The sequence below is a fragment of the Gouania willdenowi genome, chromosome 11 (genome assembly GCF_900634775.1).
Source record: "Gouania willdenowi chromosome 11, fGouWil2.1, whole genome shotgun sequence".
Taxonomy (NCBI): Eukaryota; Metazoa; Chordata; class Actinopteri; order Blenniiformes; family Gobiesocidae; genus Gouania; species Gouania willdenowi.
Window position 1 is genome coordinate 6,515,640 of NC_041054.1, and position 120,915 is coordinate 6,636,554.

Consider the following 120,915-nt stretch of genomic DNA (forward strand, 5'->3'; position numbering starts at 1 on the left):
CATCTTATTTATTATGAGTGCAAAATTTTCTAGGTGTTTAAAGGAAACAAGCTTAACATGTTCCCATGCACCAGTATTCTAAAAGTTATTGAAAAAAGTAAACTATATGGAATTTGCTGGTTAAAAAAAAAAACCCTGTCTTATTACTGAAGGGACATTTGTTTTACTTTTATGGTTTTTTTATTTAAGTACATTTAGTAGCATGTACTTGTTTACATTCACCAGAGTTTTTTATTTTTTTATTTAAGTATTTATACTTTTACTTGAGTACTGAAGACTAGTACTTTTTCCACCGGTGTTTTTACTTTACGCCTCTGATTACTGTTTGGGGCGCGCTCCACACTTTGCGGATTACATTAATGAGGCGTAGGCATAAATGTACTCGTTTTCATTGGTGGTTCTGTCTGTCAGTCAAACTCATTCTATTATTTGATTCGCTCATAGATCGAAAGCTCGGCCTATCGGAGCTCTTGGGTTTGTGGTAGGTGGTCACGAGTGCTTTGGCCACGCCCCTCACAGCAGTCCCCGCCCCTTTCCACCGGTTACAGTGCTGAGGTGGATTGACTGTTGCAGCTCCGAGATGTGGCGCATGAGTGTAGGTCCCGTGATGTGACTTCTGCTGCTGCTCCACAAAGCTACGGTACCCCGTTCAACAACGCGTCCAACCCGGTGGGGGAGGGGAACCTGAATACTGGATAACCGAGTACAAGAAGAGAGGATACCGATAAGTGGGAGTGTTTAACACCAGAGTGTGGCAGGGAGACGAGCCCAACAGCCGACGCGGCTTCTTCGCGCAGAAATGGCGGAGCACCACGCAGCCAGCGACGGCAAGCACAAAGCGTCCACCGCCAACACCAATGCCGGCGGCGGCTCGGTGCACTGCCGACCCGGCGCCGGGGGTGCAGGGGGAGGAAAAGGAGGCCTGTCTGGCGGGCTGACACAGCCAGCTGGGTGGCAGTCCTTGCTGTCGTTTAGTATTCTCTTTCTGGCCTGCCTGGCGGGATTCAGCTCCAGACTTTTCGCTGTGATCCGGTTCGAGAGCATCATTCACGAGTTTGATCCATGGTGAGTGTCAGATACACACGTGATTACAATGCATCAAATCTCACATCTGAAAAAGCAACTTTACTTGTCATGTTTCACTTTTACCTAGTTTGAGGACCGAAGTTCAGTTTTTATATCAATTTATAATAGAAATGTAGATTCACTTTTGGTTTGTAGCAACGAAATGCAACTCACTGATGTCTTAAAATGCCTGCGTGCAGCCTTTTTTCTGTGATATTTCCTGACACCATTGAGGATATAAAAATATCGGCACACACACTTATGAATGGTTGATGCTGTGGAGTTGAATAAAACTCACTGTACTGGTTCAACCAACCAGGCTCTTTGTTTCAAACCCAGTTCTGCATTAGATTACTGTATTGTCCTTTTGAGACAATGTCACAGGGGTGAGACACTCCTTTCTGCAAGTGTCATGTGTCTCTACTTGCTTTATAACCCAGCTTTTTTTGCAGTACAAATGACAAATAAGCGGTGCTTTTAAAATGATCTAGGTTTTCAGCAGGTTTTACATGACTGCCCTGCCATGTTCAAACAAAAAACTCGTATACACACATTGGATAAGGCTTCTTTTGGTTTTTAGCTGCAGACTTTCCTCTGATCTTCTTGGGATGAACTCCTTAAACTCATGTCCTGCCAACAAGATCATGTCATGTAAACAGAAATACTCTGCTTTAAACAGTTTTGCATGGCCTGGTTGTTGCACAAGTAGTATAATAATAATCCCATTTATTTTGTGTCATGTCAGTGCTTAATAAGTTAGCGGCAGCCATATAATCAAAGCAGAGCAAATTACAATGAGGCAGGTGCTAAGGCAGCAGAATAGTGACATTTAAATGAGATGATCGTAGTAGCACCGAGTCTGATTAACCTCCCGTAGAAGAATAATTGGGCTTTACAAGCTTGATATATTTAATATGAATATATAAATGCCATTCACGTTACTATTTGTCAGACTGCCTTTGGTGAGTAAAAATGAATGGCAAGTCTTTCTACCAATTTATTATGTTGAGTAAACCTTGACATGACTTAACTTAATGATATACTGTTTTATTTCAAACAAATGCAATATTACAATAAACAAAATATTTGATGCAATTGATTTCCGTCCAGAAAAAAGTAAAACAAAGCAATAATGACATATATTACTGCGTAAACTTACTTTTTTGTGTTCGAAAAGGAGTGCTTGGAAGTATAAACTTATTACCCACCCCTTTTCCTACATTACAGGAACAAATAATCCATTTTCACAATATGGGTGTTAATGCTCCTTGGCTTGGTTGCCAACCGCTGTAAAACAACACAGAAGAATTTTCAGAATCTTGTTTTCCAACCATTGCTGCTGTTAATAAACTCATTTCGGCTCATCTTTATATGATTTTGATTAAATCACACAAAAATTGTTCCAGAATCTTACTCCAAAAGCTTTTCTTTGTTGTCCACACACTCCAAGACCTGAAATGAATTTTGCTGGTAATCATTTTTTCTTGGACTTAAGTACAACTGGAATAATTTAAAAACAACTAAATCTGCAAATTTGAGTGACTTGAGTTACTACCTTTACTTTCACATACAATGCAGAGTGTTTTTCCTCCAAGTGCTGAAGCATATTTGGTTTACTGCCTGATTTTCTTAGATGTACTGTGTGTATATATGTATTTATTTGTAACCAAAAGCATCACGCTTGGCTGACTTCAACAGCTCTTCTTCCTCAATGCTTTAGTTCGTTCGGGATTGTGACAAAACTCCATCTGTAACTGCATAAAGCAACGCAAGGTGGTGACAAGCGGTTCTAGTGTGTTTGTTTTGAAGGTGCTACTAACTGGTAGTGAATGTTTGTACCGTAAATAATTGTTATTTGGAGTTTGAGTTTTTGACATTTGACTCCACTGATTGCTAGTGATGCATTAGTACTTTTAATCGCTGTGAAACAGAAACTGGTGTAACGTTTATCGTAAAATGTTTAAACCAGAGAAGAAATGACTCAGGCTTTTGAAAAATGCATTCTGCTGGTCAGACTGGATTTGTTATTCCAGGCCTTTCATGTCATCACCACAGTACCCACACACATACTCACTTATACCCGCACAAGTATTCTTTATTTCTTTTTAAAAAGCTTACTACTCTGTAAGAAAAATCACCTCACCTGGGAATGTTACTGGATCTATTACCGTTGATGGATTTTTTTTGTGCATTGTCAGGAGTAGAACACAGAACTTTATTGTATGTTTTCTGAATTGCTGTCTAGTATGATAGTGTAAGTAAACATGTGACATCACATCGCATTGAGTTAAGAAATTATATGCTGTCTGAGCGTGGTGTAACTAATTTAATATTCCAAGAGAAATTCAGATCAGGTGAGGTGTCTGGTTTATGTTCAGAAAGCCAAAGCTCTTAATGTCATTGTTATAACAACAGAACTGACTCTTTACTTTAGAATGCAACAAATCTGGTTTGTCATCTCAGCCAAAGGATTCTTCATCTTTATAAAGTTGTTTTTACAGGAGCACCATCGGAACGATCTTAGATATAGTCAAAGACACTGAGTGGAGTGCATGAATAGTTTAGTGCCAGATTTAACTCGAACTTCAGGCAAAACTGGTTTTCGCTATAAAAAGCTTGTCATCACTTACTAATCCCCACTCTACACTTGCCAAGAACTGTTTTATTTCACTGTCTTTTTTTCATTTCATATTTCTTTGACGGTTTTGAGAATTTTCGGCTCCGATTTTCAATTTCGGGGTTTATCTATTTCCGTGTTTTGTTTCCATTTCGTCGTCTTTTCCCGTAGTTAGAGCTTTGATATTGTTATAGATTAAAATGCGCAACGCAAATAAAGTTAAAGCTCAACCTTTCTCTTTCAGAGAAGTTTGCAAGTACCGTAGTACGGTCGCTATTACAGAAAGAAGACAGATGTAGAGAAACTATGGGTTTATTTAGCTCTTGACGGCCTGTAAATATAACACAAAAGAAAATCTTAAAAACCAACAAAAGTATAATTTAAATTTAATAGACCTACAGTTTCTAAATAAATTTATATATACATTAAGTATGGAGAATACTAACTACAGCTTGCGGGCAATTTTGGCCCATGGAATAAAGTTTTTTTTTGGGGCATTCTTGGCTAAATTGAGGGCAAAGTGGCCCTCACAAACTTCTAACATTGATTGAACTTCCCGAACTCGCACCAAACATGCTAAATAGGATTAATATTCAACTATTGTCAGTAATTTTACTTTCAGAACGTGACTTGCATTTTTTCCATACGTTTTCTGTGATCACAGAAAATCAGAGGCCCCTACAAGTATTGGTGCCCCAATTTGCATCTTGTGTAAACTCTTTCTCTACAATAATAACACTAACATGGGAGAAATGGTCTTCTGGGGGCATGGCTGTTTTAACACTGTTTTAAACATTTGATGAAGGTTTATTCAATGTTACCTCAAGTTACAGTTCTCTATTAATGGTGCTCCGATCGATCGGCCACTGATCATTATCGGCCGATCTCCGTGGAAAAGTATGTGATCGGCGTTCGCCGATCAATGCCTTACATTGCCAATCACAAACACTGATCACCTGTCCTGTAGCTCATACTTTGCAGCCGGCAGAGGCTCTGTGTGCAGAGTAGTGTCCCCTCCCCCTTTCCTTCACACTGCGCAGGTGCGCAGCGGCAAACCACAACAACAAACATGTCTGCCATGTGGAGCTTTTATAAGATCTGTGAGAGTGATGTAAAGTTTGCATCCTGCAACACATGCAATGAAAAAATACCTCGTGGGGGAAGCACGTTAAAAGGCTTCAACACAACAAACTTGATCTGGCATTTGAAGAACGAACACTTGACGGAGTATGGTGAATTTTCGAGGCTCACGGCAGACAAAGAAAAACCACAGTTAACGCAGCCCACGCTTGGCAACACTCGTCCGTATGAGCGTGACAGTCAGAAGGCTAAGCAAATAACCAGGAAAATAATTGAATTCATCGGACTAGATGACCAGCCTTTGTCAGTGGTGGAGGACACCGGGTTCCGCCGACTACTCTCTCACTTGGAGCCCCGCTACATGCTACCGGGTCGTAAATGTTTCACAGACGTAGCCCTGCCAGAGCGTGGATGAACACAGGAATAGACTCATGACCGAAAAAGCAGAGATGCTCCTCTTTATTAAAAAGAATCTTCCCACAATGCTTCTCAACAAATCATAGACATTAGGCATGTGGAAATGCTGTTTAAGATATTTTTCTGTTCAAAGAAAACGCACTTTACGTTCAGTTGTGCTATTTTTCTGTTTCAAGGCCTTTAATACCATATTTATGTTATTTAAGTGACAAATGGGCTATTTTTTTATTTTTATGTTTTTACATACGAAGCAACAGACCCATTATATTATTTATTTTAAAAATAGTAAGAAAAGTAAGCACTAAGTAGTTTTTATTTTTTTTATTTTGACAAGGCACAACAGAGTTTGCCAAGTTATGTTCTCAGGCATTTTGATTTAGCAACTTATGATAGTTTATTTGAATTCAATCTGCATTTGACTTTGAATGTATCCTTTGTTACTTGACATGTTGTAAGATATACTTTTATTTATTTGATTTTCTGCACTATTCAGCCTGTTGAGAGCTTTAATGTTTTCAATCTGTTAAAGATTGTGTTACTGATAGCAGGTCATTTTAAGCGTTTTTTTTTCAGTTGCTGCATTGTCCCTGCAAGGTTTTAGTATTTTTTCTTTTGAAAAAGTAAAAACATGCTTTTCTCTAAATCAAAGTGATTTTATGGTTCTTTTTTCCAAACCGTCTAGCCGGTAGCACTCATCATACTACAATGCAAAATTTACAGCCAATCCATGTGATCGGTATCGGTGATCGCTAGGGATGTAACGATTAATCGTAAGGCAGTTAAAAATCGATTCATAGGTACCACGGTTCACATCGATGCTCTGAAAATTGAATCGCAGTACTTTTTTTAAACAGCAGAGGGCGCTATATATAAATCCTTCCAGAAGTGGGCGTGACGGGCGGAATCTGCTACTATTTTCTTTCTGGCCGCCATTTACTGTTAAACATGCTCATTAAATGATTCTTTACTCCTTTAGCACCGAAAGAATATCTGTAATATTACGTGAATATCTGTAAAAGTCACGTTTTTCTATTAGCTCTGTCTGCTAGCATAGCTTCTCTTCTTCACTGGTGGAATAACTGCATCCCAACCGACCACTGGGTTACCAGTGCCCTCTGCTGGTCTAAACAAATATCTGACGTAAATACAGTAAAATGACTGTTTTTTTTTTTGTTTGTTTTTTTAAAGTCCAATTGTTAAGACACAAAATACATTTTCAGTTGCACTTTTAAAAAGAAAAAGAACTATTATGCAGTTTTGAATTGTTTACTATAGAATCAGAATTTAAATTAATAGGTTTCTTCTTCATTTGTATTATTCCTTTATGTATTTCATTGAAGATTTATTTTTAGTTAAATTGCATCATTTTGCATAGTTTATCAAGGGATTCTTTTGACAATGAAAAATAAAAGGAAAATAGTACAGTATTTTCCCCAAAAAAATAAAGGAATATTTTTCTGTCATTTGTCAACATTCCCATTTTGTAAAATAAATCGTGAGAAAATCGTATCGTGAACCCAGTATCGTGAATCGAATCGTTTCGGGAGTTGAGTGAATCATTACATCCCTAGTGATCGCCAACGATCGGCTCTTTGGCTGATCGGTATCGGTGATCGGCAGCATAAAACCTGATCGGAGCATCCCTATTCTCTATAGTTGCTTATTGGGATGAGTATAACTAGGGATGCATCAAAACGAAAATTGGTGGCCGAAGCAGAATAAAATATAAACGCTTTGCCAAATACTGAATATCAAATGCGGTTGTTAAGTTTTTCACAATTTTTTTTTTTTTTTTTATAGTGCATAAATAGCCTAGAATACATTTTAAGATGTGTTTTTAAAGAAAGTAAACGTGTTATTCCACATTTTGTTAAAGGTCAGCTCCAAACGGGCGAGTTGGATTTTGCCCACGTTGGCAGGTGACATCACCTAACATGCCTCCTAGAATGTGAGCTCCTCCCCCTCCAACTATCCAACAGCTAAAACAATACTGTGCTTTAATATAGAATATATTATACCATATTGCCATATATGTAAATGCAAACTGCACTACTGGACGCCCAAACTGCACTACTTTTTCTGCTGCCGATCATGTTGGGAGTCACTGCTTGGCGCCACGAACCCATTGCTTACACACATCAGCTGTTGGCGTGCTAATGCTACACTAGCCTATGCAGCGAGACTTTATGTTTATGGATTCATGGCTCACAGTGCTAACAACAAACTCGGTTGTGGAATTGGACAGCTTCCAACTTTTACGCGGTGATGGACGACGGAGAGCGGTAAGCAGAAAGGAGAGAGTCTGGCTGTGTTTGTGTGCGGAAAGGAGGAGCTGCTGCTGTGCTCCTGCAGCAACGCGCACACACTTTTCCAACTCAAAATCACTGCACGTTGTTTGATTGCGTCATACTATTCTGCCTTGCTTTTAACTCCTTAAACCGAAAGCCGAATGTGGCTTTTTCTGCAATATTCGGCCATCGAATATTCGGTGCATCCTAAAGTATAACTTTTTGTATATGCCGTAGTTGATATTAGGTTGGTAAGTTTCTGAATTGTGAGTAAAGAAATGCATGTAATTTCTAATCCAGAGGCCAGATCTGGTCTGATACGTGTGACATTGCAATTCCAGGATTATTCTGCACTGTCAGTGTCAAACGGGTAGACTGGGCTCTGCCTGGCTGCACAGTCATCCCTTTAATTCCCTCTCATGCGCTGGTGTCCAATCACGCCGCAAAAGATGATGCATGCATTTTTTTAATTTTCAAGGACAGGTGCTCTGTCTTTTTCAGGGTGACACTTACCTCCACAGGTTGGTGGTTAATTTAATAGTATTTTGTAGCCAAGGGCCAAGATATAAGGCAATAAAAGTGTCCAGATCAGTTCAGAGGGGGCTTGATCCTGCATTGAAGCGGAACATTTTTAATATGCGAGTATTAAAATGGCTATACCTATATATGGAAAGATTTAGAAGTATGTCTCATAAAAGATTAACCAAATAAATTCCCACTCTTGAGTCTTATAACATATACCTGTCCTGTAGTCATTACTCAACCCCCAGTGCAATCCAGATCAGCTTTCTCAGAAACTCTGCCCTACATTCCAATAATCAACTCTCGGGAGGAATTGTTCAGCATGTGTGACGAGGACAGCCGGTTTGTGTTGATTGCCAATGAACCTGACCATGCTCAGGGAGAGAATACAGAAAGGAAAATTATTCAAATGTGTGTCTTGTTTTTTTTTTTTGCAACTCTGAAATAGGATGTGTGTTTTTTAAGCATACACTCCGTCTGATTTAACTTCTTCACGCCTTGTGACAACATAAGAAATGCAGACACACTCAGCGTTCTCACCATCTGACTATTTCGGATGCTACTATTGTTTTTCAATTACTCACAGCTGACCAATAGATAAACAAGACACCACTATTCACTAAACAAGATTATATTAACATGTCATAAGACAATAATATGACAATATAAGCTGTTTCTGTTTTGTAGCTGAACTGATGATGTTTTTCTCAGCCTCTTATTTTTGTGCCCAGGCACTGGTTTGATGGCACTTGGGTGTGATTGCTACGTCTTAAGTTTAGTTGGGCTCTAGCTACCAGATGGATCTCTCTTCAACCATGACGATTATTTTTTTCCTCAAGCATCAAGGATTTTCTATCTGGTCACTGGTGTTTCCCTGGAGAAGATCTGCCCCTTCTCTTGAAACTGTCTATATATATATGTATGTGTGTGTGTGTGTATGTAGATAGATGTGGGTGTGTATATATATATATATATATGTATATACATATTTGTGCGAAAGGGAAGTATTTTTATAACTGTTATATAATCATGTTTGGACTCTCTCCCGTCAGTGCACTGAGAAGAAGAAGCCTTTGTCAGGCACAAGATGAGTTGGATGGTCACGTGTGGTGTACTACGACAGACTTTTGCTCTGGCAGTGAAAATTATGCCATTTCATCTGGCTGGAGCTTGCCTCAAAGTCAAGGTGGACACGCGCTCGCCCATTGTTACTGTATATATCAAGGCCGAGTTATCTAGTTCATTATTTTAATCGTTCGATTAACTATTGATATCCTAACCCTAGAAAAAATTTCAGGGTTTAGTTACTCTTTAAAAGGCATGACTACCAGTTTCCCACAGTTTAAAGGAATTACTAATGATGAACAGGGTTCTCACCCCAAATTTTTCACAGCATAGGGTGATCGAGCGAGCACCACCGGCGCAGAAAATTTTGAAATTTATAAATTTCAGAGGGCCAAAGTTAGTGAAGTAAAGCCAACTACTACTTTAAAGCTAAAAGTTTTTTGTTGAATTGGTGAAGGGTCATGATGAATGTACGTAATTAGTTAGTTATGCTTGGTATTGTAGGGCCCTATAAAATTCATTTTATTTTTTTCCAAAATTTTTCCACTTCAATTTTTTAAATTCCGTTTTCTTTTGTAGAAATATTAATCATTTTTTAAAGAAAATATTAGTTTTTAACTCCTGTAAGGAAACAAAATAAATACTAAAAAAACCCCAAAAAAACTAATTATTAAACAAAAATGTATGTCCAAAATAAAGTAAGATACAATTAAAAGGTAGATGTCAGTTGTAGTGACATAGATTATTCTGAATGCTCCTTTTTAATTATTTATATGTCACATAAAGATGTATGAGAACAGCATTGTGTCACCCAATTTCTCTCAGGGATCAATGAGTTACTGAATCTGAGCAGATTTATTGATTGTTTTGATCAACTTAGTTTAAAATAACCTAATTTAAATTATCTTATCTTCTGTAGCTCTGATGAGATGTTGTTAGAATCTAACATTCTAATAACGTTGCTCCAACGGACTTTTATTTTGTAAACCGGAAGTTCCCATTGAGACGGTTGTACTTGAGGTAGCTTCCTGATTGTGAATGTGTACCTATGTGATGCTACACGCTACGTCCTGGTTGAAGCACACTGTTTGTATTGGACAGTAATTACGGTTACAAAGTGGATAATCACACAGGCAACAACGGGGGCAGCTAACTGGCGGCAGGGGTCCTTCTGGTTCTCAGGTAAAGACGGGAGCATCCGCGCAAATCCCAAATAGACTGTAATGCTAATGTATGCGTTTCCCGGTTATGTTGATTAAAAAGAGAGTTAAAACATCCCATGTGCAACTGGAAGTCCCTTTTTTTGTCCAAGTGTGTGACAATTATTACGACAGTACCGATTGAAAAAAGAAAATTCCCATATGTTGCTGAAAACTTAACGTAGGGGCTGACATTACTCCGTAGAGGAGCAAAATTACAATGTCAGGAGCTCAGCAGTGCTGACCTGATGGGTTAAAAGCCGTTGCACTTGTTTGTAGCCCTACCAGGTTCATGGCCAGCATGTTGGTGCACTAGACTACAGCAAAGATTAAAAAAAAAAGCCATAGTCTGTTTCCACCTGAAGTAATTGTCTTGTTTTATCTTTCGGCAATGACCTTTCCAGCATAGCACTCGCTAACATTCACACATTGTGTTCTACTCGAAACATCCTCGAAACAGTCCTAAAGTATAAAATGTCAGCGTTTCATGACAAACCAAACAAAAAAATCAATAAAAAAAATACCTTATTATGAACTATCAAATGTCACTTTGATATCAATGAACTCAACAGAAAAGCAATATTATTGTATTTGCAGCTGTGAAAAGGAACTTGCCCCACATGCTTTTATCAAAGCCTGGCAAAATGTGTTGTCGTCCCCTCTTCACATTCATTCATTTTCCTACCCTGTCATCTTATTCCCAGATAAGATAACATGGCCTGAACCCCAGAGTAAACTAGGCCATCTGAGGAACAGCTGCTGGCACAGCAACATATGAGCCTGAGCTGCACTGAGGAGGGGAAAAAGGAGAACATGTTGAGCTCTCAACTCGACATTTGGCCAAAGCTATGATCCTGACTAACTGTCTTACAGCTCATAGAATATTCCCATTGCTATGATGTTCTCGAAGAAGCTAGACAAGATGCTAATCCCAAATCAGAACGGCATGTTTACTCATACTTAAACTTTGGTAGAGATTTGCTGAGAAATGACTGACGTTTCTGTGAATACCCTTTTATTAAGAGATAAAGGCAGCAATTTGATATAACTACAGAAATACCTTTTACTTGAAATATCGTCTCAACTTGTTTTTATTTCATTGGATCATCTTTTGATGTCTTATAATCCATGGACCAAAATTTTGTTGATGGGTTTTTTTATAATTACATTCAAACTTCAGAGAAACAAAAGCAAATGAAAAAATATAGCTTTGCTTGTTTTTTGTATTTAATCCAACAAATGGAAAATGCAATAGAAAAGTTTGGAAAAATGTCTTGTTTTCGCTTGTAATTATTTTTTAGCTTTGACTCCCTCACTCTTTCTCCCACAGATTGGTTTCTATCGATCGTTTAGAACCTCATATCTAAGCAAACACAGCCAATTACATTTTTTAATCGCCTTTGTGTAAAATAAAACTTCTTTTTAAGTTAATTCATTTGCTGAGACTCTGTCTTGTTGCTCGTGTGAGACAGAGCGACACATCTGCTTCAGGCTTATGCAGATAAGTTGACATCGGCAGACATAAGGAACTACTATTAAAGATCAGTGCTGTATTTTTATTCTCTACAAGTGTTTGTTAAAAAAAGGCATATTCTTGGTTTTAATTTTATCTTGAATATGCAATTCAAACACTTAAACTTTGTCTGATTAAGTTTTTCCTCCTTACTTCCTCCATAGTAAGATCATCTGCAATGTGAATAAAGCTTAAAGGGATGCATTCTATGCTTTTTAGCTTGCTCTTGCAGTCAATCCATCATGGAGATAATGCCAAGCATAGACCACATAAAAGGAAGAAGTAATTGGTAATGCTTTCACAGCCATTGTCCTTGTGTTGGACCTCATTTTACCTCTTTGCCATTGTGCCCGCTAGTATGGTTCATAAAGTGTTGGCAAGACTGCTATATAAAAGATTATGGTCAGCAGACTGCAGGTCGAACAAATACAATATCTACGCGACAAGCTCTGCACAATTGGAGATGCACCATGTCTTTGTACTCGCCTCATCAGGAAGTGTTTGACGAAATTGAATGACTACCTGTTTAACTCTGAATTTTGCTTCTCTTTCATTGTTGTAATGTTTTGTGCGTTGTATTTTTTCCACTTCAATTTCTTATCACTTCTTTTAGTTTTAACCCACCCAGCAAAATATGGTTGAAAAGACATTGAAATGTCACATGTCTAAACAACGTAAAAATTTGGTAGAAAAGTGAAAGGTAATGTAATACCTAACTGTGGGAACCTTTAGTCAACTTGTACTGGGATCAGTACAAGTTCACTAAAGGTTCCCACAGTTAGGTATTACAGGTATTTTTGGTTTATGTTTGAAATTTTTACAATACCTTCTCTTCTTATTTTTTGGCTAATCGGTCCAAATTAGGCAAAATAAAAGAGTTAAAATTATTGAGCTACTTACCCCAATTACTATTTTTGGGCCATACTTGGACCAAGTTGAATGGTCCAATAACAACCCAATTTCTACGACTACAATTGGGCTAAAATTGGACTACGTTGGACGATTTAATAACAACCCAATTTCACCATTGGTAATTGGGCTAAAATTGACCAAGTTGGACAATCCAATGACAACTAAATTTCAATGAGTATATTAGGGCTAAATTTTGACAAATGTTGAGTCAACATTGGGATAGACCGATATGGATTTTTTTTCCATCAGCCTTAGCCGATGACTAATACGGACTGCCGATTTTCTTGAGCCGATATTTGGAGCCGAAACTACTCGATTTACGTACATCATAAAAATTACACAATGATGCTAACAAATGGTACGAGTCTCAATTTTTAAAAAAGGAACATTTCTTGAAATTAACAAAAGTGAGGTAGAACAAGTTAAAAAAAAATAACAAATATTAAAAAGAACGATGTTGACAGTAAAAAAAAAAAAAAAAAAAAAATATATATATATATATATATATATATATATATACAGTATATGACTTTGAGTGTTTGGTGGGAACACTTTAAAAGCCTCCTGTGGATAAGTGTTGCAAATGAGCGCATCTGCTATCACACTTAAAATCATACATCTGGGTCATAACCAATGTAATTGTGATGTCATATCCACAACAAATAAATACTATTTTTTGCATTGTGAGTTAAGCTTTAAACTCACTGTTACATCTCTATTGCAATAACTGACGTCCACTGAGGAATTTAGTGAGCGTTGATCTACGGAAATAACTTGGTGAATGAAATCTCCCCAGAGTATCTAGGAGTAATAACATAATTGGTAATGACAATACATATCTGTTTGCTATGTCAGCATTTTGCATTGAAATTTTATTTCTTTTACCCTTTAAAAAAAAAGAAGATAATTGATAATTATAAGTGATAACTTTCACCAATTAATGATTGAGGAAGGTGAGCATTAGTTTTATTTGTCTGGGTAAGAAAACAATTACTTTTAATTTGTGCTGCCACTGTCATAATTTTTGTGTTGGTAATAGTTTTTTTAATACATTGTTTGAATTGCACCAATTTTATCACACACTTCAAACCAAATGAAGAATAGCTAACGGCTTTGGTTTTATCAGTCTAAGAGCAAATATCATTAGAAGACATATCATGTACATATGTTCTATGAGTGCATCATTTTAGAAACAAAGCCTGCAGAAAGACTGTCAGTAGCTCAGAAAAGCACTGGAAGACTCAGGAAGACTATTTTTTTTTACTTTCAGAACACAAATGGCGAAGCGCTGTTTTTTTTTAATGCCAGTCTAATGTGTTATCATAATATAAATTGTGTCCAATACTTTCATTATCTAAAGTATTAAAACTGAAAGCTAATTTTAAATTGATCTCATGTGGGCCTAACTATAGCAAAGACAAACAGATTGTTTCATAATGGTGTGTCATTGAGGGGAAAAAGTGTGGGTAAAGCCACTTTTGTTAAGCTGTTCATTGTGTTGTCTTTAGTAATTGGATGCAGTTGTTGTTTTCCATAACCACCCAGCTCCCACAATGCATCTGGCTATGAAAGAACAGTGGGTGTGATGTAACTGCCGAGCAAAAGCAAGACTGTAATTTACAGTATTTTTGTAGGTTTTCTTGTGCGTGTGGCTGTACTCTTACTCTATAGAAGTAATTGTGGTTTAACTGAGTCTTAAAGCTTGTGACCAGCCACTTGTATTAATATATCTACTTTGTATTTAGCTTCTCTCTATATAAACAATCAAAATTAACATTAACAAGCAAAAATACTACTTAATACTAATCTCTTTTAGCAATGTGTTAATGAAACAAAATGTGATGTGATGGCAAAATATGTGTCAGCATTAAATCAAATGCCGATTAACTAAAACAGTGAGAAAAGAGACATTTTTCAGCAGCACAAAGCTGCCAGGAAGAAAATGGCAGTTTCTTTATTCAACCAATAGAAAAAGAATAAATGCTAGCAAATGTGTTTCCTTTGTATCGGAGTTCTGAAAGCAGCCACATCTTGAGCTGAATGCTGTTATCTTGGTAGTGCTGGGCTTAGATTAAACCTGTAGCTGCATTCAAACTCAACGTACAACTTGTTTTATGTAAATGAGATTTCTGAAAAGCTAAGTTGGCACATGGAGCCAATTTTAGCATTGCATCTACTTTAACAATTGAACCTTTGTGGTCTTGCTATATTGTGGCATCAGCATTATTTCTTTGGTTCAGTTCCAAGCCAAGGCGATCAGCTATCTTTCCCCCTATTCTATCGATGCCGTACCAGTCCAACACAAAGCCAAAAAGACTAATGGAGGCTTCCTTAGGGAAAAAACAGCAGAGTTGTATTTTCTCGAGAGACACTTATTCTGACAGTTTGTGAACGAGTTTGATTTTGTTTGTCAGCTGCTGTAATTGATTTCAACGGCAGCGGTTGTTGAATATTGGCTCGCACTCACTGATTTCCTCTTTCCTTCAAGTCAGCTTTTAAGTTGTCTTCTGTGTCTGGTGAATACTGCGAGGCAGATGTGTGGCTGAGGGAGACGAGAGGATCTGTGCTTATCAGGCATTGCTGGTCTGCTACTGACAGGAGTCGGCATGCAGCTCTGTAGGCGGGCCCACATGCAGGCAGACAAGTGGGAGAGAGGAGGAGGAGGAAGAGTGGGACAAACTGCAGGATGGCAGCAGGTGTAGAGATGAAGAAATAAACCACTCCCTGCAGGCCATGAAACTCTGGTCCCTAGTGACAAATCCTGATTGTTCCAAAAACTGTTTCATCAATTTGTTGATGGTCCTGTAATATCTGTGCTGTCTTTGTCCCTCCGAGGAAGGCTAGAGTTGATGTATCATTTTGTCACCCTATGGCCTAGGGTAAATTAAATGTCTTCTAAAGCTGATAGACTTACAGCAGAGCCCATTTAATGAGATCAGCTGCTTAAAGCATCTCTGAAGCGTTGCTGACTAACTTCATTAGCTCAACTCAGCTTATTCTTGAGTAATTTTTTGTCTTTTGCTTTACTCCCTCCTACATTTTTGCAAGAAACTCACTGGATTTTACCATTGGTCATGAAACTAGGTGGATGTCTAAGAGTGGCTTTAATCAAAGTGAATTCAGTGGGGACAGTTTTGTGCATGTTAAGAAGTTTTAGCCACGGTGTGTGGAATATTTGGAATCATTTGGGTTTTTGTTTGTTCCCACTCTACTTTTGGCGCATTTCCACTGGCGGTATTGGCTCTACCCTCCTTTTGTGCGTTTCCACTGGGAAAAACTACCTCCTCCGTGGTACCTGGTGCTGCTTTTTTAGTGCCTCCTTTATTGAGGTTCCAAAAAAGCAGCCCTGGCCTGAAAATGTGACGTAGGCACAAAGCAGACACTGATTGGACCTGGGAATCATCATAGTGTAGAGTAATCAACTCACGCACAAAGAGGAAGCATTTGGCCACCATTCAATCTTGTGACGACGGCAGCAAAAAAATGCAATCGGTGGTGTCTGTCAATTTTGCATGTCAGTTTGGTGCTCAATGCAAACACTCCGGAAAAGCAGTATCGGGTTCCGATAGCGAGTAGTGCGGAGCCGTTTAGAGCTGATACCGGTGGCGGTTCCAACCCCTTGAGGTTGTGCTGGCAAATGCTTGTGTTGTGGAGCAATGAGATGAAATGGGATGGTTGTGGTGGTTTCTGTCTCGTTTTAAGGTGTGGGTTTGTAGGAATTTGTACGTATTTGTCAGTCATCATTGTGCTAAAAAATTATACTTTATACTAACTAAGCCAATTTCTTGTAAGTCAGCTGCTCTCGCAGCAACTACTCACTGTATATCCATCCTTGTATTGCCTCTCTATGGAATATAGAAATACTCCATCAGTTCATTTGTTTTCATGTCCCTTGGGTTGACGTTGGTCTCTTTTGGTTGTTTTTCATCATGCATTTTATTTGCTCGTTTGGGAATTAATAAGGATCTTGCTTTTGCCCCATCAGAAGATGTGCTTTGCTTAAAAACAAAGAAGGAGAAAGATTTAAGGAAAATACGTTTTGTTCTTTTTTTGGGGTTAAAACTACATTTTGCAGCACTCAGGTAGAGCCTCCAAATGTCCTTTTAAAAATGTCCTTAATTTCATTTTCAGAGTTTACCGAAAATGTACATATTTACGTTTTGTTTCCATCTCAATGGATTTCCCTAATCAGATGTCACTACAGGTTGCCAAATAATCTTAATACAGTTAATGGGGTTAACTATTGTCATTAGTTTCGTATTTATACACAGTAGAAATGGGCCGAAACAAGCACACACTGTAATCGCGCAAGATTTGAAGTCCAGCCCTTTGATACACTTGCTAATGCTAGACCACTTGTTTTACGGCAAAGAAATATCGTGGGAATGGTGTGACATTGTCCCAAAACTAAAACAGTAACACAAAAAATCTTTGTATGCATATATTTTGTTCCTGTTTTTTTTTTTTTAATTATGTACAGCACTTTGTGTATGAAAAGTGCTGTATAAATAGTTTCTGATGTATTGATTGTTTGACAACTTGTCGGCAAGAAGAGTTCATCTCATGGTTATTTTCATTTCAGTCTGTGAAGTACGTTGTAACATGGCCTATTACTTCAGAACACCTGAGAGTCGGGCAAGGGCGCGACACCAACAGTGTTGTTCAAGGGGAAGAGTAGGTGGAGGTGGCTTCAGGGCACTGGATGAGAAATGGCAGATGGTGGACAAATAAAACAGTGTCAAATCACTGTTTGAACAGGTTATAATCTAAAAATAGACAAAAGAAAAAAAAGTTTGGCTGGTCAGATTTCTGTTGCTGGGTTTTCAGGTACTGCAGGATGTGTAGAGTAGTCCAGGTCAAAGTTGGTGTTTTTCATCAACTAGTTAGAATCGTCAACTCTATTTTTTTTACAAAATGTAGGGCAAAAAATGTGGTGAACCTCTGCGATACTGTTGCTTAGAGACGCACGTTGCAGCACTTCGTAGCTCAAGCATCCGCTGGCCTTTTTTCCTGCACGCAAGTTGCTTTTCTCAATAGTTGCGTTGCTTTGCCATGTTTCTCGGTTGGATATATGATTTCTGGTTGTTGTTTTTCTAGCCAGCAACTGTTCAATAAAAACAACTTCTAGCTGCACAGCAGATGGCCCTATCTGCTTCCCACTGATTTCTATATTTCTATCAGTTCTGAACTGATGTGACTCATGTATATAATCAGATTGTAAAGGCAGTAGGGATGTAACGATTCACTCAACTCCCGATACGATTCAATTCACGATACTGGGTTCACGATACGATTCTCTCACGATTTTTTTTACAAAATGGGACTGTAGACAAATTTTTTTTTTGGGAAAAAAAACTAGAAAAAAACAGTACTATTTTCCTTTTATTTTTCATTGTCAAAAGAATTCCTTGATAAACTATTCAAAACAATGCAATTTAACTAAAAATAAATCTTGAATGAAATAAATAAAGGAATAATACAAATGAAAATGAAGCCTAATAATTTAAATTCTGGTTCTAAAATAAACAATGCAAAACTGCATAATAGTTATTTTTCTTTTTAAAAGTGCAACTGAAAATGTATTTTGTGCCTTAACAATTGGACTTTAAAAAAAATAAATAAAAAAAAAACCGAGATTGCAATGATTTACGTCATATTTGTTTGGACCAGCAGAGGGCGCTGGTAATACAGTGGTCGGTTGGCATGCAGACATCTTTCAGTGAAGAAGAGAAGCTATGCTCGCAGACAGAGCTAATAGAAAAACGTGACTTTTACAGATATTCAAGTAATATTACAGATATTCTTTCGGTGCTAAAGGGGTAATGAATCATTTATTAACATATTTAAGAGTAGAAGGCAGCCAGACAGAAAGTATTAGCAGACTCCGCCTACCTCTGCTGGTTAAAAAAAGTACTGCGATTCAATTTTCAGAAAATCGATATCAACTGTGATACCTATGAATCGATTTTTAACTGCCTTACGATTAATCGTTACATCCCTAAAAGGCAGTCAAGATTGGTGTGTGTTTTTTCCTTTGCTTTGCTAACGAACCTTGTCCGAAATGACCTATTTCAAACTTGCATTTTTCTCATACTGTTATTTTATGTACAAGTGCTTCAATAATAAAGTTTATTATCATTATTTTTGCTTAATTCAATGCTTGTATCCAAATTGACTGGTAGAGACCTTGTTGATGCAGTATAACTACCTTGTGTCTTGCTGACAACTCGCTGACCATTTTGCTTAGCTTACGTGTGTGTGAATAGATTCACCCTGTCAATGATGAAAATGTCCTGATCTACTTAATGCCAAACCAGCTCATATGGACTATTAACTGGAGTGTTAGAGTAAGTAAGGAACATGTTTGAAATGATGTCAGCTTCACTCACTAAAGTCTCTGGGTTAGTATAACGTGAGTGTTACCGAAGCAAACATTTTCCAACAGCATTTTACTTCCAGTTGGTGATAGAAAGTGCAATCCAATGGGAATGCTGGCTGAGAGCAGGATTTTCCCATTGAGCTTTGTGTACATGCAGTTATCCTGTGGCTATAAAAAAGTTGAAGTAGTGCTTTGAGCATCGCATGAGTCATTGTAGTTCAGGGCTACCCACAGCAGGCATCGGTGCACTCCCATGCCGTTAGATAAGTGCTTCGTTCCAGCATTACGACGTCTTCGATTTACTCGTCTTCTCGGATTTACGTGAATGATCACTAATTCTTCATTCCGGGTTACCATAACTGACAAATAATGAAGACTCTTAGGCATGCACCAACTAGACTAGTTAATGAATGCTGTGGCTAAGATCTAGTTTCCAAAGTTAGTAATGTTGATGTAACACAATTCAGCAAGGTGATCCAAGTTTCTATGGCTTTTTCATTTCTCAGAGACTCAATTCACTGCATTTCTGCCTGAAGGGATTCAGCTCTGCCTCCCAGTATCGCTTTTTCATGATGTGTCCTGATGTTGCCAAGTCCTTGGAAATAGATTTTCTGAAATTAATAAAGAAATAATTTTCTCCAACTTGCCAGCTTCGACATATTACTGTGTCCTTGAGAAATTTTGCAGCACCCGGGGCCTGGGGGAGCCTATTCCTTTTGAATGTTAATCTTTATCTCTCCATGACTTTCCTGCTTCAATTTGGACTGACAATCCTGATGGGGAGATTAGCTTCTGGAAAGTCGCTGCCAACCATCGAATCACTTATTTTACCCTCTTCCTTTTTTTTTTTGACTGGAAGAGGAATAGGAATTCAAGCTTTATCATTGTTAGAATAACAACAATTCCGCAAATACGAAGATGACATCCTTAAGTAGTGGTTTTATACGAGCTATCTTGTTGATGGGAAAATAAAAAGGAAAACCCGTGCTTTGATAAAATTAGGTGTCTTTGAGGTTCACATAGTCACGCGATCTTATTTTTATTTTTAACTTGACATATACCAGTGACCCACTGGTGTAGGTCTGCAGCTTAAGAAAACTATAACTTTGAGAGTAGGATAATATGATGGTAATATTGCCTGTAAGCCCATGCACACACCCTAATCATTGCAAATCGGAAAACTTCCACAGCAGAAGTGTAATTGTTACGTGTATTCTTACCTATTAAAGAGTTGTGTGAAGTGATGGGCGTTTGGTTATGTTGTGCATGTGCGAAGGAAAGGTACAGTTGTTGACTGTTTAGTATGAAGTCGTCATATTTTGTCACTTATTTAGGAATGGTTTTGTTAGAGGTTCATATTTCTAAAATAATTTTAGATTTTGGTAGTAGCCAATGCCATATTTGAGTTGGCTTTCTAAAAAGCTATTAAAATAGTTTAAAGTACTCCTGCAGCAAAATATCTACAATGATTAATACATTGTAAGTCACTCCTTTTCAAGCATACCAATAAGCAAATGAAAAGGCTGATAAATGTCTCCAGTGTGATTGGAAATAAAGCTTTAATTGTTTTCCATTGTTCTTAACTCATTGACTGCCAAAGACGTCTAAAGACGTGGCTGTCATTTTAGCTTCATGCCTATTTTTTTTTTTTTTTGTCCTCTTGTTGTCTTTTTTATCTAGAATCAAAGATTGTAAACTTATTGTACAACAGACAGGATGTCTTAGTTATTCTTTTTCTCACAGAGCCTCAGGGTTTTAAAGGAGATCATTTGGCAATTGATAATATTTCACTCGGGAGAAACCTTAGGTTTTAACTTATGAATGTAATGATTATCACAGTCAAAAGAAGCCCGTTTAAAATGCATCTCGATCTTAACTTCAAAACCTATATTTTCCTAGCCTAGAACTAGAAGCAAGCAAGTCCACTTTTTGGGTTCTTTTTCACAAAACTATATGGATAAGTTGGGGTGAATTCTCTTGTACTATGAGGATGTCTTGTCATTGTAACATTTCAAACAATTTTTTGTGTTGCTCCTGTCAGGCTTTTTAGCAGGGTGTAGTTAGACAAACACACAGAGGCCAGAAATACCTCAGTTAAATTTTCACGCTTTTCCCTTTTTAAATATTGAACCAATTTTCCTAAGGAACGTTTTTTTTTTTTTTTTTTGCTGATTATTTTTCTAAATTTCTTTGCTGGTTAACTTCTAACAAACGTTTTCTGTCCTCCAGTGGTGAAGATTAGCTGCCTCTGTAAGGTTTTGACTGTTTTATCTGTAATTTACTTTAATTTGTAATATATTCAAAGCTTTAATGAATTTTATCACCCGAAGCCAACATAAACCTTTATCAAGCAGTTTAATTGATGTATTGAAAATAGTCTATGGAGGGTATTGCTGCTAAAGTAAGCCGATTTCCTTTCATACCTTGCGATTACCTGTAAATTTTGTCTTTTAAATTAAACAACTTTTGTTCTTATTTACTTTTTTTTAAGGGTTGTAAATTAATTTAATTTGTTTTTAAAATGGGGTAATGTAGACACGATTATTCCTAATGCTAGTTGGTGCATTACCATCATTTGGTATAGATTTTAGGTTCCCAAAGTGGGGTACTGGTATTCCCAGGAGTACGCAAATTGTCATAGGGGAATGTGAATTAAAATTCAAAAACAGCATGACAACATTAGAAACTAGAATATAAATCAACCAGCAGTCGGGAACTTCCATGCATTGCCACAAATTACACATGCAGAGCCCCCTCATGCAGCCTGAGACTCATTTAAAAAAAAAAGTCCAAATCTGAAATTCAGCCAAACATTGCGGAGTTCTGTGCATCATCTCGACCTCAGTGGTTTCTCACTGAAAATGCCAGTAAGCTAATTAAATAAAGCGATCAAGTGATAAGTCTAAATAAGATGTTTTATGTGTGCTTACAGATTATTATTACTCTTTTTTTTTTTTTTACATTATTCCTCAACAGGATAGGTAAAATTCAGAGACAAATTTCCCTGTAGGGCTACATTGTATATGACACACCATTATTATGTTTTTTAAATGTGCAGGAGTAGGGGCTGTGGAAACTTTATGAACCACTGGTCTAGATATTGTTTATAATGGTGAGCGGTTTGGTGAGCACCTCTTTCCTAAATCGACTGTAGTACTTCACTGTTGAGTAACAGTCCCCATTAAATAATTATGGTTTAAGGAAATAGCCCAATAATTAAATCTAACAAAACTCTTTAAAAGAAGGCCAAACTTTGCAATAGTATACTGAAACATCTGTGAATGTATGAATATAAATGACAGTGATGTCCTGAAAAAAAAGGGTAGTAGGCAAAAAAAAAGTGGAAGACTAAAACACACGGCGATGAAATCACTGCAGCGCGTGACAACTATGTTGGTTGAGGGGCATGCATTCCTTGTTATGCTGCTGTCTAGCCTCTGCGTCTTCAGACTGAGGCCTGGGGCTAACCTCACCTGTTGAGCTAGCTAGGCTGTCAGCATCCACCTCGTCGAAAGGGCTGGTTTTATACTTGGTCTTAAACTTTCTAGGCGACTTAATATCGCTGGTGGACATTGCAACGTTGCCACAGAAGTTTGGTATTCTTGTCCGTGGTGTAAGATAATTTAAAGTAGTTTAATCAGATATCTCCAGGAGCTCAGAAAAATACGTGTGTCTAGGTCAGTGCCACACCCACCCTATTGATTTAATAAAATGCCAAATTGATAAATCAAATCTTATGAGTTAAGACTACAATTACATTGTATTGTATTATATTAATCACTTGTCCAATAGGAACAACACTTGTTTCTGTAGCAGTATGCATTAAATTGGCTCTCGCTAAATTCTTTGCCAGAAGTTCTTCTCTAATGTTCTCATAATCTGAACACCATCACCCTAACTATTTTTTTATTTTTATTCTTCCTGCCTCAACAAAATATAGTGTTCTCTTCTTTTGATGTACGTGTTGGCCTTCACATAGTGTACAGCTTATTACTTCACAACTTGGAGGCAGCAGTGCTGCTGCACATTAGTCTTGCTGTTTGTGGCACCATTCTTCTTTTTGCATTTCTGGATCATAGATCAGTGTGTAGTTTTAAGATTTTCTCTTTCTTTTAAACATGTATTTTTATTGTATTCACTATTCATGCTTCTTAAAGACACATTCCATGTAATTTCAACAGATGGCCCATGCACTTTGGTCTCAAAAAATTTGGAAATGTTCACCAATTGTTTTTTCATTATTTAATTGGCACACGGCAAGTCTTTAGTTTGATTGGATGTATACTTTTGAGAGATAGCCAATTTAGTGACGGGGTATGAGTCAATTTTTGCTCGTCCTTGTTTTTCTTCCATTTTCAGCTCTCTCATTATCTCTTTGCTCTACATCCTATCTGGTGGACATACCAGCCCCTCAAATGTTTGTCAGGTTTTCGGAAGAGAAAAAATAATAATCAGAATTATTTTAGTCATAATTGAAATCACGATTATTCAAACGATTATTTGTCAACCAAAAAGTGATTTATTTTTTGTACAAAAAAACACAAAATATATTCTTTAAACATGAATCAAATCCTTCAAACACTAAAATCAAGTATGTTCACTTTTACACAAAACAAAACAGTTCTTGCATGTGATGCCTTTTTGCTCTAGGGCTTCATCATCAACCCAAAGTGTTCCCATATAAGAGAATTTGACTTGACACTTGTTTACTAAGTGTTTTTGCTGCGTTTTTCCTGCCGTGTTTCAAGACCACTAGCAACAACTGTTCTTGTTTTGGCCTGTAGGCTAGCTTTGGCTTTGAGAGGGGCGGGGTGGAGAGGACGCGCTTGCATGTACGTGGATTAAACAATTCAAAGTTGGTATTAATAACGTGTGTGCCAAGCTTTATTATTTGTAGATCCGAAATAGTGGGTTTGTTTTATTTAGCGAATAAAACATGTAAAAAAATTATTTTTTAATTTATTATTAATTTTTTTAATTATCATTTTTCAATTGTTATTTTTGTAATCATTGGGTGTAATATTAAAAATTGTAATCAAATTTTGATTAATTGAGCAGCCCTGGGTTTCGAGCTCGAACATGTTTGTGCCATCATTAAACAACTTTGCATATGCCTCAGCTCCCTGTAATTTGATCAGCTTAGAGTTATGTACATAGACTGTTCACATCACTAATGACTAGTCACATATCTGCATTGGTTTTAGGTTGACAGTCTACTGAAATATGAAAAAATGTTTGTTTTTTTTACTATTTTCATTGGACCATACCTGCATGTGGGAAGGTAAGAAAAAGTTTTTCAGCTTATAGTATAAAGGTTATTCTTTCTTAGTATACAGTGGTATGCAAAAGTTTGGGCACCCTTGTAAATGTTCATGATTTTCCTTAATAAATAATTGGTTGTTTGGATAACAAATTCCAGTTAAATTTATCATATAGGAGACAAACACAGTGATATTTGAGAAGTGAAATAAAGTTTATTCGATTTACAGAAAGTGTGCTAGAATTATTTAAACAGAATTAGGCATGTGCATAAGTTTAGGCACCCTTGCATCTTATTGATTTTAATACTCTTAGCACTAATTATTGGAACTCAAAATTGTTTTGGTAACCTCAGTGATCCTTGATCTCCATACACAGGTGAATCCAATCATGAGTCAGGGTATTTAAGTAGGAAAATTCTAGGTGTTTCCTCTTTGCATCTTCTCTGATTAGTGGCAACATGGGAGCCTCAAAACACCTCTCAAATGACCTGAAAACAAAGATAATTCAACATCATGGTTTAGGGGAGGGATACAAAAAGCTATCCCAGCGATTTAAGCTTTCAGTTTCAACTGTGAGGAACATTGTGAGGAATTGGAAGACCACAGGCACAGTTCTAGTTAAGGCCCGAAGTGGAAGACCAAGAAAGATCTCCGAAAGGCAGCGGCGCAGGATGGTGAGAACAGTCACGGTCAACCCGCAGACCAGCTCCAAAGACCTACAACATCAGCTTGCTGCAGATGGTGTCACTGTGCATCGTTCCACTATTCAGCGCACTTTACACAAGGAGATGCTGTATGGAAGAGTAATGCGGAAAAAGCCTTTTCTCTGCACACGCCACAAACGGGGTCGCTTGAGGTATGCTAAAGCACATTTGGACAAGCCAGCTTCATTTTGGAACAAGGTGCTGTGGACTGATGAAACTAAAATAGAGTTATTTGGGCATAACCAGGGGCGTTATGCATGGCGGAAAAAGAACACAGCATTCCAAGAAAAGCACTTGCTACCTACAGTAAAGTTTGGTGGTGGTTCCATCATGCTGTGGGGCTGTGTGTCCAGTGCAGGCACTGGGAATCTTGTTAAAGTTGAGGGGCGCATGGATTCCTCTCAATATCAGCAGATTCTGGAGAACAATGTCCAGGAATCAGTGACAAAGTTGAAGTTGCGCCGGGGCTGGATCTTTCAACAAGACAATGATCCTAAACACTGCTCAAAATCTACTAAGGCATTCATGCAGAGGAACAAGTACAACATCCTGGAATGGCCGTCTCAGTCCCCAGACCTGAATATTATTGAAAATGTATGGTGTGCTTTAAAACGGGCGGTCCATGCTCGGAAACCATCAAACCTGACTGAACTAGAGATGATCTGCAGAGAAGAATGGTCCAAAATACCTCCCACCAGAATCCAGACCCTAAGATCAAGGATCACTGAGGTTACCAAAACAATTTTGAGTTCCAATAATTAGTGCTAAGAGTATTAAAATCAATAAGATGCAAGGGTGCCTAAACTTATGCACATGCCTAATTCTGTTTAAATAATTCTAGCACACTTTCTGTAAATCATATAAACTTTATTTCACTTCTCAAATATCACTGTGTTTGTCTCCTATATGATAAATTTAACTGGAATTTGTTATCCAAACAACCAATTATTTATTAAGGAAAATCATGAACATTTACAAGGGTACCCAAACTTTTGCATACCACTGTATAAAACATTTTTTCTTTTTGCAGCTTCATTTTTATTTTGGACCCCAGCTTTGGGTTATTTCACCACTCACTATTTAATATTGAAAATCCTTTACATGAGGTCATTGTAGCTTGCCCCTGTCTCTCATAATCATTTATTGTTTAATAGCTTTTCACTCATAACATAAAAAATATAATCATTGCACCAGAAAAACAATTATTTTTGAAAACACATATATTATATGAACGCATTTCTCTTGTTCTACATTTTGGGGGTGTTTAACAGTTTAACAGCTGAAGAGGAAGTGCCCTCCCAATCTGAAGGCTATCGGTAATGGAGCACCAGATCAGTTTGTGCCCCCAGCTGGGATTTAGAGATCTGCTGCCCTGACAGGAGAGATAGTGTAAGCCTTTACTTTCATTCACCACTTCATATCTATTTTGTGCAAGAGGAAAAAGACGGTGTATTTTGAGGATGAGCTCATTGTTGTTTTTTGTTTCTTCTTTGCCTGAAGCCCAGTTTTCTACTAAGATCTTATCACATTTCACACAGACTCATCATTTGAGCGTTGGTGCTACTTGATTTTTATCTTCACTGAAGTTTTAAAGCTGGATTAGGACAGCTGTGTGTTTTCACTGTGCAAGGATAAGCAGTCAGTCAGTGGGAGTTATTCTTACTGTGTACTGCTTGCCCAATTTGGCTACAATGCACCTATGTAATAAGCTGTCACTTTTTTTTTACACTTAAGTTTGAGTGGTGTGTACAGAAGCAGCAATAGGTCTGTAAAATTTCAATAGTTTTGCTTGAATTGCTCTTTTATTACCACAGCTTGGTTTTTGCTGGCACTGGAGCACGTGGGTCACTCAGCTCTTTAGCAGATAGCGCATGACAGAGACTGTTTAAAATTGTGTTAACTGAAACAGCATTGACTTAGTTTTGGCATCAAAGACTCCTGTTTTGTAGTAAAAGACTAAAAAGAACCATCCATGTGCACTGTATTCCAGGGTGCAATGGCCTAAATGATGCGGACTATATCACTGCCATTGTTATAGCCTGGAGCAATTCTTCATCCATGCCACGGAAGCCCCAAAGCAAGCAAGATTCACCATGTTTGGGCTGATTTTTAATTGGAGTAACAACTAAAGGTTCTTTTTTTTTGTTCTTTTTTTTTTTTTTTTCCCAGACTGGAAATTACCACCGTAATGTTGCCCCCACTACAATTATTGTGAATTTTCCCTGGTACAATGAGACCTGCTGAAGCACATTTATGTTAAAGTGGCCTTTACTGTTTTCTGGAAAGTTTATATAACCCCTTTAGTGATATCTTTCTCTACTGTGGTTGCTCATTAGATTACATGGATCATTAAACACTCTAACAACAAAAGCATCCCTAGGGCGAGGGTGCATTTGGTAAATTATTCTTAAAATTCTTATTTTTTGGATCGAAAACTAATTATAATTGACTTGCCTGTACCATTGGAGTGTGTGCAGGGGGTGTCTTGAAGCTTAAAGCTATCTTTTAAAACCCACTGTTTGCATTAACATCACATGCTAATGGAATGGTTTTCTTTTTAGATTTACCAGCAATTGTTTTTTTTTTTTTTTTTAAGCACTTACCCATTTCTGCATTGGTTTACCCTTTTCTGATTAGTTTCATCTGCCAGGTAAGCCGGGAAGTACATTAGATATCTATACCGGCTTTTAAACTTGTCACTATTGTGCAAATCAAGCTTAATATGACCAATTAAGTTAACTATTGCCATTTTTGTTTCAGGAAGTTAATTCCAAAATGTATGTCCATTTCCAGCGATCAAAGAAAAGTATAGGCCGGCCCTGCCTATAATTTGCTTTAGGCTAATGTCTTGTCTTAGCCCGACATCTTGTTTCATTCAGCCTATTCATGACATATTTTAGAATTTTATTTTTTAACCTCTCCTCAAGTTGTTCTTTTTCAGGCAGTAACACAACTATGCCAGCATATTGTGGGAGTAAACCGTGGTACTCGAAGGAAATCTACACTTAAGAAAAACAATACAATAGAGATTTGGCTTTACCTGTGAGGTTGTTGTGGTTAAAGTAAGTAGAGATGTAGGGCTGGTTCATACCGAATACAGGTATATATTTTCGTTATATGAATTTTTACTATACTGCCCTACCGGTGTATTTGATTACACAACTTTCGGAACGCTACGCTCTGGCACGTAAAGGTAAACAATAACACTCTGGTGTTAGTTGCGTTGTGAATTATAAGTGTAAATGGATAAGAAAGACACAATTGAAAGCTCTGAAGCTGCATGTGCCTGGGGGCGCATGCCTCTGCTACAGGAGAACAGCACTCACGGACACGGAGGCACGGCTAGGTTAACATGCAAACAAAACGCTACCTCATTCACCATAAGAGAACACCACACCACTGAGTATGCAGCATTTAAAGCTAGAAATCAAGCTAATGCTAAAACTAAGCTAGTGTGGCAAAGACCCATTGGGCTGCTGTTGCAAATTTGCATTACTACTAGTGTGGAATTATTCTACAATATTCAGTCATGACACTAAAATAGACCATCCTTAGTCAATCTACTGCAGTAATTCCTCTCTTAACTAGTAGAAAATGCTGTGAACACCTAATTATGCGTGAAAAAAAATACTTGTCATATACTGTGAAACCCAAAACAAATAGCCAGTATTTAATTAACCTACCCAAAATAAACCCCACGTATCCTGGGTAATGTAGTGCAACTAAGCTGAGTTGTGTTCCTTTTTTCCAGACTCACATCAGTGCTTTTTAGGGGTGGTTCAGAAGTGGGTCAACACTCTGTGGTCGTGTTATTTCTGACAGAAGCTGCATTAAACCGTATCCAGCTGCAGAGAGTGGTTTAATCGCACAAAAAGATAGTGTCAAGCTTTTCTAATGCCTTAAACTAGCTCTTTAGCTGTATTACCGCAGCCACGGTCAATTGCAGAGTGTATTTGTCAGTGTCTGTACAGAAAACTACTGGTAGCTATAATTTAGTCGAATGTTTCTTCACAAAGACTCCCCGTGAGAAAATGAAACGATGCTCTCTTACCATTTTAGGAAAATGGAAGAAAAGTAATAGACAGAAGTACACCCCTCTGCTTTCTCCCATTATCTCCTTGCCACAGAATATGAAACTGCAAAGGGAGCCATGTGTTGGGAAATAATGATGAAGGAACCACTATGGTACTGAAGACAGTATATAATTACTCAGCCATGGCAGTAAATTTCTGACCCCCAAGGAGTCCAGGAAGAAAAGTGGCAAACCAATCAAAGCAGTTATAGCTGCTACCGGGCGGAACAAACTTGTGTTATAATGCAGAGACAAGGTCCTAATGATCGTTCTGCTTGTAGAAAAATATTTAGGCCAATGAGGTGGAAATGTCCCTCCAACTCTTGCTGCTATCTTGTCGCTAATAGCAAAGCCATTATGCTCAAAGGCAGAAAACCCTTTGTCCAGGGAAGTGTTTCCTTCCTCGCAGACAGAGCTGTTGTCCACGGCTCTCTTTTCTACGGTTTCATGTGTGATGTCCTAATTATCTTTTGTTGCATTCATCCAAAGCTTGGATAAAGAGAAGGCTAATTAATCCCTGAAATTTCATTTTTGTTTAATTACTTTGCAGCCCAAGACGAGGATAAAACAGAAGTACCGTAGATAAAAATTATTTGAGAGAGGCTTCAAATGAGATTTTGGTTTGGGCTTATAACCGTCAGTGATATCTGCCACTATATTTATCCCCCAAATTATTATTTATTTTAAAAGAATCAGTAACTAACCCCAATCTCTGGGATTCAACTTTGCCTGCTTGTTCTAGCAGTGTCTGTGCCTGGTATTTTTGTGGTGGAGTATAACAGGGGGTTTTGATAAAAGAGAAGCCTGTGCCCCAGTAGACTTAAGCTAAATTGGAAATTGGCAAGCCTTTCATCTATTTCGCTTGATTTACGTGCTGCAGTTCAGAGACTTTTAGGAATGTCACATTCTGTATTTCCTTCCTAGTTACTTCAATTGATTCAAAGAAGCAACAAAAGACTGCCTGACTCCAAGACCCATGACAAATTGCTCCTATAATTTTGCCAACATTTGGTTTATTAACTTGACCCAAAATATAACAACAATTTATAGTTCCATATTTTTTTAAGGCAGTTTTTATCCATTTTTTTTAACAGCAAATATAAGATAGGAGTAATGTGAATTCAACACTTGGCTTCATACTCTTTTTCTTTATTTGTTTTCTATGTTTAAACAAATTTTAATGGTTGTAGATCAATATTATTAAATTAGTTTTATTATAATATTATTCGTCATAGACTGTAAAAAGAATGGATAGGACAAGCTCACAGGAAAGTGAAGCTTTTATTTTTAGAGCTCCCCCTGCTGACTGGCTACAGTATAGATCATAAACTCCACCTCAATGAAAACAGATGAGATGTGGGTCAAACTGTAAAGTTAAAATACTCGTCACATAAATTTTCTCTAAACCTAAACTCTGCTGTGATCATTAGTTATTGTCACCCTACATTGGGATTTTACATCATATATGATGATGATTGACAGCCACGGATCTTGTGTAGCTCTCTTTGTGAATAGCAGCTACGTCATGAAGGAAAGCCGAGACGCCATTTAACTAGATATCAGTTGAAATATATTGTGGTTTTGTACTAACCTTCATGATCGAACAAGCCGTTGCTAGGATTTCCATCAGGAAAGATACTTAAGTTCTTGGCGTAGCTGGGCTTGCGTAAGTCATCAGGGCAGTACGCTAAATGGGTGGGGCGTGTTACCAGGGCTCCTCCCCCCAGACCCTACTGCGTAGACTCTGACTCCAAATTATATTAAATTTGCAAGGTGGAAGCGCACCTAAGCTTCTTTTTTTTTGGCTTCAAGAATGTTGAGTGGGAACAGCTACAGTGCGCGCTCACTGGTAGTGATGCACCAAAATTCCGGCCACCAAAAATTTTTGGTAAAAAATGGCCCAAAAGTTTATTTTCAGTTTTCAGCTAAAACAAGAACATACTTGGATGATAAATATAGCAGAGCATAAGCTGATCTTAATCAAAAACCTAAAAGCACTTTGTGTTTTAATGAGAGAACGTGTTTAATTTGGCTCTCTTTCAGCAGCCCAGTCAGTTATAGGTCTGTACAATATTCAAGTTAAACATTTTATTTATTTTATATTGTGCATTGTTGGAATGTCAGTGCTGAATAAATATTTTTAATTGATTTATTCTTTGAAATTGTATAAATTAATATAAATGCTTCAATGTTTTCATTTCACTGAGGTGAGTACACATTCAGAGCCATGAATGCAATGGTACTAATAATTTATTTTGGTTTTTTGGTTTTTGACCTTTGTTTTCTTATTTTCGGTTTCGGCCAAGAATTTTTCTTTCGGTGCAATATTATTGTATTATTGTGTAAATATTATTATTTACAGTATATTGGTAATTTGTGAAAAACATTCCTTGCCTGCTGTCAACTGTTTCTTCCATTTTCAGCAAATTAGAGACATAGGGTTGTCCTCATAGATCAATAAATCGAAGATCATTTGCTCGAAAAAAGTTAAAGGTTAAAATTGAAAGTTTGTTTGATCTCCACTATAAACACTCTCTTATAGACAAAGTTTCACAGATTGCATTGTGGGATGTGCAGTCCCGTAGATGGATGCATAGGAGTTTTTACTTCTTACATGACTTCCTATTTTTCTTTATCAGACGAGGAGGAAAGTAATTTGCTTCACACAATTATTGTTCTAGTTTGTTCTCGGTATTCTCCGCGATATCACCTCACTTTGTGAGACGTTCAATTTTGGCAGGATTCAGATCTTTCCGTGTAAGCTCCAAATTAAAAATCCCCAATTGCTTTGCTGCAATTTTCAATCTGTAAAAACACAAAAAAATTGTTGAAAAGTCACTTTGGCAGAGTTTTTGGTGGGTAAACACAAGAAATCACAGTAAGAATTAAGTTAAAACACTTCTGTGCATCCATCTACAGGACTCCACATCCCACAATGCAATGTGCAAAACTTCACAAATATAATAAATAAACCTTTGGGTGGCAATTTCAACCCTTTTCATAATATTTTAAGCAAATTATCTAAGCTTTATTAACCTATGATGCCTACACTATGGCTTTATCCTATAAAAGAATGATCATTTCCAGCAGCAGCTTTAAAACCTATTTGTAGTCCTGATCTCCAGTTCTAAGAAACACTCTTGTTATTTTCTTTTCTGTTGTCAACAATGTGCAGTGACTGTCACAGAAACTCCATTTCAAATGAAGTCCTCTTGTCACTTAGCTGACACCCCAACATATTCATCAAAGGGGATTATTGAGTGTGCCCTATTGGAGCAGCCAGAAATGATTATGGATGGTGCACGTCTCAAAATTGCTGCGTTTTGGCTCGGCATCATGTGTTGACTCCAGAGGTCCCAGTGAAAATCCAATGGGAGTGATGAAAGTGAAAGGCACCCGTTCATTATTTATCAGCTGGTAAAAAGCTGATGCTTGAGTTTTTGGTCTCGTAGCACGGGAAAAAGAGGCTTTTCATTTGTTTGCTTCCAAATGCTTGAATCTGTCCAAATAAATGTATTATTGCAGAGAATGTATTAAATGCTGGTAATGGAATTTCTAACTTTCATTTTTCTTTTTATGATATTACGGTTTTTTTTCATTGGCTTGATGTGCTTTTCTTGCTCTTTTTTTTTTTTTTTTTTTTAAGTCAACCTGGAACACCTATAACAGTGTTATCCAAGTATGGACTTTGTTCCAATTGATCTTAACCGCATGCTTTTTCTCTGTGTAGCCATTAAGCTAACCCATTCATGGTTGTATTATTGCCCTTAGGTTGTTTTAAAATCACTATTACTGCTTTTCTGATCACTGTGCATTGTTGACCTGTTGGATTTACCTTGCAGCACTTCTCATTGTCCAATTGTCTTATCGCTTGTGTAAGCATTCTGCCCGGCCTGCCTTTGAAAATGGTTTAATTTAAGATCGATTGTTCTATTAGAACCCCAGGGCAGTAGGGGTCTTTGTCATTGTGATAGGTATTGCCAAGTGGTTTGCATGCTAGTGTGAGTAAAGGTCTCTCTGTGTGTTGAGAAGATAATTACAATGTCAATAGAGCCCCCACTATCATAAATCTGACGTGAGTAAAATGTAGAGATCGCCCTCCTACAGCTTTCAGAAAGCTTTGACTTGGTATTTTCAAAGCAGCGATTACCAAGAGGGAGCAAAACTCAGCCCGAGTACTTCAACAGACACATTGCTGCATTTGATACTGCAATAATTCAAAAAGTTATTCCCACCTTTGATGTATGTGGGGATTCTTTATCCTGTCTAAGGTGAAGATACAAAACACAATAAACCATGTGAGATTTTAGCTGTTATGTGAATATGTTGGTGCTGCAACCGTCTCATATGGCGTTTTCTAAGGCATGTCAAAATTATTGCCTCTTTAAGATGCAAATGCTTTTTTTCCCTCCAAGTATTGATTCATGACCTCATCGAAGCAGCAGTTTTTGTGCTGACATGTTAATGTGATTGTAGCGCCCACTTGGGAACAGATAAAAACCTAACCTTCTATTTTCCGGACACTTGTCACCTTTGAGAACACTTGGGTGGTTTCAGTATTTAGTTTTCATTTGGCTTTATTTAGTACTCAAGTGTGTTTTGACAGTTCTGAAAAATGATTAAGCTAGGTTTGCTCATGTGGATCCTAAGCAAAGTGTAATCCTCCTTAAAATGCTTCTGGTTTATATTCATATTCAAATGATGCCAGGTGTTATTTTTAAATGCTTAAAATAGACTAAGAGATTTGAGTAGTTTCAGACTTTGTTTATTCTCAGTTTGCACTGTGGTGCATAATAGTTCAAAGTGGCATTTTTGGAGCAAAAGGTAAATTATTAGTGAATTTAATAACCACAGCGTGGATATTTAGACAAGGTGGAAGGCAATGATGATTATTTCAGTTGATGCTTAATGAATCATCTCTGGCCTGTTAACAGCAGTGGAGCCCACTTAGTAATGCTGATGATGATTTCCCCCATCTCAACAGGAAACTGGCAATCAGTGAAACGGACCATGATTAAAATGAATTATGATGCCTGCAGAGATCCCCCATGTGATCTACAATGCACAATGAGCCACTTCACATTTTTATTTATCTTGGAGATATTGGTGGAATTTACCGAGGGACGTTTTCTTCTCATCTTTACAGATATCTAGCTAAAGGATTTTTTTGGAGGGTAGTGTCCATCAGCTCAAATCTGACTTTAATGTCAGCAAAGGTGCTCTAGCGGTATTGCGAGTCATCCTGTGTGCTGTGGCCCGAGGCCATATTGGCAGCTATGCATTAAATTGGTAATATGCTGGGCGGCCTGCATTATCTGCCCCATCAAAGTGATGAGAGAAGTGATGAAACGCTTTATTCAGCTGTCCAGGAGATCATTGGAAAATCGCTTTTCTAGCTCTGGCCCGGCAGCATGTTAAGTTGTCCTTTAGGAAGCCTTTGTTCAACTTGTTTTATTACTGACTCGCTACACAGCTGCAGGACAATTGGGTCGTGATTGCTGGAAACTTTCATATTCTTTTACTCTCCCTCCAAGCTACAAATGCTTACACATGGATTCATCTTATGCACTTTGCAGTCCAGACAACAGTCACTGTGAGTCTTGCAAATACCCATGACACAGTGAGATCCCATTCCCATCTTTGTTTTTTTTCTTCTGTTTAGTCGGCTATTAAACTTCCTGAAACCATGTCAAACATTCTTAATTAAGAATGTTTGAGCATGTTCAATTATTACAGTTAATTGAGTTTAAAAATGTTATCAATTTTCAATTTCTATGATACACTAGTGGGGCCAAGAGTTTGCACGCGATTTGGTGTCAGTCCGTTTTTGCTACACTTGCTGGACATAAGGCCACTCGATTTACGACAAAATCTATTCTAGAAACGCATGTTGTTGTCCCAAAACATGGTGGTTTAGCCTATGTCATATAGCTTTTTTCATTTCAGCAAATGAAGTCCATAATATTGGGTCAGATTTTGCACAAGATTAAAAATTGCTGTTTCTTTGCCCTCCCATTAACTGTTTATGGGGGAAAGTTTTGTGTATATGTGTGATATTGTCTCAAAACATGCATGCGATATGTATGAAATGACTATATCGAGACCATTGAGTGCAAATTGTGATAATCGTTGAATAATCGAATCGTAGCACCCTCAATCGTAATCTAATCGTGAGTTTCCTTAGATGGCACATCCTTAATATAAGAGGCAACTTGAATCACCATATTGGTGTCATTTTATGCACCAAAAGGTTGAATTTAACATATCAAGATATATATCGTACATCGTGATCTCGCCTAAAAATATCGAGATATTGGTTTTAAGCCATATCGTGCAGGCCTATGTAAGGGTATATTCAGTGTCATTTTCTAATTTTTGCTATTAAGTTAAACAAATAGCAATGATAATAATGATGTAGCAATTTCCATTTGAGGAACCATATTCTGTATTTTCCGTATGTTTTTCGAGATCACAGAAAATTGGAGGCCCATCTTTGGTCACCCTCCTCTCTCCGATGTGCTTGTCGTGTGATCCCACAGCAATACCAGAGTGTATTTGCAATGCAGCAGAATGCTGATACCACTACTCTCCGTAGCCATTTGGATTACATACTGTACATCTAATGCATTATACTACAATAGATTTTTACAGATATAAAAGCATTACATTTACTATTAATAAAAAAAATGACCATGTACTTTACTGCAAATGTCCCTAAATATAGACTGAAACTTGGCAAAGTTAAACAGGATGAATGTTGGAAGTAATAGAATAACATTTTGAATTGAAATAAGTGGATATGAATTGTCCTGCATTCAGCAATTAGTGCAAGGTTTGAAACTATGCCAGAGGCAACATAACAACATTATTATTTTGTACATTTTCTTGTTCTTTCTTTCTGGGTTTGCCCTTGCGAGCTAAGTAGAGAAAACATCACCCCAGAGTTACCGTATATGCTAATCTGAGCATAGTTTATCCTCTAATTTGCTCATCCTGTTGTATGAGTTTCCTACCTCTAGGCTGTTGGCTGTGGGGCAAAGCGATTACCTGAGGAGTTGCCAGGGGAGACATTCATGTCGGCTTTTTAATAACTTTCCAGGCTTACTTGATGAAGCTAAAAGCTCACTCCGGTCTTCAGTTATGATTCCGAGCTTAGATATTATATCTACAAATGAGGCTGTTTCCTCTGACACCAGGGTTAAAAGTTTATGACACACTTGAGCGTTACCCTGTCATTTTCCTGACACTGAGTCAGAGATACCTTTGCTTCCTCTAATGCAACTTTAGCTAATAGAGCAGGTATAGTCAACTGGCGGCCCTCAGTCTAATTGTATAATTGTCTAATTATAGTTCCCTGTAAAATCCATTTAATTTTTTCCAAATTCTGTTTTTTTCCTCCAAATTCCATTTTCCACATATACATTTTTTCAGAACATATTAGTTTTTAACACCTGTGAGGAAACAAAATAAAAAGAAAGCCATAATTAAACAAAAAAGTATGTCAAAAAAAAAAAAATTATATAAAATTATGAGTAAGATGTAATTAAAAGGTATATATAAGTTGTACTGACATGGATTATTCTTACTGCTTTTCAATTATTTTTTCAATTATTTGCACTGATTAGATGTGTTTTTCAAACACTCTAAGCAGGTGAAGCTAATCATGTTTTCACGGAGTGCCGCTTAGCGCTTCACAAGAAATGGGGGGAGTTTCACAGACGCATTAAAGTTAAGCGGGCACTGGTGACTCCGTATTTTAGAGTAAGGAATGAGTTGCGTGTTTTTTTGGCAGTTTACACAGAGTTTTGGGTGGTTTAGACAGTGTTTGAAGCAGCTAAGACGGGAAGGGAGCGGGTGGTGCACCTTATGAGTTGTCCCCGGAAATATTTCCCCATTAAAAAAAATTAGGGGTGTCCTGATCTGATATTGATATCGAATGTCGGTCCGATATTAGCCAGAAAACAAATATCGGATTTTATCAGACTACATTTAAATTCTCCGATATAAGCGCTACGATAAGTTTTTGTTTTTGTCCCCGCCCTCAGTTGTTCCCACCATATACTGACAGTAAAAAAATAACTGAATGTTGACTATTGTTTTCTGTTTGAGTGAACATCACTTGATCAAGCCTTTTATAACATTCCACATTACAAAATAAGTAATAAAAGTATGTATGATTTGCGCTGATATCGTATCGGATTGATATTGGTTTTCGGCCAATACCCGAGACTGTATCAGAAGTGAAAAAGTTGTATCGGGACATCCCTAAAAAAAAATGTTCCTTGCCTCACTGTGATGGTGTTTCATCCACATTCTTTCAATTTCCGCATTCAACAGTTTTCATTGTTCGGTTTTGTGATTTCTTCCGCGATTCCGTTAACGTGGATTTTATAGGGCCCTAAGATTATATTAAAATATACATACAAAACAGCAAGAGTACGCTAAAATATAGTTAAAAAAAATGCAGTATAAAACAATAAAAACACAGAAAATACTCCAGAAACACACAAAACTGTTGCAAAAATATATAAAACGACAACAGAAATACACTAAAAAGCTCCAAGTAACACAAAACCACAACAGAAATACACAGAATGAGTAAAAAAAAATACAGAATTACAGAAAATGACAACAAAAGTACAAAAAAATACATGACAATTACCAATCCCATAGTAGTACAAACAAACAAAATGACAACAGAAATAGACAAAAAAGACTCCAAAAAATATGCAAAATGGTTGATGACATGAATGTACAAACAAACACATTTTTGTGGCCCCCGCTCCAATGAAAGTTGTCCACCTCTGTGATAGTGTAGAAGACGGACGGATGGATGGTGCGCCACTGCAAAGCACAAACAGGATTTAGAAAGACAATGACATGAGGAGTGAAATCATCAATTGTGGTGATGATAAATGAGCCTCACTTTGTCCTGTCTGCTGATCATAAGAGTCGGCCATGCATGTCTCACTACTCAACACACACACATACACACCCACACATTCCAGGAAAATACGCCCTACTGAAGGTTCAGGTGAAGATTGAGTAACGTCTTTGATTTTTGCCGCCTTCGATGCAGCATGTCTTTAGCAGTATATCTTGTAGATTTAGTAAAGTTGCTGCTGACCCAGGGCATGTACGGTATGCTTCTGCAGCTGAACACCCACTTTCTTTAAGTACCTTGGCACGGTCCCTCTCTAACGCAGCTCTAATCATGTGACCAGGACCATGTGTCAACAAGTGTCATTTCATGGTGTTTATTACAATGCAATGTTGGGTCTTCACAATGTATGTTGTGCATTAATAATATTTTTCATGCAAAACCGATATTTCTTTCATCAGCATTCCACAACTCCTGGAGGTTTCAAGGTTAAGGGTTATTAAAATGAAACAACTCAGTGTCCTATTATAATGCCACTTATCACATGATGGACTAAATGGACTAGATTTATATAGCTCTTTATCACCACACTGAAGCAGTCTCAAAGCGCTTTACAATCAGCTCATTCACCCAATCACTCTCACATTCACACACCAGTGGGACAGGACGCCATGCAAGGCGCTAGTCGACCACTGGGAGCAACTTAGGGTTCAGTGTCTTGCCCAAGGACACTTCGACACAGTCAGGTACTGGGATCGAACCCCCAACCTCTCGATCAGAAGACAACCCTCTACCACCTGAGCCACGGTCTCTTGATCTGCAAAATCAGCAGTTGCCCATTTGTCATTCCACACAATGTGTACAGATCTATCTATTACAGACACATAACTGAACATGTGGTAATTTTTAAAGAAATGTTATGTTTTTCCTGTGTCTCATGATGACAGCATTGCACACCCCAGTTTCCTAATTTTGCTTATTGCAATTTTTATGAAGGTTATAGTGATACTTTCTGTCATTGAGATCATTTCCCAAATTCCTTTTCAGAGCACTAATTTATGTCTTATTTCCATTTTTCCACTTTAATGTGAAATACAGACCTGAAACTAAATATCCCAAAATTATGCCAAAACATTTCATTAAGTTAAACCTAAATTATTATATTCATCTATGCTTCAGAAGTCGAAACAGTACGCTTAAATTCCCCGAAATCTTGTGGAAAGGCATGTTTATTTATCTTTTCAGTGTTTTACATGTCTGTGTGCTCTCTTCAAAACACTTGCTAATTGTTCAGCCGCCCATAAAATGATTGAAAAAAATATGATGATAATCTTTCCCAATACATGTAGGTGGAGGTATATTCCGTATCATGGCTATTTCCAAGTTTTTTCTTCTGTTTTCTATAATCACAGAGAATCTGAGTTCTCTCTATGACCAAAGGGTTTCACACTATTGCATTAAAACAGCTACTGTGTTCAGCACATGCCAGGGGTTTGATTTTGTTTTCTTAGTAAAATAAGATGGATTTTGTTGTGAAAAACACCTCAGTATCCATGTGCAGGCCTTTCACATTGTCTTATATTTAATACTGGGAATCAACCTGAGAGTTACTGGTTTCAGCACAAAACCTTGCTTTTGTTAATGGGAGTTTTGTTTTCCCTATGATAAAGCTACATATCTGCACTGCTGTATAGGTGGCCAACTAATGGAAATAAATGGCAAAGCTGTTCAGTCTGTGTGTGATTGGTAAACTTCCTGTTTCTAAGCTGTCCATTTTTCTGCTGTCGCTCCAGGTTCAACTACAGATCAACACATCATCTCGCCTCTAATGGTTTCTACGAGTTTCTCAACTGGTTTGATGAAAGAGCCTGGTACCCTCTGGGCAGGATTGTTGGTGGTACAGTAAGTTTCTTTTCAAATTCACAATATTTATTTCCTTGCCTTTTTGTTTGTCATCATAAGCAAATTGTAACTGATTGCAAATCTGAGGGTAATTAATTACAATTATAGCGTGTTGTGAATTTGTAAACAACAAACTGAGAAGACAATCTTCGACATACATATAATACATCTTAGCCACTCACACTTATTTTCATGGAAATGCACATTTTTGTTAATGTGGTAAAGTTTGCTTGTCTTCTTAAAATAAAAAAACAAATAACAATCCCTTATCATTTTAATGAATTACCATGGAAAATGCAAAAAAAGGAAATATTATTTGCAGGCTTAAAAAGAGAGTTAAGGATTAGGTGATTTGTTTCATTAGTACTTAATATTTTCATTCTGTAATGCTAACAAAGATGCAAATTCCTTTTAACTTTTAATAAAGGGTTTGCCAAAGAAATATAAGAAGGCCAGCATTTCTAAGTCTTACGATAGGTGGGGAATGTCAGCAATCAGAGCTTCCATACTCGAGAGCACCTGAAGCATTCTGCTGCTCAGTAGGTTCCAGTAAAATTCTACGTTTCCCACAATTATTAGCACTTTTCTGTAGTCTTTGTACTCTTTCTGGAATATGGGACATGTTTTAAAGGTGTCTGTACTTTTGTAGCTCGTCTGCCACTCTTTCCTCTAAGCTCGACTCAATCTCTGCTGCTCTGTTTTGCCAGGTGGGTGAAATGCAGGTCGGTGTTGTATTTATTAAGTTTAATGTAAAAAAAAAATACATGCCGAGCAGTAATGCTGTGCAATATAATGATGTATGTCGTAGTGCGATAAAATAATAATAATAATGCATCAGTTTTATATAGCGCTTTATCATAGACACTCAAAGTCGCTTTACACAATTAAGGCATTATTCTTTCACTTCACACTTAGTGGTGGTAAGCTACTATTGTAGCCACAGCTGCCCTGGGGCAGACTGACGGAAGCGAGGCTGCCATAGTGCGCCATCGGCCCCTCCGACCACCACCAACACTCACTCACACACTACATTCATACTAGGCAATGTAGGTGAAGTGCCTTGCCCAAGGGCACAATGACAGATACCACTGGGGTGACTGCCACCCCACTGTGGCACCTGGAATTCTCAGTGGTCTCCCATCCAACTACTAACCAGGCCCAGACCTGCTTTGCTTCCAAAATCTAACGGGATCGGGCAATGACAGGCTGGTATGGCCACATACTAAACCTCTACCATCATATATGATCTTTGATGGAGCTTGCAGGTAAAATTCACCACAGGTACAGTTTAAAACGATAGCAGTGGCCATTATTGTTGGTTTTTGCGCCCTTTGGTGACATTTCCACATACAAATTTCCAAATTATAACACATGACAACAGTACATGTAGCAAAGATAATAATGAATAGCGATTTTTCATTCTTTTCATGTAATTTTAAGGAAATACTATATCGGGATATATCGTTATCAGGTTATACAGTAAATCTGCCTATATTGTGATATAAAATGTTCTACACATCGCACAGCACTACTGAGCAGTGTTTTGTGTAACAACAGGTATACGCGGAGCGGAGTCCATGCGGTCATAAAATCTGAGCTTTGCACTTAATTGGCCTGGCGGACTCCCCACGGCGCGGTGGACCTCCACAGAGTCTAGTCTGTGTACGTTCCGCCCGAGTATGTTTGAACCAAAAGTAAGAGTGGATGACTCATGTTACCGTCCTGCTCTCTCACTTGGGGAAAAGTCTCTAGCATTTGAGAGGGAGTGCAACTCTGTTTACATCTTGCTCACGAATGAGAGAATGGTTGATCCAATCTCAGACGAAAACTGAGACAGCTGAGACTTCTGAAGACTCCATTGAGGCAGCGTGAGGAACGCAGACACAGAAGCAGCTCGGCGTACAAAAAGCCTGCTGAGGCCATTAAATGCTTCTAGATTTCACTGTCTGCACCTTCAAGGCTTCTTTTTCTGGGTACAAAAAATGCTCAGGTTTACTCAAAAAGATGGTGTACAGATTTCACAGCCCACCTAGCTTGAAAGCCTTTCAGATCTATAGAGAAGTAATACTTTGCTCTTGAACCTTGCGTTGGCATTTAAACATTGCTAAATGGAAATACTTATTTTCTTAGAATTATTGTTCAAGCAAATATTTGCAATGTTCATTTCAAAATGGGTGGAATGACATCTTCAAAAGTAATATTTCACCAACTGCTTTGCTGTAACAAAGGTCTTGGGTTATTTATGCCGTTAACAATTTTATAAGATCATAATAAAAAGAATAATTGCATGAGAAGACCAAACAAGCCTCATGAATACCAGTTTATTTCAGAGGTTATATTGAGTTATGGACAGCAGTTTAGAAAACACCACAGCATCTGTAAGCCTGGATTCAAGCACAATAAGGTAGCAACAATAAGCATGCGGTTTCTCTTAGCTCTTCTGGCCTCTCTGTTTGTCTGCAACATTGATCGCTTGGAGAGAATAATCCCTTTTCAGTGGAATACATAGTATGTTTATTCACCATCATTGTTCTTCTAAGCTTCCATTTCCCTGGCTTTTTTCAAGAGCTGGAAGAATTGAATACCTCCAGTCTATCCAACATTTTCTTTTCACCTAGCCCACTTGTTGTCCTTTCTTACCAAGGTTACGTGGTTCATGGTTAGGCAGGGCCTTCACTCTGAGCTGTAATTGCACAAGCAAATGGGGCATCAAGGACTAAATACCTGTGGTTTTCTTGCAGTGAGTGTGAGCCTGACCCCTGTGCCTGTAGCATGTCTTTGTGGTTTCGAGCTTCAGCTCTGCGCTGTAGAAACACAGCCTTTTTTGCCTCACTGGGAATTGCCCTCTTGCAATTTTGACAGTGATCATGTTAATACCTCTCATCACTATCGGATGCCGTTTTGATTCACAGCACCAACCAGATGGTCAGGGATAGAAGCTTCTTCTGTTTTCAATGGTGATGCTTGAGTATAAGCCTGGCTGTTGCATGAGAAACCATCAAATTGCAATCTGTCAATCAGCATTTACCCGTCAAAAGTAATTACCATCAACGCTTCCCTAATTGCTTATGACAAGGCTGGCTTGTAAATGAAAAATGATCTGGTTCTGTTACAGTACACGGATAGTTGGGCTGGGCTTTGTAACCACGGGTTGGTAGCTGGGGCTTATTTTGAAATTGGTAATAAGAACTGGAAGGCGTATAAATAAGATGTTATTTTTGTTACATTTCAGCGCTTTACACAGACATTTTTTTCCAAGGAGAAGACGATGTGCTCCGAAAGAAAAATATTTGGGAGCACGAAGAAATACTTATTTATAGACACAAACAAATAAGCAGCACATCATGAATTTTTGATTAACATTTTGATTTCTCATTTATTTCCTCTGTTGTATGTTGGCCTTCTTGTATGTTTAGATGTCAGCCAGCATTCCATCACAGGAGTTGGATCAAATTCCTGAATGGGGAGACCCTCCATGCTGGTCCTTATTAACTAATTTACGAACCCAATTTTTGAATCTGCATTTAAAGGTGCAATTTTCAAAAGCTAGGAAGATCTCAGCTAGCAAGACCAAGCTCCACCCTCTACTCTCTATCCCGCAGTGCTTCATCCAAAGCTCCGTCCCAATCCATGCCTTTACAACTTTGAACGTGCATTTCATGTAAAAATAACAAATCCCCCCAAAGCAAAACAAACATAGAGCTGTCCAACCGAAAAAAAAGAATCTCAACATCACTTTTCAGACCCTTCCCATGAATCATTTGTGCTTTGTATTTCTGGGAACTGTGTCACGTGACGAATGTGCATGTGGGGGAATGGAGGGACAGTGGTGGGTGTGGCCAGGAATGGTAGGTATTGGTAAGAGTTTTTACAGGATTCCAGTTGCTACAGGGATCTGATTCTTTCCCTTTCCTTTCCTGAAAACATGTATTGACCACTCTCCGGATGGAAAAATTATTTCACCGAGTATAAAGCAAAATGTGTTTCTGAACAGGATTGCAGACCCTTCCTTCAAAGGAAAAGGAAAAGTCAAAGCTTTACTACATTTTAAAAAGAACTACATCACTAAATTGGAAATGAGGAGCGTCCTTTACTGCTGACTTCTCTTCTCAGTCTCTCCTCACCTTCACCTGACTGGCCAGACTGGTTTCACGCTCTTTTCTTTCTTTTTTTTTGTGGTGTGACTCATTGAGTTATTACAGAGAACAACTCTGATTGGTGCATTGCGACTGGAGGATTGTGGGACATGGATGTATAAAACTCTGAGCTTGACTGTAAATTTTCATCAAATTTCCTTACTTGCTTTGAGGCTACTCAACCAGGGCTGCATAGACACGAGGCGTGTCCCAATCCGATATTGATATTGAATATCGGTTTGATGTCGGCAAAAGAATGTGTATATCGACCTGCACCCAAAACCTCTGACATAAGCACTCTGATACAGAGGTTTTCAGTCTCCGCTCCAGAACTTCTATCAAATGAGTCATTTTTTTCAATACTTACTGTTGCTGGCTATTCTCTGTTCAAGTAATGACTTGCTCAATACTTTAACATGCCACGCTACAAAATTAGTAATAATTTTGTATGATTTTCACTAATATTGTATCAGATCAATATCTGTATTGGCCAGTACTCAGGGTTACAATATCAGAATTAAATTAGTTGTATGGGGATTGGGGGCACCCTGTGCCTGCACCTCACTGGTGTTGGTTTAAATCAGCGCAATGATTTGTGTGTGTGAGGGTAGCTGTGATCTCAGTGTGTTAAATGGCCAGCGCTATTTAGCGGATGTCAAGGGCCGGGCATTTGGCACCTCTGTTGTGGATGAAATGGCTTGGTTGACTCTGGTTGGTAATTATCTTTACCCACATGTATCATTTTTGCAGCTCTCGGGTGTGTTTTTTTTTTTTGTCAGGGCACTTGTGAGTAAAATGCCTGCACTGTAGAGCCCTGCATTTACAAGGATCTTAGGCTGCATTGGGCAATGCTTTCTGCATACAAATATAATCAAGTTGAATTAAATTGAAGCAGGGCTCTCACACAATTTAGGCTTGTGATTGCTTTAGATTCTACTAAATTAAAAACACAAAACAGATTTTTACAAAATGGGCAACATGCGTTTTGATTAGATTACAGAGAGACAGGCTACTTTAAGTCAACTAATTATGTGTTGCTGCAGTACTAATATGTGAATAGAGGCAGAAATCTCTCGGGAATCTGTTTTTGCAGCTGTTCATGAGACCGACACACAGTTTTACCTTAGGTCTGTGTATGCTGTTCCAGTTTGCACACATCTTTTTTCAAATCAATTTCCACCTTTAATGCAAAGATATGAAAAGTACTGTAATGGGAGTATTTGCATTTATCATGTGTGAATTATTCTAGACAGATAATTGTGCTTTGTTTTCTCTGTTCCTAATTACTTATGCTGTTACAGATCTTTATCAAGCAAATATTTTTCCATGCTACTGGTTGATCGCAATGGCAGTCCATGTTTATTCAATTCAGTTGAACTTTATTTATATACCACCAATTGCAAATATAAGTCATGCACTGTGAAGATGGTGAATGAACTGGTGTAACCTGTTTTATTTGCTCTGTAGCAGCCAACTTAAAATTCTTTTTGTCTATGCATTCGGGAGCCTCACTGCCCACGGCCATTGGTTGTGAGGTGATCTACTGAAGAAATTAAACTACACAGCACTAGAATTATTGTTGCATTTTTTTTTGTGTGTATGTAAATATTGAGCTAGCTGTCAAAAGAAAAAGACAAAATATGAATAATTAATATATTTCCTTAGCAGATATTGCAGTTGAAGCTAAACTACAAAATACTTCATCGCCATTCCTGCACCTCAACTTCATCTTTGTGTTTACAAGCCTTAGTAGTTTGCTGAGCTTCTTGCTTTGGGATTGCAATAGCTTTGCAGTTAAAGTTAAACCAGTTCTGGTACAATGCCTTGCTGTGCTCCATATGCATTGCACACCCAATAGAGATGTCTGAACACTGCAGTATTCACCTAAGATTGGGAAGGTTTTGCTGATGTTGGACAGCATATTAAAGAAGAATTAGAGCACCAGATGGCAAATAGCATTTTGTATTATGTAGGGCATAGTACAGTTGATGGTAGGTAGGAGGGCTTCACTCTTGCCTGCTCAAAATGTAAATGTATCTGTATAAACATGCAAATCAATGCAAAATTAAGCTGCAAAGTCAAGTATAGAAATACAAGATCTTGGTTAGTTTTAGCAAGTATAGAACATTTTCACATTCATGCAAGATGCACAAACGCCCACGCACATGCACACACAGTAAATACAGCCACAATGAAAGCTAATTTTTCGGTCTTGAAAAAACGCATCACACCCACATCAGTAAAGGCAGAAAGTTGTTATACACTTGTTAGAAAAATGAACATTGTATAATAAAGAGTTGTTGTCATTAAGATGAATCATCAATGTATAGGTTAAGAACAAATTATGCTTTGTGTGTGCTACATATCAAAGGTGTAACGAGCCATCTATCTGGATCGATATATTGACTAAGCAACGATCCAATCAAATCGATTGAAACTCAAACATTCGATCAACATTGTCAGTGAAATACAGGACAGGTCTTTTTCCTTTTGTTTAAAAGAAGGATTTTAATTGAATTGTAACTTTTCAGCCATTTATCAAAAATATCAAAATAGTTACAATTCTCCTGAAGCTAGAAAAAAGCTAATTGTGTTAAATGTTTAGTGTTGTCTTGAATCAGTCAATGTCCACTGTATCGAATTATGGCAGACTTTGTGATATCAGCAACTACTGTGCTATTGTCAAAAGAATCAATATTGTGTCATCATAAAACTGGTGATTCACATCTGACTAATTATGAAAGTCTTTGTTTACACGGCTGATGATCACAATCTTCTGAACACGGACAACTTTAAGGGAGTGGGAGCTCATAACTTAACTCTTGTGTTGCTTTTAAATCCCCATTTTCATTTCATTCATATTACTTTTAAAACACTCAATCCTTTAGACTAGTCTGGGCTCCTTTTAGGATTGTGTTGTCAGTTCATGATGGATTTGTGTTGCATTTTAAAAACCTCGCAGGACCCGACAACCTGACCCTGACATTCTCCTCTGTCCTGTTGAGAGGAGGTCAGTGACCCTTGGGTAGATTTAATGAATCCAGCTTTAAAGCTGTGGAGAGTCGTATTCAGTCGTAAGCCTTTAAGCCTTCTTTTTATTTCTGTATTTATAGCTCACTTACGCTGCAAAGAATTTGATACCTTTTCTCATTTTACTTGATTCATCTAAGCTTCCGTTCCATATCAACATTTCCCCATCAACTAAACCGTCCTCTCATTCAGTGTACTGAAAGTTATTCAGATCATACTGGAAGTCTCTCTTAATTGCGAAAGCTTGCATTAGTATACAAGCTGTCACGCCTCATACCTGGAGTAGATGTATTAGCTGATATTTAATATGAGAGCTGAATGCTTTTCTGCTTAAACCAGTTCAAATGCTCTTTTTCTTATTTCAGCCACCCACCCTCCAATCCTCAGAGGATGACTGTCAGTTGCTTTATCCAGAGCCAAAGATAACGAAGGGCTTTTTTAATTTGACAGAACAGAACAATGGAGGGTTGTCAAGCCTATAAACCTCCCTTTGTTGCCTAAAGGGCAGTGAGTCCAGTAATGCTAACAGCTTTTGTCACCTTTAGTCTATGATGCACTCATTGGCCACTTAATGAAATACACCTCTCCAACTTTTTTTTTTTAACACAATTACTTAATCAGTCTTTCAAACGGCTACAGCTTAATGTATTAGGGCAAGAAGACAAGGATTAAGATAACCTGCTGAAAGTGCAAGGAGAGAGAAACATTGTTCAAGCTCTATTAATGGTGACATGGTTCCCCAATATAACTCATATAGGAACAGCAAACCCAAATCAGAAAAACAAAGATTGAGAAATGTTCAGTCATGTCTTCTGCTGCAACATACAGTTAGGCATGAACTACAGGAAAGTATTTTCACTTGGAGGGGCTCAGATTTTTCATGATTGCAGAAAGCACTGTCTGAGTAGGAAATGGCAATGTTGTTGTCATTAATATTTTCACTTATTTTAAATAAGTCTTGAAAAGGAAAAAAAAAAAAAAAAGAAGAATCTGCATTATGAATTTAGACAATTCTTCACTGCAAATGATGGGCACCAAAACAATGTCTAATTTTGAGAATATGATGGAGTTCCCCTTCTTAATTGACACAGGCTAAATGGACACTTTTTGGGACAATATCACATTTTTATAAACAATGTTCCACCGTAAAACTGGTGGTCTAGCGAGTACCAACTTTAGCAAATTGACACACGTCAAATCGTATGGGGCCAATACAGGTATTACATAATAGTAAACTCAATCATTATAGCGATAGAAATCACAATAAATAAAAACTATAAATAAAACAATTCCCAACTTGAAGTGTAAACCGTTTCCTTAAAAACACACATGAATTTGAATACATCAACACTAGATATATTAAAAAAAGCAACAATAGCTGCTGACTCAGAGGTCATGAGTTGATATTTTATGGAATATATTAGTGTTATTGTATGCAATTCATTTATCGCCTCACTTATAATGAAATTATTTTCTTAAAAAAAAAGCACATGAGAAGCAAAAATATCTCCATTAATGTTTTTTTTTATTTTTTTTACTGCTACTGAATCTTGTTTATTTTATATTTTATAATGAGTTACACAAAGTTATGGTTGAAAAATTTTTCATTGATTTCCTATAATTAAACCAGATTAAGCTTGATGATTTCATTATTCAGTATATTTTGGTGTAATAATCACAATAGTTACATTAGTCTAATGGGACCAGCTAAGTCTAATGGGAAATATAATTTAAAAAATATTGTTTTTCACAAGCTGGGAATAGTGACGTCAGTGTTTATGCTAACATTTATTTCACACGATGTGTGACATGTTAGCTTTTATCCTTTCATACAAGTGTTAAATCTGACCATAAACAAATCGGTGGCTTTCTTTGGTTTGATAAAAGTAAGCCATGTACTTTTTACTTGGTCTATTCCTTATATGGAGTGGTTAGACCTGTGTCCGTGTTGTTGGCCTGACGTCATCGTCAACAAAGTCTCAGATTGGTTTTCGTCATGCGAAATGGTTGCAGGAGTTCAATATTTTGCGAATGCAAGTTCGCACGGCCAACGCACCGCCGCACGGGACAGATTTCGCATCTGGGATGCATCTATCCATTGTCTTTGTATGTAATCTGGACGTACGGACATTTTGTGGCTCATCCGGTGTGAACCTGTGAAGTATTTTTGCTGACTATGCCCATTACTTTATATTCATAGTGAATCTATCTTTTAAAGGCCACTTCTAGATTGGAGAAAAGCTCTGAGTATCTTGTTTTATGAATATGACAAAACCTTTGTTTTACTCGAGGGGCCTCTACAGTCACCACATCAGAATCCAATAAAGTACTTTAGGGATGCGGTGGAACAGGATGGTTGCATAGTGAATGCAACAAAACAGCATAACGTGGCTGCTAAAATGGCTAATACATGTATGGTAACTATTAAGAGTGAATACATTTTCTAAAAGTACTTTGTCATTTTTATTGTTACACTTTGCAACAATCGCTTCAGTATAGCTAATAGTAATAATTACAAAGATAAGCTAGATACATCAACATTAGACAGGGTTTAATTTTCAGAGCAAAGATTAGTAACACTGATTGTCAATGAAGTGAAATTAAACATCTCCAAGGCACAGACTCATTAAAAATACAGAAACATAAGAGAGTTGTAGAATCCAGACTACAGCAGTGAATGTACACCAGGGATCTGTCACGCATTAACATAAGCCTTTTTAACTAAAGACATCCAAAGCTCACTGCAACAATCCACGGTACCTACAAATAATTTCACCCCTTAAAGAAATACTTTCACTGAGTGTCTTCAGTGTGTTGGAAACCTTGTTCATTATTTTATTTTCCCTATTGACAGTATTACACAATTTATTTAGTTCTTGTTCTTTAATTTTTGTCCAAATCAAACCAAAGGGGCTCTAATCAGAATTTGCTTTTAAGCTTTTAATTCTCGTATTTGCTTGTTAAGGCGCTAATTTAAATCTTTTAAACTTTTCAACATCGTATTTGTTTCTATATTTGTGTAAAACATTGGTTACGTATATTGTTGAATAAAGTTTCCTATCAAAGGGATTCCTGGAAAGAGGAAGTGGCTGCCGTGGCTCCATTTGTCTTTATTTTCTCAATAGACTCTATTCAGTAAACTCAGCTAATATTATCATTGACTAAACCAGCAAGTGAGCCACATCATGAGTCATTTACTTAAAGCTCAGAGCTTACGTTAAAAGCAATCCCAGTTATGTTTGAGAGGGAAAGTTGGATTGACCCATTTTTTTCCTGCAGTAATTTACATATCATCCCTGTAGAAAACCTGAAAGATCTCCGAAATACCTAAATGATGTTTTCCAATTTAGGAAAAGCATTGTTTTTGTCATGAGGATCGTGGCAGTAGGAGACTATCTTTGTGTTGTTGTGCTGAGTTTGTTAGTTCAATCCCTGCTTGTGTTTGAGGTGAAATACGCTGCAGTCATTTCTAGTGTGCACCATGCATTAAACCCAACATAATCTAGGAGGATTAGCCTGTGTCACGTATTGAGTTTACCACCTTACTGTGATTATAAACCTACTGTAACACGTGTCCGTTCACTTTGAAAACAAAAATTATTTATTTATTTATTTTTTTTTAGCAAAAATCCATTTTCCGGTAGTGCGCATCTCAGGGATGAGGTGGCCAAATTTTGTGAAGTAAAGCTAAAGTTGTTTTTTTATTTAAAAAAAAAAATCTTTGTTACTGCCTTTCTTTAAAGCCAAAAGTTATTTTTGAATTGGTGAATGCCAAATGGTCATGATGAATTTAGAGAGTTACTCATGCTTGGTATAGGTCATTGACAATAAATACTCAGACACTGTATACACAGGAAATAACATTTTTTTACAATTTTTATTACTATCATTAGTAACTTTTTACCTTTTTTATTTTATTTATGTATTAATGTATGAGTGTGGAATGTATGGCACACACTGTATGCTACTGAGCACTTGAATTTCCCCTTCTGGGAATGAATAAAAAATGTATCTGTGTTACAGCAGTGGTTGCCAACCTTTGAGATTGTTAGTGGTGTTTTCATTTGGAAAAAAATAGAAATTATTTAAGCTCTTGGAGCTTTCTGCCTCTTCCTGCACTGTTTAAATATGTCTGTGATATTATGTGCTGGTATTGTTTTTTTAATTGTGCAAAATAGATTTATTAAATTTAAAAAAATAATTTGAAAGTAATTTTTCTAAAAAAAAAAAAGAAAATGATTTTTAATTATTTTTTTTTAACAATGAAACATTTTAAATTATAATTTTAATCAGTTTATTTTATTTTTATTTTATTATTACTAGAGATTTTGGGTGACCCCATTTTATTTCTAGGTGGCCCCAACGTTGAAAAACCCTGTGTTACAGTCAGGACTTCCTTCCCTCATTAATTAACGGCTAAAATAACATAGATGCAAAGATGTTTTAACTATTTTATTGCCATTTATGTGTTATCTTAAGCATTATTTATTTGTTTAGTGTAATTTTTCTTCTGATGAAAATAATAGTATAAAAACAAAACAAAGTTTTAAATGTCCATCTATTAGCCGTGTATAGTATATAACTACAATAAGCATTCGCTCTGTATGTATTTATTGCTCACTTTGCTGTTGTATCGGTGCCTGATGATTAATAATCTGTTTGTCTTTCTCTCACTCTCTGTCATCAGGTCTACCCGGGGTTAATGGTAACAGCAGGCCTCATTCACTACGTACTCAACCTGCTCCACATTACGGTCCACATCCGTGACGTGTGCGTCTTCCTGGCTCCCGTGTTCAGCGGTCTGACTGCCATCTCCACCTTCCTGCTGACACGGGAGTTATGGAACCAGGGTGCAGGGTTGCTGGCAGCATGCTTCATCGCCATCGTCCCGGGTTACATCTCTCGCTCCGTCGCCGGCTCTTTTGACAACGAGGGCATCGCCATTTTCGCCTTGCAGTTCACCTATTACCTCTGGGTATGTACACGTCAAACACAGAGGCTATTGATCTATTATCATATTAATTATTTATTCAGGGCCATCCAAGATTTTTCTTTCACATCACGTGAAGAAGGTTGCTTTCTGTAACCAGTAAGGAACTCTTTTAGGTGGTACTTACTAAAATGCTGAATTATTTATCCACAGCTGTGAAAGGTAGAAGGTTGTTATTAACCCAGAGTGTTGCAGATAAAACCCTTCTCAAAGTTATAAACTTGTGGTTGACATTGGAGATAACTTTATTTTCTTCTCGCTGATATTCAAAAAGCTTCTGTGCAACCTGTTCCATTCTCTTCAGTGTTATAAAAACTTCAGAGTTTAGATGAATGATAGTTCTGAGATCTTTCCACTGCACAGTGTTCCCCAACCCTTGAAATCAGCTGCCGTTTGTGCAAGATCTCTCATCCAGACTTGTCACCTTGCTTCAGTCCAGCAAACCTCTCTTCACTTGAATCAGCCTTACATCACCGCAGCTGTCTTTGTATGAATGCTTCACAAGTGTGAGTGTGTGAACAACATGTATCTGTCTGGGAGGGGGGGGAAGAGAACTCCTCGTTAAACTTGACCTTTCCAAATTTCAAGTGGTTTCATCCCACCGCGAGCTGTTTTCATGCAATGTAACTAGATCCTGTCCTTTTATTTAAAGCCTTTCTGAGGTTGAAAACATTCCTATTATTGCTCATATGAGGTGTAATGAGATCTTGCTCCTGTAATTCAAAGGCTGAGTGCGATAGTGATAGGCAATTATATGAAATATTGATGGATTAGGAGTGTAGCGCCCATTACACACGTAATACAAGCCTCTACAGAAATGATGCAAAGATAAAGATAAAGATGCAACTAAATAAAACCTCTTGGCCAAAAACCGAAACACCAAAATAAATAATTATGCAAATTGATGGTACCATTGCATTTATGAGTATAAATGCGTACTAACTGCACTAAAATTAAAGCATTGCAATTGTATAAATCGATCTATAAAGCAGAAAAGGTCTGCATAAGTGTGTGTGTATGTGTGTGTGTTTGTGGAGCGAATATCTCCCCGACTTGGAGTATGTTTGACCTGAAACGTAGTCAACGGCTTCCAAATACCACAAGTGTGTGCATATGTTATTTTGGAGTAATTTGGTGTAGTAAAACGTTCAAAACGTTCATTTTAAGATTACGGCAGTCTCGGTAATAAGCACGGTATTGAGCGCTCTACTTCCGGTTTCATGTTCATGACATCACTGTGTCGCAGTTTGTTTGGGTCAATATTAAAAATATTTTTTTTACTGCTAAGTTATTTAGAGAGAGTTGCAACTTTGGTGTTGCAAAACGTTTATTTTTCGTGTTACTTCCAGGTCTCTTATCTCTCAACAACCTGTGACGGATTATGTGCATGCGCCTGGCTGAACACGCACGCAAGATAACACACACGGCTGATGCACGTGCGTGTGAGAGTGCTGGGATGTACATTAGGAGTGTGGCGATATCTCGATATGGCGATATATCGCAGTATTTTCTCGCATAATTGATTATCGATATGCTCGTGCTAAGTATCAATTTAAAAAAAAATAAAAAATTCAAAACCTTTTCTGCTTTTTTACTAAAATTTCACTGAAATTTTGTCACTGTTTGTTAAAGGAACCAATATTTTGTTTACTGGAATATTGCACTATAATGGTGTCACTGGTAAGACCCTACTTTATGTTTACAGAAAGCACTATTGGAGATACTTATTCATTTACATTGGCATGTTGACACTAATTTACAGAAATGTTGCACTAAAATAGTGTCACTGTTCTTAGGACACTTTTTCCATTTATTGTCTTTCAGAGTATTTATTGTATTTTTTCACCTCATTTTTTTTTCTTGTTATGTCATAGATTATCGTAGATTAATTTCTGACCAGTATATCGATAATCGCAGTATCGTCATATTGTGAGATAATCGTTATTGTGAGCTTTGTATCGCATATCGTGAGGTTCCCACCTCTAATGTACATGCTGAATGCACACAGAGCCATTTAGAGAGAGAGAGAGTTGCGACTTTGTTTTTGCAAAGCGTTTATTTTTCGTGCTACTTCTGGGTCTCTATTATCCCTCAACAACCTGTGAGAGATGACCTGGCTGGCCGATCGATCAGTGCCGATTTCCCTTATTTTGTGCATCCTTAATTTGTAGGCCTGAATGCCATTGGAATCATCTATTCTTTTTAACATTTCAATTTGGATGTTAAAGGTCTTTGTAGTAGAAATTAACTATTATTACTATCTCTACTAGTCTTGTATATAACAAAAAATGTTCATTGTATTACTATTAATAAAATGTGCAATAAATTTTTTTTACATACAGTACATCATACCAGCTATTTCCTCTGTCAAACATTAACCCTCGCCTCTAGTCCAGTATATTCATGCTTTCGCATCTCAGTAAGACACTCAAGTGAAACCAAGGGAAGCGTTTGCCCGCAGCAGCTTGCTTCGGCTTAATTGATTGATAATGGAGCTGTACGAATGTTTCTGTTAAATACTGCACTGCTTTCTCCCACACATGTTCACGATACGAAGCATCGCTGCTACATTATTCAGTCTTTTGAAGCAATTTATTCTCTTGGTTAGAAACATTAACAAGAGGATTATTCATTTGGTGCAGCATAGCTACAGCTGTCATTGACAGGTGCTTTGGCTTTAAAACATTCAGCAGCTGAAACGAACAGAAGTTATTAAAGCTGTTTGTTTTTTTAAAGAGCTTTGCGTAGCTTACTTCATGTTTGAGATTTATGTCTTTGCTTTACGTCTGCTGATCATTTTTACTTTTTCCCCCAACCCTAAAAGCTTACAGTGAATATTAATTGATAGTTTAAAGTAATCATGATGGGCCTCAGGTCTTCAGTTTTCCAAACCCATTCTAATTAAGTATTATAGACAATCTTGGTGTTTCTTGATTAGTGCTTGAACAGTTCTTATTGCTAGTGTAGGGTAATAATCACCCTAGGGCAAAAATGTGAGCCGTGTCCTGCTTGTGTCTTCGTTCTCACTGCCTTCAGAAGATCACGAGTTATTGTCAGGGCTCGAGATACGCAAAATACAACACAATTACCAAATTATTTACAACATAACAAATGGCACACCTTCAAGAAAGTACACCTAATAACTATATCTCTAACTCAAGTAAGCAAACATTCTATTTCATGCTCAGTTTTTCTGTTATTTGTTGCTATAATTGTAATTGTGATAATAGTCATTTTACCCAGCAAGATAATCATGTGTGTAGAATTACCTTCAAAAACACATAACAAAATATTCTGTGGTGTTATTCGCTAAACAATATCCATAGATCTTAACCTGTACACTGACTGACCCAAAACTTAGCCACATGTGGACAAGACAAAAAAAAAAACAAATGCATCAGCTACTGCTTGTTGCAGAAAAACATATTAGCATGAAAACATTTTGCAAATATATCTTGAGTCACTGTCAATCTTTACTTCATACAAAACTACGGTACGCCAGTTAAGTCAACTAATCATCAGCATGCATGGCTATGCTTTCAAAAATAGAAAAATCCCTATTTCTCAGTATTGGAGGAACTCAAAAAATGCATGTCACATTTTATTGACCGATCTTTATGAAATTTGACTGGGTTATGCTGGGTTAGTTCTTCAATTATCGAATTTAGATTGTGCCTTTCATTCCGATTTTTGTAAAAAATTGTTCGTTTTTTTCTTGTTTTTCAACTAATTTGGTGCTTGGTGGGGGTTTGCGCTGTCTGAAAGAGCTTGTTTGTTCTTTGGGTCGTCTTTTTTTTGTCTTTGGTTTTTTTTCTTGTTCTGCCATGTAGAAAATCCGCAGCGCCACCTGGTCTTTTGTGATTCATCCTTAAACTTTATCAGTGTGGACCTCATTGTCCATCCAACTGTCAAGCTTACGGTCAAGCATAGTAATGGAAGCTTCCATTTTTTAATTATACAGTCGGCTAAAGCACGGGGAAAAAAACAAGACTCAAATTGGATAGATCAGCGGTGATCATTGGACCTGACATGATTGCATCGTCTAATCAAACATCGGCCCTGTAAACACCGCTTCTTCAAAGCCTCAGGCTTTACAGTAGCTTTCCAAGAGCTCTGAGGCCCTTATTAGACTTACAGCAGTTCAGAACGTAGTAGGGTAAGTTCTCAGGTCTGGGGTAAAATGCTTGTTGAGTCGTTGAGCACCATAATAGTATGTTTTCACTGCATGCCTGTCCTTGCACCATATCTAAGTGGGTTTATGTTTCAGCCCCATGTGGCCTTGATCTGCTTACTGGTAGAGAGAAATTATTGATAGATTTTGAAACCAGACTTCAAATTTATGGTTGCAATTTTCTGCAGTGCATACCTAGCTACACTCTCATATAAAGTCCCACTTTTAATGCTGCATAGTTATTTTTATTTTATTTTTAGGGAATCTGAGGGCAGAGGAAAAAAATTAGAAAAAAAGCAAGTTCTGAAAGCATAAATTTAGCAGCGGTCTTGAGATATTTTTTGGAGCATTTAAGATTATTATATATACATGGATAATTGCTGGTATGAGTTTGGTAATTAAGGGCAAGGGAAAATGCAGTAGGCCTTAATTTTTCTGTTTCCCAAAGAATGCATGGTAATATAAATTTGAACTTTACAGTTATTATGTGGCTGCCGACCATGATACTTAACCTATAGTTTTGATCTTGTATTCTGCCTAGCGGGGGATGTGTGCAGAGCCTTTATGATTTCAATATCCAGCTCCTTTGCTGAAACATTGATACGTTTCACTCTTCCCTACATTCATTAATTCAGGGGCAGATACTGATGCACGTTGGTACCTGTTAGAGAGAGAGCCATATAGTTGCAAGGTTTTTGTGCATTTAATTTGAATTCATGTTCTAAATGACCAACAGAGAAGCACATTCTACTGTATTTCTCCAGTGAAGCTGGTTGTACATCAGGGTGAATAGTCTCATTAGCGCCGACGTTGATTGCCATTCAATGACAGAAAAGAGCGATTGTGCCCGCCGAAGGCACCGAGAGAGAAGTCACTCGTTAGCTATTCGTTCAACTTTTCATTTCATCTCTACATCATTGATGTTGTTTTATGCTCTAGTGTAAAGGCTTGCAGAGCCCTAAGGCCTTTTTTATGCTAGATTTGGCAATGCTGTTGTTTCATCATGCTTGATCTTCATTTCACATGATAACCATCCTTGTTCATATCAATTAATACAAATCTGCATGTGTTCATCCTTGCATGGGATTTCTCAGCATCGTTTCATCCCATTTGTTTGTAGTTGTAGACACCTCACTTCAGTATAACAGCATTGACCTACAAGTAGGGTTGCAAAGAGGAGAAACAATTTCCAGAAAATTTCCATGGGAACTTAAGCTCAGTAATTTTAAGAATATTCAAATATATTTCATGGAGTTATTCAACCTGAAATTGATAGTAATTTTAGATAACTCTGTTATTCAAACTCAAACATAAATATCAACATTTATTCAAAATTGTAATTAATAATATTAATTATTGTTTTTGTTTTTTAAAAACACAACATTTCACCTAGGATTACAAAATTTCATGAATTTTCTAAATTGAAGGTTGGCCCTTAATCGGGATGTTATACCGTATATAGTTGGTGAAACTGTTTTAACATAATCTAAAATACTAGCATCAATTGTACCAGCACCCAATTTCAGTTTAATTCTAAATAAATAAGTCTCCTGAAAAGTTTATATTTTTGATTTATCTAAAAAATATAGAACCAAGTGGCAGCCTAAGCAACTATAGTGTCGTAAACTGTAGTCAGTTATGATACTTAGACTTAATCATGTAAAACCAACTAGAATATTTGCATTTCCTGAAGAAAAGGCAAGTGAGGATGCTGGTGCTGTCCTGCGTTGCACTGCATTAGCTTAGCATTAGCATTAATATTATCTCGCATTAGCTAACTTTAGCATTAGCATAGCGTTCACATAGTATTAGCTTAGCATTGACATTAACATAGCATTAGCACTAACCTAGCATTAGCTAAGCATGAACTTAGCAATAGCTAAACATTAGTTATAAAGACGAAAAACTTAAAATTGGTTGAAAAAGTAAAAAAAAAAAATGGGTTGAAAAATGGGCTTGAAAGTCGAAAAAGCTGAAATTTCTAATAGAAATGAATGGGAAAGGAAAAATTAAATAATTAAAAAAAAGTTAGTTATGAATTATAAAAGTACAAGCATAAATCTCAGGAACTTTCTGAATTTTTTGATAGCTTATTTGTCAAAATCAGACAAACGTTGTTGGAGGAGTTAAAGCAAATTGAGGTTTACATGGAAAACCGGTTCATTCGGCTTTATTCAATTCCGCTTTAGGTCTGGGAGTCGGGAAGGGTTCTGATTGGTCATGGGGTGAACGTGACGTATTCACGCTTATCGGGAAAAAATGCAAACAAATTTTTTTCGGCTTTTATTTTGATTGCAGTTTTGAAACAGCTCGACAATAACACAATAACATGTGGTTTTGCTTTCACCCGTGGAGCAGAAGAGAGATAGAGCAGCATGGAAGCAAGATAGAAGACTGTACTTCGGTCAATCAAAGCCAGCAGTTAATGCAACAGCTGTTCAACCTCCACGCTACAGGACATTGAGTGAAAAATGAACTTCATAATGATTCACGCGTCATTAGTGAAGTTCTGGTGCTTCATGCCCCGCAGCCTGTTCCGTTTGCCGAGGTCCGTGTGTGTAATAACTCTGTGTGAATGTCCGCATGTTTATGCCTCCATCCATCCGCTCTTTTCATTATATCCATGTCTTTAAAGGCTCTTATTAAATATATAGTCTCGGCTGTAGTCTGGGCGGCCATTCTGGACTATGTCGTCACCAGCGCGTCATCGTGGCAAGTTGCGCATGGGCAGAACGACCGGAATTAACTTAAAGCGGAATTAAGTGTTTACAAGAAAGAGGAATTATTTAATTCAGAATTAAAATAGGAATAAATCAGCTCCCTAATTTGTATTTAAGTTTAATTCTGAATTACATTTGCATTAGGAATTAAGGGCTCTGTTCTCCCATGTGCGTAAGTCCAAAAAGCCACGGTTTTAGCTGCGCGCTATTCTCCCCCGTATTTAAGTCAGTCATTGCGTATCTCCATCCCAGTTACGCACTGTGGGTGGAGCAGCCCTGAAATGTCGGTGTTCCCATTCAAATCTGGCTTTATGCGCATTCTCTGGTGTGCGTAAGTCCTTTTCCTCTTACGCGCTTCTAACCCTGGAATAAGTGCAGTGCCCCGATAAGGTGAAACATTATACTGCACTAGAAATATGGACTTAGTTACATTTAAAGCCACGCGGACTCGTGCAGCAGCAGCTGAGTGATCACAGCTGCTGCAGCACGATTAATTAAAACTCTGACAGACACAGACTTCTGTCCACATTGGTCACATTGATTTAACTAATTTCATACTATGTCCAACGTAAAGTCACAGTTTGATCCACTACAGAGTGAAACAAGCTGTCATATGCAGATGAGGGTGGACCAGAAAGTGTTCCCACATTTTAAACAATTTATGTTTAAAACTGCATATTAAGGAAGCCATTAGTCAATAGTTCTGTTTCACTGCAAACATCCCTCTCTATTAAAGCAGGACGCTCTGTGAGGTTATTTCCTCATATCTCTGGCGCATCTAACTCGGTCATGCTTCACAGCGATGATGATCAAAGAGAGAGATTTTAACTGTGACTCTGACAGAAGAATGCGGCCGATCCTCAGTCACACTGCAATAATCTGATCAGTGATTGGATCAAATCAGCTTGTTACCTTGTTTATCAATGAAGGCGTTTCAAATTAAAAGTGTACATTATCATTTCGTGGGTTTCAATGACATTTACAAGCGTTAGGAAAACTCCATGTTCCGTGATTTCTAGACAGCTCTACTTACACGCGGTGGGCATGTCAGGAACCTGGACCGGAGAATACATGTAGGAGAGAAGCTCGCTAAAAAGCGCTTAAATCCAGATGGGAGAATAAACCCCCAAGTGTTTACAAGGACAGTTTAAAGAGGAATTAATTTTTTTTCTGAACTAAAGAGGATATAAAGCTCCCATGTAAACGTGGCCTTATAGATACCTAGAGCCTTGTGTATTGCAGTTCACCTGTTCTGGGTACAGGAGCGGTAGAGCATATCTCGGCTTACTCATTGTGCACTTGAAAGATACCAGTTTATATCGGGCCTAAGTCACAAAGTGAATCACTGTTACTCTTGCAATGCAGTAGTTTTTGAATTTAATTTAAAAGAAACCATTTTCACTTGTGTGATGTGGAAAAGATTGTTGGTATCAAACCAATCTGTCAGTAAGGAAATCACCTTTTACTTACTAGAGGAAACACCCACAGCAGAGATCAATAAAATACATTAAATAGAATGGTCTTGTTATTACACAGCCATGAAACAAAAATCAGTGTAACCTGTTTCACTAGTGATGCTGAAACTTGTTATCTGAGCCATCATTGGTGTGCAGAAGGGTGGAAATAGTGTCTGTGATGTTAAAGTAAAGCAGCAGCCATTGTTGGGTGGAAGAAAGCCTTCAATAAACAGAAGATCAGCCAAAGAGACGCTGGTCATCAGTGTTTCTCATTCGGGAATCTAAATACCAGGCACAACTGATCCACATCTTACTGGTGAGACCAGTGGTTGCCTCGGAAACCCAGACGGGTGAACCAGACAAAACATTTCACTATTACAAAGCGTTCACATAAATATATAACAGTCTTAAATGTATACTATTTACATAAACACGCAGCCTAAAACACTCTAATAAACAAGGACAGCCAACTCATAACATCACTGCTCAGTCAACTTAGGAAAATATATTTTCGTTTGCTAGGGATTGCACAAGAAACAACCATTAAAATGACAGTTTGCTTAGAGTATTTAAATGAAAAGAGGCCATACACAAAAAAGTGGGACTGAATATTCCAGAAGGTGAATTTAGGGTGAGCTGAATATCAATGAACTGCTATAAGATGGAATACTTGCTCTTCTCCAACACAGCTTGCAGTTATGCAGTCCAAGTAGTACAACCTAACGCTTTATTTGCTAAGTTAATTTGTCACAAAGGGTTTATATTGTTATAAATAAAGCAAAAGAGCTGTTGTGGATCACATCTTTAACATTTGCCTTTTAGTCAATCATCCAAAGACTGCCCCATAACCATTAATCGCAGTCCTGCATGTGTATTACTGTGTCGGGAACATCCATCCCTCTTTGCATACTCATAACAGCATCTTTTCATTTTGTGAACGTAGACAGTATGTCGCCCAATGAAGGCAGGTGTTTTACACAGCAGCCATCACCACCTCTAATGTTAATGCATTATCAGCAGAGCAGAGGCTTTAAAAAGATTCCTTCTTTGCTCACCTTGCACCATTTGCGCTTTGGGAGGGCGGTGGAAAACAATCATGGTGGCCATGCTACACTGCTTCCTACTATGATTGTCATTTACCCACATTTGTCTTTGTATTCTCTATTCCTCCTCTCCTCCATGTCGACCCTTAATTGTCTTTGTCTTGCTTTGTTCTGTCGTTTTCCCGTCTTTCTTGGCTCTTCAATCTAACATTCTCCACTCATTACAACTGATCCCTTCCCTTTTATTCTTTTTAACTCATTCTAACTGCACTGTGCATTACATTAAAAACTACCAAGTTACTAAGGATACATTTTTTTTTTTTTAGAAATCCGATTTTTTAAATTTGAACCTTAATTGCGACTATCAGTTTAAAGTATGAATTGAATGCGACCCTGAAGTGTCCCACATGTGCAAAAGAGGTCCTGAGGTATTACTTGACCACGCAGCCACGCATTGTTTACGGAAGTAAAAATGCAGGCATGAGGGCTGGGCGATGTAGCCTTTTTTAAATATCTTGATATTTTCAAGCTTTTTCACGATATATATTTCAATATTTAGCCCTTGCTTTGAGATGATGCTTTGATGCTCAATATATATATAGATGTTTTTTCTGTGACGTAATTGGGGTTTCCCCTATTATAGCATAGCATACCTGTTTAGTTGGTCGTTCTTTTTTCAGAGGCAAACCATTAAAGGGGACATATCATGCTAAATCCACTTTTTTAGCCCTTAAATGCATTTTGATGTATATTTAGATTGTTTAGAAGCACAGAAAAGTTCAAATTAATCTCTTCAGGTGCTCCGTTGATATCTTTATATTTTGTTTTGGTCATATTTTTCAATCTGTTTCGATTTTTTGATTCTCTATTACGTTTTTTGAACAATAACGTCAGCGGAACTGCCAAATTAGGACATCGATTCCAGGCCCAACACTTCGAGCAATCCGCCATTTTTATTTCTCGCTTTTATTTTGTAGTCCAAGCTCCAGGATGCAGAAGTTACGAGAGGAGAAATCAAAATGTTTGGTTGTTGGATGTAGTAACCCACATGCTTCATTACAACGTCTCCCAGCATCAGAACCTTTTCAAAGTGCCTGGTTGAGTTTTATTTTTCACGGAAATGTACCCACATCTGTGGGTAAGGTCATTTTTGTGTGCGTGCAGCACTTCAATAATGACTGCTTCAGCAACCTCCGCCAGTATAAAGAAGGATTTGCCAAAAGACTTTGTCTGATTGAGGGGTCAATTCCTTCTATCTTTGGAGACGACGAACAGAGCACTTTGGTAAGCTGTAAATAACGCTAAAAAGTGTGATAAGACGTCCCTGTCATTGTTTTGTTAGCATTAGCAGTTGCACCGTCTTCATATGTTAGCGCTGTGTGCTCGTTTTAGATCCTTGATGATATGGCCTACGTGGTTTAATTTAAGTCTAAAGTTTTCATTAGTCATTTCATTTTGCCGTTTTTGTCTCCGAAAAGACTGTATTAAAATGCATTTTGTGACGTTAGCTTGGCGCTAGCGTTAGCTCGGTGCTTGTGTTAGCTCACTTGTTAGGGTTCTGCAGGTTCATCATCTTCATTTTCATCTCGCTCCGCCGGGTCAGACTCTCGCTCAAACATGTAAAGCTGGATGGACAAGTATTCCATTGTTGACATTGTGTAAATAACGTGTGAATAAACTTTTTCTGCGCCGCTACATAGCCATATCGCTTCTATCAAACTACAAAAATGGCCGAGCAGGGTGGAGTTGAACCTAGAGAGGGGGCGGGGTATGAAGTGTCTCATTTGCATTTAAAGAGACCGCACCAAAACGAGTTGCTCTTTGAAGCACATCAGAAAAGGGATAGAAAAGGGGTCTGGGGAGCTATAATAATGAGGAATTCAGACCCAAGCAGTGCAGTTCCGCTTTATATAGACCACAACTGTATGATTTATATCTAAAAAGGAAGGATTTAAAACCATGATATGTCCCCTTTAAAATAAAATGGTCAGTTCAGTTGTAAGTTAACGCCACATGCCAAATGTCACACAGGCACCTTTTAACCCTAACCCTAAATGACAGTAAACACTTTTCCACTGAGGTTGCAAATAAAATATGTAAACAAAAATGCATCTCTGTGTAAATGTTAACAATCTTGTAAACGGGGAACCATATAGCCTTTCTCTCTCTCACACACACGCACTCAGTGTGTAACTGAGCATTATGCCTGTCATGGATGTTCTTATTTAAATTAGTTAATTCAACATTTCTCTCATCGATGGCCAGATGAAGTCTGTGACCGAAACACTGCATCCTCTGCCACTTTGTTAGTTGCAGCGCTTTGACAACGTTTCTCCATTTGTCCGTCGTCACAGCAACAAGTCCCGATGGGTTGAGATTCCAGCTTTTGATGTCCGTCCTCCTGCAGGGCTTTGGCAGTGTCCTCTGCTGTATGGTTTTGAGGGAAGTAGGTGGTTTGAAGACGGGCACTTCTCATCTCACAGTTCTCTATGAAATGCACTGTCACACTCATGTATGACTCGCAGCTTCAGCACGTAGTAAATGACTTTTGCCAGCCAGGCAACAAGTCTGGTTATGATATCGTGTACATTTTAGATTGTACCTCTCTTGTGAAGTAATGGCAGCTGGGTAGTAGGTATTTCAGATTCATTGTTTTTAGCAACTGTATGAAGCCTTGCTACTCCACAGTTGCAATGGGGAACATGTCTTTAGGCATATGGTAAGCCACAGTTTTGATAATATCGTGCCACTTTTCACTTGTTTTTTCGTATGGCACACCATGTGCTAGTGAAGCTAGCAGCAGGGTTTGTTTTGGCGGAGCATAGTGGCTGTGTGTGTGTGTGAGACATTTACACGGGAGAGGGAGAGGACCACATGCCTGCCAATGGAAAGGAATGTATTGCTATTTTAAAACAGAATTAACTATATTGATATAAACTATGTTGTCCCATGTGAAATTGTGCTTAGAAATATATTGATATAAATTAAAATCTCGATATATCGCTAGGCATTAGCGTCTTGGCGTGCGTGTGGCACTGAAAAAGTTTCTGTAAAACTAAAGTTTGCGCCATAACACTAAACTCATTTTAAGAAGATTGAAAGAGTTTCTCCCCTGTTACGCAACATTGTGATGATAATGGCATTTCAAGGCAAGGCAAAGCAAATTTATTTGTATAGCGCATTTCATACACAAGGCAACTCAATGTGCTTTACATGATTTATTTATTTTATTTATTTATTTATTTATTCAGTTCATTTCCGACATGGTTGCATTCACAGAAATTCATTTGACATTCAGAGCAAATTCACATTGTTTTTTTTTTTTTTTTTTTTTTTTTTTTTTTTTTTTTTTCATGCCGGAAAGGGCGACGGAAAAAAGCATTATGCTTATCTAGATCCGTCCCCTAATTTGAACACAGATAATTTTACATCCAACCTCGTTTCTTCCCTTTTTTTTTTTTTTTTTTTTTTTTTTTGTGATGTGTTCTTGTCTGCAGTCATTGTTCCTGTTGTTACTCCTCATCACAGTCTTTTTCCCCCGTGTTTCCACGAGCTTTCTTTTCCAGTCGTTGTTTACGTTCCTCCAACTCTCCAAACGTGAAGTTCTTCTTCTCTCTGAGAACCTTCGTATCCTCTGAGAGTCGCCTCAGCTTACGATCCATCAGAAAGGCACATGCACAGACACATACCCCCCACGACATATCCACTTGGGTATGTGTCCTTTGGATAAAAAATTCAAATGTTTAAAATCAATAAGAACATTTAAAATAATCAGTAAAATCAATTCAAACACATTACATCAACAACATGGCCAAAAATCTCCCTCTCAATCATATGCAGTAGAGAAAAATAAAACCTTTAACTTTGATTTAAAAATGTTCACATGTGATGCTGACTTCAGCTCTGCTGGCAGTTTGTTCCACTTCTTTACAGCATAACAACTAAACGCAGCATCACCATGTTTACTGTGAGCTCTGATGTAAAGATCAGATAAAACGACCTGGCCATTCAGACAGCAGTCGTGTTCCAAAATATCAGATACGTATTGGATTTGGGACAACATACAAAAGTGGACTCAGTTGGATTTGTAAAAATCAGATTTGTGCTGTTCAAACTCTGACAGATCGAATACAGGTTGCATATGAGCAAAAAAAAAATGGAATTGGGCAGCTTTTGCTGCAGTCTGAACATAGTCTTAGTTTACCCCTCCTTGCCGATGTGCTCATTCCCCCTCACCCTTCCATTAGCTATATGGCTTTCAGCTATTTTTATATGGACAAGATGGATATTTGCAATTATATACAATTTTCTATACAGCGCTACCCTTCTTTGACATCGTAATGGTCATCAATTATTTTGAACAGTGTTTACAAAGTGTGGCGCACACACCCTAAAGTAGAGCTCTGGTATTCGGTCAGATTTAAAATCACAGTAAATTGTTTCGGAAGGTGTAATAATGACGTTCTTCTGTCTTATTAAATGGACATTGGCTCAAGCTAATGCTAGCTATCTCAATGACTAAACAAATTCATTGTCCAAGAGAAGGACAAAGTGCAAATAAAATACTATTTCTCAAGAGTCCCTAATTTTGTGGCAACATTTGCACAGTCTCTCATGCCCCTAACCCCACACTGTGCATCCATTGTAGGAGCAGTAATTCAAGTCTTTCTTTGATCCATTTAATTAGCTTACCTTGTGTTGCACTGTGTGACATCCGAGTGTTCACAAAAGAAGCGGTGGCCTGGAGGACATTTACAGATAAAGCAGGTAGACCAATATTTCATATTAGTTTAAGCTTGGCTTGAGCAGGAGGATTATTTCAGAATCATTTGTCCAGTGGCTAAACATGGACGTATGCTATAAACCACAGTATAAAAGAAGCTAAAACTTAAAAACAAAGACAAATATTTAACAAAAGAAACCATAATGTGTTTGAATGTTTTTTATTTTTTTTTATTTTACTTTATTTTACTCATATTTGCTACTTCCAAATTTTAGAGTTTTTTTAGTGCTGTCTGAAGTGGATAAGGATAATAAAAAGATAAATTTATTAGTCCCACAAAGAGGAAATTTACAGTGTTTCAGCAGCAGATAAATAAAATGGAGTAATAATGATGGAAGATATATACACATTGGTGCAAGAAAAGATATTGAACAATAAAAACAGAATATATACATATGTCCACTAAAATTGCTGTTGTCTGTGGATAAGGGATAGGCTTTATGTTTGGATCTTATAATAAAAATAAATTTCAGTCTTAAGACCTTGATTAAAATTAGTCTAAAGATGTAGGTTTTGTTTTTTTCTGTTTTTAATCCATAGAATTTTCTAGAGCATTGTCATGTTTTACCATTAATATTCATATAATGTAATTACCACTAGGGATGTCCCGATACAACTTTTTCACTTCCGATACGATACCGATATTGCAGCCTTGCGTATCGGTCAATACCGATATTGATCCGAGGCAATATCAGCACGAATCATACATACTTTATTTACGCTTATATCGTTGATTTTAGATTCAGTCCAATAAAATCCGATATTCGTTTTCTGTTTGATATCGGACCGATATCAGTATCGGATCGGGACACCTCTAATTACCACATTAGGTATTTAGAAAGCTAGCAACTTTTAGAATTTGTTCAACCTCTCTTTGAACAGTAAAGGAGGAATTAGAGTTCAGTTGAAAAATGTCACAAGTATTTCCACTTATTAAGCAGCCGGTGTTCTCTTAAAATGGGATTGATTATAATGAAGTCATAAAGGGCATGATGAGGAGAAACAATGAAGAAAAAATAGTCTGTTTAAAAAACCCATCAATCTTTTCCACTGCATTTATGTTCCAAACTTGGTGACCTTACAGAAAAGCAGAACATAATTGAGGCTGTAAATATTGTAGACGTGAGTCTCGGGTGGGATTAGAATAGATGGTCTGAGCGTGAAATATTCAGACTACTGTATCACTCAGGGGAAAAAATCCTCTCACTGGACTGCTCAAGCAGAACCCCATATTTCTCCAAGTCCTCCACAAAACATGTTGTGTAAATTGTGAATTGATTTTAAAAAGAAAAATGTCTAGTTAATCCAGTGATGAGCTGTACGCTGCCCGGCATCTCAAGGAAGATGAGGAATGCTGAGGCTCACATCATTCTGACTGAGATAAATGGATGTAGATGATGGATTACTAGTGGACAAATGGAGCTTTTGACAAGCCGGGAAGCTGAATTAAAGTATTCAAATGATTGGTTTTTCATAAAAAGAATTTTTTCTATGTCGTTCTCTGCAGCTGTCATCAATAGATGCATGACAGCATTTCTCAGTTCGGACTCTGTTTTTGAAGCAACTCTCTATAAAAGCTTAATTAGTGTGTTTTTAAATGTTGTATTTTTACTGATGTTCTTTCTTTTTTTTGACTTATATTTCTTTGTTTTAATCACGGTTTTTGCGATTGTTGTTTTTAACTTATAAAGTGTCTTTGAGTGTCTCGTAAAGTGCTTAAAATAAAACATATTATTCTTATTATTTAGCTGTTAGCTCGTGGTAGCATGTACCAGGGTTGGGGTCAATTACATTTTTCAGTTGCAATTATTACAATTACTTTCTTAATTACTAAAGTTCAATTACAATTAATCACAATTACTGAGCCTGAAATAAATATCCTAATAAAACGTAACCTTCCTCTTGTGTTAGCTTTTTGTTTGCATCTCTTATGATAACGGGTTCTAAATTAGCTGTGAAATACACTATAAACAAATACTTTCCTATCTATTGGTTACCTTGTTAGGCTTCCTCATTTTTTTATATTTTTGGTGTGGGCATCTGAGCCTTTTTTGTGTCAGTATACCCCTTAATTATTTTTTTTTTTCATGGGAAAACCTGATATGAAACATATTTTAATCGTTGTTAACTACATATGTGTCGAAATGTAACATGGTTACCCAGTTTTGCGTTAAATTGGATAAGCCAATTTTTGTAAAATTTTCATTACAATTACAAATTCTAGTATCTAAACTTACGATTACGACAGTAACATATTTTTAAAATGATAATTATAATTATGCCATAGTCTTGTTCTTCTGACTATGACAGATTTCTCAACACTTTTCAGACTTTTAGAATATAATGTAAAGAATGTCATGCATTTATTTAATATTATGTATGTGGTTTTTAATGTCCCAGATTTGATTGTTATAATGTTTCATACATAGTGTGTGTCCTTTGAGTCCATAGCTTATTGTCTGTGTTATGAGTCCATAACTGGGAGTGGTGGCCCAGTGGTTAAGGACAGAGGGCTTGTAATTGGAGTCGCCAGTTCGAGTCTCACCCGGTTCAACACTGTGGGATGTTGAGCAAGTTTCTTAACCCTAATCCAACTGCTTCCTGGGTGCCTGCAGTTGGCAGCCCACAAAATGGATATAAATGCAGAGGAGATCAATAAAGGTTACATTTATTTATAAGAGTGAATATTTATACCCTTTTCCAAAAAAATGTCCTGCTACTTTGGTTCTGTTCCCAAACCACAAACTGCAGGGTTCTGTGTCTATTTAGATTTTTGAAAGTTTTGTTTTTCAACAAACTTCTGTAACTCTTGAATAATTTTGTGCCCACTGTTTCTCCTTCTAGGTGAAATCAGTGAAGACAGGCTCAGTATTCTGGACCATCGGCTGCTGTCTCTCCTACTTCTATATGGTGAGAATGGTTTGCATACAAAACACACTATGTAAACATTGTCTAGAGGCTGTTCAGTCTCCATGACGTTTTTATTTTTTTGTGTTTTTGTTGTTTTATAGATTTTTGGCGATTTTTCTAGTCGTCATGTGTTTTTGGAGTGATTTTGAATATTTTTAGTTTTGTGTCTTTTTGTGTTTACTTTGCGGGCTGCCAGTTGCACGTCTGATCTAGACACTAGAAAAAAAAATTACCCTAACCTTATGTACTTGATGTGGCATTTTTACCCCCAATTATGTTTACTATGAAGTTGGTCTTAACTTTAATTCCAAATATGTATAATGTTGAACTTTTTTGGTTGTTTTTTTACTTCTTACACACACGCAGATAGAAGTAGCAGCTACTTTTGCAGAATGTCTAACATTGACATTTAGAGATAGAGAAAATGCCATTCAATGGTAAACGTTACTTGTGGGGAAGTTGTTTTTGCACAGTGATCATTGCTTACAGAAGTACTTTCCTATGAAACAGCTTTTTAAAGACAGTTTGTGTCTTTTAAGCCACTCATCACCCAATGTAGATATTAAATCTTTGACATCGCATGAGCCAATGAGTGGCTGTAAAAACGCCAGTGTTTTTACTTCAGTCTTTTCCTAAATCACCTTTTATTTATTTCAAAAATTAAAATAGATTCAGTTACATGCCAATGCAAGAAAAGGGAACTTTGAGCAGTTTTTATTCTGCATTTTTTTTTAATAAATTTAATAAATCTCTTCACATCCCCGGATTTAGAGGATGTGCCATTTTTCAAACAATTGCAAAGGTTAAAATGAAATTATCTAGGTAAAAAAATGTCCGTGCTGTCATTTTTTAGCGATTGCAGTAAAAGCTATAAAAATCTAAAAAAGCCGGATGTCCATTTCTGAGCAAATCCCGTGTGTGGCAGTGAGACAAATATCAAAGGGAAAAGATTACTCAAATCCTGCTTCATCGATCTCACTGCAGCCAAAGCCTGTGTGCGTGTGTTTAGGGGTGTGTGTGTTTGTACTAAGATTAGGAGAGATGTAGAAAAAAGAAGAAAATGAAAAAACAAAATCCAGAATTTGGAAGTAGAAAAAGAATAGATGTGAAGTACCATTGGTAACAGATGAGGGTGTGAATCAGAGATTGATATAACATATATATATATATAAGGAAGGATACATACTGTACTGTGTAGAGCACCAGCTGCCACTATCACCCTGTGAGAACATCAAGTCTCCCCCGTTTCAGATACTTTCTCATTATGTTGCTGTTTTCTGTCTCACTCCTGCTCCTTTACTGTATCTGCAGCCCTCCCACCTCCTCACACGTGTCTTGTAGCAAATACTGTAGCTTGTGTGTGTTTTTTTTTATTTTTTTTTTTTTTTTTAAGTAGCTTGTATGTCTGCATCAACACTCCCAGATTTCCCACAACTCCTGCTGTCTCCTTAATGCTCGGGCTCGCAAAATAGCATGGTGGTACACGTCCTATCACCTTCTGCTGTCAGCTGACAAAAAAAAGAAGAGATTCTCCCAGGCTATGCTTTCCTTTGAGGTTTAATTGAATATGACGCGTGTAAGGAAGATAGAAAAACAAGAGATTTTTTAATAATATGAGGAGATGAAAATAGACTATCACAGCAAGTGCACCTTCTGATGGATGGGAGCAGTGGGAACATCTCGATGGTCACTGCACCATCCTTCTTTCATCGTACCAGGGGTGGGGATGATTGACGGGAAGGCAAACAGAATCTGGCACTGGTGTGTGCGCTTTAGGAGGGTTATAAAAGAAGATGAACTCAAATCCACACTTAACCAGTGATTTCCTCCTGCACTGCTCTACAAAATGGTGCATTTTCCCATGTGGACCTAAAATATGACATCAGTTAAAGCTGTGCAATTAATCAAAATTCTCCTGGTGTTCACAAACACCAAAATCCATCTTTGCCTTTCGAATCTGACCCGAAACGATTCGAACCAATCATGAGGCAGTGTTGTGGTTTAGGGGGCGGGATATCCGGGTGTGACGAAGGCAGAAGCAACGAAGCAAAACTGGTGCATGCTGGGCCACTGCTATTAGCATAGGATGGTTAACGTGCCTTTATCTCACATACTCGTGTTGCAAAAACGGCAAAAGTCACTCGACGACATAATGGCCGCAGTATTACCCAGAAGTAAGTTTTCACCAGCGGAGCCATGTTGTTGTTGTAGCAGCGGCGCATGCCGATGACGACATCATCATTTGTTACCGTGTGATTGGCTAAAATAAATTATGGTGGACAGGTGCTTCACCCAATCAGCTTCAAGCATTCTGTTCATGTCCCTCCCTGGTTCTGAAAGGATTCTCCAGACACAGACCCAGATTGATATGGAGAACTCGAGTTAGAGGGAGGGGCTACACATTAATCTGGCTCTTGCCAGGTTAACTTGTAACATGTCTTTTGGACAAATGCCCATTTCAATCTTACAGGAGTCAAACTATTGACACATAGATTTTTTTCTAATGTACAATAGTTGTAAAAACATTTAAGTTTTTTTTTGTAAACATTTTTCATATATTTCAATTTATGTATCTGTCATTTCAGCAGGTAAGTTTGATTTAAATTAAAAAGGGAGACATTGTAGCCTGAGCACTGATGGCATGTAAGCTTAGCAAACAAGAATTCTCTAAAGGAAAAAACCCTGAACATCAGCATGACCTAGAAATGCTTCCTGTGTGGATCCTTGACTTTAGATAGGAAATGTCTAAAAACAAGAATGAACACTCAATATCCACAGATACAGATAAATATCCCTTAAGCAACACAAAGAATATCTCACCATGAACTCATCAGATTAATCAAGCAATGCTTCAACTAAACAATTACCACAGATGGTTATGGTGCATAATCATAGGGCTGTACGACTATGGTAAATATTACCCACAATCAGGTTAATTTATTCCTGGCAACCAAAGTTGTGATCACGATTAAAATGTAATTAATTGTGCAGCCCTACAGAAAATTCAAAGAAAATCCTTTGAACTTCAAGTTTCAGTAAAACGGTAAAATCAAAATGTGTTTGAGAGAGAGATTTGAGAAACAAACCACACTGAGAACAAATACACTCTCCCTGCCCCAAGTTTTGTTTTCTACATTTTCCTCTGTGTGGCCTCCTGGTCATCAAAGCTGTTTGGGTTGAAATGTTGATCCTGTTAAATGGTTTTTTTAATAAAAAAAAAAGTCTTCTCCTAGCCTTTGTTAGTCACCCTTTGGCTCCAGTGTTGGCCTTTCTGTTCAAACCATCATTTCAAACCGAGGTCAGTGGCACTCACACTCCGATGCTCACAGTCTCTTCCCTAATGGGACCACAAGTGGTTTTTTTTCTCTTCCTGCTCCAAATCATAAGCTTAGAACATAATGCCACTATCACATTTCTTCGTATTGTTTGCCCAAAAAAAAAAAACAGAAACCAATTCCATCTTCATGACATATCAACGTTACCCACTCTGTCACTTTAATATGTGAATTATGTTCAGAACAGTGTCTTAAATGGGTTTTTCTTTCTAGCTACAGTAATGTCCTGGCTTGAAGGGAACTAATGTTGGCCCACCACTTTGATTCCAGTGAATTTCTTGTGCTCTAAATCAATTTCCCCACAGTGTCACTGGGAGCATGCTGTCATTCTGTCCTTGGTGTTTATCTTGAAGAAAACTGAAATAATGTGGTGCCAAGGAGCTTTGCGAGTAAATGGCTGTTTTCTATTGATTACGTATGATGAATGAACTTTTTTTTTAACCTACTGTGGAATTACACCAAACAATGAACACATTTATAACATTGGGAGGAATTTCTTGTGATGCGCACTTTGTTTTAGCGGTACACTAAATGTTTGTGTTCACCTTGCTCCTGGTTCTGAAGGCACCTTATGAAATTCTTTTGAAATTATTTAGTTGTGTTCCTCTTTATCAATGTAGACTGAAATATACAGTTATTATATCAGTGAAACATTATTGAAGTCATCAAATTAATAGAAATGCAAAAGTAAATGGGGCACTTATTGTTTGGTATTTTCTTTTTTAAATAAGGGTGTAACCATTCATTAGATCGATTAATCGATTTATATTCCTATGATCCAACTACATCGATCTGTGCTCGGCAAGTTGAAATTTCTTATGACATTTATTGATTTAAAATTGTTTTCAAAGGTAATCAATCAATTGTATCAATACAAGGAAATAACGCATTTGATTTAAACATGTCAGACTTATCATGTATGTGTTTTATTGATGAAGACGTTACAGCCGACTCTGTTGAAATGGATCAATCCACCTTTGGGGTCCAGTGAGTGGAAACCCTTTGGACCCCAGGCACTTCTGGCAGCGTTCACTGCAGCAGCAGCAGCGGTGGTAGCGTTAGCTCATTAGCGTTAGCTCTGCAAAGCCTCATGCCTCACCGTCAAGTTAACTGAAAAATATCAGGGTCAACCACGGCTCATTTAACCTGAACCTCTATATTGCACTTCATTTTTGATATTAATATTGTATTATTTTTACATTGAAAAGACAATCAAAAGAGTATGATAAACTTAATATTTTTATTGAGCATTGAAAATTAGAGCAGAAAAGGTTATCATCCTTTTAATTTAAACTAAAGTGTTGGTTGGACTTTATTCAAATAAAATGTGAATGCATTTGCCATTAAATGTTGTTTACTTGTTTATGTCCATAATACATTTCTAGATGATTCCATTAGAAGAAACATCAGGAATCTGGTAAACCTCACCGGTACTGTACAGTATTTATTATTATTATTATTATTATTATTATTATTATTAATTCCAGTATTCAAGCGAATTTTCATTTTAGAACAACATGTTAGGGTTTTGTTTATTCAGATTAGTTTTTTTCAGGAAATTTCATCTCCTGTCACTGCCAACTGTCAGTCTTCCTGAGGGATACATAGGGATAGTAGGATACATCAAAGCAATCACCTCTGAAGAAGACTGACAGTTGGCAGTCAAAACATGTCAGGAGATAAAATTTCCTGAAAAAAACTTGTCTGAATAAAAGAAACCTTAAAATATGAATCGATTTCAAGTCACTGAATCATTTCAGATCGAATCATTGTAAATTGACCAATAGCGTAGTTGAATCGAATCGGCAACAACGAATCGTGATTCTAATCGAATTGTTGTTAAAAAGAAAACATACAGGCGTCTGCCGGTGCCCATCTTTGGCTCACAATAGGCACTAGGCGGGGGTACACCCTGGATAGGGTGCCAGTCCACTTCAGGGCAACACACAGACAAACAACAACTCAGGCCTTGTCCACACGTAGCTGGGTATTTTTATGAACTTATATCCACCCTCCTCCGTTAAAAAAAAAAAAAAAAAAACTTACGTCCACAAAAAAACGCATGTTGATGTTCTATCCACAAGTGAATGGACGGACATCACTCTCTATTGCTGGCAGCTTCATGCATTGGGGTGCACCGGTATAGCTTTGCACACCTGCCTAACGATGTTTGAGACCTGGTAGGAGGCCTGTCCAGTGTGAGCCCGGCCCATCCATACAGTGGACCACTGAAGAGGATGGATGGCGCAGACGGCACGCGGCCGCTCAGGGTCGGCATGCGGTGGGGGTACCCGCTGTGCCTAGAAAGTGGGAGGTGCCGCTGTGCTCTGTGGGGCCGATATGGTTCGGGGGGTTCCGGGGATGGGTTTCCCGACGTGCTGCTCGGCGCGTCCCTGGGGCCTGCAGTGCCCACCCCGCCGCAATAGGCAAGGCAAGGCCAATTTATTTGTATACCGCATTTCATACTCAAGGCAACTCAATGTGCTTTACATGATAAAACATTCAATTGTTTAAAATCAATAAGAACATTTAAAATCATCAGTAAAATCAATTAAAATCATCAGTAAAATCAATTAAAATCATCAGTAAAATCAATTAAAATCATCAGTAAAATCATCATGACATCAACATGATTAAAAATCTCTCTCTCAATCATACGCAGTAGAGAAAAAAAGTGCCTTTAACTTTGATTTAAAAATGTTCACATTGGATGCCGACTTCAGCTCTGCTGGCAGTTTGTTCCACTTCTTTGCAGCATAACAATAACATAGCAATAGCGAGTGACTGCGCCCCCCCAACAAGCAGGCGTCGCCAATGTCTCCCAACCGGGCACCACTACCCCACACCAATGATGTCAGCACAGTCCACCTGACGTTTGGAAGCTTAAAACTCCGGTTATCAATGTCCAGACTCAAACACAAAACTGGAGTTTTCCCAAATCTTCACTTAAGTCAGAGTTTTCCAAAAGTCCAGTTTTTATCCTTATCCTGCGTTTTTGTGTGGATGACTGGCTAAACCGTATAAAAATATATTTGTTTTAGTAGATACTCGGTTACGTGCTGACAAGGTCTCCCGTTCACATTCACTCCTATGGGCAATTTAGAGACCCCCATCAACCTTACAGTCATGTTTTTTTTTTTTTTTTTTTTTCTTGTTTTTTGAATTGTGGGAGGAAGCCGGAGTATCCGGAGGAAACTCACGCATCGTGGGGTGAACATGCAAACTCCACACAGAAAGGACCCAAGTGTCCACCCCAGGGCTTAAACAAAGGGCCTTCTTGCTGTGAGGCGCTCCATGGTGAACATGTCCTTAGAATCGTTGGGACTAAGCGTTAGTAATGGGATTACTTTAAACTTGCTCCATAAGTCAGCCAGGATCTGACCCCATTGATCAGGATAAGCGTGTATAGAACAGGTGAGCTGTCTGCTTTCTGTTTGATCTCTAGGATCTGTGTGGTGCATTAAAGATTTACAGGCTTTTTTGAGTCATGTGTCGGGGAATTTTATTTATTCTATTTTTAAACACAAACCTTACAAACAGATTTAGTTTTTTCCTCTTTTTTTTTAGCTGCTTCCCTGTTACATTTTTTGTCAATTTTTAATGCATGCTCAGAAAGTTAATGAATACATCTGAGTTTAGTGCCGCTTCAGGACAGATTTTTGTTAAAGCTTTTATTTAACAAATTTGTTTGATCCAATTGAAATCCTATGTTGTTTTAGGTACTGTAAATCAAATCCTCTACTCAGTCACTCACGTTTTCCTCTGTCACACTTTTCACACCTTTGCTAGTGACGCCATTGTGCTGTTTTTCGGGAGCAGTTGTTACTGCACTTAAAAAAGGTTGTGTGCCTGTGTCAACGCCTTCAATTAGCTTCCAGTCAGCCGTCCTCGTGACAAAATTTAAGATCGACGCAGTCTCTGTTCCTTATTCAAAACAGGGCTCATATATAATCCTAATTGGCTGTCACCGTCTGAGAGCAGATGCCAAGGACTGCTAACATATAATTGCATCAGCAAGGATCTTCTTGAGTAATTTTTCCTTCACTCTTGTGCTTCCTTTGGGATATTATTGTTTTTAATCAATTAGATGTGGAGCGATGGGTTCTGCTTTTTTGAGGAAGTTCAAAAAAGTGCTAATTTCACCGTCTCAGCTGAGGCACTGAGGCTCCTTGTAAAAAAAAAAAAAAAAAATGTGAATTAACGATCAAACAGCATAATCTCCTAATCCCATGTGACGCATGCCTTTTTCCTTTTTTTAAAATCTCTTTTTAGGTTTCAGTTGCAAGTAAGGCTGTGCGATCTGACAATATTATTAGATCGACAAGGATTAAAACATGGCGACGATCTTCCAAATCACAGAGATTGTAGTCTGTAGTGCACATTTTAACCCTTGCGGTGCCGTGTCTGCGTCATATGTCTGTGGTCCATACACAGCACATCCAAAGGTTTTTTTTTTTTTTTTTCCAAATCACACCATTTTCTAGTCAGCATGTCAGCATTACAGACGCCCAAGAATTATTAAGCACTTAAACAGCGCAGAAGTATGCTCGGCTCCCCCTCCCCCCAGTGCACGGACACACAGTTAGCTGTGCTGCTTCCTCTGTGTTAGCGACTGTCTGTCAGTGGCTCAGTGCAAATCTGTTTGTCCTCTGTTGAACTCCATCAGTTCTGAGTGTTGAAGCACTGAGAGACGTTCGAGGAAACACTGCATGTATTTCTCTTCTGTACCTAACTCTGTCGCTCCGCAGCAGCAGAGCGACAAGGCTCTGCTACTGCAGCTCACGGGGCTGTTTACACTTTCTTAAAGGAACAGTGTCCCGAATGTGATTGACTTTGAGAACTACTTTCAGCAACTGAGCTCTGCTCTGAAAGAAGCAACACTACATCATTTAATCACACATTTCAGCCTTAATGAAGGAAAAAGTTAAAAGTGATACAAAATGTTGTTTCTAAGCTGCCAGCGATTAATAAAAGGTTCTTTGTGGCATGTTTCTCCACTGACTTTGACCCATTATTGTTTTTCTTGTAAAACTATTGAAAAAAAAAATAAATGGAGTTTATATCGCCTATAGCCATTTTGAGGAAAAATATATAGAGATATATATATTGGTCCATATCATCCAGGCCTAATGTATCCAAAGCAGTAACGTTTTATCTTGTAAAGGATATGATTGTCCAAACTGTGTGAAATGAGGTGTTCAAACACTGCTTAAAGTAGGATGTTATTAACGTGTGTTAACGTTTTATCTTGTAAAGGATATGATTGTCCAAACTGTGTGAAATGAGGTGTTCAAACACTGCTTAAAGTAGGATGTTATTAACGTGTGTTACCTCAAAAGCAAATGGAAATCACTAGACTGCAATGCTGCCTTGTTATGAAGCAAGTGTTGCTAATGCTACACCACTTAAGTTAAAATAAGTAAAAGACTGTGACCAAAAAACTTGTCAGCCTTTTTGCTTGATGTTAATTGTACTTGGAACCGATTTGATGAATTGCTTACATACTTTTTTAAAATTATGTGAAATTACCTTGTCTTAAATTATATTTAATTCTTTTTTTCCATTTAGGGCGATGATTTTAAGTAGGTGAATTGGTTTGTTTTATTAGTAAATAACTTTAAAATAGTCTAAATGACAAGGTTCTCTCAAAAACTATTGCCACTTCACCACACAGTATTTTTGGTCTTTCTAAAGAGTATAGTTGATACTCTACTAAAGAATTGGAAGTGATGGCTTTTACCTCCCTAATTGCTAGACGCCGCCTCCTCCTCCCTAATTGGAAATCAGCAACAGCTCCTTGTATGAAGGAGGTTATGTCCTTTTTTCATTGAATTGTCTATCTGGGTTTTTTTTTTTTTTTTTTTTTGTAATTATTTGTTCTTAAAAATATGAAAATGTAATGTTTTATACAAATGTTTAATGCTGACACTAATGTGCCCTGATATATTTAAGTGCCTATGATATTCTTGTATACACATCGCCCACCCTTAGTTGCAAGCAATGATCTCCTCACTTTTCTTTATCTCCTGCCATCTTTGAACTCCTCACTGTCTCTGTACATGTTCCACTTCTTTCATGAGAGTGTGCTTCCACCACTTCCATTTGCCCTTTAGCTCTGGACAGGTGTGAGCCATTGTCAACTTGTCAGCAGTGTTTGTCTGTCACCCGTTCATGGCTTCCAGCAGCGTAATAGTCAGCCGGCCTTAAAAAAAATGATCCCATTTTAGTAGCGCTTTTAAAGTTATTGATGTGGCCGTCTTTAAACAGCTATATAAAATTTGATCACCTGGTTTTTATTGAATCTATATACGGTGTGTCTTTTTTTATAGTTTTATAGTTGTGCCTTGTGTTAATACTTTAGAGCCTAGGTTCCCAAAGTAGGGTATGCAATAGCACTACTGGGGGTACTTGAAAGAATTACATAATGTGGGCTTTTATAATGTTTGTTTTTAGTTCACAAGGATAATCACACTGAATATTTCCGGCAACTCACAAAAACACACAAAATAAGAGAAAAATATACTGAATAATTAAAAAAACAAACATATGCACTAAGAGAGACAAATACTATTACCAGCAACACACAAAACATAAAAGACACATTTGGAAAAAAATACACAAGATCACTACAAAATACACACAAAAATAACAGAGAAGCATACAAAACGGCATAACCACCAAACAACACCAGAAACACACACACAAAATACCGTAAATTAAATATTTCCACATACAAAAATTATAATAAAGGAGTGACAGGGAACTATAGAAATAAATGTATTCAGGAGGCACTAAATATCGTTTAATTCACTTATTTAAATTTTTTTGGTTCATTTGAAGACATGGCAATTAACTAATGTTAATTACAATACAATTGAAAAAAGTTTTTCTTGTTTGGCTTTTCATTTTGAGATTACTGGATAACTCCAGTATACCTTTACTCAGTGCTGAGGATGATTAGGAGATCTCTGTGGTGTCTGAGTCACTCCACGATGTCTAAGTGTTGAATTTGGTTTCTTTAAGTATGGCTGAACGTTATAGAGAAGAGAAGGTTGTTTACAAAGCTGTATCCTGTAAAGCCGGGCTGAGCGATCAATCAAGACTTTTTATTAAAACTATGTTTTTAATAGTAGTGCAACACACACCTGAACAGAGGGGGAAAACAAAAGCTGGTGCCACATGTTGATTATGTGCAGCTAGTTTGTAATAAAATCAATAGTGACTTTGACCCAGAACTGTAAAACAACTTGAGAATAAGAATAGAATAGATTACATTTTTATTGATCCCCGAGGGAAAATTCACATGCCGCAAAACATTGTATATATTAAAAAAGACTGTATGAACAAAAATAAATACCAACATACGATAATAAAGCAAAATGTACGAACTGTAGGACAGACATAAATTTGAAAAAAAAAAAAACAACAATTGTGCAAATGACAGTTGAAGGAATTTGTTGTCAGTGTGGTGACACTTACTGGGTTTAACAATTACAGCGTATATCATCATTATGAGAAAAAGTATATTGAGATATGACATTTGTCCCATATTACTAAGCCTCACCATACAGCCTGAACTGTCATTGCCTTTTAAATGCTTTTTTTCTTCCTGTACATCTGAATTTTAGCTGATTTAAAGGGGACATATCATGGTTTTAAATCCTTCCTTTTTACATATAAATCATACAGTTGTGGTCTATATAAAGCGGAACTGCAATGCTTGGGTCTGAATAGACAAAAACGGCAAAATGAAATGACTAATGAAAACTTTAGACTTAAATTAAATCATGTAGGCCATATCATCAAGGATCTAAAACGAGCACACAGCGCTAACATATGAAGTCTGAAGATGGTGCAGCTGCTAAGCATCTGCTAATGCTTACAAAACAATGACAGGGACGTCTTATCACACTTTTTAGCGTTATTTACAGCTTACCAAAGTGCTCTGTTCCAAAGATAGAAGGAATTGAACCCTCAATCAGACAAAGTCTTTGGCAAATCCTTCTTTATACTGGTGGAGGTTGCTGAAGCAGTCATCCTTGAAGTGCTTCGCGCACACAAAAATGACCTTACCCACAGATGTGGGTACATTTCCGTGAAAAATAAAACTCAACCAGGTACTTCGGAAAGGTTCTGATGCTGGGAGACGGTGTAATGCAGCGTGTGGGTTACTACATCCAGCAACTGAACATTTTGACTTGTCCTCTCGTAACTTCGGCATCCTTGAGCTTGGACTACAAAATAAAAGCGAGAAAAAAAAATGGCTGATTGCTCGAAGTGTTGGACCTGGAGTTGATGTACTAATTTGGCAGTTCCGCTGCAAATACTGTGATGTAATAGTTCAAAAAATGTAATAGAGAATAGAAAAATCGAAACAGATTGAAAAATATGAGCAAAACAGAATATAAAGATATCTACGGAGCACCTGAAGAGACTAATTTGATACAACAAAATGCATTTAAGGGCTAAAAAAGTGGACTTAGCATGATATGTCCCCTTTAAAGTTTTCAAACATGCACATGTGAAAAATGTTGTTTATCAGTCTCATGTTAAATAGCTTGTCTTTGTGTCACTAGAGCTGGACAATATATCGAGTTTTCTATTGTTTGCGATACAGAAAATTACAATATTGCCTTGTCGTGATATTTCTTCTTTTTACTTGTTTTTATTTATACAATCACTAAGTACAAATCACATCATACAAGTATTTCATATTATTCCTACAGTACAGTCAAACACTATTTTTCTTTAGCTTTTTTTTTCTCAGAACAGCATAAAAAGCTCAGTTAGATGGATTTCTGAGTGCGTCCTAACCCAGACCTTCCCCTGAAGATCCACACTACAGATTTCACTCATACGTGCTGTCCTTTATTGGAGAAAAAGCCAAAGTGGCACATATTGTGCAGCTGTTAATAAATATGCCTGTGTGGCATTTTTAATCATCAAATTTAACCCAGAATAGTCCTTCTGGTAAGACTTTATTGAGTTAAAAATATCAAGAGTAATATCGTATATATCACTATTTTGGGGAAAAATATTGAAATATATGTTTTGGTCCATATCGCTCACCCCTATTTCTCACTCTATTGAACAAAGTTTTACTTAGCCCTTGTTTTGATTCACCTCTGTCATGCTGAGCTAGTTTACAAGTGCATTTAAAGTGTTTTAATATCACTGAGTGTCTAACGTCTGCATGCTTGCTTGTGTCTTCCAGGTGTCCGCGTGGGGAGGCTACGTGTTCATCATCAATCTAATTCCTCTCCATGTGTTTGTGCTGCTAGTGATGCAACGTTACAGTCGAAGAGTCTACATCGGTAGGCTGCACTGAAGCACACAACCACACCTGAAATATTTGCGTAGTATACTGTAAATACCTCCATCTATACAGCAGCTGTAATGGAGGCTGTGTTTTTGTTTGTCTTTCACCTTAACAGAAACGTAGGCTTTAAACACACAAAGCAACACTTGTTTTCATTGGTTTCTCAACATTATTGTTGAGCTTAATGTTTCAGGTCCTCCCTGATCTATTGTAAGCTGTGCAGCCATTATTTTTGCAATACTTAAAATTGTTTCGCAATATATTTCAGTCATTTAAAGTAAACATTGGGATTCATCAAATGGGTTATTATGTCATTTCTAAATCACAACCTTTTGCAATGAATATATACAGTACACAGTTTGAATTTGGATGCATCATGTTTACCTTAATGAGCCCGCAAGAACATGCACCAGCTTAGCTGAGTTCCCCTGGCACTCCTGTTGTGGTCCATATAAATAATATATTCTCTAGTACATTCAGTGCATAGACATAGTAGCTTGCACTTATTGTAATAGGGACGCATTGACTTTTATGGCTTTTGAAATAGGTAGTGGCCTCTTCTCGGTGAGAGAGCTTTGACTAGTTCTCTCTCTCACTCTCTCAATTATTTAACAATAAAAGCCCATGAAAAAAATATGGTCCAGTCCAGGAAATCAACCTGACCACAACTATTGAAAGCCTGGCCATTTACCCATCTCTGCTTCATCTTTTTCATGAGTAAAAACATTTTGTAAAACGATTGCGTATTTTACTGTGCTGCAGGTAAAATCCTCAACATAGATACCACTACTTCCAATAAAGTAGCTTAACATCTAACATAGTGTGTAGAAATACCAGTAATCCTGTTATTTTTATTTTGTCGGTACAGTTTCCAAGATTATCCAGTTAATTTTGACATGTGTTTGTCAAATACTGAAATAGAAAGATTTAAATCAGTCTCTGGGGAAGGAGAAAAGAGTGGTTGTATTGTTAAAAAAATCTGTCTCACTTCCTGCTTGAAAAACTCTAATGGATAATGCTGATTTCATGAAAGTCCTCGCAGTCTGTTCCCTCCAAACTCATCTCAATTCGTCTCGAGTCAACAGCTTTTCAATGAAACGAGGAAAGCTGAGACAGTCACAGCTGCCTAAAATAAGCAAGGTGCTCGTTTCAGGAAAGAGAGTGGAATCTTAATTAAGTCGACACATTTGGAGAGTGCTGCTCCCCCACCCTGAGCTACGAACTTGCACTTCTCTAGCATTGTTGTCTCACTTCCATTCCACCTTGCCACACGGCACTGAACAGTTTCTCATTTCCTCACTAAATGATGTTCAATGAGGGGTTTGGTAGAGACTTCCTCTAAAGTACAAAAGTGAAACAAATCAGTTGACTGCAGGATTCTCGCCAGGGATGTTGAGCGTAGGGGCCCCCTACGGTGTGATGTCGCAGGTCCCACATAATACCTCACTGATTCGAAGACGCGCTTTTCAAATTTAAATGTCTATACAGTGTTTATTTATTTGTCGATGACAAACATCATGCAACTACATTCATCATGACCCTTAACCAATTCAACAAATAACTTTTGGCTTGAAAGTATGGCAGTAACACAAAAAAAAAACACTTAACAAAATTTGGAGTTATACATTTCAAAATTTTCCGGGGGGATGTCCCTGGACCCCCTACAACACTCGCATGTCACGCAATCCCCCCACGCTGTGAGTAATTCCTGTTGAAAACCCTGGACTGTTTCATTGGGTGGCTCCCTAACTGCAGTGATGGAGCTGGAATCAATAACTATGCTACTTCCTTATACAGTGATACATGATTATATATAATATAAAAGTTCAAACAGTTTGTTTTTTTTTGCAGCTTACAGCACCTTCTTCATTGTCGGACTGATACTGTCCATGCAGATCCCTTTTGTCGGCTTCCAGCCAATCAGAACCAGCGAGCACATGGCAGCTGCCGGTAAGCCCCACCCACCTCACTTTCCACAGAGATCCAGGTTGAATATTCTCAGTGACTATCATGCTGTCAGATAATGTGGTGTGCAAGGGTATGAATGAAGTTGTGCTTATATTATAAAATATGAGTCCTAACCAAATCCTGAATACAAGACGAAATAAAACTTAAGATAAACTAATCAGCAGTTAAATGAACCTAACCTGTACTTATGCTTCCTATCAGTGTGCAAAAATATTCATCAGTCGCGGAAATTGATTTTTTGCATGTGTCAAAATTTTAACATTCACGCACATGATCACAAATCATAAAAAAAACAAGAGGATTGATTTGCCTGTGGAAACGCACTGGGAGAAATAACATAAAATAGATTACCTACTTACAGATACACAGTTGTTATATTGTTGGTAAATCCCTCCTGTTTTTGTTTGTAATATCTTAACAACTAAAATTACTTTTTTTCTTGCTCAACAAAGCATATTTTATTTCACCACTAGTCATCATATTTGAAAACACAATCCCCAGTATTGTTATGGTCTCTATAGACATTTTGGCTGCAGCTATAGAATAATTTGGTTATCAAGTGTTCTATCGATTATTCCATTGAGTAATCGAAAAAACATTTTTGCTTAATTAAAGCTCAATTTAGAATATCCCACAAAAAATAAGACTATCACTAATTATTTTTAACCAGTTTGTCTCCTTTTTTAAGGAAAATTAGCATTATTTATTGCACACAAATGATTCAAAGTAGAAAAAGAAAGAATATTTGTTGCAAAAAGGTTCCCAAAAACCCCCAACTTTTTATTAAACAAGATTTCAAAGCAGAGAAATTTAATTCATTGTTTAGTGTAATCGAGGCATTCAGGAATTGCGAATAATTTAGCGTTGCAGCCCTAAAAGACAATTAAATCAGGGGTGATGTTATATAAATCTTGAACTTTGTTCATTCACCTGGCACTATCCATATCTGTGCACGCACACAGCTTTTTTGTCAAGAATGTCATTTATACATTTTTAAACCATGCCTGTAAGGTCCCATTGGGTTCGGGAAAAGACATTCAACTCTGATACAGGGTTTAGATTTCAGAGCTGAAAACAGTCAGGAAGTCTGGCAGTGATTGCACCGAGCAGAGCTGTACATGTATCTGTAGATTATTTGGCTTTGGTGGGATGTGAATCTTTATGTGGACAGTATCCGTCACGCTCCGTCTGCAGGGGAACACCCATCCAGACGGCAGTGTCCATATGGGTATAGAACTTTATGCAATTTTCATCTCAGCTGGTACTGAGATGGGTAATGGTACTTTATTAAATCTCGCTGAGCATTCCATCTCGAGTGTGACCATCTGCTGTCTGACAACAGCACAGAGGGTTGCGTGTGATTGTTTTTGTGGTTGTTAGCAGGTTTTGGAGGCTGAGCAGAGACTTTTAAAAAAAAAAAAAAAAAGTAACAGCTTCACATTTTAACACACACACACACACACACACACACTCCTCCTGTTTACCTGGCTGTGTGTGCAGCACAAACACAGATATGTGATACTTTTTAAAAAAAAAAAAAAAAAAACAATAACAAAAAACTTCACTCTACCTCTGTCTGATTTTTGCGATGCACTCACTTGAAATGTGTGTTTGTGTCATCTGGGAAGCAGCTGCTCACAACATCTGGTGGTAGCATTAAAGGGTCGCAATGGGAGATGGGAAGGAAGTGACTGAGTCACCAACCTGTCTATACCACAGAGATGCTAGCCCAGAGTGGTGTAGAGCGGCAACGGGAGCTTTCCAGCAGGCATTTAATCATTGAGTCGGTCTCAGGGGTTTGACTGGGGTGAGGACACACACTGTAAAAATGTCTTACACAAAATATATTCCTAGTTGGATAAAAGATAAATTATGATAATGTAACATTTTCATTTTAAAAATCAAATTATAGAAATATAAATTAAGTGTTTTGAACAAAGCAAAAAAAAAAAAATGTGTGAATAGATATATACCCATGTTTACAAGAAATTATATTATATTTGTATAATTACAAAGGATTCAGTGAATGCACTGATGAAGCTTGCAGGGTTCAGTGCCTCCAAAAAGGTTAAGAACCACTGATTTAAAGCTTAACTTGGGATGACAGAGAGACCCACTGTCACTGTTGGTTTAGCTTAGCAGGATTGGGAAGATGTCACACCATTATTTTTTACCGGTAGTTGATAAAGGGAAAGAAAAGAAAGCTGTCAGAGGCTTGGTCATTGTTCTGACTACCCATCAGCAACATTCAAAACTCTGTGACAACAGAACAACGGCAGATTCATTGGGACACACACACACTGAGACCTCTGAATCCCAGACTGGTCTGCTTCCAAAAACCATTGACCAAATAAACCTTGTGTCCACATCTGACAAGCAACCGTCCATCCAAAACCGCCACGACAGTCACTTACTTCCCCCTCCAGTCCCGTTGCACAAATACAGGAGTGTAATAACTTGAACATATAGCTGTTATGAATATAGTATGTCATAAGATATTTTAGGGTGTCCCGATGCAACTTTTTTCTTTCCAATAGGATGCAATTATATTGCCACCTTCAGTGTTGACTGATACCAATAATGATTCAATACAATATTAGCACGAATTATACATACTTTTACTCATATTTTGTCGTGTAGAATGTTAGAAATTGCTTGATCAAGTGATATTACTCGGAGAACAATAGTCAGCAACAGTAGGTCCTAGAAAAACTCACCCATTAACTTATATTAGCCAGGATTAACCAATGGGTCACAGAAAATGTAACCTTAAAGAACAGAGTATTCTACAATTAAATAAAATACGTTGGAAAAAATTAATTAAAAGACTGAAAAACAATGCAGATGTAATCCAATACTTTTTTATTTTTATTTTTGCTGATTTTGACCAATATCAATATTGGATCGGGAACCTTTAGTAACCGTGCCAATAGCAGCTTTATTTTAAAATTCTGACTAGAGGAAGACACATATCCAAAGATGTCAGCTGGAACCTCAGGTGACTGTTTTTGTAGTTGTTGCAATAATGTATCAGTGTGTACCTGGTTTAGTTTGCCATTACACAGACCACAACAAACCGCAAAACAAGCTTCTCGACATGTGCTGATTGGCTCCTAACAGTGTGAATGGGGGTAGAAACGTTATCACCGTCTGCAGCCTGTATAGGATGTTAACTGCACAAGCCTTTTCTCTTTTTTTTAAACGTACTATATGACAACCTCTGTAATGCTTCTGTAGTACTGTCACCAGGCTCCACTGGGCTGTAAATGAAGTGCACACCCAAGGTTATAAAGGCTATAGCGACACTGTGCTTCCAGCTGATTCTTTTTCAGAACATTCTTCTGCAACCTCTGCAAAACGCTGCTCAAAAACTGACTTGTTCAAAAACTAAGCCGGTCTACAACTCAGTTTTCTGTCTTTGGTTATCTGGGGTTTTTAAACTTCAGACTAAAGCTGCTTATTCAATTCTTCTTCGTGAGTTGAAAGTCTTGCACAAACATACTCAACCACTGGCAACGTTATTTGGTGGACTTTTATAAAGTAGATGTTATCTACGTGTCAATTGTGATCTGGGTCACAGGATGATAAAGCCTATCTAAGCAAAGTCAAGGATAAGTACACATTGGTCTATCTCAAGGCTGACACAGACCTGTAGTAAATGTTTTTGCTGAGAACCATGAGACCAGCACGGTAGTTTTTGTACATTTGGATGAATTTTTTCTTTTTCTTTTTTCCTGTGTGTACAGGATAATTGTAATAATTTTTTGAACTTCTTTGTGACCAAAGTGCAAAACATTAGGGCCAGTATCAGTCCTCCCTTGGATTGCTTATGCACTGCATCAGCCCCTGTGTGCTCATAGTCCTCCTTCACTCCTCTCAGCCTACAGGATGTTCAGGTTTTAGTGGGCAAGATAAAACCCACATCGAGCCCTGTGGACACTACTCCCCTGTTCTTAAATGTTTTTGATGTTGTCGGTCCTTGGGTGGTAAAATTGATAAATTTTTCACTTCAATCTGGCTCGGTTCCCAGCTTCTTCAAACATGCTGTGGTGAATCCCATTCTTAAAAAGCCTAATCTTGTTCCAGTGGAGCCTAAAAATTACCGGCCCATATCAAAACTTCCCTTCATGTTAAAAATCAAGAAAAAAGTGGTGACTAAACAGAAAACCTCATTTTTGAAATAAAATGATTTTTATGATAAATATCGATCTTGCTTTAGGTCAAACTACTCCACTGAAATTGCTCTTGTGAAAGTTTCCAGTGGCGTGATGATGGACGCTGACTCTGGTTTCTACCCAGTTTTGGTTTTACTCGATTTGACATCTGCCTTTGATACTGATTGATTGACTCAAATCTTAGATGGGGTTTTCTGGTGCTGTTCTTAAACAGAAGAACTTTTAATGTTGCCATCAACAATATAATGTCTAATTTGTCCAACTAGTCATGTGGAGTTGCCTAGGGCTCTGTTCTGGGGCCTATTTTGTTTTTGTTGTACCTGATGCCTTTTGGTCAGTTCTATGCAGATGATATTCAGTTTTAGTGCTCTTTCAATGACTTGGAGTTTCACTTCATATGAGTTTTTGGAATGTGTATCTTGCATCAAAAACTGGTTGTCATTGAATTACCTTCAGATAAATTCTAACAAAACGGAAACTCTGGTCATCGTTCCTGATAAAAAGAGAAGAAACCTTGGGGTTGTTTGATCAGTCAATATCTTTGGAGGGTCACTGTCGTGAACTGACCAAAAACTGTTTTATCACCTGAGAAATATCTTTAAAGTGAGGAATTCGTCATCAAAATCTGATCTCAAAATGATCATCCACCATCTCCTCTCGCATTGATTATTGTAATTCTGTTTTCACTTGTTTCAACAAGTCAACTCGAAACAGACTTCAGATCGTACAAAATGCTGCTACCAGACTTTTGACTGGTGCACCCAGAATAGCCCACATTACCCCCATTCTATCAAGTCTTCATTGGCTTCCAGTCAAATTTTGCATGAAGTTTAAAATTTTAGTTCTGACTTTCCGTGCAATGCATGGTCAGGCCCCTCAGTATATTGCTGATCTGTTGTGTCCCTACACTTCAGAATGCAGCCTTCAGTCTTAGGCCAGGGTTTCCTAAAGATACCTAAAACTCATTTTAAAACCCAGGAAGACCTGGCGTTCCAGGCTGTAGCCCCCAGACTCTGGAATGACTTGAACCAGTCCCTCCGTGAGCTTGACTGTGAGGACTCTTAAAAGGCATTTGAAGACTTCGCTTTTCAGAAAAGCTTTCGGTTAATGGATTTTTAACTTTTGTTATTCTTTTCTGTTGTGGCTCTTGTTGTTTTAAATCATTTATATGATGTTACTCCTGTTGTTTTAAATTCACCTTTGTTTTGTACAGCACTTTGTGATTTTTATCTGTGAAAAGTGCTTCATAAATAAAAATGTACTTACTTACATTCCATTTACATGTTCAAGTCTAAAATGACTGGCCCCAAAAGCAGAAAGACTGATAGGAAAATGTGATTGATTGTATTGTGCTGAACTGCATGTGTTTCTCCTGACGCTGTTATTGTTTTAGCTGCTTGAGTTTGTTTTGTATCCCCACAGGACGTGGCACCAATCAGAGCCTCCGCAAACATTCGCCAGTGTCCTCCGTGTCTTTGTTTCAGTCTCCCTATTTAACTGTGTTTTATCCTCCTTAGGTGTTTTTGCTCTACTGCAGGCATACGCCTTCCTGCAGTACCTGAAGGACAGGCTGACCAGACAGGAGTTTCAGACGCTTTTCTTCCTCGGAGTCTCCCTCGCTGCCGGTGCGGTCTTTCTCACAGTGATCTATCTCACTTACACGGGTAAGGCTCACACGCACACACACACGGACAATGGAGGATTTTAAAATGCAATCAAAACGGCTGAATTAAAACATTGTTCGATGCTATAGATCAGGGGTGCCCAAATTATTTTCATTGAAGGGCCAAAAATTAATCGCGGTGAAGGGCCGCAGGCCAAAACTAAACATCCGTTTTGCAGTGCATGAAATTAAATGTGCCAATAACATAACTGTGCAAAATAAACACTAAAAGTAGTCAAAAAATCTGAACACTTTTTTATTGTGTTTCATGGCATTAAATTATGAAATATCTTCAAAGACATTTAGTACAATATAAATTCAACAAAATGGGACACGACATACCCCGCCTGTACGATCAAAACACTATTTTACCTGCCTTGAACAATCCTTTAAAACTCGAGAAAAATAATGTAATTGGACATCAGCTTTAAATATTTTAAAAATTATAAATTACTGTACTGTATTATATAAATTTAAAAACTTCCATTTTAGGTGTAGATTCGCCTGAGTCGTCCTAGGAGTACCCCTCCCCCGCGTCTCGAGCAGACGCAGCACAGCTTTTTTTGCAAAACATAGCTTCATAATGATGTATGCGATTTCATAGCAACATACAGCTTCATAATGTAACACAACTGTCCTTAGCCAAACATCCGGCTCCAAAATGTAACTATTTATGTCGCTTTTAACAAAGAATAAATTATTAATCAAACGTTTAGCTGTTACCCTTTATGATAAAAAAGTTTTTGTATTTTATGTTATATTTATGATTTAATTGCAACATAGTTTGATTATATATTACTGAATTGCAAAATGTAGCTTCAAAATTACATGTATTTATTCATTTACTTATGACAAGAAGGTTAAATATTACCAAGCAGACACATCTTCTAAAAGCCACTGATCTCTCTCAGGTTTGTCTTCAAAGTCACTTTCCGGATCAGAAGCAGGATCAAATTCGTACGACATCCTACGTGACCATTGTTCACACAGTGATAGTGTAGCTCCTTTCCAATAGTCAAATTAAAATGCTCCGAAGATTGATTGTAGTTTTAATGCGTGTGGAGGAGATGCAGTAGTGTTGTGATGACGCCACAGACAGCGTGCTGAACGGGCATGTCAGAATGGGTAGGAGCTTCTTAAAGAGACAGAGGCCTATTTCAAGGTGTTTGATACAGTCATGATGCGAGAGCAAATTTTTTCAAGACAGTATTTTAATTTACTGTATTTACAGACCAGTATAAGGTTGCATCATCATTGTAGTGTGCTATAGAATAGTACTATGTGATTGAAAAAAGCACAATACCCCCCCTTTAAAATATAAAAATAATCATTTAAAATATGGGCAGCAGGCCAAAATGAATCGCTTGGGCCCCAAATTACACAGCCCTGCTATAGATAGATCATGTGTCAACAAGCTGTGATTGTAAGTCTGACATAAAAAAAATAGAAAAGTTATTGATAAAATATTAATTTCTTTAGTGAAAGAGAACAAAGAGGTCGGACAAAGTTTAAAACAATTTAAATTGGTGCTTAACTGATAGATTTAAAGTTAACAGAAGAGTTTTCTCTTCCAGTCACAATGATTTGTGTGTGAGTCAGGTCCACTCGGACATTCGCATACAGTTGTTGCTCAGAATAATCAGAAAAAAATGTGTTAAAATATGTTTTTAATACTGATCTGCTAAATGTTGATAGGAATGAAACGTATCACGTTGTGGCCCAGAATAGCAGTAACGCATTATCAGAATGCACAGAAACGGCAAGAATCAGAGCTCAGCCAACAGACAGTACAATGACTAAAATCAGCAGATTAACAGATTGTGTTCATACACACATTGAGTTTATTTAGTTTATGTTTGAGTTCCTGAATGTGCTTTTTAGATCTCCGCTCATTCTCGTTCACATTCACACACTGATAATGACTGAGCTGCCAATTCATAGCACCAGCTACACGTAGGTACATATATAGTCTTACCCGGGGATTGAATCTCTGACCTTCCCATCAAACAGCTCCCCCACTGTTTAACTGCCTGCCTGAGTAGAAGCTAATTCAGTCAACTGGAAACTGTCCACACGCCTCCGTCTTTGAAAAGTCTACACCATGAAACTCTGCAACTTCAACAGAACTTTGGCTTTTCTTGAAATCTGGGTTCAAATGTGAGCCACCCATTCCTTCTCTCTGTGTGTGCTTTCTATCTGACACCTTCTCTGAAATAAGCTACATAGAAAGCATTTAGTCTCTGATAAATGTAGCTTATTGATTAAAGCATCATGGTAATTAGGTGCATCACTCGCTAGGTTATTAAAGGCGGCCTGTAGTGAGCTTTAATTGCAAGCTCTATCAAAATATCATCTATATCGCTAGAAATGTAGTGTGCTAACTTTCTTTAAAAGTCATTGTATTCCAGGCAGTAGGAAAAGAAACGTGCTTGTCCATGACACGTTTTGCCTGCCATTTTGTTTGCCTTAAACGCTTTTTTTTTGTAATGACGTTGGACCTTTGCAGTTGGGGCTGCCGGTAGCTCCGCAACGGGTACTTCTCTCGCGGATTTTCCTCCTTCAGCCTCTCTCCTAATCACTTGTTTTGCTCAAGATAGATAGATAGATAGATGGTATTATTGTCATTGATACATACATACCAAAGGCACATCCAAGAACGAAATTTTTCCCACAAGGCTTGGCTTTAGGTTCTAAAAAAAAGTATAAAAACACAGTAATACGGTATAAAAACACACATTTAAATGATAAATTATAGATTATTGCACAGCTTGATCTCCATCAGCTGACTTCTGGCTGTGGCTGTCTCAATACACAAGAGCTCACAATAACAGCTTCATTAACATCCAACACACATCCTTGTGTTGTCAGTAGCAATAAATAAAACAATAGTAGTGAAAATGGGGCGAAAGGCCCCAGAAACACCTAAATAAAGAGGAAATGTAACAACCATTGACCTATTTTAATGTAACATCAAGCGAACATTGCTGCTTCCCATAAATTGTAATTTCAGGTTTAAAATCAATCAAAAAAGTTCTTTAAATGTATTTATTCAAAGAAATGTGCACATATTTTGTTTTTTGATAGCACATTTTATGTTGTATACAAGACTAGTACAGAAAACCTTTAAAGAGCAAAGGAAGACACCATAGCAGCTATACGTTGTTGGGAGCATCCTAAAATATAACGCGCGCACGTGTGTGTGTGTGTGTGTGTTTGTGGTTTATGAGCCCCAAGGAAACAGTTCAGAGCTGGAAATGCATTCCACATCAAAGCTCCACTGAAATAACACATTTGTATGCACACGGAAAACAGCCTAAACGCTCTTATTTGCTGCGTAAATAGTTTCAGTTGCATTTATAAACAAGTCAATTTCAGTAATTACGCATCGTCAATTGAATACATTGACACTCTCCACTGAGGCTTTTCTGGGTTTTAAACTAGAGCCGAGCGTAAAGTATAGTTGTTCTTTTAACAGCCCTAGCTGCACAAATTGTTTTTTTTTTAGATATCAGACTCTGAGGTTTTTTGGTATGAGGTGTTTTTTTGAAGTGTATTTCTCAGGTTGGTAATTTTGATGCAGAGGGGACAAACCTGCGTTTTATTATGCTTTATTAAGCTCTATGCAGCTTTATAGTAAATTCTATGTATTTTACTTTTTTGTTTTGTTTTTTAAATGGTTGTTGCTAGCTTCGCTAAAGAATCTGTTCTTTAGTAATTATGAACCGTTCCTAAAAACCAAAGACAGTTTCCAGTTGACTATAATGCCTCCCACTCAGACACGTTCAGTTATTTAATTTTTAGTTTGTTACATCGCAGCAGGATGAAGTATGAACTCGTATTTCCATCCTAAAGAAATTAGGATTATTAATATTATGAGCACAGCTGTAACTGCATTAACCAATCACACTACAGGAAAACATTTTTACCAGCCATTAATCTGGAAAGTGAAACCTAAAAACCCTTTCCATGCTTTTCCCGTGACTAACAGTCCTAATTTTCATCAAATTACCACAAAGACGTGAACTCGCTGAACATCCACCAACGCTCGTGTTAATCAAAGACTCCAGCATTCCTTCATTGATTTTTTTTTTTTTTTCCTTCTCTCTCTCCAGGATACATTGCTCCATGGAGTGGTCGGTTCTACTCCCTGTGGGACACTGGGTAAGCTTTGCTGACGCTCACACTCTTCATTGATGAAACGTGTGTGTTTTCTGCTTTAAACCATCCTGTACCATCCCAGAAGGCAAAGCAGAACAGCACCGATTGTTGAACTGCATCAAACACTCGGTGTTCCTCAAACAAACTGCACTGTTTGATTTTTCACCCCCCATTCTGCTCTGCAGACTGAAGCACTACTTTCCCCCCACCCAACACTTTAAAGGCAGATACTAATTCCTTAATGTGCCGGGGGGTGGTGGGGGGGTCTTTCTCTTTCCCAGCTGTAATCACAAAGGAGTCAAAATGCCGATTTTTCAGCACTGTGTAGCTGTGGAAAGACTGGTACTGAACAAAGAGAATGCAGATCAGAAACCAGCCATGACAACCATCATTATTCATGTAGAGATCTAAATTTGTTCATTTCCTCACCAGCACGAGGAGCAGCAAAATCAGTTTTTTCCCCTCCTACCATAGGGGTTAATCAGGAGGATCTATTGTATAAAATGTCTACACATGAGTTCCATTGGCCTGTGTCCTCCCTCTCTTTCATCACAGCTACGCAAAGATTCACATCCCCATCATCGCGTCGGTGTCGGAGCACCAGCCCACCACCTGGGTTTCTTTCTTTTTCGACCTTCACATCCTGGTCTGCACGTTCCCTGCAGGCCTTTGGTTCTGCATCAAGAATGTCAACGACGAGCGTGTGTTCGGTAGGACATCTTATCCATCACATTCAGATACTTCTTACTGCTATAGTGTGTTTAAACATACTGGGGATTTGCTTTGGTGATAATTGATATAGAACGGGTGCACACACTTTCTAGGCTTTTAATATTAGATTTTAATATTTACACTGTTACAATTATTATTAATACTATCACAATTATTAATTATTTTTTCAATATTTGTATAATACATTTTTATAGCGCATTTCATACACAAGACGATTCAATGTGTTTTACATGATTAAAAAGTGACACAGAAAACATTTCACTGTTTAAAAAATCAATAAAAACATTGAATCTGCAGTAAAAAAAAACATTAAAAATGTTTGCATGTGATGACTTCAGCTTTGTTGGCATTTTGTTCCACTTCTTTGTATTAAAATACAAAAACATTTTTGAAATAGTAACACTTAAAAGCTGAGTTTGATTAAAATATATTTTGAAAAATACTTTGAAAATACAAAGCTCCAAACACAGCTGCTCACTTCATAAAGACCCACAATAACAAGCACATTTAGAGGTGCCAGTCAGTAGCACACAGAGCGTTTCAGTATTTGTAGCTCATTTTGTTCTTTAGAAGATCTAATAAATGTACCTGGTCGGCCAGTGTGAGCAGTTGTGTGACCGTCATTTGGGGCTGGAGGAGGCTCCTCTTTTACTTACCGACCAGTAGATTGCGATCGATGTATTGTGCACCCGACTTAGAATGTAGTGTTGCAGCCTTAAAGAGTAGTTTATTCACAGTATGCAACATCTTAACAAGACATCAGTATCAGTTGATAATCGTCTTGAAATTAAATATTGACTTTGGAAAGTCGATGAATAGCTGAAATAATGGCACTATTGAAAAAAACACTTCCTCCCAGACATTAAGAGTTTTTTTAACTTGTAATAAAAATGTTGTGGTTGCGGAGTTTTCTTTACAAGCACTTTCCCCATCATTTATACTTGTTGGAGTGGACTGTATTTTAACATGTAATTTAAAGTTAGAAGTCTAGTTTTTGTATAAGTAATTTTAATATTGTGTCCTTGAAGTGATTTGTTGTATTTTTGCTGTTTTTTATAGTTGAATAGGTACCATAGTTGCATTTATTGCATTTACTTATTGAACTTTACAGGATATCTTTGCAAAAGGTGAAAGAAAGTGAACTTTAAATTGGCAGCAGAGCTCACTTTCTACCTTCTGCAACAGCAGAGAGAAAGGTTTCTCGTTCTAGGAATTATTCAGAAAAGTTAGTATTCAAAAAGCCTCTTTTTCTCTAATTAATCTTTCAGGTACTGAATAAAGTTTCAGCACTTTGGTGTATTTTGGTGCTGGTAATGGCTTTCATCCAACAAATTAAAAGCCATTTGCATGCTGCGCATCAGCAGCCACCCCGTTATCATGCATCCCTTGTGATGCTATATTTTACAAAAACCAGCAATGTTAGCAGTGCAATCAGAGCACCTCCTGAGATTCCGTCCATCTGCTCCACTGTTTTGGTGGCGTCGTAGATGCTTCTGCAGTCATCAGAGCGGACAGAGTGTAATTCAGTGGGAAGATGATTTAGCAGAGAGCGTTATTGTCCAAACTTTGGATGGCCTCCAATATTGTCTGTGAAATAAAATGAATGGCACTTTTGCTGTCGGAGACGCATCATTACAATTTTTTCAACTCGTTAGATACGTGTCACTTTAACAAGAGTTGATTGTTTGATTGCCATTTGTTCTGTTGTTCAATAATTTATTTAGTTCATGATTTCCATATAAAGTATGGGATAAATGAGCCAGAGAAATTGTTTAATTAAGGTTTAAGTTTGTTTCTGTAGTTTGAAAAGTGCTCATATCATCAGTGCGGAATCTTCTTGTTTGCTTAAAATGATGATGATGATGATAACAACTAGAATATTGGCATTTCCTGAAGAAAAGCAAGTGAGGGTGCAGGTGCTGGCAGTTGCACTGCATTAGCTTAGCCTAGTGTTAGCACTAACCTAGCCTTAGCCTAGCCTAACTATAGCATTAACCTAGCATTAATGTAGCATTAGCTCAGCTGTAGCATTAACTTAACTATAGCATTAACCTAGCATTAGCACTAACTTAGCATTAGCCCAGCATTAGCACTCACCTAGCAATAGCATAAACCTAGCATTAGCACTAACCTGGCATTAGCTTAGCATTAACCTAACAGTAGCTGAACATTAGCAATAAGGTTGAAAAAGCTGAAATTTCCAATAGAAATTAATGGGAAAGAAAATATTTAATAAGTGAAAAAGGTTAAAAGTTACAAATTATAAAAGTACAAGCATAAATCTCAGGAACTTTCTGAATATTTTGATAGCTTATTTGTCAATATTGGACAACCTGGAGGTTGGAGTTGAAGCTTCTTTTGACGGGAGTTCCCAGCAGACCCTCACAATACGTTTGGGTCTGCTAGGTCTAACGGGCATCTTCCACCTGCCATCGGAGCCAACTCACAGGTGGTGATCAGTTGACAGCTCCGCCCCTCTCTTTACCCGAGTGTCCAAGACATGTCGATGACACAACTACGAAGTCGATCATCGAACTGCGGCCTAGGGTGTCCTTGCAGTATTTCCTGTTTGATCTCTGCTGAGCTAATGCAGATTAATTATACAGAGTTACTGAGGGTGCATTCACACCGGAAAAATCTTGGAGCGTTTTTAACCGCCTGGAGAAGCTGCCTTGTTTAAAACGGTGTGAGCATACAAACAAAGTCTAGGCAAGGCATGAAAAAATTATTTGTATAGCGCAATTCAATATGCTTAGTTCAACAGAAAACATTAAACGGTTAAAAAAAAAGTCTATTCAGTTAGAACAATAAAATCAGCTAGAGTCCATCAGGACAGCGAATTCTAAAGCGATTGTTTTGTCAGGTTTCTGTGGGTTTGCAGTCGACTTCAAAGCTCTGACAGAGAACTGACTGACAAGTATAGTAAAAACAATAAAAGAAATATTAAAAACTGCTCATATGCAGACAGAACAAGGTGAATAAGGGCACGCATGTGTGGATGTTTGATGTTTGGATGTTTGAAAATGATGAAAGTACACAAAAAAACAAGAAAAACAAATTTAAAAAAAATTACTTGGCAAACCAACAGTACTAACAAACAAGCAAAATGACAGCACATACATCTATCCATTCATCCATCCATTTTCAGATCTGCTTGTTCCTGTTTTTCAGCAAACAACAAAAATACACAATATGACTCCAAAAACATACATTTTACAGTAAAAATACACAAAAGGACAACAGAAATGCACAAAATGTAATAACCAGCAAGACAGCAACAAACGTACAGAGAAGGACAAAAAAACACACAATTACTTAAAAATGTGTTCTTTCCTGTTAACGTTCAGATTGGTTATTTTAAATGCTGACATGAATCTTGATAATGTGGCCCTTAGATCAAACACATTTTTGTGGCCCCCGCTGTGATAGAAGTTGCCCACCCTGTCACTTTGGAGCAGATCAGATTAAGTTGTGCTGTAAATGCAAACTGAGCCAAGTCAAGGTGATAAAGTTATCAGCTGTTCTCCACCCTTTGGTTCTGATTCCAGGACAATCCCAGTGAGAAAGCAGCTTAAACTACTGAATCCCTCGTCTTCATGTCTTTATCACTCTTAAACGCTCTCGCCCACTCATCTCTTCCTCTCCCCATTTTATTCACGTTGTTGTTCTCTTTGTTCCTTCGTCTTTACCTCCCTCCGACACTCTCGCCTACTTATTTCTTCTCTGTCCTTGTTTGACCTCTCTCTGCTTTGTTCTCTGCTGCCCCCCCACACCCACGCACCCACCTCACCCACTGCCCTCTTTATCTCTCTGCTTCCCAGTGGCCTTGTACGCCATCAGTGCCGTCTATTTTGCCGGTGTGATGGTGCGGCTGATGCTGACTCTCACTCCGGTGGTGTGCATGCTCTCAGCGGTGGCGTTCTCCAGCGTCTTTGAGCATTACATGGGCGATGACACCAAGAGGGAGAAACCTCCTGCTGAAGACAGCAGCGACGAGGATGACAAGAGGAATTCTGGGAATCTGTATGACAAGGTAACGATAGAGAAGGTTAAAGTGATCAAATGTCTTTTGTTTTTTTGTTTTTTTTATTTCATGACAGCCTGAAGACCACAAATCCAACATGTAATCCCACATCCAACCACCCCCTTTACATGTGTGTCTAAACCGGATACATATCAGCTTTTCTTAGCTATAGTCATGTGATGTTCGTTCTGTCTAATACCTGAGACGGATTTGACAGTTTCACAGAGAGGCAGTACATGGTGGAATCAAATTTAAACAATGGACAGCACAAGCAGAGTAGACTGTGTGGAGGAGCTTTGTCAGCTCTGACTACATTAGAGATGATACACACACACACATGCATGCACAACAGCCATCAGTACTTTCGTAATTGCAACATACTGCAGTTTCAGAGCTGTATATGCTAAATGCTAACACTGACTTCCAGTGGATGTTGCTTAGTGTAACATGATATTTCCATTTAGCCTTAATGTTGATGATAAAAGCAAGAACACGCCCTGAATAAAACAATCTTGGAAATATTTTAATATTAAGTAAAAAAAAAAAATTAAGCATTAAAATGCTTAATTTAACGTTAAGATGGATGTTAAATTAACATCCATTAACGTGCAACCTACAACGCACTTTTTATAGGATGACCATATGTGGGTTGACGCTTGAAGAGGTACAGGCAGGACGCCTATGGAGTTAACATCATAATAATCATTACACAAACTTCTCTCAAACATGTCTCGATACTGTATAGCAACTATTTGTTAGAAGACTTTCTTGTTTTTCCTTATTTACGTTTCCTCAGGACCCCAAACTTAACCAGAAAAGGATGCCGCAAGTAAACTAAAGCTGATTTTTCTCATCCCATGAAGCACTCAGTGCTATAAAGGGATAATCTCACTGAGGATTAACTAAAGCTTATGTCTCCTAACCCTAAACTGGTTCTCCCATGACCCTTTCAATCAGCCACCGAGCATCGTATTGTTGGGTCACAGATTCTGTCGCAACATCTCTTTATGAGACAGTGGCTGGGTCTGTGTTCTGATGGCTGAAGTTGCCTTTACTTTGCAGGCTTCGGAGCCACCGAGGCTACAATTTATTACAGGTTGCCTTTAATATAAAAAATCTAATTATGTATATATATATATATACAGTATAGGCATTCAGTAGATTTTGAACTCTGTCGTCTCCTATATTCTGAGCACAGACAGCTAGATTTGCTGCATTAACAGCGGACTGACTGCCGTTACTTCCTTGTGTCTTAAAATGGGTTCATATCCATAAGGTTGAATTAAGCCTTCAGGCGGAATGTCTGTTTGCATCTCATGCTCAGATTCACTCACGTCCGAGCATGTAAAGTGAGCGTTTTGAACGTGAATTTCTCCAGAAATCAGACTTTCGAGTGAGAGCGAAGAGTTTCTCTGCTGATGTCGCAGGGATTTCATCAAACCCAATCCTTGGTAGAAGTGCAAATATCAATGTTAATTAAAGATTACCGACAAACTGAGCATCATCCTACACTTCTATTGCTGGATAGCAGCATGTTTTTCTTTCTAGAATAAGATGGTGTTGAAAGCACAAGATGAAAAAAAAAAGATGAAAAAATGTGACATATACACTTTAAGTTCAATAAATTCTTCATTTAAAAAATGTAGACAAAATTTCAGCAAAACATTTAGAGGCTGGAATGTATCGGTTCCTGCCTATATTTGTCAGCTTACCACTCGCCAACAATTTGGGTAAACTGTGATTCAGCTGTGAATCAGTTGTGACTGTCGGACACGGCTGTCACACTTTGTGTCCTCATGCTGCCCTCTAACACTTCTTCTTCTAGATTAAATTACAATTTACTGCAAAGATCTGCTTAAACAAATGGAAAGTGGTCAGGGGGTTATATGTGAAACATGCTGCAATGACACCACACAGCTGTGGAATGAAAATAATCTGTTTCTTTTCCTATTAAAGTCCACCTGTAACTTACAGCAAAGAGAAATCTTCATTCAAATGGTTGATAAGTTTGTATTTGGTAGAAAATGAAGGGGGGAAAACAACTAACCTTTCCCAATGTGATGCTCAGTCAGGTGACTTTGAATATTTTAATAGGTTTATTTTTATATACGCTTTATTCGTACATAAAAATTGCATGACACTCTGATGACTCACCGAGAGTTGCCGATATAGATAGACGTTGTTTCCCTTGAGACCTCGTACTGAGGTGTTTGTGCATCTGAGATCTTCAAAGTGATCCTATTTCCATTTATTAATGCCGCATTTATCCAGTTTCAAATACATCTAGATGTTGAGGGCCAAACTCTGCATCCCTTTATGTAAAAACCAAAATATAGGTAGATCTGCAGTGAAAATTAAGGGATTGAAGTACTGTAAATAACAGTTAATGGCTTTTAAATCACATAAGTTATATCGTGCATTTAAAAAAAATCAGGTTTAGAAGTTTGAACTCACTCGCATGCATCGTTTTGTAGAAATCCTGTATTTGGAACAGAATACCAAAGGTTGAGGTTTGGGCTCCCTGACATGTAGACTGTTTGAATTAGAGATTATATTGTTTATCTTTTTGGTGGAAAGTGACGTATTATCAGCTTAAATCTAAAGTTAAATATTAACCTAATCTTTTGGGGGGTCACAGTACAACTCTGGAATAAACACTTCTAGTCCCTCTTATTTAGGTTTTATGAGCTCTGTTTAACTTCTTGTTAATGGCTGAAAGACAGAAGCCTGTCTCACCCAATCAAAGGCTGCACTTTAAGTTCAGAGGACAGAAGTGGAGGATTGGACAAATCCTCTCCACTGAAGAGCTCTGAGCAACACTTTTTCAAGTCATGTGAAAGAAAATGTATCTATTAAATGGCTTTTCACGCTGTCTACAATGTTTTTTTCCTCGATTAGTAGAGTTATTTATTCGTTTTCAATTATTTTTGTTTGTAGGAAGCCTCAGACTTGAGTCATAGTAGAGTTTGTCTCCCCCTGCAGGCTGGAAAGGTACGCAAACATGTGTCTGAGCAGGAGAAAGCAGAGGAGGGTCTAGGGCCCAACATCAAATCCATCGTCACCATGCTAATGCTGATGCTGCTGATGATGTTTGCCGTCCATTGCACTTGGGTCACCAGCAACGCCTACTCCAGTCCGAGCGTTGTGTTGGCGTCCTACAACCATGACGGGTAAGAGCTGCTGTTGTCTATAATGCAAAAAGAACACTCCATTCAGATCAGCACACGCAGAGGTGAAAGTAATGGATTACAAGTACTCACGTTTAGGTCTGGGCGATATGGACCAAAACTCAAATCTCAATATTTTTTCTCAAAATAGCGATATACTTAAATCTCGATAATTTTATTTCAAATGAAAGAAAATTCTGGGTTAAATTTGCTCATGCAAAATGCCACACAGGAACATTTATAAACAAATGGCTGATAAATATGTGCCACTTTAGTCTGTTTCTCCACTAAGGGACAGCACGTGTGAGTGAGTTCTGTAGTTTGTTTTGATGAATGTCTGGGATAGAACGCAATCCATCTAACTTTGCTTTTTATGCTGTTCTTAAAAGTAGTGAAAGCAGTGTCTCCTAAAACAAGAATAAAAAAAAGAAACAAAATTGTATATTTTTATAATGGCAATATTTACATTCTCTTATATCCCCAAAATAGAAAATGCGATATATCTTGAATTTTGATATATCGCTCAGCTCTACTCACGTTACTGTAATTGCTTTTTTGAGTATATTTCTAAATCAGTCATTTTCCTTGTACTTAGGTTTTAAAATAAGTAAAGTAATTAGTTATATTTCTACAGCAAACGTCACTGAGTAATTTATCATATTTTGTTTTAAAATGATCAACAGACATTGTGAATCTACAAAAATAATAAACAAATAAAATGACCAGACAACAATCAAATGCATCGCATCATAGCCGACCAATCAGGTTATATGTAATGCTCTGCACCAAAACAGCATTGAATGCTGGTTATTTTCTCAGTTTTTGAGTTCATGAATGTAGCGTAACTTGGAGCCTGAGCTTTTTTTTTATTATTTTGAAGTGAATTCATTGGTGGTGTTATATTTTAAATTTATTTTTCTACAGATGCTTTTGTGAAAAATAAATTAAGTTTCAAATTTACAAGATTTGGTCTCTTCCTTTTTAGGTTAATACATGAGATGTTTACTGTATGCAAAGGAACCGTAGCAAGATTTATTACCAAAAATAAACATGGGGGGTGAAAGTAACTAGTAACTTTGCGTACTATTTCATTGAGCTACGTTTTACTAGTATTTTATGTATGACTTACTTGTACTTGTAGTTCAATGTACAATTTCAATCAAGTAACGGTATTTCTATTTGATGATATATCAGTACTTTTTACACCTCTCAGTACATGTGCATAGGCATTCGTGTAGCAGGGGAGGGAGCGTATGCATTTTTCAGAAGCTGTTTATGAACATCCAGGTACGTGTTTGTGAATCCCAGAGCTTTAATTCAGTTGTTCAGTTGATTTTTTTCAGGTCACAGAAAGCATCTGAGAGTTTAGTGTTTCCTGAGCACTGATAAATTCTCCCCACATTCTTTACAGCTGTGATCATTCTTAGGAGGAGATAGTTTTGGTTGAGACCTCAAGGTAGAGGCACTCTCATACATATATTATTGACACTACAGTGATTGTCAGACAATGGGTGAATCAACCTTCTGGGAGCAGCACGGCTGTCACAGTTTGCTTTGAGTTTTTTTTTTTTTCTTTTACTCCCACACAAATAAAGTGACGTAATGTAATTAGCATCCCTGCACTCGACTGCCTTCATGTCTGCTGCTTGAGTTTGAGGTTAATTTAGGATGTGAGCGATTCAAGTGTGAAGTTTGTCTAAACCCGTGCTTTATTATGCAGCGCATGCTCTATTTTCAGCTGTTGTTGCTCTTTTTATTCAAAGCTGAACTATTATTAGCTTCCACATTCATATGCTCGTCAACAGGGTTAACTGTAAACAGGATTAAGGTCAATTATAATTGTAATTGATAACTAATTACAGTCATGATGTAATTATAATTGTTATTGTAATTTTAAAAATCTGTTGCTGTTGTAAACATAATTCAATTGTAATTGAGTTTAGAATAATTTACTTTGTAATTGCCATAGAAATTTTTTAAAAAGAATAGTCAATGGTAATTTAATGCTAAAGTGGGGAACCATACGTAGTTAACAATTATTAAAATATGTTTCATATCAAGCTTTCCAACATTTTACCCTTTAAAAAATATTCAAATTTAGGGGTCTACCGACACAAAAAAGGCTCAGACGCCCCCAACCCTGACTGTCAACGTGGTTGTTCTTCCTATTCCTAGGACACGAAACATCCTGGATGACTTCAGGGAGGCCTACTATTGGCTAAGGCAGAACACGGATGAGCACGCACGCATCATGTCGTGGTGGGACTATGGTTACCAGATAGCCGGCATGGCCAACAGGACTACACTGGTGGATAATAATACCTGGAACAACAGTCATATAGCGCTGGTAAAACATGCACCTTCTACACTCTCTTTCTCGCTCACATTTAGTTCAGCTACATGGCACACACTTTATTTACACAAGCTGTAGTCATGATGTGTTTACACAGTAGCTCATGTCTTGGTATCTGTCGGCATAAATCAAAGTAAACAAACTTTTTTTTTTTTTAATTCCTTGTGGGGGAACTGTTGAGAATTATATCACATGGTTCCACTGCATTGTCTTTGTTTGTACTTACAAACCTCAACCTTCACGGAATCACTGACCATTTATTGGAATCATTAAACACGGGACGTGATGTTAAACTTTGTGCCAAAAGATGGTAGTAACATAAAATTTATCATTTGAGAGTGGCCTGAGCTCCCATAACTGTTTCCCACTTTCTCCTATCTTTGGCTTTGGGCCACTGACTTATTATTCAGATTTGACTAATACTTTTTTTTTTTTTAACTTTTTATTTATGCGCATTTATATATAGACAGGAGTAGACAAACACAATACAGAACGAACATATGAGGTCATGGGATGAAAGTGAATCAAGGCAAATTTAGAATCTTTACATTGCAATGTCACAGAAACAAATTAAACATCTGTCTCATTGGCTAAATAAATAAACCATTTTTTTCCACCGTTTTTTCCCCAATTCTTTTTGGAGTCGTATGGAGTGGGTCATCTGTTCTAGGACATGTAGGTGTTTAACAATATTAACAAAAAGACAATCATAAATATTAAATTTGTTGTGTGTACACAGTATGATCTAAACTCTTCTATGCCTGATTTCATATCTTAATTTGTTCAGTCCATGATCTATAAAACATCTCTTCAGATTTAGAAAACCCTTGTGTGTTCCTCACTTTTGATTTCTGATGTTTTCTCCCTTATTTCTCTCTGAAAGCAATCAAATGTTTTGACCCTGTGCTTTTCATTAATGCTCAAAGACTTTTAGCTGCAGCTTGATTTTCCTTCAGAAAAGTAATAACAGGAATGCCCCACAGATCCCTTTTTAGTTCCTGATTCATGTCATCTGTGTTTAGTTAAATAATCAAACCTGTGAAATGGTATCTCTTTTGGTTTCCTCATCAGGTGGGGAAAGCCATGTCTTCCAATGAGAGCGCTGCCTACCAAATCATGAGGTCACTGGACGTGAACTACGTGTTGATCATCTTCGGAGGTGTAATCGGATACTCTGGCGACGACATAAACAAGTTCCTGTGGATGGTGAGGATAGCAGAAGGAGAGCACCCCAAGGACATCAGGGTGAGTGTAAAACAGCCGCAGTGTAGTAGCATTAGCACTCATAAACTCACACTTCAACAGTGTCATTATTTTAAAGACAACGCACTCACCTTAATTCTTAAAAGTGCTAATAAGTAGCCACAACGAGCCGGAGCTACATAATTCTTCTTTAGATGTCTGAGGTGACACGTGTGTACTAAAGTGGGTTGTAATTAACAGAAACACTGGAGGCTATGAGGGAGAAATCAAGTCCCATGAAGCTGTGCAGAGAGGAAAAAGCTTCACGGCTTCTTTTCCGCACACATCAAGGTCATGTTGTCCCATTGCTGAGACACAATAAAGATATTCCTTCAGGCTATTCCTCTATCAAACCAAATCTCATAAATTCTAATGAGATCTTTGTAGAATAAAAAGCTGTAGCGACAAGCTGAGAAAGTGTCTGCTGCTATTTTGAAGTTTTACTGAAAAAGATGAGCAAGTCGTACAGTGGCAGCTTCATCTGAAGCCGTTAAAGACTTTCTGTATTTTAATGTCTAACAAAGCGTTTGTGTTCTCTTTGTCTGCCGGACACATACTGTGCTAACGCGCACACTCTGTACACACAACTAAATGATGATGAATACATTAGAGCTTAAAAACATCAAAGGTGCCGTGGACAAAAATACAGCAATGGTAAAGTCGACAGATCTGGAGAAACTGATGAAACTTTTAAACTAAAGCGCGCACACACAGCTGATTTTTTTTTTTTGTCTTGGACAAAAAATGTGTTCAAATCCGCTTTGTGTGCAATGTCTGTGTATAGGATTTATTGGACCTGGAGCAGAGTCATCCTGGCCATAGGGCTGGACGATATTGACCAAAACTCATGTCTCGACATATTTTTTCAAAACGGCGATATACGATTTAAATCTTGATAATTTCAATTCAAATGAAGTCTGACCAGGAAGTCAATTCAGGGTTAAATTTGCTGATGCAAAATAACACGCAGGCACATTTATTAACGAGCAGTTGCACAAAATGTGCTACTTTTGGCTTTTTCAAAGGACAGCATGTGTGAGTGTGTTCTGTCGTGACGCTCTCAGAAATCATCTAACTGTGCTTTTTAATGCTGTTCTGAGAAATGGTAAAAGCAGTGACTCTTAAAACAAGTATTAAAACACAGAATAAGCTGTAAAAATATATATACTGTATATATCGATAAAGGCGATATTGTAATTTTCTATACTGGCAAAATAGAAAACTTGATATTTCTTGTATCTCGATATATCGCCCAACCCTACCTGGCCATATTAATTTTTTTAATATTTCAGGACTGCTCAGGATGGATTCATGTTGTAGAATAGCTTGCTGGCCGATAGTAGCAACGCTTAAAGTCACATGACTGGTGAAATGGTAAGAATACATAAATTTAAATAAAATGTGGAGATGAAGACAAACACTTGAACATATCTGATAAAAGGAACCAGGGTTGGTGTTAAGTATCTACTGGTGTCCCTCGGTTCTTGTGATCAACTTTCATTTGTGTTGACGGTTGCCTTTGGTAGCGCTAGATATGACATGAAAACAAGGACATTATTTTTTGTTGTTCCTATCACAAAAGCTGTGTAATGATTTTTGTAGAAGCTTTTAACCGTACATTTTCTAACATCTATTATTTGCCTCACACCAACATCACAGTCAACAGTCAGTCACCAGTTTATTTGAATTCTACTTGGACCGTAACTCTCCAAAAACTAAAGTGAGAAGGCTTTTTACGAGCTGAAACAATGACAGACTGCATGAAAACTTGAGCGGTACCAGAAAACTACAGGTAGAATTCACATGGGATACCAGCTGAAATAAACCCTAAATCAGGGGTGTCAAACTATTTTCGGTTCAGGGGCCAAATAATAATATGAACCAGTTTAAACTCATGTGGGCCGCAGATTTTAGGTAGGTGGGAAAAGAGTTCTTTCCACAATTTGCAGTTAAAAATGACTGCATTCTCGTGATATAAGCATGGGAAAACTGTGAGCCCCTCAAAATATTGTGGAGTTTCACTAAAATTGTGAAGTTGAGATATCTACAACTAAATTATTTGGTAACTTACACAATAATTGAAGTTTACACATTTCTACTGTCTTTTGCCGGCCGAATTGGATGCTCTAAAGGGCCGGATTTGGCCCCCGGACCTTGAATTTGACGCATGTCGTAAACGGTCCTCTCCTCTCTGGGAAATTACATTTTTGAATCATGTTTGATCATTCCTCTCATCTTTGTATCTCTTTTTTCCATAGTTATGCCAACCCAAAGTATGCATCATTGTTTCCTGCATGTTTTAATTTCTCAAATAACTGAATCAATGAGAACATGCAAACCCTCCACAGAAAGACCCGAAGAACTACTACAGCACGTGCGCCTTGAACTTACGACCTTCTAGCTGAGATAAAGCTTCATATGCACAAAGCAACACGCACTGTTACCATAGTTACCACATGATTAGCATAAGTGCAGGATTTGTTTGAACCTAAACACAAAGGTTAGGTTGGAGAGAAGAAACACAAACACTGCAGGCTTATTACAGTAAGTGTGGAACAGAGATTTACATTTAATTGGTAAACGGTGACTGTTGAGTCTGAAATGAGCTGCTAATAAAAATAGAGCATTATGATGCTTTGGAAGCAGTTGTTTGTGTATACTTGAGCTTTTATTGATACACTTTGTTTTTTTGACTGCTTCTTTTTTTAAAAAACTAAAACAAATTAATCCAATGACTTTAAAGTGTCTCCTACTGGCAGATCAGTGAACATATGTGTTTGTATGCACTTTCTCTGCTATTAAACAAACTACTTTATTAGCATCTCATGTTAAATTCTCTTAAATAAGAGAATCTAAATAAAGTGAGTTTTCGGTCCTTTTATGTATTATGTTAATGTTCGGTTAATCATCTTTCATTTCAGTTGTTTTGTGTTTGTTCATATGAATATATTTAGAACTTATATTTTTGACCGAAATAAATTACGGGTAAACAACAAAAAAATTCTGCTATTTGTTCAAATCTGAGAGACAGAGTTGGAGGAGATGTTGGTTTTGATTCAATCAGTTTAATAACAGACTTTTAATTTAAAAAAATAAAAAAAAACAGAAATGAAATCAACAGGAAAAACTGTATTAATCGCTAATAAAAAATATTTTACAACATTATACAGCGCCAAGTAAATTTAACTGTTATAACTAATTAAAAATCATTTGAATCACTAAACTTGCATCTTGCATCATCAACCTCGAAGCGCTGTCTTTGTAACATTGACTTTTCAGATGTGCAAAACGCCCACCTGTGACTACAGTTAGAATTTTGAGCATTAGTGTTTAATAATGTGTACAGTCAGTCACAGTGTGTAAGTGTTTATTGATTAAAACTGTAAAATTAATGTGTTGATGTAGGATTATTGATTAACCAGTGGTTTTTACTGATTGTCTTACTAATAATGGAATAGAAATAAAACATGATTTGTGTTCAAATTAAAAGTACATCAAATTAAAAACTAACCATTAGCTTGATTAGTACAAACAATACCTGATTTAACTGCTTTTTAACAATTAATCTTTAGCAGAGAACATCACATTATAGCATAAAACTGTATAATACAGAATGGAAGTTTATTTATTTAGAGACGATGCAAACATTAAAAGATCACTGTCCATGAGTCAATAGTAGTTTTGTTTTTTTTTTTCATTCAATGAGCTAAACAATACTTTAAGATGTTTAATATGATTCTGAATTAAATGCATCATTTAGAGAAAACATTATCTTCAACTTTTATGGCTATTAAACTTCTTAAAACAAGCTAAACACACTCCTGTTTTAAAATTTTAAAGTCTTCATTGTCTCCCTGTCTTGTTCCGAGTTCACTTTTAAAGTCCTGGTTCTGACCTTTGGAGCCCTACATGGACAGGCTCCTGTGTTCAGAGCTAACCTGATCAAACCCTACAGCTTATCCATATCTTCTAAGGCTCTTATTAAATTAATAGTCTCGACTCGAGTCCAATTAATTCCTAATGCAAATTTAATTCCGAATTAAGCGTGAATCCGAATTAGGTGGCTGGTTTATTCTGATTTTAATTCCGAATTAAATAATTCCTCTTTCTTGTAAGCACTTAATTACTCTTTAAGGTAATTCCGGTCGTTCTGCGCATGCGTGACTTGCCGCGATGACGTGCCAGTGACGACATAGTCCAGGATGGCCACCCGGACTATAGCCAAGACTATTAATAAGAGCTTTTAAAGACGTGGATATAATGAAGAGTGGATGGATTGAAGCATAAACATGCAGACATTCACACGGACCTCAGCAAACGGAACAGGCTTCACCGATGCTGCGGGGCATGAAGCACCAGAGCTTCACTAATGAAGTGCGAATCATTATAAAGTTAATTTTCCACTCAATGTCCTACATAGTTGAGGTAGAGCAGCTTCTGCATTAACCGTTTTGAGTGACCAAAGTACGGACTTCTATCTCTTTCCTTCACTGCTCTATCTCCTCCTGCTCCGCGGAGCAAAGCAAAACCGTGTGTTATTGTCGAACTGCTGCTTCCAAACTACAATCAAAATAAATAAATCTTGAATCATAAATAAATAAATAAATCTATGTTGTAGCCAAAAAGAAAAGGTTTGTTGTGTGTTTTTCCCGATAGACGTGATATGTCACATTCCCCCCTATCCAATCAGAGCCCTTCCCAACTCCCAGACCTAAAGCGGAATTCAATAAAGCTGAATAAACCGGTTTTCCATCTAAACCTCAATTCGGAATTACTATTTCCATGTAAACACGAAGCAGAACACTTTAATTCGGAATAACTAATTCCGAATTAAAAAAACATAATGTAAGGTTGGCCACTCTCATAACAAAGTTCTTGCAGGTGTCCTGACTGGGAAAACCTTATTCCATTCCCCTCTGTTATGTGATTAGCCAATAGCAGCCTTTCTGATCAGCTTTCCTTTTTATTCTATAAAAAATCTGTGCTATTTCTGTGTGTTTGCTACTTCTTCTTTTCCATGAGAGAGACTTCTTCTAGTGGACTGGTTTTGTTCATACCAGAGTTCTGAAATAAAGACCACAAACGATCTTTTGGTCCATTTTGACTTTATTTCATCAGACATATAGTGTATGCTCATGGAATTAAAGCTCTCATCTAAGCGTTAAAATGAAAAATAGTGTGTAATAGTGTGAGGCCTTTTTGTGTCATGTTGGGACATTAATTTTAAAGGTCCTATATCATGAGATTTTTCACCTCCATTTGTTCTAGGAACCCCAACAACATAGGGGAAAAAACAGTTGATTTAGCATGATATAGGCCCTTTAAATAAAGACTAAGAGGGAATACAAAGATGGATTTTTCCATTTCAGAATTTGATTTCAGCGATCATGGAAAATCAGAGGCTCCACTCAAGAGTTTCACAAGTGTGACGATGAAATGTTGGTTTTCATCTGGAGTCTTTCTGCTTTACTTCCCAACAGGAGAGCGACTTCTTCACTCCTCAGGGAGAGTTCAGAGTGGATAAAGCCGGCTCGCCAACGCTGCTCAACTGTCTCATGTACAAGATGTCGTACTACAGATTTGGTGAAATGCAGGTAAGGTCTGAAACCTTTCTGCCTGATTGTATAATAGGCAGTCTGTGCTAAAAACAGCTAAAAAAGAATGAGACTGCATGGATGGAAAGTCGCTGCGTTGGTAAAGATATGTCTGAGTCATGAAAGCGTAACAAGCAGCTGTCATCATGCTCTGCCTCTGTTCTTATAGCAGCTCTCTGAAAAATAACAAGCTGTCGCCCTCACCAAAGGTGTAAAACCTGTAGCTACTGTAATATAAGAGCAGAGCTGCCTGACAGACAGCTTGTATTTTAAGGAGGTGCCTTGGGTGGGTGTCTGAAGTCTGAAGAGCGGGTGTTACAGGGGGAAACGAGAGCCTGTGGGACAGAAAAGGAAAGCTTGTCAGTGGTGTTGAACCTCTGGCTCAGCACAGAGAGATGAGAGGGATCCTCGGTGCCAGGTGCTAAAATCCCCCCCGGCTCCCAATCAATGCAGCTGCTGTTCAGGGCTGTGTGACGCTCATTGTCGTCTTTGTTAGAAAATCAGAGGATAAACGAAGCTGAGTGAACCCGATTGGATTTAGTAGAAATCAAATGGTTCAGGCTTTAAGGAGACCTGGAGAGGCTCATGAATATAAAAAATATATCAATCCCAACACACACGCACACACACACACACCAGAGTTTGGGTCATTTCTAATAGTAATCGTGTAATTAATAATCAATCTGTTTCTGCTGTAATTGTTATTAAATTGTAATTGAGTTCAGATAATTGACTTTGTTATTGTAATTGCCATTAAAATTCTATAAAACTATATTTTAAAACTGGGGAACCATGTTACAACTGTAACTGTTATGCACAGTTCTACACATATGTAGTCAATAATTATTAAAATATGTTTCATATCAAACTTTCCCACATTTTACCATTTAAGAAAATAAATCTAGGGGTACACTGACACAAAAAACAATCAGACGCCCACACCAAAAATATTAAAACCTATATTTTCATTGATTAAAAAAAGCCTAATTTCAGGCTCAGTAATTGTGATTAATTGTAATTGAACTTTCGTAATTGAGAACCTAATTGTAATTGACTTTCTGAGGATAAAAAAAAATGATTTAACTGTATTTGGAAAAATTGCTGGTCATAATTGAATTGTAATTAAAAACGTAATAGTAACTGAAAAATATAATTGACCCCAACTTACACACACACACGCACACACACACACATTTAGCATCAGAACCTTTAGAGGCTTTCATCTTCTTTGCTGGGAAACACCAGCGAGGAGAACCCGGAACACCAAAGCCACGACAGCAATGCACCCTGAACGCAGGGATTGAAATAAAAAATAAAAAAAAGAGCAAGCAAACGCATAAAGGGAAGGCAGATGGAGAGTGCAGCTGTGTGTGAAGAGAGGTGACAAATGTGAGGGAGAAGTGCGAACATAACCAGAGTGTGAAGGACAAGCAATCAAAGGCTTTCAGAGCAGAATAACATGGACACCAGGTCTTAAGTGACTCATCCAGTGTAATGAGGCAGCTGCCAATGGGCCGACAGACACACACACACACACACACACACGCATTACACTCACTGTTTGTCTTTTGTATTTGTGTTAATGGTATTTAAACTTGTCTTGTTTGGATTAGTCTAACTGCTTCACATCAAACAGTTTTTATTTTCTTTAGATTTTTTTTATTTAAATCTATTCCTTCATCATTCTTGTGGTACCATAATAAAGTACCAGGGGAAGACTAACTCACACTCTAGAGCAGAGGTTGGTAACTTAACACAGCGGGGGTCACAATAATGTCTGAAGCTGTAACGCTGCCACAGAAATGCACTAAAACAGGCAAGAAGACACGGGTGAAAGGCAACATCTCTTTGCAAACATGTCTGGATTAGGAGTGTAGCTTTTATTTTTTATTTATTTGATCTTAAAGAGAACCACCAGATGATTTTTAAGGTTGTGCTGCAGTTCCTGCATGACACTGGAACGTACGTGAGGATTTAGTTGTTACAATAAAGACCAGTGGAGGGCAGTAATATGCCTTGTGGCGTCCACTCTGAAGAAACACTCAAGGATGCTCATAAAAGTCGTGTTACAAAAAAACGGGACAAACAAAAGAGAAAATAGATGGAGACAAAGATTAAACAGGAGATTTGCTTTGGACCGACGACAAGGTGGAGCTGCTGCTTTGTTGCTATTGTTACTGTTGTTGTAGGGGGTCACGCATGTGGGTTAAGCGAGAGGCGGGGCTATGGCGTCATCATTTGCAGAGTATGCATATATGCCGTCAGCACGGCGACCCAGCGGGTGGCGTTCTCTGCCACTCTGAGATCTGTTTTCAGAAGTGATCAAATTCAGCTTCCAAATCATCATTGCCATGTGGACGCAAAACAACATGACTGTTTAGACTACAACTCGTCTCCGTGTGAACGGGGCCTGATTCAAGAACCACATTATCAACGTTCATGTCAGCATTTCTAATAATGACCAATCTTTAGCTTTAATACTGGAAATAACAAAAGTTTTGTGTTTTTGAACTCGTTTTTTGTGGTTTGGGAGTGAAAGTGTAGCTTTGTGGGTTTTTTGTATTTTTGTCATCTTGTGTGATTAGTGTCTTAGTGTAATTTTTTGTGTCTTTATGGTCATTTTGTGTAGTCTTGTTTTTGTGAGTTTTTAGTCATTTTGTGAAAATGTGTTGTTTTTGAGTCTTTTTGTTGATCTTTGGAGTCATTTTGTGTGCTTTTGTTGTCTTTTGTGGGGTTTTTTGTGTTAAGTTTCATATTTCTTCCAAGTTCTTACATTGCAATTTTTGGGGGGTTTGTTTGGGGAGGTGCCAGTTGTCCATTCCTGCTCTCTCAAAACAGCAGCCAACCAGAATTACTTTGTCTTTCCATTGTTTTATTGATTAGAAGACAAGCATGTATTTGTTCCTCACAGAGACTATGGGCGTCCATCACTTCAATCGATTAGTCTGTAGAATCCCGCTCTGTTTTTCTGACGTTGGATGTTTGTGTTCTGAGAAGTAGAGTGACTCTCTCTCTCTCTCAGTTGGACTTCAGGACGCCTCCGGGCTTCGATCGTACTCGCAACGCTGAGATTGGCAACAAGGACATCAAGTTCAAGCACCTGGAGGAGGCGTTCACCTCCGAGCACTGGCTGGTTCGGATCTACAAGGTGAAGACGCTCAGCAACCGAGAACCTCTCGACCACAAGCCACGCAGCGTCGCCCCCAAGCAGAAGTACACGTCAAAGAAGGCAATGGCACATCACTCACTCTGTCCTCACAAATAACTCAAGAACTCTGATCCTACATCACCACATTCAGACATGTCAACAGATGAGTTCACACAACGTTCTTTAACAGAACATCAGTTTAATATGTGACCACAGGGGGAGAGTTGAGTTGAGTTTATTTGTCATTGCACATGTTACAGAGCAACAAAATTACATGTCAGTTTCATCCCGTCCAAGAAAACATGAAAAGATAATCATAACATGGGAGCACAGGAGCGGGAGAACTGCGGTTCGCCACAAGGGCGGCGCCCCTTATTTAGATGAGAAATGGGAAAACAACGATGGGGAGGAAGGAAGAAGAGATAAAAAAGGCAAAAACCAAACGAGGCCCTTGTAGAGGAGCACTAGAGCTACTAGTACAACACGAGGTTTTTGCTGTAAATAACATTCTGTTGTTAATCTTTCTCACCTAGTTAAACCAGTTAAGTATAAATGTGCATTTGTAAATAAACTGAGGCATGTTTTTGTTGAAATTGTTATTTGATGACTGTTTAAATTGATTTGTAGATGTTTTTCTCTGTGTAGACGTTCTATAAACTTATAGTTCTATGTAATACTAAACTAAGTGTAACAGCACACTGAAGATTAACATTTGGATGAAATGTACTTTTTTTTTAATGAATATGAATGTTTTAAAGATCTTCTCCATGCTCCAACACTGCTGCTTATTAGGGCAGAAATTTCAAGATTCGATTTCAATCAGTGAAGTCTCGATACGATTACAAGATTTTTGATTATTAACAATCATCAATTTGATTTGTGATTATTGCTGATTATTATTCTATTTGTCAGTCAGAAGCTGAATTATTTGACTTACCTTTTGAGTGACACTTCACAGCACCTTCAATATTTTGTAGTAGTGTTGAATTATCCATATTAGATTCATAATTAATCATTTTTCCACCATCCTTACTGATTACAGGCAGGCGCTTGGGTTCAGGCTTTCTACAGAGCTGCATGATGATCTTTTTATCAGAATCATGTGAAAGTGAGATGCAGAACCGTCGCCCTCCAGGACTCCCTTCATCTTTCTCTGCCATCCTAAAAAGAAGCGCTGCCTAACGTGTTTTCAGACTAAAATTGTGTCCCAATACCCACATTTGCACCCCTTGGTTGGGAGTGCGTAGGGTGTCCCAATCTGCCCACTATGCGCCCTTCATGCACACCTGTACGAAGCGTGCATGCAAGCGGATGTCGATGAAGGGAATTACCCATAAGTCCTTTTGTCGTGTGACGTTCCACTTTTTCATTTTATTTTTGAATCGATAGCGGACAAACTCACAGTAAAACCAGAAAAAATTGCAAAAAAAATGTCTTCAAGTGTAAGAAAGTGATGAATTATATAATTTCTTTAATATGTATTTATGAAAGTACATTTTCTCTTACAAGGGTTTGGGTACATGTGGTTACGTTCCGTACATTTTCCCAAATTCGTTGCAATTGTGAAAATATGAAACATACATGAAATGCCTGATTCAATTTCTAATCTTTCACTGGACTAAATTATATTTAATTTTATTCAGTTGGTATTAAGTCCACAAAGAAAAGCCTCTGACTCCGTTACGTGTCTTTCTTCTTCTTCTCAGACGGCTAAGAGGAAGCGTGGACACATCAGGAACAAACTGGCCCTGAAGAAAGGAAAGAAACTTGTCAAAAAATAATCCCAACTCTGAACTGGAGCAGTAACTAAACACAAAGACGTCTCCTCCCACCAATGAAGAAGAACACTGGGGTTGTTTACTGGGCACTTGGCCTCAGGTGCTGCTTGTAAGAGCGCCCTCTGGTGTCTAGGAGGTGTCATTTCTGACCACAGCTGTGGTCCATGTGATCTTAGGACTGTTTTTTTTTTTTTTGTTTTTTGTTTTTTGATTTTTTTGTAATCTTTTTTTTTTTTCTACTTGAATGTGTGATAAGGCATAGGGCTGCTCGACCTGGTTCGAACTCATTGTTTTTTGTGTGTGTGTGAGACCTGTTTGATGGGCTGAGGTGGATGAGAAGATGTGGATGAGGAGGATGAGTAACGTTTGCACCAAAGACTCACGCCTTCGCTCTGCTGCACATGCAAACTGATCACTACTGGGAGAGCGAGGAGGTGCTGGAGTGCAGGGTGACTTCTCGACACGTGTACAGATGCGGCATGGAGGAACGTCTCTGTCCACTCGCAGCTAACGTGTGATATTAACCCTTCCTTCACCTTCCTTGATCCCCGTTTTTAACAGAACGACCTGTAAATATCTGATGTAAAGAAAAAGTCTTCAAGGATGATAATATATTGGATTATTGTGGTGACTTCAATATGCAGTTTTTTTTTCTTTTTTTATTCTCCTGATTTCTTTGTGATTCTGTTTAGGTTTTTTATTTTAGTTTTTTTGTATGGAAGCAAATCGAACAGTGAATGCAATAATTCATGTACAGAGGAGCTTAATGTTTAGTTGAATGATTTCTGAATGTGGTTTTGTACGCCCTCCTTCCTACTTTCTTCATAAAAATGCATAGATTGTATATATCTGCTGCTGGGGTGTGATTTTAACAATTGAAGCGAGAGACTTGTGTAAAAAGTAGTGATAATAAATTAGAACATCCCATCCTGCAAGGGGCGTGTCCTCACACCCTGCAGGGGGTGTGAGCGACAAACCCTAGTGCCTCATCGCGTTTTAATTCAGTTGTGATCGTCCACTTTGCGTTTTATACATTTAAAGGTTTAAATGTGGGGTTAACACTCAGAATGATTGGAAAACAAACTGTTTACCAGTAAAGGAAGCTGAAACCCAGACTGTACTCACACATGGAACAGTTTAAGACGTGGCACATTTATTTGTATGGCACATTTCATACAAAAGGCAATTTAAAAAGTGCAACAAAAAAACAGGATTCTCTCCCCCCCCCAAAAAAAACTAAAAAAAAAAAAAAAAAACGCTTGTGAGTAAGACCTAGAAATATAAAAATGTGGTTAAATAATTTGCAAAATGTTACTTTTTTTTTTTTTTAAACTTGCCTTAAAAAAAACCTTAAAGGAGTTATTAGAAATATGTTGGAATTACATTTCAAATCAGGATTTTTAGAAAATTTTAATTTCAAATTCATATTTTTTGTATATTGGTTAATACATTTAAATGATGAGGTTAATATTTTGTGTAAAAAATTAATATCTTAAAGCTTAAAATTTATCAACAAAATGTACACGCAATTGTTTACTTCATCCTGCTAAACTGTACATTTCCTCAATTTGTAGGTTGTTTTTTAAATTTGTATTTCATGTAATGACACGCAACTTGATTTCTCAAAATTAATTTAAAGTTTGAAAACATAAGAAATTTATGCCAAAGTTCTTGCTTTATTCTACCAACATTAAATATTAAATGATCTCCTAAAAGTGAAACTAAACCCTGGCTAATGCATGTCCCGTCTTGATTATGGGTAGTAAATTTAACAGTTTCAAACCCTAATACATTTATTTTCAGGAGAGAAAAAATGTGTTTTTGTGCTTTACTTTCTCTTTAAGTTGATGCATCATCTTTTTTTTTTTTTTTTTTCAGTTTTTGAATAAAAGGATAGTTTTGCAGCAAAAGTTAGTGTTTCTGTTCATATGAACAGACTACATTTCCCATGATTCTTTAACACCCATGTCCATGGCATGGAAATCAAAGCATAGCACATTTCATAGACGAGACAACTCAATGTGCCTGATCTATATCAGCTTATCTATGGCTCTTGAATGCTTTCATAACAAATCTTAATTTCCTTCTAACATGTGATTTAACACCAACTCTGCACAGTTTGTTCTGTTTTACGACGAAGTTTCGACAAAATACGTTTTCTCCAAACTATCAAAGAAAAAATAAGTAAATAAACTACAATTTTAGGTGCAAACAGTTAATTTTAGCAGCGAGTAAAGCATTCAGCATTTGATAAATGATTAGACGTTGACCTGTGATGGTTCCAGAGTGAATACACTGTGTGCGTGTTTAATAACTTTGTATTCCATCGAAAAGGTGGCACATCAAAGGATTGACACGTTTTGTCAGGTTTGGGAGAAAATGTCAAAATTCTGTTTCACTTTTTGAAAATGTGTCTGATTCTTTGATCCTGTTGTTTTTGATCATCTCTGAAACCTTTGTCACCAGTGAAAGTTTCAAACTATAATTGTTCTTTGTACTTTGATATTTGTTTTTTTTTCTTTGCTTTGTGAAGACGGAGTTGAGCGAAACGCCTTAATGTGATGTACAGTTGGTTCTTTTCCTCCTCTGAGTTGTTTCATTGATTGTCGTTCGTTCCATGCAGTTTCTGCTCACAAGTTTACATTTCTGCATTGTTCTGTTAAGCCATCTTTAAATATACACTTCCACAAACACATTGACGTACAATTTGTGTTCTTTATTGAAGCAAAAATGTGTTTTGATTCTGTGATTTTATGAAACTGCTGTGCAAGTTTTTGTGCACATTTTTTTTCCCCATTCAATTAAAGTAAAGTTTATTAAAAAAAAATTCAAACACCTCAAAATGGAAGTAAAGCTGTTTTAAGGCATAAATTTGGTCGAAAAATGTTCTTACGCCTCAAAACAGATGTAAGGCTTTAGTAAGGCATAAAAAAGGGAGAAATATTTAAAACGCCTCTAAACGGAGGTAAGGCTATAGTAAAGCATATTTTGCAAAAAATAAAAAATTGAGATACGACCATCATTAGATCCTAAAAACTACTACAAATATAATGCACATACTTAAACCGGGCTAAGAAAGCAGTAAAGAACAAAAAATCACCCATAATCGGAAGCAAGGCTGGTGTAAGACATATTTTGAAAAAAATTCAAAAAAAGAAATTGAGATGAGACCCTCATTAGACCCTAAATACCTCTGCAAATATAATGCACATACTTAAACCGGGCTAAGAAAGAAGTAAAGCACAAAAAATGACCTAAAATAAAAAGTAAGGGTATAACAAAACATATTTTTTCAAAAAAAAAAAAAAAAAAAAAAAAATTGAGTTAAGACCATCATTAGACCCTAAAAACCACTGCGAATATAATGCACATACTTAAAATGGGCTAAGAAAGCAATAAGGCACAAAAATTGACAAAAAACTAAAATCACCCAAAATAAAAAGTAAGGCATATTTTTTCAAAAATTTAAAAAAAAAAAAAAATTCAGTTAGGACCATCATTAGACCCTAAAAACTACTGCAAATATAATGCACATACTTAAAATGGGCTAAGAAAGCAGTAAGGCACAAAAAATGACAAAAACAAAAAATCACCCAAAATCAAAAGTAAGGCTATAACAAGGCATATTTTTTCAAAAATTTCAAAAAAAAAAAAAATTGAGTTAGGACCATCATTAGACCCTAAAAACTACTGCAAATATAATGCACATACTTAAAATGGGCTAAGAAAGCAGTAAGGCACAAAAAATGACAAAAACTAAAATCACCAAAATCAAAAGTAAGGCTATAACAAGGCATATTTTTTCAAAAATTTCAAAAAAAAAAAAATTGAGTTAGGACCATCATTAGACCCTAAAAAACACAGCAAATATAATGCACATACTTAAAATGGGCTAAGAAAGCAGTAAGGCACAAAAAATGACAAAAAACTAAAATCACCAAAATCAAAAGTAAGGCTATAACAAGGCATATTTTTTCAAAAATTTCAAAAAAAAAAAAATTGAGTTAGGACCATCATTAGACCCTAAAAACCACTGCAAATATAATGCACATACTTAAAATGGGCTAAGAAAGCAGTAAGGCACAAAAAATGACAAAAAACTAAAATCACCCAAAATCAAAAGTAAGGCTATAACAAGGCATATTTTTTCAAAAATTTCAAAAAAAAAAAAATTGAGTTAGGACCATCATTAGACCCTAAAAACTACTGCAAATATAATGCACATACTTAAAATGGGCTAAGAAAGCAGTAAGGCACAAAAAATGACAAAAAACTAAAATCACCCAAAATCAAAAGTAAGGCTATAACAAGGCATATTTTTTCAAAAATTTCAAAAAAAAAAAAAAATTGAGTTAGGACCATCATTAGACCCTAAAAACTACTGCAAATATAATGCACATACTTAAAATGGGCTAAGAAAGCAGTAAGGCACAAAAAATGACAAAAAACTAAAATCACCCAAAATCAAAAGTAAGGCTATAACAAGGCATATTTTTTCAAAAATTTCAAAAAAAAAAAAAATTGAGTTAGGACCATCATTAGACCCTAAAAACTACTGCAAATATAATGCACATACTTAAAATGGGCTAAGAAAGCAGTAAGGCACAAAAAATGACAAAAAACTAAAATCACCAAAATCAAAAGTAAGGCTATAACAAGGCATATTTTTTCAAAAATTTCAAAAAAAAAAAAAATTGAGTTAGGACCATCATTAGACCCTAAAAACTACTGCAAATATAATGCACATACTTAAAATGGGCTAAGAAAGCAGTAAGGCACAAAAAATGACAAAAAACTAAAATCACCCAAAATCAAAAGTAAGGCTATAACAAGGCATATTTTTTCAAAAATTTCAAAAAAAAAAAAATTGAGTTAGGACCATCATTAGACCCTAAAAACTACTGCAAATATAATGCACATACTTAAAATGGGCTAAGAAAGCAGTAAGGCACAAAAAATGACAAAAAACTAAAATCACCCAAAATCAAAAGTAAGGCTATAACAAGGCATATTTTTTCAAAAATTTCAAAAAAAAAAAAAATTGAGTTAGGGCCATCATTAGACCCTAAAAACTACTGCAAATATAATGCACATACTTAAAATGGGCTAAGAAAGCAGTAAGGCACAAAAAATGACAAAAAA

The 120,915-nt window shown here is 37.4% G+C and overlaps 1 protein-coding gene and 1 pseudogene across 1 annotated transcript; one reads left to right on the forward strand and one right to left on the reverse strand.

Moving 5' to 3' along the window:
- The first annotated feature begins 545 nt into the window (after positions 1–545).
- LOC114472113 (dolichyl-diphosphooligosaccharide--protein glycosyltransferase subunit STT3B) lies at positions 546–118,468 on the forward strand. Its single transcript, XM_028461222.1, has 16 exons — positions 546–1,065; positions 39,769–39,877; positions 51,731–52,018; positions 69,052–69,117; positions 81,667–81,766; positions 83,623–83,721; positions 89,432–89,578; positions 93,690–93,738; positions 94,291–94,445; positions 98,289–98,500; positions 101,474–101,661; positions 103,834–104,005; positions 105,083–105,256; positions 110,734–110,847; positions 113,870–114,076; positions 115,702–118,468. Exons 1-16 carry the CDS (start codon positions 800–802, stop codon positions 115,774–115,776), a joined length of 2,421 nt encoding a protein of 806 aa, XP_028317023.1. The 5' UTR covers positions 546–799; the 3' UTR covers positions 115,777–118,468.
- Positions 40,983–41,100, reverse strand: LOC114472724 (uncharacterized; annotated as a pseudogene).
- Positions 118,469–120,915: the final 2,447 nt, after the last annotated feature.

Bases quoted from the DNA above. Each gene is read 5' to 3' on its own strand.
- LOC114472113 (XM_028461222.1), top strand. From the start codon at position 800: ATGGCGGAGCACCACGCAGCCAGCGACGGCAAGCACAAAGCGTCCACC. The intron at 1,066-39,768 runs GTGAGTGTCAGA...CTGTCGCTCCAG, and splicing joins ATTCACGAGTTTGATCCATG to GTTCAACTACAGATCAACAC. The intron at 93,739-94,290 runs GTAAGCTTTGCT...CTTTCATCACAG, and splicing joins TACTCCCTGTGGGACACTGG to CTACGCAAAGATTCACATCC.